Source organism: Oryctolagus cuniculus, chromosome 6, assembly GCF_964237555.1.
Source record: "Oryctolagus cuniculus chromosome 6, mOryCun1.1, whole genome shotgun sequence".
In the NCBI taxonomy this organism is placed as follows: Eukaryota; Metazoa; Chordata; class Mammalia; order Lagomorpha; family Leporidae; genus Oryctolagus; species Oryctolagus cuniculus.
The window spans coordinates 1,917,273-2,055,859 of NC_091437.1; the positions used below are offsets into that span (position 1 = coordinate 1,917,273).

Here is a 138,587-nt window from a genome sequence, read left to right on the forward strand (position 1 = left end):
TAAGTGTCCAGCAAAAGACAAATGGAGAAGGAAAATGAGGCATGTGTAGACAACAGAGGCCACACTGCCTCAAGCAGTGGATGAGCCTGGAGGACAGGGAAAGCCAACTGCTGTGTGATCTCACTAACATGTGGAGAGTAAAATCTACCTCACAGACTTGTGAAGTGGTGACTGCAACTTTCATGCACATTCTCCCAGTCTCAGTCTGCTCTCATTGATCAAATGGGGACAGCAGCATCTGTGAGGATTAAATAATGAATGTGAATCATTAGGGACTCCTGGGAAGATGTGCAGATACTGATTGGAGGTATTAACTGTTACTTAGTGGTCCAGATCTTATCCTTTAAAAAATTAACATGCTTAACATTTGGATTTTCATCATCAGGAATTAAGCGACTTTTACATTTAATACAAGAAAACATTTCTCAAATTATATTTGAAAAATTCAATAAAAGTTATAATAAAAGAATAAGCAGATTGAGTTCAGATAATAACAGAATTAAATCAATTCTATGGACAATAGGAATGTCTTTATTCAAAAAATATTTAAAGGTCACACTTGGTGCTAACCATTTGCTTCTAAACGACTGTAATGAGGTGAAAATGGAATACATGTTCTCCGTTGCCTCAGAGTTGGTGAGAAAGCAAGTATAAGTCAGCTGAGAAGCTCTGAGTCTGGGGGAGTCATGCCGGGAAAGAGCTTGTGCGGTGTCCCGGAGTGCACAGTCCTTGCGGTCCTGATGGTCTTGGGGCAGGGGGGCCCAGCCCCCACCCCACGGCTCAGTGGCCCTTGCTCAGTCCTCTCTGGGGCCCTCACATTTGCCATCTCCACATCTCCTTCCCAGCCTGGGAAGATTTTCTTACTGAGAAAAGCCTGCTTTTAGTCCATGTAGATGCAGTATTGACTTCCAAAGTGACCGTTTTTGAAGAGTGTGAAGGGACAGGGAACAGAAGGGGAGACCTAACTTCCGAGAACAATCACTAATGTGCAAATGTGAGAAGCAGGAAGCACAGCATGGACGCGGGCTGTGGTCACTGGTGTCCCTCAGACAGGGATAGCTTCGTGTGTGTCACTGTTACTGTGCATGTAAGGATGAAAAGACAGTACTGGCTGAGCTCATTGCATGAATGGCTACCTTGTGAGCAGGCTTCCGAGGGAGGAGGCCCTGTGTGGTGTGTCCACGTGCAAGACCACAGCCTTCAGGGCAGTGTGCAGGCTGGACTCCTTCTGGAGCACAGGCTGCATTGATAAGAACTAGCTGCTTTGTAGAACTCTATCAATCTAATTAAGTTTAACATTAGGATCTACTCACAATGGTCAATCACCAGAATAAAGCAAAATATACATTACATGATACATAAAACTAGGTGCAGAAAAACTTGCACGAGTTCATCTTATTAATGTGGCTGGGTATAGGTATTTGCAAAGATATCCTGGGAGGAGTGACTTGCAGCCCTGCAATGCTTCCATCCAACATTTCCTAATGGTTTATATTGCTCTTTTATGTGCTTTTTGCTGTAAAATTTCAGCCATGGGAATGGGATTAAGATTAATCTTTCATGCTCTGGTTAAAAAATAGTTAAATATAGCACTTATATCCTGCATGTCCCTGTTGAGCCACAATTTCACAGTGACTATGAAGCTAGTCCAAGATACTCACATGGGCTCATCATGTTCAAATGGTGGCTTGTACTGAATCACTGGAGACCCTGAAAGTACACAGCGACTCCAGTTCCTTGTCTGTCCATGACCTCCTTCATGTGGCTTAAGTATGGTCCCTTCGGAGCTCACATCCGTCACGAGCTTGGCCCTGACTCAGCACTGAGCGAGGAATGGCTTCTGGAACACAATTGCTAAGTTGCATGAAAATGCATCTCAGAGGAACAATTACAACTCTTGCCCGGATTGCTAATTACGATGTGGAGAGACCTGGCCTTTGGGGCGTTGCCTGGTCTCCATGCAGACCAAAAGGTATCCCCGGGTAACCCAGGCATGGAGCAGGAAGCCTGAGAAATGAGGGACTCTGGAAAAGCAACAGCAAGCCCAGGAATGAATGGGTGGGCATTGGGAAAGCAGTGGCGATGGCCTGGGGACTCCCTCTGCCAGGAGAAGTTGAGAGAGGATGGGCGGCAGGAACAGAGTTCCTAGAAGAGGGTTGAAGAGTGGATGCCCCCTTAGCCTCTGAGCTGGGGGTGGGGGTGGGGAACGGGGTCTACAAATGAACTGTAGCAGGCATTTTGGTTTTCAGTGGTGAATGCAACACCTGGCCCTTCAGCGGAATCTCTGAGTTTTTAAAATCTGTTCTGTTCATAGTTTTTTTTTTTTATTTTAATATAAAGGGAACAGATGTCATGTATTTCATATCTATGGTTTTAAGACTATGATAATGATATTTCCCATCCTCCTTCCCTCCTTCTTTCATTTCCATTTTTCCTTCTTCTTCCTTTTCTTTTAATTTTTGCAATGGCATACTTTGAATTTACTTTCTAATCACAAGCTTAACTCCAACCAAATGAAGAATTCAACAAGTAGTAGGTAGGAAAACCACTGTTCCTCAGGAGTATAGACAAGGCTATAAACAATAATCAGATCTCAAAATGTCAATTTCATCCACATACATTACATCATCATCATCACATAGATTCTCTCTCCGTTTGTTTATCTCTGAGAAAAGGTGAATCTTAGATGGTTTTTGCAGGTTTATTTGGCTGCCAGGCGTGATCTGGATGTTTACTCATTATTTGTAGGAAACATGGTATTCCTCAGTATTTCAGACTGTCAGCAAGGGAGCAAGAGAAAGGCAGGGGTGACCCGAAGGTAGAGCTGCTGTCTGCAGCCAGGAAGCCCAAGTGCAGAGTGGGCAATCATGGGGCAGCCCGGTCCTGTGCGTGGGGCCTGGGTGGGCTTGGGGGGCAGTGGCTCCTTTCCTGTTGCGTTCAGTTGTGGCTGGTCCTTGTGTGTGTGGCTGTTTGCCTCAGTGGGACCTAGTGGGACTGGCATCCTGAGGGGTTGGGAGGGGGGGCAAGCTGCAGGCGTCTGCGGTCACCACGTGGTTCTTCGGTTCCCTTTGTCCGTGTTTTCTGTCCCTGAGCATTGCCTGGCTGCACCAGCACCCACCCGCGAATGTCCCCTCCTTCTGTGTGCTTCTCTGTTGCTGCAGGTGCTTTGTGAGCTCCCTGGGTCTGTGCCTTGCTGTCTGCTGTGCTGTGGGCTGAGGGCTGTGTCTCATCCCTACTACCTGAGTGACATCTCTCCAGAATGCAGTGTTATGAGCTCTTTTGTTGCTGTAGATTCAGTGATAATTCTTCCCTTCAACTTCTGGTTTTATGCATTTGTGTCTTTTTTCCCATCAAAAGGTAAAAGATTTGCCTATTTTGTTGATTGTTAAAGAAATCACACTTTTAGCTTAATTGATTTTCTGTAGTTTTCTTATCCTCTATTCAATTTTTGTCCACTCACATCTTTTATTACGACATAGGTTCTATGAATGTTAACTTTACTTTGCTTTTCTTCCCCTATTTCTTTAAGGTGTAATGTTGGAGTGTTAACTTGAGATACTTTTTTTTTTCATTTATTTTATTTGGCAGGCAGAGACAGACACAGAGAGACAGAGAGAAACAGCCAGAAAGATCTCCCATCTGATGGTTAATTTCCCAAATATCTGCAACAGCTGGGGCTGGACTAGGCCAAATTTCTCCCCAGTCTCCCACGTGGGTGGCAGAGACCCAGTCTCTCGAGCAATCGCCCATGCCTCCGGAACTCCCACTAGCAGGAAACTGGACAAGCCAAGCACTCTGACTGGAGTGTGGCATCCTGGCAGCGGCTCACCTATTGTGCCAGCACCTGGCCTATTCTTTTTAAAGCACAGTTGCTGATAGCAACACATTTCCTGTGAGTGCTGCTCCTTGGCACTCGTGGTCTCTGGACTGTCGTGACTCAATTTTTACTCATTTCAAGGTATCTTTCTAATATTCCTTGTGAGTTTTTTTTTTTTATCCATCCCTCTTTTAAGAGCATGTTGTTTAACATTTCCAAAAATAACAAGAAGACCTCAGCAGAGACACAGCAAGGAAATGCGGCTTCCGGCACTGTCCTGGTTCCAGTGCTGGGGCACTGCTCTGCCTGGGCTGTGGGCCTCAGTTGTCCTCTGGAGGGGGCCTGCCCCAGCCCCTGGCTCCAGAAGCCGCGCAGCCTCTGCTTTGGTTCTTCTTGTGCTCCTCACATTCAGAGCAGTTGAAGAAGTGAGGTCCTGAGAAGAGGGGTTGAATCATAGTAACATTCAAAGGTGCACCGAAGGCTTTGAATGCATGAGCATTTCAAAAGTTCACTTAGTGCTTTTCTCCAAAATTTCTAGAACCTAAGAAATATTCCAGTAACTTTCGGGATGAACAGCACATCCACACATTTTAAGTAGGGGAAAGAGATTGTGGGAGAGGAGTGAGGCTTTGCTCCTGGGGGAACACGTGCAGAAGTTGCGCTCAGCAATGCACAGCAGATGCGTCTGACTTCCTTGAAACTGTCCATGCCCACCATCACTTTGAGGGGGCTTCATGTCCATCTAGGGGGACATGCACCTCAGCTGAAGGCCGTGGTTCTCACATCCGGCCCTGAGCTGTGTGCTGCTGGGGCTCCTGTGTGCAGCAGGTGCCGGCTGACAGACCACGTGTGGGAGTGGCTTATGAGCCGGGTGCTGTGGAGAGGCTGGAAGGGTCTGGGCTGTGTCCTAGAAAAAGCTGTGTTGCTGTGAATGCCCGGGCAAGGGCTCGGGGCCAGGGGAGCGCCATCCTGGGGTCCAACCTCAGGTCCTGTGCGGTGAGAACAGGTTGTTGGTGGACATGTGGGTGGGTGAGGCCTGGTCACACAGGGGAGGGGTTGAGTGGGGGTGCCCCGATCCGTGCCCTGTGGAAGGCAGACCTTGTGGATGATGAACGTGAGACAAGGGGAATGATTTGTGATGGAGTTGGTACTCAGAAGGGAAGCAGAGCCTGAAGATCCGGAACATTCTCAGGCTGTCTGGGTTAAGGAGAATGAGAGTGGCAGCTCAGGAGACAGCTGGAAAGGTGTGGCCCTGTGAGCGTGCATTAGAAAGGCAGAGAGAGGCTGACTCCATCAGCTGGCTTACTCCACACATGGCCCCAAGTCCCCGCGCTGTGTCTCCCGGGCGGGACAGCGTCAGTGCAAGAGTCCCTGACTGGTGGAGTCGCTGTCCTGGACCCAGCCTGGGACACTCAGGGACGTCCCAGCTGGGACACTGAGGGGCATGGGGGCAGGGCCGCCCAAAGCCACAGAGCCTTGGAGGCCCAGATGCAGGCCCAGAGAGGGCTGCTGTCCCGCCCGCAGGTTGGGACTTGTCTGGACCTGTCCCTCCTGTCCCGCATCTCTCCCTTTTGGAATGTGCCTGATCCCACTCCCAGCAGGAGCAGTCGTCTCCACAGTCACACCTGGAGCCACACCTGACCCAGGTGCCACCTGCACCAGACAGGGACTGCTGGGATGCAAGGACCCTGCTAGCCTGCAAGGAGGACGTGGGCCGGGGCTGTCTGGGCTGGAGCGCCAGGGTGGGGACGTCTGTGCCCAGGTTTCATGAATGAACCCCTGACCCCCGTGTGAGGTCCCAAGAGGCAGGACCAGAACCTTCCACCCCAGGAGGTCCCTGAGCCGAGAAGCAGGCCCTCACCAGACGATGCCTGGCTTCTCGTGTCCCTGGTTCTGCGTCTGTCCACGGTGTGCTGTCAGCCCCTGACCCAGGCCTGGCCTCTGGTTTCAGAGCCGGGCTTCTCCCTTCAAGGACATGATCCTGTGCTTCTCTGAAGAGGACTGGTCCCTCTTGGACCCCGGCCAGACTGGCTTCTATGGAGAGTTCATCATTGGGGAGGACTGAGGAGTCTCCGTGACCCCAAGTAAGACCCGGCTCCTGGATGGCGGCCTGGGGTCCCTGCCAGGGTCTCCCTCCCGAGTGCGACAGTGCACCCAGATTGGGGGCTGGGGTCCCTGCCAGGAGCTCCCCCCTGTAACAGCAGGAGACTGGAGGTGTATTCAGGTCTGTGCCTGGTGGCCCAAAGCAAATGTCGCCCTGGCTCCTGCCCCCATTTTAACACCTGTGGCTCAGGCTTCCCGGGTTGTCTGTCACCAGAGGCCCAGCATCCCTGTCTGCTTCTGGCTTCACACCTGCCGGCCTTGAAGGCCCCGGCCCTGCCCCTAGGGGTTCCTGCCCACCACACTCCTCCCCCCACTCCGCTCGGCTTCTTGGGCTCTGCGCCTGGCTGTGCTGGCTACTTTGGGAGCTGCTCAGTGGGGTGCCTTGCCCTCCCTTGGAACAGATGACCCAGCCGCTGGGACCAGGAGAAGCCACGCGTGTGCCCTGTGTGTGGGGAGCTGTTCAGCGAATGCGAGGACCTGGACTGCCATCTGGAGGCCCACGAGGCCCAGAAGCCACAGCACAAGCCCCTCTTTTATTTATTTGGAAGGCAAGTGAGAGACACCTTCCATCTGCTGCTTCACCTCCCATTTGCCCACCATAGCCAGGCCAGGCCAGGCTGGACCCAACATCCTAAACCCAGGGCAGAAAGTGCAGGAGGAGTGACGCAGTGTTTTTACACAAGCATCACATGATCTGCCAGCTCCTCTTAGGAGAAGAACCTCAGGGAACCTCAACCAGCGAGGTGCAGCTCCAGGAGCCGCAACTAGGAGGGGCCCATGTCCACGGCGCATTTGCACGGGTGGAACACTGCTCACAACCTCAGATATGGGGAAGCAATGATGAGGAAGCATGAAACTCATGGTGCAACATATTTATATTAACTTTAATACAACTCTAATAGGGAGTTACTAACAGTGACTATAGTTAAATGGGGGTAAAGAGAAAACATAAGAGGGGCAACTAAACTGACACAACTCAGGCCTCAGCTTCACAGCAGGGAGGCCACTGTCCCAGGCACCAGGCTCACAATGAGCTCAGATCTGCTCCTGAGGTTCCAGCACTCAGTCACGAGGGCATCACGATGGTGTTCATGGCCTTGAGGCTGTGGGCTTCTTGACAGGGGGCTCCAGCTGGCGGGACAGGGCGTAGCTAATGGAGAGAGCACAGCCATGAGTCCACCAGCAGCCTCAGCTCAGGCCTCCCTCCCAGGGCCTGTCCAGGAGCTGCAGTCCTGGGGCCAGCAGTGCCCATGGGACAGGGCCTGCTGCCCACCAGGGGGCCTGGACGATGCTCCCTGCAGCTGCACAGCAGGGAGAGAGCCCTCCCCACCCCCACACTAGGCTTCACCTAATTCCTGCCCATCACTCACCTCTCCTTCTCCGTGAGAAGCTCCACAGACCGGAACCACACGCCAAACTCCTCATCACGCTTAAAATAATACTTGCTCGCTGCCACCTGCAGTAGTTGGATTTCTTGCAGGACTTTAATTTCCTGGGGATGGAGGGACACACAGGACACTGTCAGGGCCAGGGCTGGGAATGCTGTGGGGACCTGGTAGGGGAGGGGCTGCGGTGTTCTGGGTGTTTCCTCTTAAGAGGCCTCCTCCCTTCCAGCCCATGCAGGCCCCACCCTGGCCTCCGATGGGGGTGCAAACAGCCCCTCCCCAGGGGTTTCTCCTTGATTCCAGTCCTCTTCTTGCACCCACCCTAGGGATGGGTCTCCCCGTCATGTGCACCCAGCCCTCCTAATAGAGCAAAGCTGCAGGGGTGATGCATGGGGGTCCCGACTGGGGCCACCTGTGACCCCCAGTGCCCTCCTGCCCTGAGTGAGGCCACAGCTGCTCACCTTATTCAGTTTCTGGAAGCTGACATCAGCCTGCTGGAAGGCAGACAGAGTCCATCAGAACCACCCCCAGCCGGGCCCAGCCCCGACCCTCCCTTTCATGAGGCCATCAAGGGGATGTGGGTGGGAAAGGACAAGGATCTGGGTGAGCTCTGGAGAGGGGACCTGGCAGCTGAGGCTCAGGTACCTGCTATTCTCCCCTGCCTGGTGACAGGAGGGAAACAGAGGCTGGGATGGGCGAGGGTGCCTGGCCATGTCAGTGCTTCCTGACCTTGCTGGGCCCAATTTCTCTCCTGCCCGTGGAGCCTACCCGAGGGGAGGCCAAGGAGGCTCAGCCAAGACTTTGTGTAGCTTTGTCCCTCCAGGAAAGGGAGGGGCACCCAGTTGGAGGCCCTGACACTCCCAGGGCAGAGGCAGTGAAGCCCCAGCCCCAGGGACAGCTGTGAGGTTCAGGAGAAGGGGGGGCAGCGCTGAAGGCTAAGAACGCAGTCCAGGCTCTCCCCACACCCCCCACCCCCAAGCCTCAGGGACCCGTGCCCACCCCACCTGCCCCAGGATCACTCACATGCACAGAGTCCCCCATCACAGTGTCCAACATCACCAGGTATTTCAGGTAGGTGCCAAGAAAGGGGACGACTCCCTGTGCCACAGGGGGTGGTGATGAGCACCTGCTCTCAGCTGCCCCCCGAGCCCTGGCCCCAGAGACCCCTCCACCCCAGCTCCTGGACCCTGGCTCATGTCTCCCCTGGGAGCCATCCAGGACCTTGGCAGCCTCCCCCATTCTCCATCCTCCCAGCTACTCCCAGGACAGCAGGCACCCCTAGGACTCCTGCTGGGATGTCCAAGGGCACACAGGCCATGTGGCCCCCAGCGCCACCTCAGCCCCAAGTGCACTGAGAGCCCAGCTGCCCCAGGCCCTGGCTCTGGTCTCTCCGGTGGAGGCCACTGAGGCAGTGTGGGGACTGCAGGGAGGGCTGGAGGTGGAGGCCCTGCTCCTGTGGCTCGGGCCCGGTGTGACGGAGGAGTCCCCTCGCCCGGGCGCACGCACCTTCTGTTGTTTCCACAGCCTCATCTGCGCTCTCTGGGGATTCTTCTCCCGGGAAGCAAGCTTGAAGGCACCCTTCTGCTAGGATCAAGGTCAGGGTCATAGGGCCTGTCCTTACCACCCCTGCCCACACCTGGGCCCTCTGCTGGGGCATGGCATGTCTGACCCCCTCCCCCAAGTGCACTCTCTCTGGATGCTGTGACTCCCACCCTCACTGGGGGCACCTTGAGCAAGGGGCCTCCCTGGGTTTGCTCCTTGGCTGGTGAGGGTGCTGGGTACACCCTCCCCCACAACAGCTGTCCTGACTCAGCATCCTACGCCTGCCCTCCTCCTCCTCACTGTCCCCTGGGAGGAAGGCCAGGCCCTGCACCACGCATCACCCTTCCTGGTGCCTCACCGACCCCCGTGAGCCCTGCACAACAGGCTCATCAGCCCCATCCTCTACTTGAGAAATCAGAGGTCATGGGCAGTGATCAGCCCAGGGCCACACAGGAGAGCCTGCCCTGCCCCCAGCTGACCGGCACCCCATTGCTTCACCCCAACTCCAGCTGCACCCCTGGCCAGGAGTCCATCAGGGCTCTCTGTGTCCTGGTCCCTGGCCAGGCACAGCCATGGAGGGAGAGGGCCAGGTGGTCTCAGGAGGCCTGGCTGACAGGTGCTGGCCACCCAGCCCCACTGGGTGTTCCTCCCACCCCCAGCAGGGTTGAGGACGAACCACAGCTTCTGCTGCACATCTCCCCTGCACTCAGGGAGTGGCCCCCAGGGATCATCTCTGAGTGCACAGGTTCTGGGTGGCCACACTTTGCTGCCCCCTTAGGTGGAAGGCGTTAAGATGTGGTCAGGCAGAGCCACCGGGCATGCGTGAGGAGGCCCCAGTAGCTTCCCTCGTCCACCTGGAGATGATGTCATTGCCCTGGGCAGGGTGGGAATCCCAGGACCTCAGGCAGGTGATGGGCAGTGGGTCAGGGCAGGACGGGCATCACAGCCACAAGTGCGTCTGTCTCTCATAGGCCCACTGCACCTGATGCTCGGCAGCCGTCGACCACGGGCCCTGGGACACCCATGTTCGGTTCCCCCCTCCCCAGTGCAGGTGGGCAGCCTTCCCCATGCAGGTCCTGGGCAGGCAGATCCCAGGCAGGGCCTGGCTTCCTGAGGAACCGAGGTCACCTGGTGGAAGGAGGGAAGCCCTTCCTGCCACTCTGCCACACAGCCCGGGTGGGGTCAGGCGCACAGAGTCTGTCCTGCTGGCCAATACTACCCCTGCCCCCGTCCTCACCCCACCCCTCACCCTATCCCCCAAACACTTGCCCCACCTCCCAGCCCCCCTACCTTGGTGAGCCGATCCCTGCTCAAGCCATTGTCCTTCTCACACAGGCGCTCAAATTTTTTGCAGCTATTCCTGTGGAGATGGGAAACCAGGAGGAGCTACTCGGTGTGATGGGAAGGTGGTGAGTGCAGCTCCCTTTACTGGAGAGCAAGGAGGATGTACACGGCCCAGGTGAGTTCCCCACTGAGTTCCCTAAGCCCTGGTGCCCAGGGGACAGGCGGGGAGCTCAAGTGGTTCCCTTGGTCCCCTCCCCTCCACTGAGCAACACTGTTCTGCCTCAAGTTCACCTGCACAGGGAGCTCCGGTGCTGCCCAGGAGCACTATTAAAGAACTGGTGCCTTCAGCAAAGTAAATATAATCCTGCGGCAAAAATTAGGCAGAAGGTCTAGGGGTCTCGAAGGTGCCCTTCCCATGCCTCCCCTTAGAGTCCACGTCTGGCCCCTCCCAGAGTCATGGGGGTTAGTGCTGAGTCCTAGGGTCCCAGGTACACCCTGGTGCTCCTGTGGGAGAAGGCACCCACCTGGAGACTTCTCCCCACGTCTCTTGCAGGCGACAAATTGGGGAGGTCTGTAGAGCAGTGAGGATGGCATGGGCCGAGGAAACATTCCTGAGGGTCTGGCACTCCTGGAGAGCAGAGCGGATGAGGGAGAAGTCACCTGATCCCCCTGGGCTGACATCCCCCTGCTGCATCAGATGCCCACGGAGCCACAGGAAGGCACGAGGGCACTGTGGCCACCCTCACAGGGAGAGGATTGGGTTCAACCCACACGGAGGTTCAGGTGGGAGGTGAGCATGCACCCCTGGGGGAAGTGAGTCAGGTCAGGCCCCTCCCTGCCAGGAAGGGCCCAGGGTCTGTGCAGGGCCTTCAGCCACAGGGTGTACTCCCGAGGGCTGATAAAGCAAAGTGGCCATTCCCAGAGTGCAGTGAGCGAGGGCCCTGGCCACCCACAGCTGACCTTGGCCACCTTGATCCAGTGCTCCACCACACGGGCCCTGTCTGTGGCCTTCATGCTGGGGTCCCCCAAGCATGTGGTTACTACACAATTTGTCACGCAGTTGAACTGCTGGACGGTGGCATGGACAGTGGAGGCCAGGTGTTCCTTGCCTCTCTTGTTGCTCTTGGTCCAGACGGAGCCCAGGCAGTGGAAGGGCACGACCTTCTGGAACAGCTCCTGGGGAGGAGAGTGTCCCATGGGCACAGCCACCCCCACTCAGAGTGCATGGGGGCTGTGCATGGGCCTCTCAGCGGTGGGAGCAGCAGCCCCCTGAGGATGCCCAGAGCCCCACGGCCCAGAGCCCATTCTTGGAGAGAAGACACAGAGGTGTTTTCTCCCAGGCATCCTGGCCAACTCCCCATCCCTCGGCTTATCGCCATCAGCCCTGTGCTCCTTGTGCCCATCCCAACGCACCTCCCTGTGGCAGCTACAACAAGGGCTCTGTTTGCGTGTCTGCTCTGGGACCCCGTCCAACTCTGAAGCCTGATCAGTGCTGAGACAGGTAGGCATTCTGGGCAGACCGGCAGGGACGGGGGGCCTGGCTGCACCTCAGTGAGTGCCCTCCACCACCACTGGGCCACACCGTGCCCAGCTTTCTGTCTGTCGCTCTGTGCACCTGGCATGAGTGTGTCCCATCTCTGCTGTGCACAGGGGAAAGGTGGGTTAGGACATGAGAAACGAGCCCGGGTCACACTGGGGCTGAGACATGAAGCCTGTGCTGACTCAGAACACTGGACTCTGGCCAGGGCTTGAGTGGGATGGCAGGTGCCACAGGGACACCGTGGTCCTGGCCCTGCCCAGCAGAGCCGGCTGCTCACCGCATCCAGAAGTGTGAGCTGTTCTGCCATCGTCCTGGGGGAGAAGGCGGTGATGTCAACCATCTCCGCCCCAGGCAGCTCCTCTGCAGTCCCAGCCCAGCCAGAGGAGGCCTGTGGAGCTGGCCCTGGTGCTGATTGTGCGCATGGGGGCAGGCTCCATGGGGAAGCTGGCCCTGGCTCTGGAGCAGGTCCTGGCTGAGCCAGTGGTGCTGCAGCTGGCTCCAGAGCCAGTGTGCGGAAGCGTGCTGGCCCTGCATGCAGAGCAGGAGCTGGAAGAAGAAAGGGTCGCCAACGTGAATCACCTTCCAGTGGCCTCTGCAAACCCCGAGAGGTCGCACTGCCTGGAAGGGGATTCCAGCCCCAAACACCACCCCTGAGAGACCTGCAGACTGCGCTGCCCCTCACCATCTGCTTTGGTCTCAGGGTGCTGGGTGTGTTTGGGCAGGGCATACAGAAAGTACACCTGGGTCCCCAGGTCTCCTCCAGGCAGGCTGACAGGCCTGCAGTCCACCTTCATCTTCAGCAGTGGAAGGCTGGTGTTGCCATGGAGTTCTGCCTCGTACAGGTCTCTGCAGCGTCCCAGGAAGGAAGCCATGTTGCTGGGGACGCAAGCGAGGGCAGCGGGGTCAGAGGCTGGCCTTGGCCGCCACACTGCACTGACTGGGGCCCCTCTGTGGTTCTGGGGCCCTGGGCATGCCTCAGCCTGTCTAGAGCATGACCCCACCCCCCAAGACCTCCCGGGCTGCCCTGGCCGTGGGAGACCTGGTCAACAGGGCTGGTGCACACCCCATGGTGACAGCCTCCCCGTGACCTTCTTTCCTGAGGGGAAGGCCCCCGGCGCTCAGCACAGAGGCTCCAGGCAGACTTAGGAGCAGGTTTCTCAGGATCTCTGCAGGTCTGGGCCTCCTGGGGTGGGGGCGGGGAGCGTGGGTGGAGCTGGGAAACACCTGTGCTGGGCATGGACCCCTGGCTGCTCTGGGCCCCAGCCTCCCCTCTCCTTTGCAGGTCTGGGACCGCATTCCCAGCTCTGTTCTCCTTTCCTTTGTGGGGAGTCCCCGGGCCTTGGAACTCTCAGAGGAGTCACAGGAAGTGGGGGATCCACACCCTGCCTGTCCCTCCCCAGCCACAGCCCACATTTCGCTCCCACAGTTTGCAGGGACAGAAGGCCTCCAACTGGACCCACAGTCCATGACGTCCTAGTGGGGCCTGGGCTCTGACATCCTGGCAAGACCATGGGAGGACGATCCTCTCTCCTCTGACCCTGTGGACAGGACCTGAGCAGGCATTCAGCTGGGAGAGTCTGGGTCCTCCCAGGTCAAGAGGCCCCGGGATTGCTGTCTGCTTTGTTCACTGAGCTGTGACACGTGTCTGCAAAGTGACTGCCCAGTGTTTAACATTCACGTGCTGTGGGGATGAACCACACACGGACCCTTGTCTGAGAGCTGAGGGGCCTGGGCCCCACACCCAGTGCCCGGGCCCTGCTCTGTCTGAATCAGGGACTGGGGCTGAGGGGCCTCCTTTACAGATGGGAAGGCAGGGCTGCTCTCTGTGGGGTTTTCCAAACCTCGAGGGCCGTGGGCTATTGAGTCCCGAGGGTGCAGAGACCAGAAGAAGAGGGATGAGCACAGCGCCAGCAGCCCTGGCCTCAGAGCAGGCACCAGGCCCCTGCCATGTCTGCAGTCACATGGTCCCTGTCAACCCCTGAGGCTCACACCCACACCACCCCACTTCTCAGAGGAGCACACAGGCACAGAGAGCCACAGCTAGGGGGCGGCAGAGGCCCCGTGTTCCTGGAGGGCACAGACACTCACCTATGGAATATCTGGTCCAGGAAATAAGGAACAGTGCTGAAGTCGCCATGTGAGCACAGCAGAGCGGACAGGTAAGCGATGGTTCTTCCTGGGGAGGCCGGGACCAGGGACTCCTCCAGCTTCACCCCGGTGCCTGGCTGCAGGCTCCGCAGGGGACAGACCTCCACCAGGTGCAGTGTGGACACACCTCCAAACTAGGGGGGACCAGCAGGGACAGGAGTCAGAGGTGGCTCCAGGGACCCCCGACCATGGGAGTCTGGGCTGGGAGAAGATCCCCTCACAGAGGGCATCCAGCTGCACCAGGTGACCCCTCACATCCCTGGGGGATGGGGAATGAAAGGTCCAGAGTGACTTTGTTGGCCACATAGAGAGCAGCGTGGGAGAGTGGGGAGAGCAGAGTATCCCCTCAGGGAGGCCAGCAGCTGGGAGCAGCAGTGCAGAGATGGCAGCTGGCGGTGTCCCGGCCACAGCCCTTCTGCACGGTGATCTGACCGTGGCTGCTCCAGGGGGACACCTCAGCCCCTCTCCCCAGCAAGTGCTGTCTGGGCCTCTGTCTCAGCAGGGCATTAGCTCCTGTGAAAGCGACAGGGACGCTCTGACTCTGCGTCCCTGAGTGCGGTTGCATGTGCCATGTGCTCCTGAGGAGGTGATGGACGTTAGGCCAGGCCATGGTGTGGGCCCCAGCTCTGCCGTGCTGATAAGGAGAGGGGACAAGGACACAGAGAAGCACGGGAGAACACGAGAACACGGGAATGGAGATGGACATGTACAAGCAGGAGACACAGGGACATCCAGCCTCCAGCGCTGTGTGCAAACTCCTGTGTGAGAGCCGCCCTCATGTGGGCCCTGGGCTGTGACTGCCCAGCAGACCAGGCTTCCAGGGGCGCTCTCTGAGGCCGTGACCTGCAGCAGGGCAGCCGGGGAGGAGCATGTTATCCCAGCTGAGCCGCAGGACAAATGTCCTTTCTCATGGAACAGGATGGAGACGGGTGGGGGCTCCAGGGCTGAGACCGAGAGACACACTGCCGACACGTGCATGGAGTAGTCTCACTTTCTCCTGAGTGTAAGCCTCACCCCTGTGTGTGGGGTTTGGGTTCTCCGTCGTGGGTTGTGGGGAGGTCTGGAAGCACAGCGGAGCTGACCCCTGCCCAGGATTCCCGGGCTGGGTGGGAAAAGAGTGCTGTCCCACACGCGGACGCTCTTGACTTCGTAACCAGGGAACCAGTAGTAACCTGTCCCCTGAAAATCCCACCAGGGCCCGACATGGGGTTGCCATAACCCAGCTGTCAGTGGGCAGCAGAGGGGCGAGATCTCTTAGGAATGAGACTGGGGTCAGTCACTCGGGAGGGAAACACCAGGGCGGGGCCCAGAGGTACCTATATCCAGGCTCTGGTCCTCAGCCCAGCCTGGTCATCTTGAGTCCCCGCCTGTGTATCTCCCTAGGCCCCTCCCTCAGCCCAGCCCAGCACTGTCCACGGCTGTTGGCCTGACACACCTGTCCATTGCCTGAGAAGATGAGTTCCTCATGGGAATCATTGCTGATCTCCAGCGTGGAGCCCTGCAAACAGAGTGCCCGGAGCCAGGCCAGAAGGCGTCAGTGTCCCACAGGAGACACTCTGTATTTCCACTCCCCAGGTCACATACGTAGGGACATCTGGGTATACCCCCAGCCAGGAGGACTCCAGGTGACACAGGAGAACCCAGGTGTAACCCCTGAGTACACAAAAGGGTCCCCAACACCCACTTTCCCATCCGCCATCCCTGGAATGGGTACAGATGGCACCACAGCCGTCCTCCAACACCTGAATCCTGGTGCTGTGCAGGAAGGGCCCCTCCTTTTGTCCCCTTTGTGGGGACAGGAGGACAGCCCACGCAGGGTCACCAGAGACTCTGGGCCTGTATGGGACTTCCCGGGGCTGTAAACCCTGTTACCTGTGGCTGCCTCCTCCCCCGTGGCCACAGGCGTCCATAGTGAGAGCTCAGCCAGCGTGTTACACGCTGGAAGAGACCTTCATTCTGGGCTTTGGCTCTGTGAGAGCCTCGCCTTGAAGGGCAGCAGCAAGGGAACATAGTTCTCCCTGCAACGTTTCCTATCAAGTGAGCTGGCAATGGCTACCACTAGAATGTGGGTGCCTGGTTACCAGAGTTCCATGTTCTGTTGTGGCCCGTCACCAAGGAAGTGAGGTCACTTCCTCCAGGTCCAGGACATGGACCCTTCCAGCAGGAAGAGCTCCCAAGGCCCTCTGGGCTGCTGATTGTTCCTCTCCTGCCCGATGCCATCCCCTTGACTGTGCACAATTCTGCAAACACAGCCCCATCCCTCAGTGCCTGGGAGACCTGGATGGGGTCAGGATCCCAGGTTGAAGGGCACTCAGTTGGAGTCTAAACCTCCTTTTCCTATCATTTCCCAAAGACAGTCCTGCTTCTTAGGAAGGCCCCTAAAATCCAAGCTAAGGTCAGTGAGGAAAGCCAAGGGCGGTGTCTCAGATGAGCCCTAAGTTCTTAGGCCATCTTCTGCTGCTTTCCCAGGTGCATTAGCAGGGAGCTGAATCAGAAGTGGCACAGCTGAGCCACACAGCGGCACCCCTATGGGATGCTGGCACAGCAGGTGGTGGCTTCACCTGCTAAAGCACAGCACCAGCTCCTGTGTGAGCTTTTATTTAGAATGCTGAGATTGAATGGTGGAACTCGCGGCAAGGTCATGGCATCAGCTGGAGTTTGAGTGAGCCATGGAAGCCCCAGCGTGGGCCAGGGTCTTCTCCACTCCACAAGGGTGGCCCTCCATCCTGAGTCGGGTCTGGTCCTGGTTGTTCCCATGCTCAGATGCTGCTCCCCAGTCAAAATCTCTGAGCTGGAACCAGTGTTTGCACTCTGCCCTGCTGTAAGGACAGAGCTGCCTTCCCACATCTCAGACACCCCCAAGCCTTCAAACACGAGTGTCAGCTTCAGCAGGCTCCTGAGCACCACATGGTTTCTCTCCCAGCCCCGTGCTGCAAAGTCTGGCCTGCTTGCCACAGAGTCCCGCTGTTCTCCAGACCCTGACCCTGCCAACAGCAGTGTGTCAGAGCCATCAGAAACCTGTAGCCATCAGGGGTCTTTCCACAATTCTTTCCACCAATCTTTTTTTTTTTTTTAAAGATTTATGTATTTATTTGAAGGCAGAGTTACAGAGAGGCAGAGGTAGAGACAGAGAGGTCTTCCATCTGCTGGTTCACTCCAAATGGCTGCAACTGCTGGAGCTGCTCCAATCTGACCAGGAGCCGGGAGCTTCTTCCGGTCTTCCACATGGGTGCCAGGGCCCAAGGACTTGGGCCATCTTCTATTGCCTTCCCAGGCCGTAGCATAGAGCTGGAGGGGAAGTAGAGCAGCCGGGACTTGAACCAGTGTCCAAATGGGATCCTGGCACTGCAGGCGTCAGCTTTACCTGCTATACTACAGCACTGGCCCCTTTCCTCATATTTTTTGGGTGAATCTTTGGCAGTTCTTGTTTTGCGGCTCTGTTGAACTACACTGGGTATCATGTGTGTTCTCACTAGAAGTTCTGTGCGCTCATGTTTGGGACCCTAGGCTGCTATTGTAGACATATAGGTGACAGATAGATGATGTAGATGATGGACTGATGGATGATAAGATATCTAGATGGCAGATGATTAGATAGGTAGATAGATGATAATATAGCCACATTGTAGATAGATAAATGGGTAGATAGATGATAGATGATAGAGACAGGCAGATGTAGGTGGAGGTTGATTGATAGATGATAGAGGGGTCAGGGCTGTGGCGTAGCAGGTAAAGCAGTCGCCTTCAGTGCCAGCATCTCATATGGGCGCCAGTTAGAGCCCCGGCTGCTCTACTTCCAATCCAGCTCTCTACTATGGCCTCGGAAAGCAGTGGAAGATGGTCTAATTCCTTGGGCCCCTGCACCCATGTGGGAGACCTGGAAGAAGTCACTGGCTCCTGGCTTCAGATCTTCAGATCGGTGCAACTCCAGCGGTTGTGGCCAATTGGAGAGAGCCAGAGGATGAAAGACTCTCTCTCTCTCTCTCTCCCTCTCTCTCTCTCTGTAACTCTGACTTTCAAATAAATAAATCTTGTAAAAAAGATAGATGACAGAGATAGGTAGATATAAATAGATGACTGAGAGAGACAGGCAGATGCAGGGAGAGACTGATAGATGACAGATGGAGATAGGCAGACACATAGATAGACAGATGATAGAAATAGGCAGATGCAGGGAGATTGATTGATAGATGATAGAGATAGGCAGACAGAGAGATGGATAGATGATAGAGATAGGTGGGTAGATAGATGATTGATAGATAGGCTATGCAGGTAGAAATTGATTGATGGATGGACAGATGACAGATGGAGATAGGCAGATACAGGTGTAGACAGATGGCTGTAGATTGATTCTTGATGTCTGATTCCTGCTCTTGGGTGAGGACTGATTCTGAGCCTTTACCTATGACTGGGGTGGAACAGGGACTTTGATTTCTCATGGAAGACTTTCATTTACCACCCACAAGCTCAGCTCAGCAGCCAGCATCCACACGACTCCATGGGGCACAGGAGGAGCGTGTCTGTCACGCTCTCATGGTGTCATCTGCCCCGCGCAGCCTACGATTTTGCAACTTTCTGCCTCCTCTTGGCCAGGGCCACACCTGTGAGGCTCACACACTGTGAGGCTCAGCGGCCTCACAGGAGCGTCCTGGGCCCGCTCTTAGTGGGAGCTTCCTCCTCTTTCCCCTCCATGGGGCAGTGGTAGGGGCAGGAGCAGGAGGGAGGGTCTTGAGCTCCTTCACAGTGCTACAGCCAGAACTACTTTTGTCCACTGTTTCTAGTGCATTCCAAGGCAGCCGTGCACCTGACATGAAGATTCTCTGAATTACTAGTATTGGTTACAGAACTATCCAACCCCATTTATTTCATTCATGCACTTGAAGTCCTCCTCTACCCAGAGCAGGGGCCCCAAGCCACTCAGCTGCCCCTCCTCACCCTGCAGGACCGGGGTCCTCTGCCCAGTCCCAACCTCGGTCCCACCCTCTGCGGCACCCCTGCTCACGGGACAGGCCCCTGAGCACAGGGATTCACAGAGCACTGAGGAGCCAGGAGGGGCGCATGCCTGCAAACTGCCATGAGCAGGTCTCACACAACCTCAGGAGGAGCACTTGGGGTCCCAGGGAGTGACCTGCGTACCTCTGAATACAGCCAATGCTGTATTCAGACGCTGTTGACGCTGAAGGCATGGAAACACAGTGCACATGGTGACAGGGGCTGTGCGAAAGGGAGGTGGGAAGGAGGGTGAGAAAAAGGGGACAGTGACCCAACCCTCGGTCAGCCCCATGGGCTGCTCGGGTTTGTAGGACAGAGGGGCTATGGGAGAAAGCCTGGTCCAGCTCTCTTCACAGGCTCTTGGAGAGAACAAAGGCATAAAGCACCTGCTCAGGGTGGGGGTGAGCTGGGCCCTGGGCCGGAGCAGGGGCTGGAGAGAGCAGGAGACACAGGCAAAGGCCGTGCTGGCTCAGGGGGAGGCCGGTGCACTGACACACACACTCCTGCAGAGGGTGCCAAGGAGCCAGTGACCTGTGCAGCTGCTGCTTGGGGGGTTTGCTTGGCTTGGCAACCTCACCCCACCCACAGACGGCAGGTGTCGGCTTCTTTCACTTCCTTCTCTCTTCCCTCCCTTTTCTTTTGCTTTTTTCTTTTCTTTTTGTTCTTCCTTTTCTTTCTTCTTCAACTGAAGTGAAATTCTGTAACATAAAAACACACCGTTGGTGTGAGGGTACTTCAAAAGATAAGTGTAAATATGACAAAATAAATTTATTGTTGGTGCAAAAATTTTGTAATAACGCATATGATGGGTCTTCAGAAAGTTCACAAAAGGGGATAGCATGGGGTGCAGGGGGTTAAACTGCTGCTTGAGATACAAGCATCCCACACTGGGACACTGGTTCAAGTCCTGGCTGCTCCAGTTTGGATCCAGCTCTCTGCTAATGGCCTGGGAGAGCAGCAGATGATGACTCAAGTGCTTGGGCTCCTGCCGCCCATGTGGGAGACCAGGATGGAGTTCCAGGCTCCTGGTTCCAGCCCTGGCTGTTGCTGCCCTTTAGGGAGTGAACCAGCAGATGGAAGATTCTCTCTCTCCTCTCTCTCTCTCTCATCTTTTATTGAAAGGTTCATGAAAATGTGTATTATGAAAAACCATGCATAACTTTTTGAAGCACGTTCACAATTCCAAAGTGTTTTTATTTTCCCAAAGTAAAATCCCTAACCTGTTAAAATCAGGTAGACATTAGCCTATGTGTGTATGAGGGGCCACAGAAAAATGGTGATTTCTGGAAGGAAACAGGAATTTTTGTGTGGTCGAATGAGGGAGAAACGTGACAGCAAGCAAAGCCTTGCTTTTGTGCCCAGACCTCGCAAGGAGGGTCCCAGCCCCAGCTTGGGTGGGCGGGGGGGGCAGCTTACAGGGCTCTGCCCCACCTTGCTCGGGGGGCTCTTGGGCGACCGTGGAGCTGGGGAGGAATTTCAGGAACTCTCAGCCAGAGAGCCCTCCATGGGGAGCACAAACGGAGGGTCCCCCACATCCACGAGAACACCAGCGTGAATGCAGACCGGGCCGGCTTGTGCCGTGCGCCCTTGGTATCACACTGGGCATCGTGCCTCCTGCTGCTGCATCTCAGCCTGCAGACCCTCAGAGCAGCTGAGCAGGCGCAGGCCCCAGGCCCTTCTCCCCCACCCCATCTCCTCAGCCCCATCCGGTCATCTCCTGGCCAGAATCACACGGCGTGGTCCTGTCCTGGGGGTCAGTCTGCAAACACAGGGAGGCAGCCGTGGGCCATGTCCAGGCGGCAGGCCCCGCTCTTCCCTCACCCCCTCCCCGAGTGCACGGGGCTCTTGGTCTCTTGGACAAGTGTCGCCCTCTGCTCCTGTCTGAGGAGCCATGGTGAAGCCCCCATCCTCCTTCCCATCTCACAAGGACGGCGAGGCCTGGGGGATGATGGTTGGGCACAGGCGCCCCCTGCACAGGCTCACAGGGAAACCACCTGGGGAGGGCTGGGGGCTGGGCCCGGAGCCCTCAGCACTGACTGCTGACGCGGGCCCTGGCCTCATGCTGGCCAGCGGCCCTTCCCTGTGTGCTGTGTGTCTGTTCCCACAGAGCCTTGCCGGGCATGCCCCAGCATCTCCATCAATGAGGAGAGAAGAGGAAGCTTGACACTTGGCTGTGGGAGATCCGATCCCAGAAGCAGCCCCGGGGAGGCTTCCCTCAAGGACCCCACAGCCACAGGGACAGGGAGGGGACAGGAAGGAGGTGGCCTGAATTTCACCATCCCTGGAGTCTCCGGAGGCAGTGCCAGAATTGGGCGGATTTCAACACCATGGTAAACAACTTTCCCCAAGGAACTGGACAGGTCTGCAGGTCCTAGATAAGCAAGGGACTTTATCTGAGTTCCCCAGCTTCTGCCCTTGGCTGGGACCCATGTGGAAAGTCCCCTGTCCTTCTTAGGTTCCTGGTGGAGGCCAAAGCTGGCCCTGGTGGCCATCCTCGTGTCACCTCACCTGGCCAGGGCCTCTGCCCTTATCTCCTGGTGCCAGCATCGTCCACTTCTGCTGACCACACCCCCAGGAAGCACTTGTGTGTGTGTGTGTGTGTGTGTGTGTGTGTGTTGCAACTGCCAAAACAGCACAGCTGGTTATTTTTGCAAAACAGAAAAATAAACGTAGCAGGAGGATTCAGTGGAAGCCTGGAGCTTGGCTGCTCCCAGGGACTGCCCCCCCGCCTCCGGCAAATGCAAGACTCTCCTGGAATCACCAGATTTCCTGGAAGCTGGCAGCGGATCACCACTAGGTGAGGATTTCTTTTACCCTGGCTCTGTGGGGCCTCTGCTCTGCTCTCTCCTCAGCCTTGAGGGACAGGGAGCCCCCAGGGGAACCCCCAAAGACTTTCCTGCAGCCACAGAGTGTGTGGCTCCACTGAGCACCCTAATGACCAGAGGCCTGGAGTATGGCGACTTGCCAGCCAGGGCTCAGGAACCTCCTGCCCCCATCCCCAGGGAGACAACAGGGAAGGGGGGATCCTGTCCCCCAGGGAGATGACAGGGAAGGGGGGGCTCCTGGCCCCCAGGGAGATGACAGGGAAGGGGGGCTCCTGTTCCCCAGGGAGATGACAGGGAAGGGGGGCTCCTGGCCCCCAGGGAGATGACAGGGAAGGGGGGGCTGCTGTCCCCGTGGGAGACAACAGGGAAGGGGGCTCCTGTACCTGTCCTCCAGGAAGGAGACAAGGAAGTAGGGTGTGGGGGCTCTGGACGCAGTTCCAATCTCGGTGAGGAGGTGAGAGGGGCCCCCGCGGTGGAAGGATGCAAGGCTGAGCCCTGTCAGGGCCATGAGAGGTGACTCTTCCTTCCTCCCATCAGCTCCTGACAGTGCTCCTCCCCCCTCCCCCGGCCAGGCGGGCACCTCAGAGCCCTCTGCCCAGGGCCATGGCAAAGGCAGGCAGTGGGGGTGTCTTCCTACACAGCTGCACCATCTCCCTCCTCGCCCTGCAGCTCCTGCCGGCTGGGGAAGGTGAGAGTCTGCCCCACAGAGGGGCCCGGGGAGCCCAGCTGGGTGGCCTGGGAGACAGGCGGGTGGGCACCAACTCCCTGACCCATGCCTCACCTCGCCCTTCGCTCCTGCCTCCCAAGGGAGAGCCGATTTCAAGGCCCTTGGGCCAGACGGCCCCATCCTGGCCACCGTGGGGAAGACGCATTGCTGCCCTGCAGACTGTCCCTCAACCTCAGCATGGAGGACATGGAGCTGAGGTGGTACAGGAGCCGGCCCTCGCCCGCTGTGTACCTGCACAGGCGTGGAGCACAGGTGTCCAGAGAGCAGATGGCAGAGTCCCGGGGGAGGACGACTTTCCTGGGCGACCACCTGGCCAGGGGCGAAGCTGTGCTGGGGATTCACAATGCCACCGTGTATGACAACGGGACCTACCCCTGCCTCTTCAGGGACGGGGAGCCTCACAGCGAGACCACCCTGGCACTGCAGGTGGCAGGTGAGGGCTGCCTCAGCCTCCGCCTCCCTGGGAGCACCTCTCCCAAGTTCCCGGTCCCAGCTCCAGGCTTGGGCTACCATCCACAGTGCGCAGTGTGGGAGCGTCCCCACGTCCTCACACCCCCACCTGCCCACGCTGTGTCCCAGGAGGTGCAGCCTGCCTTCCCGCCATTACTGGGAAAGGCAGAAGGCAGGGAGCCAGGGAAGGAGAGGACCAGCTGGGGAGAGGGAGGGGAGACAGAGTGCAGAGGGGAAGGGGAGACAGGAAGGGAGACAGGGACAGGCCAGGGCGGGCAGAGGAGCTGGGGACGTGGAGGGGGCATTCCGCTCTGCAGTCAGCCCTGCCTGGGCTCCTTCCTGTTCCCCACCCTTCCCGACTTGCAACACTGGAAACTCACACTGACTCTCCAAGACTCTTTTCTGCTCTGTGGTATGTAGTGATTGGTGAGACTATGCAGGCACCTCTGGAACCCTCATAACACGTCTGGCATTGGCAGCAGCCCTGGACTGAGCCTCTGTGTCTCCCCCAGGGCTGGGCTTGGAGCCCAGAATCCATGTGACCGAGGACCTGGACAAGGGCATCCGAGCCGAGTGCACCTCAGCAGGCTGGTACCCAGAGCCTCACGTGGAGTGGAGAGACTTCAGGGGGTATGCGGTGCCGGCTGTGACCCGTTTCTCAGCCTCAGCCACCACCGGCCTCTTGGCTGTGCTGTCCAGAGTGGCCGTCCCAGACAGGAGCATGGGGGGTCTCACCTGCTCCATCTCCAGCCCCCTGCTCCATGAGAGGAAGGTAGCTGAGAGCCACCTGCCCGGTGAGTGTTCTGTGTGGCTCCAAGCACGGGTGTGTGTGGCCCTGCGTGACGGGACACTGGAGCTGCTGTCTGTGGCCCTGCAGTGGGAGAGGGGAGTGTCCTGGGTGTTGACTGCGAGGGCAGAGCACAGATGGGGGTGCAGACAGCCACAGGGCAGAGAGACCCAGAAAGGTGTGCCCTGACATCGGCTTCCTGTTTGGTTCTTTCCTTGTCTCTGGGTTCACAGCAAATTGGAGCAGGAAGCATGTAGATGTCCCAGCACACAGTTGCTCCCCACAGCAGGAGAGGTGTGAGTGTCACAGCCGCCAGCACCAGCGTCCCCCAGAGTCCACAGTTCAGCTGAGGGTTGGACCCCATGGGTCTGGACAGATCTGTCTGCCTGAGTCCACCAGCACAGCTGCTGCCCTGAGAGCCCCCCATGTCCCCCCCGGCCCCTCCCCTCTGATTGCTCGTGGTCTCTGCAGTTCCCAGAGCGAGAGCCCAGTGGACGGTGTCCTCCGCAGCCCCCTCCCCAGACTGCACCTGCATTTCCTGCATGTCCGCCCACAGCTCCCTGCTCTTCCTTTTGCCCTAAGTCCACCCCTGGTGTCACTCACACACTGCACCTGCCCATGCATTCTCGGCTGTGTCCAGGTTTAACTTTCCCAGACCATCCTATCTGGCTTCTCGGGCACCACGTCCACTGCGTGGTCCTACATTCCTATCACGGCTTGCACACAAGTGTCTGTCCCCGGATGACCTGGTCCCCTCAGCTCTGCCACAGGGCAGCTTCTGACCCCTGGAGCTCACTCCTCCCAGCTCTGCTGCTGGGGAAATCCGAGAAGAGAGTGGGGAGGCTGGGGGGCAGAGGACGGGGCAGCCGTTTCCCGCTCATAGGCAGGGTCCTCTCCTGGGTCCCATTTATTATGGGAGCTCCACTTCATGATGTATCACGTCACAAAAGTCCCAGCTCCTGACTCTTACTGTGGGGTGAGGGTCCCAGCTCCTGACACCAGCACTCTGGGGTGAGGGTCCCAGCTCCTGACTCCCACTGTGGGGTGAGGGTCCCAGCTCCTGACACCAGCACTCTGGGGCGAGGGTCCCAGCTCCTGACTCTCACTGTGGGGTGAGGGTCCCAGCTCCTGACACCAGCACTCTGGGGTGAGGGTCCTGCCGTGTTTGGGAAGACCCTCCCTCAGACCCGGCCCCATCGTGCGTGTGAATGGGCATCCATTTCTGAACTGTTTCAGAGCAGGCTGGAGACCAGGTGCCCCTGACTCAGATCCTGAAGCAGGGCCTGGGACAGGGACTCTCATCCTGATGTGCTTGGATCCCCAGGACTGCCAAAGCCACAGAGCCTTGGAGGCCCAGATGCAGGCCCAGAGAGGGCTGCTGTCCCACCTGCAGGTTGGGACTTGTCTGGGACCTGCCCCTCCTGTCCCGCATCTCTCCCTTTTGGAATGTGCCTGATCCCACTCCCAGCAGGAGCAGTCGTCTCCACAGTCACACCTGGAGCCACACCTGACCCAGGTGCCACCTGCACCAGACAGGGACTGCTGGGATGCAAGGACCGTGCTAGCCTGCAAGGAGGACGTGGGCCTGGGCTGCCGGGGCTGGAGCGCCAGGGTGGGGACGTCTGTGCCCAGGTTTCATGAATGAACCCCTGACCCCCGTGTGAGGTCCCAGGAGGCGGGACCAGAACCTTCTGCCCCAGGAGGTCCCTGAGCTGAGATGCAGGCCTTCACCAGACGATGCCCGGCTTCTCGTGTCCCTGGTTCCGCGTCTGCCCACAGTGTGCTGTCAGCCCCTGACCCAGGCCTGGCCTCTGGTGTCAGAGCTGGGCTTCTCCCTTCAAGGACATGATCCTGTGCTTCTCTGAAGAGGACTGGTCCCTCCTGGACCCCGGCCAGACTGGCTTCTATGGAGAGTTCATCATTGGGGAGGACTGCGGAGTCTCCGTGACCCCAAGTAAGACCCGGCTCCTGGATGGCGGCCTGGGGTCCCTGCCAGGGTCTCCCTCCCGAGTGCGACTGTGCACCAGATTGGGGGCTGGGGTCCCTGCCAGGAGCTCCCCCCTGTAACAGCAGGAGACTGGAGGTGTATTCAGGTCTGTGCCTGGTGGCCCAAAGCAAATGTCGCCCTGGCCCCTGCCTGCCATTTTGACACCTGTGGCTCAGGCTTCCCGGGTTGTCTGTCACCAGAGGCCCAGCATCCCTGTCTGCTTCTGGCTTCACACCTGCCGGCCTTGAAGGCCCCGGCCCTGCCCCTAGGGGTTCCTGCCCACCACACTCCTCCCCCAACTCCGCTCGGCTTCTTGGGCTCTGCGCCTGGCTGCGCTGGCCACTTTGGGAGCCGCTCAGTGGGGTGCCTTGCCTTCTCCTGGAGCAGATGACCCAGCCGCCCTGCCGGGCCCCTTCCAGGGAGAGGAGCGCGAGCTGCTGCCAGAGCTACTGGAGCTGCAGGGGAAGGAAGCACCCCAGGCCTCCCCGACTGGTGAGTGAAGGTTCCAGAACTGGGTGGGCAAGGGGGCAGAGCCAGGCTGTTTCTGGGCTTCCTGAGCAGCCCTCATGCATTGTCTGGGTACTGATGCTCTGCCCTGTCCCTGTTGCTCTCTGGGTACTGCTGTCCTACTCTCTCCCTGTCCCTGTCGCTGTCTGGGTACTGCTGTCTTGCTTTCTCCCTGTCCCTGTCGCTGTCTGGGTACTGGTGCCCTGCCCTGCCCTGTCGTTGTCTGGGTACTGGTTCCCTGCCCTGTCCTTGTCCCTGTCGCTGTCTGGGTACTGGTGCCCTGTCCTGTCCCTGTCGTTGTCTGGGTACTGGTACCCTGCTCTCTCCCTGTTCCTGTCGTTATGTGGGTACTAATGCCCTGCCCTGTCCCTGTCCCTCATTTTAACTGAGCCACACTGGGCCAGGTGTCTCTCAGGTACCCACCCTAGGCCTGGTGCGTGCTAGGACTCCGGTAGTCCCTCTGTGCCTGGGGCCTGCAGTGCTGGGGCTGGGAAGTCTGTACCTTGGGGGACAGCATGTGCGGGATCCTCAGCATCAGCGCCCCCTGTCGATGGGACTCAAAGATGCCCCGGAGCACGTGGGCTTGGGTGCCCACGCCTGCCTGCATCAGCTCTGAGGCCAGCAGCCACGCTGCCGGGTGTCCCACCCCACGCTTTCCATCCTCGCCCTGTGGTCGCCCCCGTCCCAGCCACCGCAAGTCCCCACCACCTCCCACCAGTCCAGCTGGGTATTCATAGGCTTGTAGGGAAAGCACCCCAGGGCAGGGGAGGGCCTGCTCCACTCCTGCCAGAGGGAGAAGTGCAGACCAGGGTCAGTACTGATCCTTTCAAAGGCTTTATTTTTGCACAGTTATACTTATTTATTCATTCTTTTGAAAGAGAGAGTTTTGGGGCTGTCCTTGAGGTAAAACAGGTAAAGCCACTGCCTGCAACACGTTCCAGCTGCTCCACTTCTGATGCAGCTCGCTGCTAATGGCCTGGGAAAGCAGTGGAAGATGATGTGGGTGCTTGGGCCCCTGCACCCACGTGGGAGACCCTGAAGAAGCTCCTGGCTTCTGCCTGGCACAATCTGAGCCTCTTGGACAATTGGGGAGTGACCAGCAGATGGAAGAGCTCCCTGACTCTCCCCCTTTGTAACTCTGCCTTTCAAATAAAAAATAAAGCTTTTAAAAAAGGAAGAAAGAAAGAAAGGCAGTGGTTGACAGAAAGAGAGGAGGATGTTCCATCAGCTGGTTCACTCCCCAAAGGACTGCACTAACCAGGGATGGACCAGGCTGAAACCAGGAGCCTGGAACTCCACCCAGGTCTGCCACGTGGATGCCAGCCCAAGCACCTGGGCCCTACTCTGCTGCTTTCAGTGGCTATGTTATAGGGAGCTGGATGGGAGTGGAGCAGCCAGCACTGCAGCCAGTGCTCATAAGGCATGCCAGCACGATGGCCTTGCAAAAACCTTCTGTGCCTCAGTGCCGGCCCCTCTTGCTGGCTCTAGACCCGTCCTCGTGGTGCTGGCCCTTTCTGCCTTCAAGCTCACTCATTCAGTGACACTGAGTGGCTCCTGGGGCTGCCCTCAGCTCACAGCCTGGCCCCTGGCGCACCCCCAGTGCCAGACACACGATTTTCCCTTTCCCCTGCAAAGACCTCCCAGCCCTCCAGCTGTTCGAGGTGGAAGAAAGAAGGAAACGGGATGAGCTGCAGGTGCTGGAGTCCCAGGCCTTCCAGCAAATGGCGCTCCCTCCAAGCACCCACCCAGGTACAGCAGGGCTTGGAGCACGGAGTTGCACCCATGCATGGTGCATGCACACACACATGTGTGTGGCATGACCATACAACCACATGGCTGCTGGGCTGTGACCAGGTGGGATGGGAGAATGATGGGCTGTGATGTGCAAGTGGGCTGTGACTGGGCTGCAATGGGGGCTGTGATGGGGCAAGTGGGCTGTGACTGGGCTGCGATGGGAGGCTGGGCTTTGCTCAGAGTCAGACACCTTCCTGGACCCCTGGGACCTCCCACTGGGGAAGGAAGGTGGTGTATACGGTGTGCCCATGGTTACCACCCTACACAGAGAAGTGCAGGCCCTGAGCTTGGAGGGGCCTCCGTGGCCAGAGAGGGAGGAGAAAAGGGCACAGCATCTGGGCCATGACAGCTGCTTCGATGCTCTACCTGTGGTCCCTGCAGGGCCAGCCAGGACCGAGATCACCCAGGAGCACTGCAAGAACAGGTGTCTCTGGGCTTTGAGTCAGGCCTTCTGAATAGGGTTCTCAGGGGCTGGCGGCACCCCTGACCAGCTTGGTTTCCTGTAGCTGGAGGCGGCCCACAGATCCTGGAGAACAGCCTGCAGGAGGAGGAGGAGGAGGTGACCATCGAGATCGTGTTGTCCAGCTCTGGGGACGAGGACTCCCAGCACAGCCCCCATGGGCCGCAGCCCTGCCAGGGCAGTGAGGAGATGGCAGGCGAGGTGCCCGCCTCCAGGAAAGCCTACGTGTGCCCCGCGTGTGGGAAGGCCTTCTGCTGGAGGGTCAACTTTGTACGGCACCTGCGTAGCCGCTGGGACCGGGAGAAGCCACACGTGTGCCCTGTGTGTGGGAAGCTGTTCAGTGAAGGCGAGGACCTGGACGGCCACCTGGAGGCCCACGAGGCCCAGAAGCCCTACAGGTGCAGCTCCTGTGAGAGGAGCTTCCGCCTCAACTCCCACCTGCTCTCCCACCGGCGGATCCACCGGCAGCCCAGCAGACTGGAACCGGAGAAGCAGAGCGAGGAGGGACTGGGCTTCCAGCGCCGGGAGCCACTGGCCTGGCACCGCGGCCACACACACCAAAAGGATGCCATGTGGCCCTTCCAGTGCCGCTACTGCATCAAAAGCTTTGGGCAGAACTCGGACCTCCTCCACCACGAGCGCGTGCACATGAAGAGGCGCTCCAAGCAGGCCCTAAACTCCTACTGAGGGCTACCGCCCAGCCCCACGCTCCTGCTGCCCCCTGCGCCCAGGCCGTGTCCAGCCCCACCTGCTGCCACAGTAGCCCCACCAGTGCTTGTTCCATCTCAGAGGCCCCTGCACATGGTCGCCCCAGCTGGCAGAGGGCTGGTCTCCATCCTGGGACCACTGGGTCACCAACCAGTCCTCAGCACTAACATTCCCATCTTGCCCTGAGCACGGACCCCAGCGTCCAGGCTGGCTGCTGTCCCTGCCCAACAGGTTGGGTGGGGAGTGGACCCGGTGCACAGCACATCCTGTCTCCAAGGCAGCTGAAAGGCAGATGGTGGGGGTGGGGTGGGGAGCCCTATGGTGGGAGCTCCAGGGTGCTCAGGGCTGGGAAACCACCATGGTCCCTTTGGATGTGTGCGGGGGAGTGGGGCTCCCCAGGAAGGCAAAGCTCTCCTTTTTAATTGTTGTGTACCTGCCCCAGAATGCCCCTTTCTCTGCCCAGATGCCCTTGGTAAACATTTGAGTTGGAAGCTGAGCTGTGGTTGTTTGAAAGGACTTAAAGCCCTCCTTGCCCTCCATGTCCAGGAGCTGAGCCCCCAGTGAGGGCATTGGCCTGGGGGTGCCTGGCCCCCAGCTGAGGCTTGTCTGAAATCCTGCTCTGCCTGCTTCAGCATCATAACTCAGTGGGCTCTGCACCTTGGGTGGGTTGGTGCAGCAGGAATGCCGGTTACAATTCCCAAGGCTGCAGGTCTGGGGGCAACCTGTCAGCCAGGCTGGACCCTCCTGGGGGGCTGTAGGGGAGATTCCACCCCAGCTTCCAGGGCCTTCCTGGCAGGTGAGGCTGTTCCTGGCTGTGGTGCTCTGTGAGTCTGTCTCCTGGTTTCCCTTCTCAGAGAGACGTAAGTCACTGTTCCCATATGAACTTGTCTATACCGCAGTCACAGAGCACAGGTACAGTGCACACATCTGCCCACACCTGCACTGCTGCCCTCCCTCCTGAGCCTGTTGGAGCGGGATTCAGACTGCAGGGCCTGCCTCCTGGGCTGCTGTCCCCTGCAGGGGGCTGTGGGCCAGGCATGGCCAGCCACAGGCAGTGAGGCTGAGCACCAGGAGCTGGTGCTGCTGCTCCGGGAGGCAGCTGTGTCAGCTCCGCTCCAGTGAGAAGGCCTGGGGGCTGTGCAGCTGAGCTGGGGTGCCAGGATCAGCTGGGTGTTCCTGTGTCTGGCCCACCGCTGGGCAGGCTGGGTGGAGGTGCCCAGTGCTCCATGTCACCCCGTCACTTCAAACCAAGAGGCCTCTGTCTCACACCCAATCAGTTACAAGGCTTTGTAGCCACAGTGAGTGCTGTGTCAATGGACCCACTGGCCTAGGAACAGGAAGCATGGTCCAACACTGCGGTCAGACCTCAGAGAACTGGCGAGGCCCTTGGTTTCTAGTCAGCCAGGATGGGGGCATCGCCATGCAGAAGATGGGCCCTCTGTGACGTCCACTCTGTGACATCCCGGCCAGACCCGTGTGTGCCCAGCACGTCCTTGGCCTCAGGAAGGTCATTTCCCCTGGGGCTGTGGACACTTGGTTGGGAGAGAAGCCCTCTGCTCTCCGGTGAGTGTCTTGCCTGCAAGTCGGGCTTTGTGATGGACTGGAGCCCAGAGGAGGCAGTCCCAGCCCCCAGGTACTGTCAGGGCGCCCAGCTGTGATTCACAGCCAGGTACCTAGTGGCAGGAACACCGCGGCCTGTGTCTGGAGAGCCTGCAGGGCTGGGGCATGGCCAGGGGCTTCTCTGAGAGAAGCTGCAGCCCCACAGCCCACCAGGCCCGAGGGTGCTGGAGCAGAAGTATCTGCCTTCCCTTGGCCACTGACATTTCTGGCCTCAGCTGAGGTGGGTAAAATATACAAGGTATTTGTGAGGCAGCTGAAGAGGTGCCTGTAGACAGATTATTTAGGGGCGGGGGAGGTAGTTGTGGCGTAACAAGTAAAGTCACAGCTGGCAACACCAGCATCCACGTGGGAAACCTGGGTGCAGTTCCATCCTCCTGGCTTTGGCCGGGCCCAGCACTGGCTGCTGCGGCTATTTGGGGAGTAAACCAATGGATGGAAGATCTCTTTCACTCTCTCTGTAACTTTCAAGCAAATAAAATAAACCTAAAAATAAAAAGCAGCAATGTGTGTAGTTTTTAAAGATTGATTTATTTACTTGAAAGTCAGAGTTACAGAGATAGAGAGAGAGAGGTCTTACATCCGCTCGTTCACTCCCCAATTGTCCTCAATGGCTGGAGCTGCATCGATCCAAAGCCAGAAGCTTCCTCTGGGTCTCCCACATGGGTGCAGGGCCCCAGGACTTGGGCCATCTTCTACTGCTTCCTCAGGCCATAGCAGAGACCTGGACCGGAAGTAGAGCAGCTGGGAATCGAAACCAGCACGCATATGGGATGCCGGCACTGCAGGTGTGGCAGCTTTCCTTGCTAAGCTGAAATGCCAGCCCCAGCAACAATGTTTAAAATAAATTAAATTGATTATTTGTTTGAAAGGCAAGGTGAGTGGGAGATCTATCTGCTGATGGCCCCATATGCTTGCAGCAACTAGGGCTGGGCCAGGCAGGAGCCAGGAGCCCAGAATACATCCAGATCTCCGGTGTGGGCGGCAGGGACCCAAGCACTTGAGCGAGCATCCGTTACCTCTCAGGTTGCACTAGCAGGGAGCCAGATGGGAAGCAGCGTAGCACACCAATATGGCATGCAGCTGTCCCAAGCAACGGCCTACCCCACAGCACCCCATCACGCACCCCTAATGTCTCTATAAAAGAGGTTCTTCAGTGACCAACACCTGCAACAATGTTCAAGTTCTTTAGGAATCAGGTACACTCAGATGGAGCCCGAAAGCATAGAGCAGTCAGGTAATCACAATGGGAATGACAGCACCATTTGGCAGGGACGCGGCCATGCAAGGGAGCTCGTGCTGTGGGTGTGCAATGCTACAAGCGTTCCAGGAACCCGGCAGTGTCCCCCAGGGTGCAGAGATGCAGCTTCTATGCTGTAGCTCCTCCACTATGTACATACCTGACAGATCTGTGCCGTGTCACCAAAACCTGTGCCAGAGTTTAAATACCAGCACTCAGAGCCCCAACCGGAAAACACTGCCATGTGCCTGATGGTGACTGCTTACGCAATTATTCAACGGTGGCAAAGGTGAGACACAGCAAAGTGCAAGAAGACAAGTTCAAGTCAGCCTTTGGAATCAGAAAGGCCAGGTAGAGTCCCTGCCCTCCGACATCATTTACAGCAAGCGTCAGGTGTCGGTTGGCCCCACTGTGTGTCAGCGCTGGTGCCTGAGGCCCTGGGACTCCCCTCAGGTGTGCCTAGCTTCTGCAGAGCTGGTGGCTCCCAGGTGTGTCGGGAACGTTTCCTAAGACAGCTCTGCCTGAGGGGACTTGAAGACAAATGTGCTGTCCACAGGCACAGGTGCTGACCCTGCAGCACTGCTGTCGCCTCGCAGGTTGAAGATGCAAGTTCCAGTGAAAATGTGGGGACATAGAAAAGTTAATACAGAGAAGATGGAGAATGAGAGAACAAAGCAAGTGTCAGGAAGGGGCACCTGCTGCCATGAAGCCCAGCCCTTAGTGTGTCCATTATTTCCAGAAACAGACGGCTTGTTCCTATGAAAAGCAAGCAACACATTCATTTGGATGTCTCAGGGATACTAGCCATTAATGTGTCCCGTAGTGATACAGACATCAAAACAAACTTTCATGAAAATCATTTTGACATTGTGGTAGTATTTTTACATTCCATCTAAAATACTTTTTTTTCTTTATTTTTTAAAGATTTGTTTGTTTGAAAGCTAAAGGTAGAGGCAGAGAGAGAGAGAGGTCTTCCATTTGCTGGTTCATTCCCAAATGGCCACAATGGATGGAGCTGGGCTAATTGGATGCCAGAAGCCAGAGTTTCTTCCAGGTCTCCCACATGGGTGCAGGGACCCAAGGACTGGGGCTATTGTCCACTGCCTTCCCAGGCCAAGCAGACACTGGATCAGAAGGAGAGCAGCCAGGACTTGAACACACCCCCGATGCCAGCACTGCAGGTGCCAGCTTTACCCACTATGTCACAGCACCAGCCCCTCTTTTATTTATTTAGAAGGCAAGTTGAGAGAGAGAGAGACCTTCCATTTGTTGGTTCACCTCCCATATGCCCACCACAGCCAGGCCAGGCCAGACTGGACCCAACGTCCTAAACCCAGGGCAGAAAGTACAGGAGGAGTGAGGCAGTGTTTTTACACCAGGCATCACATGATCTGCCAGATCCTCTTAGGAGAAGGACCACAGGGAACCTCAACCAGCGAGGTGCATCTCCAGGAGCTGCAACTAAGAGGGGTCTATGTCCGCAGCACATTTGCACGGATGGAACACCGCTCACAACCTCAGTTATGGGGAAGCAATGACGAGGAAGAATGAAACTCATGGTGCAACATATTTATATTAACTTTAATAAAACTCTAATAGGGAGTTACTAAGAGTGACTATAGTTAAATGGGGGAAAAGAGAAAACATAAGAGGGGCAACTAAACTGACACAACTCAGGCCTCAGCTTCACAGCAGGGAGGCCACTGTCCCAGGCACCAGGCTCACAATGAGCTCAGATCTGCTCCTGAGGTTCCAGCACTCAGTCACGAGGGCATCACGATGGTGTTCATGGCCTTGAGGCTTCTGTGGGCTTCTTGACGGGGGGCTCCAGCTGGCGGGACAGGGCATAGCTAATGGAGAGAGCACAGCCATGAGTCCACCAAGAGCCTCAGCTCAGGCCTCCCTCCCAGGGCCTGTCCAGGAGCTGCAGTCCTGGGGCCAGCAGTGCCCATGGGACAGGGCCTGCTGCCCACCAGGGGGCCTGGACGATGCTCCCTGCAGCTGCACAGCAGGGAGAGCCCTCCCCACCCCCACACTAGGCTTCACCTGATTCCTGCCCATCACTCACCTCTCCTTCTCAGTGAGAAACTCCACAGACCGGAACCACACGCCAAACTCCTCATCACGCTTAAAATAATACTTGCTCGCTGCCACCTGCAGTAGTTGGATTTCTTGCAGGACTTTCATTTCCTGGGGATGGAGGGACACACAGGACACTGTCAGGGCCAGGGCTGGGAATGCTGTGGGGACCTGGTAGGGGAGGGGCTGCGGTGTTCTGGGTGTTTCCTCTTAAGAGGCCTCCTCCCCTCCAGCCCATGCAGGCCCCACCCTGGCCTCCGATGGGGGTGCAAACAGCCCCTCCCCAGGGGCTTCTCCTTGATTCCAGTCCTCTTCTTGCACCCACCCTAGGGATGGGTCTCCCCCTCATGTGCACCCAGCCCTCCTAATAGAGCAAAGCTGCAGGGGTGATGCATGGGGGTCCCGACCGGGGCTACCTGTGACCCCCAGTGCCCTCCTGCCCTGAGTGAGGCCACAGCTGCTCACCTTATTCAGTTTCTGGAAGCTGACATCAGCCTGCTGGAAGGCAGACAGAGTCCATCAGAACCGCCCCCAGCTGGGCCCAGCCCTGACCCTCCCCTTCATGAGGCCATCAAGGGGATGTGGGTAGGCAAGGACAAGGATCTGGGTGAGCTCTGGAGAGGGGACCTGGCAGCTGAGGCTCAGGCACCTGCTGTTCTCCCCTGCCTGGTGACAGGAGGGAAACAGAGGCTGGGATGGGCGAGGGTGCTTGGCCATGTCAGTGCTTCCTGACCTTGCTGGGTCCAATTTCTCTCCTGCCCATGGAGCCTACCCGAGGGGAGGCCAAGGAGGCTCAGCCAAGACCTTGTGTAGCTTTGTCCCTCCAGGAAAGGGAGGGGCACCCGGTTGGAGGCCCCGACACTCCCAGGGCAGAGGCAGTGAAGCCCCAGCCCCAGGGACGGCTGTGAGGTTCAGGAGAAGGGGGGGCAGCGCTGAAGGCTAAGAACGCAGTCCAGGCTCTCCCCACCCCGCCCCGCCCCCAAGCCTCAGGGACCCGGCCCACCCCACCTGCCCCAGGATCACTCACATGCACAGAGTCCCCCATCACAGTGTCCAACATCACCAGGTATTTCAGGTAGGTGCCAAGAAAGGGGACGACTCCCTGTGCCACAGGGGGTGGTGATGAGCACCTGCTCTCAGCTGCCCCCCGAGCCCTGGCCCCAGAGACCCCTCCACCCCAGCTCCTGGACTCTGGCTCATGTCTCCCCTGGGAGCCATCCAGGACCTTGGCAGCCTCCCCCATTCTCCATCCTCCCAGCTACTCCCAGGACAGCAGGCACCCCTAGGACTCCTGCTGGGATGTCCAAGGGCACACAGGCCATGTGGCCCCCAGCGCCACCTCAGCCCCAAGTGCACTGAGAGTCCAGCTGCCCCAGGCCCTGGCTCTGGTCTCTCCGGTGGAGGCCACTGAGGCAGTGTGGGGACTGCAGGGAGGGCTGGAGGTGGAGGCCCTGCTCCTGTGGCTCGGGCCCGGTGTGACGGAGGAGTCCCCTCGCCCGGGCGCACGCACCTTCTGTTGTTTCCACAGCCTCATCTGCGCTCTCTGGGGATTCTTCTCCCGGGCAGCAAGCTTGAAGGCACCCTTCTGCCAGGATCAAGGTCAGGGTCATAGGGCCTGTCCTTACCACCCCTGCCCACACCTGGGCTCTCTGCTGGGGCACTGCATGTCTGACCCCCTCCCCCAAGTGCACTCTGTCTGGATGCTGTGGCTCCCACCCTCACTGGGGGCACCTTGAGCAAGGGGCCTCCCTGGGTTTGCTCCTTGGCTGGTGAGGGTGCTGGGTACACCCTCCCCTACAACAGCTGTCCTGACTCAGCATCCTACGCCTGCCCTCCTCCTCCTCACTGTCCCCTGGGAGGAAGGCCAGGCCCTGCACCACGCATCACCCTTCCTGGTGCCTCACCGACCCCCGTGAGCCCTGCACAACAGGCTCATCAGCCCCATCCTCTACTTGAGAAATCAGAGGCCATGGGCAGTGGCCAGCCCAGGGCCACACAGGAAAGCCTGCCCTGCCCCCAGCTGACCGGCACCCCACTGCTTCACCCCAACTCCAGCTGCACCCCTGGCCAGGAGTCCATCAGGGCTCTCTGTGTCCTGGTCCCTGGCCAGGCACAGCCATGGAGGGAGAGGGCCAGGTGGTCTCAGGAGGCCTGGCTGACAGGTGCTGGCCACCCAGCCCCACTGTATGCTCATCCAGCCCCAGCAGGGTTGAGGACGAACCACAGCTTCTGCTGCACATCTCCCCTGCACTCAGGGAGTGGCCCCCAGGGATCATCTCTGAGTGCACAGGTTCTGGGTGGCCACACTTTGCTGCCCCCTTAGGTGGAAGGCGTTAAGATGTGGTCAGGCAGAGCCACCGGGCATGCGTGAGGAGGCCCCAGTAGCTTCCCTCGTCCACCTGGAGATGATGTCATTGCCCTGGGCAGGGTGAGAATCCCAGGACCTCAGGCAGGTGATGGGCAGTGGGTCAGGGCAGGACGGGCATCACAGTCACAAGTGCGTCTGTCTCTCATAGGCCCACTGCACCTGATGCTCGGCAGCCGTCGACCACGGGCCCTGGGACACCCGTGTTCGGTTCCCCCCTCCCCAGTGCAGGTGGGCAGCCTTCCCCATGCAGGTCCTGGGCAGGCAGATCCCAGGCAGGGCCTGGCTTCCTGAGGAACCGAGGTCACCTGGTGGAAGGAGGGAAGCCCTTCCTGCCACTCTGCCACACAGCCCGGGTGGGGTCAGGGGCACAGAGTCTGTCCTGCTGGCCAATACTACCCCTGCCCCCGTCCCTCACCCCACCCCTCACCCTACCCCCCAAACACTTGCCCCACCTCCCAGCCTCCCTACCTTGGTGAGCCGATCTCTGCTCAAGCCATTGTCCTTCTCACACAGGCGCTCAAATTTTTTGCAGCTATTCCTGTGGAGATGGGAAACCAGGAAGAGCTACTCGGTGTGATGGGAAGGTGGTGAGTGCAGCTCCCTTTGCTCGAGAGCAAGGAGGATGCACACGGCCCAGGTGAGTTTCCCACTGAGTTCCCTAAGCCCTGGTGCCCAGGGGACAGGAGGGGAGCTCAAGTGGTTCCCCTGGTCCCTCCCCTCCACTGAGCAACACTGTTCTGCCTCAAGTTCACCTGCACAGGGAGCTCCAGTACTGCCCAGGAGCACCATTAAAGAACTGGTGCCTGACAGCAAAGCAAATATAATCCTGCGGCAAAAATTAGGCAGAAGGTCTAGGGGTCTCAAAGGTGCCATTCCCATGCCTCCCCTTAGAGTCCACGTCTGGCCCCTCCCAGAGTCATGGGGGTTAGTGGTGAGTCCTAGGGTCCCAGGTACACCCTGGTGCTCCTGTGGGAGAAGGCACCCACCTGGAGACTTCTCCCCACGTCTCTTGCAGGCGACAAATTGGGGAGGTCTGTAGAGCAGTGAGGATGGCATGGGCCGAGGAAACGTTCCTGAGGGTCTGGCACTCCTGGAGAGCAGAGCGGATGAGGGAGAAGTCCCTGATCCCCCTGGGCTGACATCCCCCTGCTGCATCAGATGCCCACGGAGCCACAGGAAGGCACGAGGGCACTGTGGCCACCCTCACAGGGAGAGGATTGGGTTCAACCCACACGGAGGTTCAGGTGGGAGGTGAGCATGCACCCCTGGGGGAAGTGAGTCAGGTCAGGCCCCTCCCTGCCAGGAAGGGCCCAGGGTCTGTGCAGGGCCTTCAGCCACAGGGTGTACTCCCGAGGGCTGATAAAGCAAAGTGGCCATTCCCAGAGTGCAGTGAGCGAGGGCCCTGGCCGCCCGCAGCTGACCTTGGCCACCTTGATCCAGTGCTCCACCACACGGCCCCTGTCCGTGGCCTTCATGCTGGGGTCCCCCAAGCATGTGGTTACTACACAATTTGTCACGCAGTTGAACTGCTGGACGGTGGCATGGACAGTGGAAGCCAGGTGTTCCTTGCCTCTCTTGTTGCTCTTGGTCCAGACGGAGCCCAGGCAGTGGAAGGGCACGACCTTCTGGAACAGCTCCTGGGGAGGAGAGTGTCCCATGGGCACAGCCACCCCCACTCAGAGTGCATGGGGGCTGTGCATGGGGCTCACAGCGGTGGGAGCAGCAGCCCCCTGAGGATGCCCAGAGCCCCACGGCCCAGAGCGCATTCTTGGAGAGAAGACACAGAGGTGTTTTCTCCCAGGCATCCTGGCCAACTCCCCATCCCTCAGCCCATCGCCATCAGCCCTGTGCTCCTTGTGCCCATCCCAACGCACCTCCCTGTGGCAGCTACAACAAGGGCTCTGTTTGCGTGTCTACTCTGGGACCCCGTCCAACTCTGAAGCCTGATCAGTGCTGAGACAGGTAGGCATTCTGGGCAGACCGGCAGGGACTGGGGCCTGGCAGCACCTCAGTGAGTGCCCTCCACCACCACTGGGCCACACCGTGCCCAGCTTTCTGTCTGTCGCTCTGTGCACCTGGCATGAGTGTGTCCCATCTCTGCTGTGCACAGGGGACAGGTGGGTTAGGACATGAGAAACGAGCCCGGGTCACACTGGGGCTGAGACATGAAGCCTGGGCTGACTCAGAACACTGGACTTGGCCAGGGCTTGTGTGGGACGGCAGGTGCCACAGGGACGCCGTGGTCCTGGCCCTGCCCAGCAGAGCCGGCTGCTCACCGCATCCAGAAGTGTGAGCTGTTCTGCCATCTTCCTGGGGGAGAAGGCGGTGATGTCAACCATCTCCGCCCCAGGCAGCTCCTCTGCAGTCCCAGCCCAGCCAGAGGAGGCCTGTGGAGCTGGCCCTGGTGCTGATTGTGCGCATGGGGGCAGGCCCCATGGGGAAGCTGGCCCTGGCTCTGGAGCAGGTCCTGGCTGAGCCAGTGGTGCTGCAGCTGGCTCCAGAGCCAGTGTGCGGAAGCGTGCTGGCCCTGCATGCAGAGCAGGAGCTGGAAGAAGAAAGGGTCGCCAACGTGAATCACCTTCCAGTGGCCTCTGCAAACCCCGAGAGGTCGCACTGCCTGGAAGGGGATTCCAGCCCCAAACACCACCCCTGAGAGACCTGCAGACTGCGCTGCCCCTCACCATCTGCTTTGGCCTCAGGGTGCTGGGCGTGTCCGGGCAGGGCATACAGAAAGTACACCTGGGTCCCCAGGTCTCCTCCAGGCAGGCTGACAGGCTTGCAGCCCACCTTCATCTTCAGCAGTGGAAGGCTGGTGTTGCCATGGAGTTCTGCCTCGTACAGGTCTCTGCAGCGTCCCAGGAAGGAAGCCATGTTGCTGGGGACACAAGCGAGGGCAGTGGGGTCAGAGGCTGGCCTTGGCCGCCACACTGCACTGCCTGGGGCTCCTCTGTGGTTCTGGGGCCCTGGGCATGCCTCAGCCTGTTCAGAGCATGACCCCACCCCCCAAGCCCTCACAGGCTGCCCCAGCCGTGGGAGATCTGGTCAACAGGGCTGGTGCACACCCCGTGGTGACAGCCTCCCAGTGACCTTCTTTCCTGAGGGGAAGGCCCCCGGCGCTCAGCACCGAGGCTCCAGGCAGACTTAGGAGCAGGTTTCTCAGGATCTCTGTAGGTCTGGGCCTCCTGGGGTGGGGGCGGGAAGCGTGGGTGGAGCTCGGAAGCACCTGTGCTGGGCATGGACCCCTGGCTACTCTGCGCCCCAGCCTCCCCTCTCCTTTGCAGGTCTGGGACCCCATTCCCAGCTCTGTTCTCCTTTCCTTTGTGGGGAGTCCCCGGGCCTTGGAACTCTCAGAGGAGTCACAGGAAGTGGGGGATCCACACCCTGCCTGTCCCTCCCCAGCCACAGCCCACATTTCGCTCCCACAGTTTGCAGGGACAGAAGGCCTCCAACTGGACCCACAGTCTGTGACGTCCTAGTGGGGCCTGGGCTCTGACATCCTGGCAAGACCATGGGAGGACGATCCTCTCCCCTCTGACCCTGTGGACAGGACCTGAACAGGCATTCAGCTAGGAGAGTCTGGGTCCTCCCAGGTCAAGAGGCCCCAGGAATGCTGTCTGCTTTGTTCACTGAGCTGTGACACGTGTCTGCAAAGTGACTGCCCAGTGTTTAACATTCACGTGCTGTGGGGATGAACCACACACGGACCCTTGTCTGAGAGCTGAGGGGCCTGGACCCCACACCCAGTGCCCGGGCCCTGCTCTATCTGTATTAGGGCCTGGGGTTGGGAGGCCTCCTTTACAGATGGGAATGCAGGGCTGCTCTCTGTGGGGTATACCAAACCTCGAGGGCCGTGGGCTATTGAGTCCCGAGGGTGCAGAGACCAGAAGAAGAGGGATGAGCACAGCGCCAGCAGCCCTGGCCACAGAGCAGGCACCAGGCCCCTGCCATGTCTGCAGTCACATGGTCCCTGTCAACCCCTGAGGCTCACGCCCACACCACCCCACTTCTCAGAGGAGCACATAGGCACAGAGAGCCACGGCTAGGGGGCAGCAGAGGCCCTGTGTTCCTGGAGGGCACAGACACTCACCTATGGAATATCTGGTCCAGGAAATACGGAACAGTGCTGAAGTCACCATGTGAGCACAACAGAGTGGACAGGTAAGCGATGGTTCTTCCTGGGGAGGCCGGGACCAGGGACTCCTCCAGCTTCACCCCGGTGCCTGGCTGCAGGCTCCGCAGGGGACAGACCTCCACCAGGTGCAGTGTGGACACACCTCCAAACTAGGGGGGACCAGCAGGGACAGGAGTCAGAGGCGGCTCCAGGGACCCCCGACCACGGGAGTCTGGGCTGGGGGAAGACCCCCTCACAGAGGGCAACCAGCTGCACCAGGTGACCCCTCACATCCCTGGGGGTTGGGAATGAAAGGCCCAGAGTGACTTTGTTGGCCACATAGAGAGCAGTGAGGGAGAGTGGGGAGGGCAGAGTATCCCCCCCAGGGAGGCCAGCAGCTGGGAGCAGCAGTGCAGAGATGGCAGCTGGCAGTGTCCCGGCCACAGCCCTTCTGCACGGTGATCTGACCGTGGCTGCTCCAGGGGACACCTCAGCCCCTCTCCCCAGCAAGTGCTGTCTGGGCCTCTGTCTCAGCAGGGCATTAGCTCCTGTGAGAGCGACGGTGACGCTCTGACTCTGCGTCCCTGAGTGTGGTTGCATGTGCCATGTGCTCCTGAGGAGGTGATGGACGTTAGGCCAGGCCATGGTGTGGGCCCCAGGTCTGCCGTGCTGATAAGGAGAGGGGACAAGGACACAGAGAAGCATGGGAGAACACGAGAACATGGGAACAGAGATGGACATGTACAAGCAGGAGACACAGGGACATCCAGCCCCCAGCACTGTGTGCAAACTCCTGTGTGAGAGCCGCCCTCGTGTGGGCCCTGGGCTGTGACTGCCCAGCAGACCAGGCTTCCAGGGGCGCTCTCTGAGGTCGTGACCTGCAGCAGGGCAGCCGGGGAGGAGCATGTTATCCCAGCTGAGCCGCAGGACAAATGTCCTTTCTCATGCAACAGGATGGAGACGGGTGGGGGCTCCAGGGCTGAGACCGAGAGACACACTGCTGACACATGCATGGAGTAGTCTCGCTTTCTCCTGAGTCTAAGCCTCACCCCTGTGTGTGGGGTTTGGGTTCTCCATCGTGGGCTGTGGGGAGGTCTGGAAGCACAGCGGAACCGACCCCTGCCCGGGATTCCCGGGCTGGGTGGGAAAACAGTGCTGTCCCACACACGGACGCTCTTGACTTTGTATCCAGGGAACCAGTAGTAACCTGTCCCCTGAAAATCCCACCAGGGCCCGACATGGGGTTGCCATAACCCAGCTGTCAGTGGGCAGCAGAGGGGCGAGATCTCTTAGGAACGAGACTGGGGTCATTCACTCGGGAGGGAAACACCAGGGCGGGGCCCAGAGGTGCCTATATCCAGGCTCTGGTCCTCAGCCCAGCCTGGTCATCTTGAGTCCCCACCTGTGTATCTCCCTAGGCCCCTCCCTCAGCCCAGCCCAGCACTGTCCACGGCTGTTGGCCTGACACACCTGTCCATTGCCTGAGAAGATGAGTTCCTCATGGGAATCATTGCTGATCTCCAGCGTGGAGCCCTGCAAACAGAGTGCCCGGAGCCAGGCCAGAAGGCGTCAGTGTCCCACAGGAGACACCCCGTGAGTATTTCCACTCCCCAGGTCACATATGTAGGGACATCTGGGTATACCCCCAGCCAGGAGGACTCCAGGGGACACAGGAGAACTCAGGCGTAACCCCTGAGTAGACAAAAGGGCCCCCAACACCCACTTTCCCATCCGCCATCCCTGGAATGGGTACAGATGACACCACAGCCGTCCTCCAACACCTGAATCCTGGTGCTGTGCAGGAAGGACCCCTCCTCTTGTTCCCTTCGTGGGGACAGGAAGACAGCCCTTGCGGGGTCACCAGAGACTCCGGCCCTGGACGGGACTTCCCGGGGCTGCTAAACCCTGTTACCTGTGGCTGCCTCCTCCCCCGTGGCCACAGGCGTCCATAGTGAGAGCTCAGCCAGCATGTTACACGCTGGAAGAGACCTTCATTCTGGGCTTTGGCTCTGCGAGAGCCTCGCCTTGAAGGGCAGCAGCAAGGGAACATAGTTCTCCCTGCAACGTTGCCTATCAAGTGAGCTGGCAATGGCTACCACTAGAATGTGGGTGCCTGGTTACCAGAGTTCCATGTTCTGTTGTGGCCCGTCACCAAGGAAGTGAGGTCACTTCCTCCAGGTCCAGGACATGGACCCTTCCAGCAGGAAGAGCTCCCAAGGCCCTCTGGGCTGCTGACTGTTCCTCTCCTGCCCCGATGTCATCCCCTTGACTGTGCACAATTCTGCAAACACAGCCCCATCCCTCAGTGCCTGGGAGACCTGGATGGGGTCAGGATCCCAGGTTGAAGGGCACTCAGTTGGAATCTAAACCTCCTTTTCCTATCATTTCCCAAAGACAGTAGCCTGCTTCTTAGGAAGGCCCCTAAGATCCAAGCTAAGGTCAGTGAGGAAAGCCAAGGGCAGTGTCTACAACAGACTCGAAGCTCCATCCCTGAGTCGGGGGGGCCCATCGGCCAAGGAGATTTAGAGGATGGCCTGAAGCATGTTTCCTGGTCTGCAGTTTGAGTGTCTCTGGTTTGGACATTGGGCATTTCAGAGAACTCCACGAGGAGACCTGAGACAGCGCACGTGAAAGACATCCTCCAAAACTGATGGCGAATCAGCCGTCATCTGCATGTGAGGCCTCCGAACCAGGCCACCTCACAGACAGATAATACAAGCTCAGCATCAGCAACCAGGGCCAGAGTCGAGGAACAAGTCCACTGTCGTTTTCCACTGAAACACAAATGCCCCCCCACAGGTGCCTCCATTTTCACCACAGATGCCAACAGGAAGACACTTCCACTTGAAAGCAGGTCTAGTCTCATTCAGCTTGGCCTGATTATTTACATGAGTGCAGAGAGAATATTGATCATATACATCTTTAAAAGTCTCATTTCTTGACCTTTTAGTAAAGAATCTCAAAATAAATGAGTTAAATCTACTCCATGCTAGTGAGTCATAGCAAGGACTTGGCTCAGAGTTTACAATACCCACAGTTTCAGGTGAAATACTTCCTTCTCCAGGTCCCTAAAACATTTGGAAATTTTGTAGTCCTTCCTCATTCACCCTGAAGTCTGGAGAATCATAGAAGTCATGGACCAGGCCAGGGGTTACTTTTGTCCAAGGGGTTTTCTCTGCTTCATAGGCTAAACTCTTTTCCCTAGACCAACTTCATCATGCTGGGTTCCATGCCCCATCTCTAATACAATAAGTCAAAGTCTTGGTAACAAAACTAATGTTTTCATTCTCACCCACAGCAGCCCTGCTATTGTACTCAGAACTGGGTACCCTCATTACAGGAGGAAGGCTCCCTCCACTGTGTATCACTGCTGTGCAAGTAACTGCTTGTCTGAGAATCACTGGGGACGTCTCCACCCAGGGCCAGAAGGGAAAACAGCATCGCCATGTTGGGACCGCTGTAACTGCCACCACAGGCACACTTTTGTCTGACAAGTCAGTGCTTCCAAAGTGACAACACCTGAACCACCCATGACACTGAATGAGTCCCACCTCAAGGGACACTGAGAAACTTCTACCCAGGAGGAAGTGAGAAGTTTGGGCATTTGGCTTCGCTTATCACTGGTGTCAAGGAGAAACAGTTGAATTCCACTATGTTGAAACAACTATTTAGAAACTGATTAAAATTTCTTCAGCTTTTCTTGTGGATAAATTAATATGATAGGCTGGAAGAAAGATTGTGGCTGACTAAGGTGCCCCAGCAAACACCTCCACGAGGACTACAGTTTGAACAGCTATCCACAGAGCAAGTTGCCGTCACACAACTATGGAAGCTAGGATAGAGACCACACAGTGCCTGGTTTAGTAGAATAGTTGGGAAAGTTGCATTGAAGAAAGCAGGAAGAAAGAGGTGCCATGTCACCCCTGCCCTGGCCCCAAGTAGTACAGTATGGACAGTCAGCTCTTGGTTGGGGGAGGGAGAGAGGAGACAGAATCCCCATGCCAGGCCCACCGTCACCATCACCAACTTCAGACTCGGGTGGAGTCCAGCAGCCCACACCTGCAGACTGAGTGTTTGGACCTCCACAGCCAGGCCAACTCCACCACCATTTCCCCAACTGCCAGCTGGAACTGCAGCAAGACCCTGGTTGTTGCAGAGTAGGGCAGGATCATTTCTCAGCCTTTTGGCTAAGATCAGGTGCACAGTAGGGCAGCAGAGGGAGTGCAGGACCCTGCAGTGGAGCTCAGAGCTAGAGCCCACCCCCATAAGACCAGTACCAGGTATAGGTAAAGGCATCTACACACGGGCCAGTCCTCATTGACTAAGCCTCTGACTTGCCAGGCCTTGTGTGGAGGCCTACACTCCAGGGGGAGGGACTCCTTACAGCATGTTGTCATCACCAGTCTTTGGAGGCCTGGCAAGTACCCCAAGGGCCCATCCACTGTGGGACCCAGGTATGGCTCAGCTGGGTGCCAGTCTGGATAGTGAAGCAGAAGCCTTTATCAACCTCTTACAGTCTTTCATAAATAGCACAACTTGCATCGGCTGGCAAAGCCCAACACGGAAGGTTCTAATGGCTCCCATCTCTGCGCAAGTGCTTGTGTATGGAGTCTCGGGACTTGCCCCAGTATGAGGCGGGTAGGGTAAGGTAGGGTAGACCTGTATCAGCATGTGTCACTGTTGGCCTCACCTGGGCCTGCTGGGTATCTTCAAGACTGCACAGAGCCCCAGATGTGGCCTCCTACCTCCCCTCCTACAGCCTGCGGCCATCAGCAAGGAACCACAGGACTGGTTATTCAGGCCAGGAAAACCCAGTGTGAGCAGATCCTAATGGCCCCTGTGCCCAGGCCAGTGCCAGAAGACAGAGTCTCTAGAGCAGTTTCAGTGCCAAGTGGAGCACCGAGGCTCCTGCTGACCACTCTGATACCTCATGCAGCATCACTAGTGGGGTAGGAGCAGCATCAGGCCATGAGTCCACCTCAGCAGCACAAAGACCAGAGCAGAGAGGGTGGCTTTAGGTCCTAGCCTGGCTTCCCTCGTTTCAGTGGGCTCTGGGCTCAGGATATGATCTGGCATTATGGCACTAGAGGACAGAAGACCAGAAGTCTGAGCCTACTCCAGTACCAGGAAGAGGCTTGTGGGGATTGATTACACCATTTTAGGGACTTTTAAGTTCATTCTGAACAACATATCAGCTGTAAATTTGGGACAGATCTGGGCCTGAGTATTGTAGGACTAAAAAAGTAAACAAACATTAACAGCAAACCCAATGCAAAACTCATCTTGGGATTTGATGTCATAGAACTGTCCATAGGCTCAGAGAAAACAGACTGCTTAAAATTTCTGGAAGGACAAAGTCAGACTACTGTAATAGATCCCTCAATGTACAGGCAATGCCATACACCAATAAACAGCAGGAATGTCCAAGGAACCACAACCTCGCCTAAAGAGCAAAATAAGGTCCCAGAGAACAACTGCCTGGGAACTGAAATTTCCAAGTGTTTGCTTGAAAATTTCAGAATAGTTGTTTTAAGGAAACTCAATGAAATTCAAGACAACACAGAAAATGGTTTAGTACTTTAACAGAAAGAAATGAGAGACATGGAAGTGATTAAACAAAATCAAACAAATCCTTTAACTGAAAAATATACCAAGCAAAATTTAAAATGCATCAATAACAGAATTGATCAAATGGAAGAAAGAATCAGTCCTTTTCAAGACTGACTATTTGAACAACACCATATAGTTGGAGGAGAAAAACAATCAAGAGGAATGAACAAAATTTTCAAGAAATCTGGGAGCATGAAAAGAGCAAATATTGAGGCTTAAGAGGGACTTGAGGGTGGGCAATATGTTCAGTGCTGAAGATGGCTGAATAGGGGAAGCCACTCTAACTTAAACTGCTCTGGGAAACTAAAAGAACAAAGGAAGAAATACGTTCCCAGGGGTCTGACTACTGGGAAAATTTCTTGAATAAGCGATAAAAAATGCAGGCTCTGTGGGACAAGAGGAGAGGAGACAGAGACCCCTATAGCCATGCGGTGCAGCCAGCTGCAGCTGTGAGCTGCCTTCTTACCACGTCAAGGTTGGGAGAAATCGCCGTGCACCCTGATGCTCACATTTTACCTGAGAGGGAATTCCACACGCACCCACCGGCTTTCACTTCAGCCTGGAGAGCTGAGTGGGGTCTCAGCAACTGCCAGGCTTGCAGCGGGGAAGCTGCCCTGCTTCCTTCCCCTCTCCCACTCCCACAAAGCACCATACGTGACAGCGAAAAGTCGCACAGCACCTCCATTCTCCTACCAGCATCATAGTCAGCATCACAGAAACACGTGGGGCAATGGACAGGTTCCCTGCATCCTGCAACTGTGGGAGCTGTAGGGCATTAGCCCCAGAGCTACGCTAATGCACTCTGTGTAAACTAGGAGGATTCCCCTAAGCTAATGAGAGCTAACACCAGAAGCAGCCCATAAGCAAAATCCACTCCCACCTGGAAGATCTGCATAATGACCCCACTACACCATGCAACATCAGGACTGTAACAACTCATTCTAAATTTCTCGGTGCCATTGGAAATCTACCTGGTGGACATGGGAAAGAACCTACCTGTATTCCACCTCTCTGGGCTCCAGAGTAAAAAGCTCCTGTGTGCCCTGTAGTCACCCTGAAGGACTGGGACAGGGTTCAGTTCACATCCTCTAGTTCTAGGATTAGGACTGTCGGTACTATAAGCCACAGCACCAGTTGGACTAGCAGGAACTAAGGAAGGGTCCATCTGTATCACACAGTCCTAGAGCCACAGCCATTGTGCAACAAGCCCTGGCATCACTCAGGCTTGCCGTAGGACCAAGGGGCACCCATCCTTGTCCCCCTCAGCACCAAGATCAAGGCCCTGGCTATCACATTCACCGGGGAAATTGACATTGAGACCTCTGTGGGCCAAAGATGCACACCCAAGGGAAACTTGTTTATCACAAAGCCACACTAATAGCCCTACAAACTGCCACTGACTACTCCACTGTCACTTACAGGCACAGCTGACATTAAGACAAAAAGAAATCACTCAGAGACTATGCTCCTGGGTTCACCTAAAACAAAAACCAAAGCAACAAGCCAAGTAATGTATTGTATTTCATCTGAACCATAAGCTCTTTTCCACTAAAACCTATTCCTTGAAGAAGGGAGGAATACACCAGATGGACAGGCATCAATAGAGGGACACAGGAGACATGAAGAAGAAGGGTAGCATACTCCTCCATGTCAGATCCTGCACACATCATTATACTTCAGAACACTGGACTGGGTAAAGACTTCAGAACATTGGACTGGGCAAGGATTTTCTGGATCAGACACCAGAGCATAGAAGAGAAAGCAAAAATAGACAAGTAGAATTTCATCATATAAAAGAACTTCAGCACAGCAAAGGAAATAATCAAGAGTGAAGATAATCTATAGAATGGAAAAAATATTTGTAAGCTACATATCTGGCAAAGGGTTAATAACTGATTATGTCAGAAACTCAAACAGCAAAAATAACAAATAATCTAATTAAAAATAGGCCAATTAAAACAACATTTCTCAAAGGCAGATATATACAAATGACCCACAGATATGTGAAAAACGCTCAACATCACTTATTTGACTTGTAAACAAATGCAAATCAAAACCACAAGGAGAGATCACCTCACTCCAGTTAGGTTAGCAACAAGTATTGTTGGCAAGAACCTGAGGAAAAGGGAACACTTGCACCCTGTTGTGGGAATGTAAGTTAATATGGCCATTGTAGACAACAGCATGGAGGTTGTTCAGAAAACTCAAAGTAGAATTACTGTAAGATTTGCATCTCTACTATTGAGTGTATACCCAATAAAATTTAAATCAATTTGTTGAAAAGATATCTACACTATTGATGACTGAAGCACCATTCACAATAGTCAAGAAACAGAAACAACCTGAATATCCATCAACTGATACACTGCCAAAGAAAATGTGGTTCAGAGCCACAATGGAATACTTCCCAGACATTAAAAATGACATTTTGTCATTTTCAACAAAATAAGTGGAACATGAGGAACTTGAGGTCATTTTGTTAAGTGAAATAAACCAGGAAATAGAAAGACAAGTATCTGAGACCAGCATCATGGCCTAATAGGTAAAGCCACCATCTGCAACACGGGCATCCCATGTGGGCACTGATTTGTAACCCAGCTGTTCCACTTCCCATCAAGCTCTCTGCTAATGGCCTGGAAAAGGTAGAGGAAGATGGCCCCAATGTTTGGGTTCCTTCCATCAACATGGAAGACCTAGATGAAGCTCCTGTTTCCTGGCTTCAGCTGGTCCAGCATTAGCTGCTGCAACCAACTAGGAACCAAACTAGCAGATGGAAGATCTGTGTGTGTGCGTCTGTGTGTGTGTGTCCCTCTAACTTTGACTTTCAAAAAATAAATAAATCCTGAAAACAGAAAAAGAAATACAAGTTCACACAATCTCAACCATGTGGATTCTTACAAAAAAAGGTGATCTCATAGAAGTTAAAAGTATCATGGTGGTTATCAGAGACTGGAGAGGAAAAGGAAGAGAGAGGGATGGGGAAAGGCTGGTTAGCAGGTACAAAGTGACAGACAAACAGGAATAAGAAGTTCTGGGATTCTATTTCATCCTATTGCACTGTAGGGTAACTATAGATAGCTAATTTACTCTATAAGAAAAACTAAACGATAGAATTTTTTAATGTTTTCACCATGAAGATATACTAGCTGTTTGACTAGATAGATATATTTACCTTGACTGGGCACATGTATCAAAATATCACACAGTACCTCATAAATATGTACAAATTTTATATGTCTATTAAATTTTTTAAACTTTTATTTAATAAATATAAATTTCCAAAGTACAGCTTTTAGATTACAGTGGCTCCCCCACCCATAATTTCCCTCCCACCTGCAACCCTCCCATCTCCTGCTCCCTCTCCCATTCCATTCACATCAAGATTCATTTTCAATTATCTTTATATACAGAAGATCGATTTAGTATATTTTAAGTAAAGAGTTCAACAGTTTGCACCCACACAGAAACACAAAGTATAAAGTACTGTTTGAGTACTAGTTATAGCATTAATTCACATTGTACAACACATTAAGGACAGAGATCCTACATAGGGAGTAAGTGCACAGTGACTCCTGTGTTTGACTTAACAATTGACACTCTTGTGTATGGCATCAGTGATCACCCTAGGCTCTTGTCATGGGTTACCAAGGCTGTGGAAGCCTTTTGAGTTTGCCCACTCTGATCAAAAATTTTTAAATACAAATTTCCATTAAAAACTTTTTAACATTGTCGATGGAATTAAACCATGTGATTTTTTTCACAGGGAATGGAGCAGAGCTCCTCATGCCAGAAAATAGGATTGTGGATGCTCCTGGAGTTTTGCCTATTGGTCCTCCATGTAGTTGTTTATCTTCTTGGCACTTATGTCTTCTGTTCAGAGATCAAATGTTTCCCCACAACTCTCTGAAAAGCCCCTACCACATCCTTGTTCCTCAGGCTGTAGATAAGGGGGTTTAGCATGGGTGTGAGGACAGTGCAAAATACAGATACAGCCTGCTCCTGCTCAGGGGTGTGGGATGAACCCGGTGTCATATACATGAAAACACATGGTCCTAAGTAAAGACTCACCACCAGAAGATGGGAGGAGCACGTAGCCAAGGCCTTGTTCCTACCTTGGGGGGATTTCATACGAAGGACACTGAGGAAAATGAGGGTGTAAGAAGACATAATGAGTCCAAAGGGGATAACTAGAAATGCAATGCCCATCACAAAGACCACCAGTTCATAGGTGGAAGTGTCTGCACATGAGATCTTCATGATCCCTGGCATCTCACAGTAGAAATGGTGGATCTCTCTGGAGCCACACATTGGCAGACTCATAGTGTAAGAAGTATGAGCTGTGGAAGCTAGAACGCCCCCTATCCAGGACACCACAGCCATTTGTAAACAGACTGCATGGTTCATAATGACTGCATATCTCAGGGGCTTACAGACAGCTACATAACGGTCATAGGCCATGAAAGTCAACAAGATGCACTCAGCACCCCCAAGAGTAAAGAAGAAAAATAACTGGGTTCCACAAGCAAGACGTGTGATGTTCTTCCTTCCAGAGAAAAAGTTTATTGCCATCTTTGGAACAGTGGTGCTAATGAGGGCCAGGTCTACAACAGAAAGCTGGCTGAGGAGAAAGTACATTGGGGTATGGAGCTTCAGGTCCATCCATATCAGGAGGAGCAGGATGAGGTTCCCAGCGAATGAAGCCAGGTAAACCAAGATGATAATGTGGATGAGGACACTGACATATTTCATTTGGGGGAAGAGTCCCAAGAGAATAAAATCTGCCATTAATGTCTCATTTCCGTTCTCCATTGCCTTGACTGGTCTGATTGAGCTAACAAAAAGAAGATGAGAAGAAAAGTCAAGTGGAATTGTATAAAAATTTTCCAAATGTTTCTATCAGTCAGCAGTCACTAAATTAATCTGATGTAACAACAACCCCTTGAATCTGAGTGACTTTTGAAAATAGACACTAATTTTCTTGCTCCCACATCTGCAGGTCAAATGGAACATTTTATTTTAGGCTGCAAGACAAGTACATGTGTAATTCAGACATCTTTCACTCTGGGATCAGTAGGTACCTGGGGCTTGTTCTTTGCCTTTTTATTTATTTGAAAGAGTTACACAGAGTTAGGAAAGGCAGAAAGAGAGGTCCTCCATCCACTGGTTCACTCCCCAACTGGCCGCAATGGCTGGAGCTGTGTCGATCCAACGCCAGGAACCAGGAGCCTCTTCTGGGTCTCCCACGTGGGTGCAGGGGCACAAAGATTTGGGCCATCTTCCACTGCTTTCCCAGGCCACAGCAGAGAGCTGGATTGGAAGAAGAGCAGCTGGGATTAGAACCAGTGCCCATGTGGGATGCTGGCGCTTCAGGCCAGGGCGTTAACCTGCTGCACCACAGAGCTGGTCCCTGTTTTTTACTTTTAAAGAAATTATTAATATGTATTTGAGAGGGAGGGAGGAAGGGAGAGAGGTAGAGACTGAGAACAGAGACAGAGAGAGAAAGTCATTTGCTGATTCACTTCCCAAATGCCTGCAATGGCCAGGGCTGGTACCAGGCTGGAGTCAGGAGCTATGAACTCAATCCATGTCTCCCACATGCATGGCAGGGACCAACTACATGGGCCATCAGCACTGCCTCCCATGGTCTGCACTCGCCCGAAGGTAGAATCAAAGGAGCTGGAACTAGGAATTGAATCCAGTTACTCAATATGAGACTTGAGAGCCTTAACAAGCATCTTAATCACTAGGCCAAAAGCCCACCTCTGGGACTTGCTATCCTCAGGGAGGCCAGAAGAAACACAAAAAGGAGCAAGTAGAGTCATGTGATTCCTGTGATGATCTGAGCTCAGCGTGACCTATCACTGTCATCCACATTCCAACATGGTAGGGAAGTAAACTCCATTCACAGTCAAACACGAGACTGGGCAAATAAGGAGGGACTGAAGACAGCCAACAGGATCCTATTCACCAATCTTCTCAACGCTTATATATTTCATTCTGAATTTTCAGATATTTCATGGTTTAAATCATCAGTCCTCTACTTAATGTGGTCTGTTAAGCCCCAACAATGGAGATTCATGGGTTTCTTGTGACTACAAATAAAACTACAACCAATTGTTTGAGATCACAGGTAGCCCTTGGATATGCCACTGGCTAGACCTGCACTAGGTAAATTCATGAATTCTTTTCACATATGGACTTCTCCCTATGGGCTGATTTAAGTCTACGCATGCAGGAACCATAGATGAATGTGCAATAAATTACAATAAAATAAATCCATGATCCCTGTCCTTTGATGGAAACTCGAGAGCATGACACATCAGCCAGTGATTTTCCTGAGTAGCCAATGTTGTGCATTTCTTTGGAAATAGTCATAAAAAATGATAAATCATATGAGAAAAAATCATGAACAACCACTGAATCAGCTTCTATGAACTGCAAATGAGAAATTAGACTGTGCCTGTATTCCAGTTGGAGAATATCTATTGCCCCCAGCCTCCAAAATCACAGAAACAGAAATAAAAGTCTCCTGTGCCAAGCAATTTTGAGCAACAGGGACAGAAATAAGCCTGACTTATAATTCTCATGATGACCACATCACTAATTATTTAGATGAGAGGAGGCCTTAAGAAAACACATAAACCCATAACAAACCTGGGGGGGGGGGTCATGAAACACACCTGAGGGACAGAGAAGCCTTGCCCGTGTCTTACATCTGGGAGAATGGCACTTGTAAGTTCCATTATCACTTAGACTGTGAGTGGTTTCTCTCTGAGAAACCTGGGGCATTGGAAGCTTCAGCTCATTTGCACCAATGTCATTTCAGGGATATTTTCTTCCAGATAAGGGTGAATAATGCTCCACAGTAATCACTTCAGCTACAGTGCCTTTCCAGATATTGTTAATTTCAGTGAGAAAATGGATAATTCTCCAACAGCAGGCACTCAACTAAGCTGCTAAGGGCCAGATATGACAGTGCTCCTATGCTCACACGTTACATCTAGCCAGCTCATCTTAATGTGTACCCTGACTCCGTGTGAAGAGGCCCTGCGCGCTTCCTTTCCCTCACTCTCCCACTGCTCCTCCAGCCTCACAACTTTTGGTTTTCTTTATTCTGCCAATCCATAAAAACACATGAGTTTGGAACTCATGCGCCACATTATAGTGGAATATCCAGAAGAAAAAATAAAACTTCTAGTGGATGCATCTGGGTACTATGAACCCTTGGGTCATCAGAACCACATGAATGAGCACCAAGATTTTCCCACAGTCCTGTGTGTGATCATGGGGCTCCCTAGAGCTGATCTGAGGGGAGATGCAGCACTTCACTGCTGACCCCTTTCTCAGCCACGGAATAGGGGGTGCGGGGGGCTGGTCTCGGTGTCCTCCCTGGTGTCTACTCAGCGCCTGCAGGACGCCTCCCCAGCACAGCCTCAAGCTCTCTGCTCCTTGGCTTCAGGACCCACAGGAGGCCGTCATCGCCCTAGAGAGGGAATGGAGGGGTAACTCCCTCAAGGATTGCATCTGTTTTCAGATGTTGATGTGGGAAGGCCATAGACATCCTTTATGGAGGATGCTTTCAAAATTGCAAAGGAAACTAATTTTGGTCTTAAAAACTCACCGGTTTTAGAATCACAGATTTTTTTGGTGGATGAGCATTTGCAGTGACTAAATGAGGTACTGGACTCAGTATCAACACAGTCTGCGCCTGGACCCTCACACAGCCTCACTGCCCCTGTAATAGGTACCCATGACCGTCTCCTCCTTCATCTCTTTTCCCATCCCTTGCTTGGGAGAAACTTCATTGTCTTATTCTTGTGTTTAATCTCAGTACTAAGACTGAGTGTCCAGCACCCAAGACTATGCAGCACAGAAAGGGAAACAGAAAGGGGGGGGGCAAGAGGGAGTGAAGGAGCAACAAGGAGCCCCCCACCCCTGGGACCCAGGTCCTGCAGGGAATCCCAAGGGTGCCATCTCATTTGCTCACTAGGGTACATGATAAGTGAGGTGCTACATTTGCCTTTGTACTCATCAAACCTAGAGGGTAAACTGTGGGGTAAGAATATCCCTGGTTCTCTCAGAGCATCCCCATCGGGGGCCTCCCAGCTTGGTGGGTGACCTGGTGAGCCTGCCCAGGGTGGACACCTGACCAGGTCTGCTTCATCTTCCCGGGAGACTGATCTCCATCAGACTTGGATAGTATAGTTTCAGTTCTTCCAGTTCTCTTTAACCAGATGATTCCAGCATTACACCATTTTTCACTAAAATCTAAACATTAGAGAATAACTAATTTGTTACATTTAAGGTATATTTTGGGGGACTGGTGTAGTAGCACAGAAGGTTAAGATGTCACTTACAATGCCAGCATCCCATATCAAAGAGCTGATTCAAGTCCTGGCTGTTCCACTTCCAATTCAGCTCCCTGCTAATGTGCCTGGGAAGGCAGCTGAAGACGGCCAAAGTACTTGGGCTCCTGCTACCCATGTGGGACACCCAGATAGAGTTCCAGGTTTTTGGCTTCAGTCTGGCAGAGCTTCAACTGTTGTGGCCATTTAGGGAATGAACTAGCAGATGGAAGATCTCTCCACCTCTCTGTCACTCTGCCTTTGAAATAAATAAATCTTTTCTAAAAGATATATTTCTGAACAAAAGTTAATCTGTAAGATAGGTCGTACTTGAAACAGCAATGGGTAACACATACATGCTAAGTAGAGGTCACAGTTCTAAGTACCTTGCACTTAGTAATTACCCTCATGGGCAGTTTGCTATGTCATATTTTACAGATAAGGGACCCCAGCAGAGAGGTTTGCTCACTTGTCCAAGATGAAATGGGTAAAAAGTACAGAATCTGGATTTGAACCTAGACAGGCTGATTCAGAGTCCATGTGCCATCTCTTACCTGTGGGTGATGACTGAGCATCTTATCCCCTCCCATCCAGACTTCTCCTCTGCCCTCCAGCTCCCACACCCCTTCACACACACAAACCTACTGACACCCACACTCAGAATCCTGCTCCCATCTCTCACCTTGATGAGAACCAAGTCAGGAAACAAGCATCTCAGACGGTGGGCAGGTGGAGAACAGTGTCACCCGGTGGCCTGTCCTCTGTCAACACCAGTGCCTGTCTCCCAGTCCAAGCCTTACCCAGGTAACTCTTCTCTGCCCTGCTTCCATGCAGACCCAGCAATCCCTTCTGGTTCTCAGTGTCTGGGATCCCCCACGTGTAGGTTTCAGGTCCTGTGGAAATGAAACTCTCATAAATTGCTGAAGGATTCAAATTTACACACTTTGAAAGAACTCACCTGGAAGTGAGCTTCCCTTCACTCCTGGCAAGAACCAGATGACTGATCCCAACTAAACCTCAAGTTTATGAAGCTGTTCCAGCCAGTCACTATCAACCTTGGAAACTGACCTCCCCAAAGGGAATCAGGCACATTCTTCACAGAAAATCACCCCAGACGCCTGAGTTGATATTTACAAAGAAAACACTGTGGGGATACATGCATGTCCCCTTGCTGGGGAGCTATGGCAATGCAGGAAATGAGAAACAAATGTGAGCTTGTGCATCAGTAAAGGAACTGCCTGATGAAATGAAACACTGCTGTTATGTAATCACTTCTGGGGGCTCCAATCACCTTTGCCCATTAGGAATTCTACCCCCAGGCATTATTTAACTTTTCTCTTGAGAGTTGCTTGAATTTCTTCCAGATTCAGGAGGAACTGCCTAACCAAGTGGGAGAGACTTGGAGGGTACAGATCAGATATGTGGGTGCTGCATCCAAGGCCACAGAGGTCAGGAATGCTCAGGCAGGGCACAGGGTGCTTCTGAGCTGCGAGACCCTGGCACAACCTCTGATGTCTCCCTTTAAGGAGAGACACAAGGCCCCTACCCACGCACTCCACTGATGTCTTCCCAGAGAAAACATACAGACCTAGAGTGTGCAGTAGGGGGTGAGAGAGCCAGTGTAGGTGACTGCAGCAGGTGAGACTTGCAGCGTTGTGAGGTCTCCTTGCCTGGCCTCTCTCACCACTAGGGTGGTGGACTCCAGGACAGCAGCTGAGTCCTCAGAGGCAGAGGGAACCTCACTCCCAGGAACTGTGTTTGTGTTCTTTGATCTGTCTGGAGACTCCCTGAGGACCCAGTCCTGGAACTCCCTCAGCAAGGGCAGCTTTGGTGGAGGGCATTTGTCAACAACATTCAAAGGCAAATGCACCACCTGCTGTCATCAGAAACAAGGACCTGTCAGCTGGGGCAAACAACAGACAGGGCAGGCAGAGGGAGGGAGAGGCTTTCAGGAATAAGGATGTGAAACAATCGAAGGCACCCTGAGAAATTTATTTGAAAACTGCTTTCCCAGGCTACAGCAGAGAGCTGGATTGGAAATGGAGCAGCTGGGACTCGAACCGGTGCCCATTTGGGATGCCCACACCATAGGAGGCAGCTTTACTTATGACTCCACAGCGCCGCCCCCGTGTTCATATTATTAAAATGTCTAAACTACCTAAAATGATTTACAAATTCAGTGAAATTTCTTCAAAATAAAACTCCAATACCATTTTTCATAGAAATAGGAAAAACAATCCTAAAAAATCATGTGGAATCACAAAATATCCCAAACAGTCAAGGCAATCATGGGCAAAACTGGAGGCATCACATTAGCTGATTTCAACCCATATTACAAAGCCATTGTAATTAAAACAGACTCATCAACAAATGGAAGAGACTAAGGACCCAGAAATAAACCTACACACGTATGAATCATTGTCCACAAAGATGGCAAGAACACATACTGTGGAAATGACAATCTCTTCAGTGAATTGTTTGGAGAAAACTGAATATGCAAATGTAGAAAAATTGCTAGCTATATATAACACTTATCAAATACATTCATATATATGCATATATATATATATATGAAAATCAGCCCCAATGGATTAAAGACTTAAATCTAAGACCAAAAACTACAAAACTACCAAAGGAAAACACAGGGAAAAAACTATACTCCATTGTTTGGATAATGATTTTTTTTTAGGTTTGACCCCTAAGGGGCAGGTACTAAAAACAAAAAAAGATCAATGAGATCACATCTAACTAACAAGCTTCAACATGATAAAGGAAACAATACAGTGAAGAATGACTTGTGGATTGGGAGAAAACATTTATAAGCCATAACATGATAAGGTATTAATATTCAAAACATATAAGGAACTCAAGTCAATAGCAAGAAAATAAACAACCTGATTCCAAAAAAAAAAAAAAAAAATGGCTACAAAACCTGATAGACATTTCAAAAAACACACAAATGGCCACAAAAATGCTCATCAGGGAAATGCGAATTAAGACCATAATGATATATCACTTCACACAAGTTAGAATGGCTATTATCCAAAAAACGAAAGCTAACACGCGTTGGTAATGGTGAGAAGCAAAAGGAACCCTTTCACCATGTTGGGAGAAATGTGAGTTACTAGAGCCATAATGCAAAATGGTACCATTTCCTCAAAAACACTAAAAATAGGAATTACCATATGACCAGGAAATCCTACTACCAGGTATTTATCCAAAAATCTGAAATCAGTATGTCAGACAAGTCTGCACTTCCATGTTAACCAAAGTACTGTTCACAATAGCCATAGTTATGGAATATATCAATATTACATTATATAATAAGTGAATGGATAAAAATGTATAATATACTGAATAAAATACTATTCAGCCTTTTTAAAGATTCATTTTGAAAGTCAGATTTATAGAGAGAAAGGAAGACACAGAGAAAGGAATCTTCTATCCACTGGTTCATTCCCCAGATGGCTGCCAGGCCAAAGCCAGGAGCCTGGAGCTTCTTCCAGGTTTCCCATGTGGGTAACAGGAGCCCAAACACTTGGTTCATCTCCCATTGATTTACCAGGCCACCAGCAGGGCACTGGATCAGAAGCTGAGCAGCCAGGACATGAACCAGCACCCATATAGGACACCGACACCACAGCTGGAGGTTTTACTGGCTCTGCCACAACACTGGCCACTATTCAGCTTTTAAAAAGAAAGAAATTTTGTCATTTGAAACTACATTGTTAGAATCAGAGAACAGTATGCCAAATGAAATAAGCCAGACACAGATAATATGACAAATATTGCAAGTTCTCACTTAAATGTGGAATCTAAATGGTTGCCATCAGAGGCAAGAATAATAATAGGGTTTTTCCTTTAGATATGTTGACAGTGTGGTGAACACAGTAAACAATAATGTATTGAACAAAATCACTGGAAATAAATTTCAAATGTTCTCATCACAAAATGTGATCAGTATATTTCAGGTGATGGATAAGCTTCTTTGTTTGATTTAATTACTCTGTTTCCTTTTTTCTTTTCTTTCTTTTTTTTTTTTTTTTTTTTGACAGGCAGAGTTAGACAGAGAAACAGATAGAAAGGTCATCCTTCTGTTGGTTCACCCTCCAAATGGCTGCTATGGCCAGTGTGCTGCGCCAAACCGAAGCCAGGAGCCAGGTGCTTCCTCCTGGTCTCCCAGGTGGGTGCAGGGCCCAAGCACTTGGGCCATCCTCCACTGCCTTCCCAGGCCACAGCAGAGAGCTGGACTAGAAGAGGAGCAACCAGGACAGAACCGGCACCCCAACCGGGACTAGAACCCGGAGTGCCAGCGCCGTGGGCGGAGGATTAGCCTAGTGAGTTGTGGTGCCAGCCTGATTTAATTATTCTACATTGTACTCATAAATTACATTATCGGGGCCTGGTGCTATGGCATAGATAAAGCCGCCGCCTGCAGTGCTGGCATCCCATGTGGGTGCCAGTTCGAGTCCCACCTGCTCCACTTCCAATCCAGCTCTCTGCTGTGGCCTGGGAAAGCAGTGGAAGATGACCCAAGTCCTGGGCCCCTGCACCCATGTGGGAGACCTGGAAGAAGCTCCTGGCTCCTGGCTTTGGATTGGGCAGCTCTGGCCATTGCAGCCATCTGGGGAGTGAATCAGCAGATGGGAGACCCCTTCCCTCTTTCTCTGCCTCTGTCTCTCTGTAACTCTGCCTTTCAAATAAATAAATAAATTTTAAAAATATATGAACACTTCTGCCTGATTTCTCAGGGTGCCATGGAGAGTTTCACATCCTTATTCCTGAAAGCCTCTCCCTCCCTCAGCCTGCCCTGTCTGTTGTTTGCCCCAGCTGACAGGTCCTTGTTTCTGATGACAGCAGGTGGTGCATTTGCCTTTGAATGTTGTTGACAAATGCCCTCCACCAAAGCTGCCTCTCCTTCTCTCTCTGTGTAACTCTGACTTTCAAATAAATAAATAAATCTTTCATTTAAAAAATAAATTACAGCATCATTATGTACCCTATAAATACACATGACTGTAATTTGCCAATTTATAATTTCAATTTTTTCTATAAAGTTACAAAACAAGAAATTTATATATGCCCAATGCAAAAAACATTTTTGAAGGGTTGTTAAAAGACTCAGTAGAGAGAAAAGTGACACAAAGATGCACATGTTCTCTAGGCAGCCATGAGACACACCCCTCTACTGGAGGAGGAATGAGACTCTCCCAAAGCAAAATGGTGCAACTGTGGGGGTCAAAGTATAGAATAATTGTGTGTTTTTCTTTAAAAAGATTCCCTACATGGAAGTGTGAGCATGTAGTAAGTTCTCTAATTGTACAAATACCCAGGAGAGCCTTGCAATTCCGCACCGTGGTCCCCAGGTCCCTGATGATGGTGGGTCCCAGAGGCCATCCAACAGTGTGGTTATCAGCTGTAGCTGATTACCTGAATTTCACCATCTGCACAGGGACCCTTCCTGTTGCTCAAGCCTCCCACAAGTTGTGGCTCTGGCAAGGTGACCAGGAAAGAAGTGCCAAGGTCAGGCAATACTAAGGTCACCCCGTGACTTCTCCAAAGAGCACAGACTGAGAACAGCTTCACAATCTACAGGACATGGCTGGGCGATTGGTCCATCTCCTTCCTCCATCCATCAGAGACAACACAGAGAGACAGCATCCTGAGCTCTCAGTAGACACCACCTGCACCACCCAGAGGAAGGTGCTTCACCTTCTGGGGTTCAGTGCTCCCCACCATAACTCAAAGTCTGGAGAATGATGTCAGACAGATAAAAGTGATTATCTCTGCTGTATCCAGTGCAGGGGAGTATGGAAACCAGCTTCAAGATCCCAACAATTCCTTAGGGATGAGCTGTAGCATATTTTTAAGAAGTATTACAGTGATAATAGAAATAAGAAGTAAAAGGAATACCACCCCAAAATTCAAATTTTCTTCCATTTCTTTTCTACATGTATAAAAGCATCATTTTTACTGGTTTAATCATTATGTAGCTTTTTTCTTTTTTAAGATTCATTCATTCATTGAAAAGCAGTTACAGAGAGGCAGAGAGAGAGAAAAGTCCTCGATTTGCCGATTCACTCCCTAAACAGCTACAACAATTGGAGCTGGGCTGATCCAAAGCCAGAGCCAGGAGCTTCCCTGGGTCTCCCACATGGGTTCAGGGGCCCAAGCACGTGAGCCACACTCCTCTGCCCTCCCAGGCACCAGCAGGGAGCTGGATCAGAAGTACAGTGTCTGAGACTCAAACCAGCTCCCATATGGGATACGGGCACCAGTGGCAGCCCTACCAGAAGCTACACCACAGAACCAACCCCAGTCATTATGTAGCTTTATATTCTGCTTTGGCGTTTTATCACTGACAGAAGATATCCTCCATGAAGCTACATATTTTACGTATGCCTACATAATTCTCAGGGGATTAATAATGCTCCGTGAAGTGGACTTAACAAAATGCATTTATATGTTTCTCTGTAACTGGACATTTTTTTCTAATTTCTTACTGATAAAATGTCAGCTACATGAAGATATGGGCGTATACATCTTTACTCTCTTTATTAATAATTACTTTAACTTTTTTCTTTTTTAAATTTTATTTAAGGTAAACACATTTCATGAATTCCATATATGCAGATTTAGGAACATAGTGATACTCCCACCCTACCCTCCTGCCCCCCCCCATGCTCCCACCCTTCTTCCTCCTCCCTCTCCTATTCCCGCTCCTAATTTTCACAAAGATCTATTTCATTTCACTTCATACTCATAAGGTTAACCCTACACTAAGTAAAAAGTTCAACAAATATTCTGAAGAAAAAAACACTGTTCCTCAACAGTAGAGACAAGGGCTGTAAACAACCATCAGGTCTCAAAATGTCAATTTCACTCCAATACATTACATTTTAGCTACTTACTCTATTAGTTACCACAGATCAGGGAAAACATATGGTATCTGTCTTTTTGGGACTGGCTTATTTCACTAAGTATAATGGTTTCCAGGTGCATCCATTTTGTTGCAAAAGACAGGATTTCATTTTCTATTTTACAGCTGAGTAGTATTCCATAGTGTGTGTGTGTGTGTGTGTGTGTGTGTTTGTGTGTATACACACCATAATTTCTACATCCAGTCATCAGTTGATGGACATCTGGGTTGATTCTGTATCTTACAATTGCTTTCACTTAAATACCCAGAAATAATTAATTTAATTTACACAGTTACAAAGATTGATGTGCACACAAAATTTTGGTATGCACAACCTGTAGTTTGATCTTCTAAAAAAAAACACATTTGGGAGGGTTTCTTCTGTAGGCTTCTTTGAAAGACCCTGACTTTTGACCCACTCAGCTCTCCAACAATCTACCCAACTGAAAGGCTGATGGGTCTGACCCCTCCAGCACTTACACTAACCAGCCAACATGGGAAGGCAGTAACTGCTGTTGGAAACACCCAACTCTTCCCCAGTGGTTTGAGTAAATGGTTTCACTTATGGAGGCAGTGGTAGACAAGTTATTTTCTGATTTGTTTTGGGAAATATTTATCCACAAATATTTACGATATTCTAGAGTCGCGTATTTGAAATCACATTCTTAAAATCTGAGGCTTTGGGGAATGGCTTTCTTTGGTTTAACTCTTGACTCTGCCCTCACTAATCATGTAGCTCAGAAAATAGATTAAACTTCCTGGCCTCTCTATGGCCCCCACAGGTAATAATCTAGATTTCATGAGGTTAATGTGAGACTGTAAGACTCCTGCCTCAATGATTGACACAAGTGAGTGTACAACAAATAGCAGCTATGATTAGTATTATTATTTACTGGAGAGACAGGCAGACAGACAAACCTCCCTAAAGGACTGTAGTTAGAGAAAATAATACAAAACAATAACATTGATAACAAACACAGAGCATCAAGCACAAAAGCAGCAACAAGGTTCTCCCTGACTTTAGCAGGAAACCACCTTACACATATGTTCAGGTGCCCTATTCAGTGGGACTGAATGTGATCCCCGCACCAATCTCTTGGGCACAGGGCATATATGAAGCCCAGTCACATGCATCTCCCCAAAAGTCAGTTCTTTGAATCTGTGATTAGGCAGTGATGGTAGAGGTGGCTGACAGCTGCAGACAGAAGAACCAGTGAGGGTGGCAAGGAAGGAATTTAAGGGAATAGAAAAAAAGTGGACCAAGGAGAACATCGATGTCATGGCCTTGCCTTTAAACATAAAGTGAGGTCCAGGCATTTGGCACAGTGGTTAAGACACCACTTGGGACACAGCAACCCATATCAGAGTACCTGGTCTCAAGTCCCAGTTCTGCTTCCAATTCCAGTTTCCTGCTAATGTGCACCCTAGGAGGCAACAGATGATGTCTCAAATACTTGGAAATTTGCTACCCATGAGAGAAACCCAGATGGAGTTTGCCACACCTAGCTTTGCCAGGCCCAGCCCCATCTGTTGTGGGCATTTGGGCCATGACCAGTGGATGGAAGATCAATCAATCTCTCCCCCCTCCCCTTCAAATAAAATGAAAAATAATACAACTGAAAAATGAATATAAAGTACTTCAGCCATGAACCTAAATTTGACACCTGGGTAAGATGAGAGCTTTTTAAAAAGAAAGTCATATTATTCCTTTTCCCTCTCTAAATCCCTGGTGGCTCCTTGGAAACAGATGTAGCAGATGTTGACTAGGTTTCTGATAGGACAATACATTAGGGTCAGGAGACCACAGAAGGCAGCCCTGGCCAGGTCCACGTTTGGACAGGAAGAGAGTGTCTTTCTTCCTGGGTTTTGCTTGCACACTTCCTGGGACTATTTAGGCACCTGGAACCCAGGGTTCAACAAGAATCTCTCAACAATGATGTTTAAAGAGAAACATGGTGGTTGTTACTGGATCCCATATGTTCCAAAGGAGGATGGCCCATATGCAGCTTCAGGCTCTAGGAATCAGAAGTTCAACACTGCCATCAGAACACAATGATCAATAAATACAGGTTGAGTGAATAAAAGTATCAACAAATAAAAATTCTACAGCAACAGAACAAGCTTAAATGTGGTTTTAAAAAATGAATACACTTGGCAGATGTGGGAAAGAATTGTCACCCAGATCATCTTGGTATACAAGGCTTGGGAGTAGGGAGGGTTTGCCCATATGATGCACGGCTGCTTTGAGAATGACAGAGCAATTGAGAACGAGGCACTGGGTACGGGCCACATTTTGTCATCTCTTTTGTACTCTTCAAACACAGGGTACCATTTATTGTTCATAAAATAACCATGCATCTGATTTTGAGAAAAAGGCCAAGGTCATATTTTTTCACTGAATTAATGTGTTGACTTGATCTAAAATGTCAATTTACTAGGTCTGTGTATACATGCCACCAAAGTCATGTTGTGGGCATCCATGCATGCTGACATAGCTGGCATTCCCAAGTGTAAGTCTGGCACAGGTGTAACACACACTGGCCACTCAGCAGACCATGAGGCCATGGAGTTTGTGGTGACCCAGATCTGGGCTCATTCTCAGAGCCACCATTTGCTGAAATCATGATCTTGACCATTAAGCTCGTTAACTGTCCAAATTTTTGTGTCTTCATGTACAAAGTAATGAACAATTACTTCTTGCATAATATTACTTACACATCTAACACAAAATGGAAAATAAATACTTGCTTGCTTCCCATTCTGACTCACTTCCAATTAAGAAATAAAACAACAGGACCAAAACAAAACTAGAACTGAAACCAGTTTTAGTAGATGCCACAAAAGAAGGGGAGAGGGCAGGAGACAGGCCCTTCCCATCTAATTGGCAGGTGGCTTGCAGTTTCCCCCAGACGCCAAGATGCCATGTGTGCTGATGAAGCTGTTTATATGCACCAAGCCCATCCCAAAGAACCTGGCGTATATAATGGCTTGGAACAATAGCGTGGGGGCCCTGGCACCCCAAAGGCATGGCACACAGCTGGGGCACTGTTTCCAGTGGAGCCCCAGCTTCTCCAGAAACCACAGACTTTGCCTCAGATCTTGACACTGGTTCCTATCTAGAAGTCACTAAAATCTATGCTGTGCCTCCTTTCTGAAGTTATGTAACTACCTGCACAGAAAACCCTAGGAAACACTTGGGAACCTGGGAGAGAGAATGAGTGGCTTTCAGTTTTGAAAAACTCATCCAGAAGAACAGCAGGGCCCCAGGTGTCTGCCCAGGTGAGGACCCCCCACCCACAATTGTAAAGATTCTCAAAGGACGAACAGCCATTGCCTTCCTCCATGTCCTACATTAGAGACAGTCCTCTGTGCCAGAGCCCCTTCTCCCTGTAAGCATCGCCCTCACGCTCATTAACCACAGGGCCTCTGCTCCAGAACTAAGCTGGGGGTCGGGAGACAAGGACTGGGCTGTGGTCCACTTCTTCTTGGTGCTGTGTGTGCAGTTCCTTTAGATGTTTCCTTTTAGGTTTTACCTGAGCAGCATCTGGAATTATGTAGCATGGAGCTAAATGAAGCTAATTGTAATCTTTAAAATAATTATTTGAACTAGACTGCCACTTAGTGGCCAGTCCCTCACCAATTTTGCAGATGTGAGATATCAGAGCAGTTGAAATGGGGTCAAACAAGTACTGGCATGGGGTCAGAAGGAGCTTGAACTCACGCCTCTGCAACCTCTGAATGCTGGCTTTCTGTTCATCTGTAAAAGTCACACCTGGCACAGTCCCAGCACACAGTAGGCTGGCTAGTGGATGTATTAGAGCCGTCTGTGTGTCCAGAGACTGCAGAGCTGAGAAATCCCAATGCCAGCTTAAATTATGGAACAAAAAGATGCCTACCTCCCCTCTCCCAGCCCTGTTTCACAGATGACATGACTTACAGGTCAGTCATCCTTATTGTCAACCTGGCACTGAGTTCTGATTTTGGCCGTGGTTGTAGACACTAAGCAAGTCAGCAGAACTGTGGAAATTGCACCCACAAACCAGGTGTTTGCCTGCCAATAGCAAGTGACAACAGGGCAGCTACTGCTATCCTAGAGAGACTGAGTTTCCATGCATAGGAGCCCAGTGCCATGTGTGCAACCAAGTGAAAGGAAGGCCAATCTTCTCACAGTCCCAGATATTCTTCAGAGAGTTGGCTGCTTGTGCCGAGTTGCTTAGTTGCTTTACGGAACACCTCACCATGTCTGAATGCATCCTCAAACTCCAAGCTCAGGTTGTTTTGTTTATATGAATGATGTAAGTTTTTGTGCCTTCCAAAGAATCTCCTTTGACTCACTAAAGGAGCTCCAGTCTTTCCTTTTCATCTAGAGTTAGCAAAGGTTTCCTTCAATGAACCCCATGCAGCCTTACTCAGCTGCCACAACATGCATTTCTCAGCAGACTGTTGCACACACAACAGAAATACCCTTGGCAAACACCAGCTTGGGGGAGACAAAATTCACTCAAGGAAACAAGAGCAGGTCAAAAGCTGGCTTTCTCAGCTATGGTACTGTGCATCTTTGGGCTGGTTAATTTTGCTGTGTGCCTATTCCGTGCATTGCAGGGTGTTAACAACATCCTGCCCTCTTCTCATTCAGTGCCATTATCAACCCCCATGACCTCACTGTGACAACCAAAATTGTCTTCTGACCCTCACAAGTGTTCCCTGGGGCAAACCCATCCTCACTAAGAACCTCTGGGCTACAGTCCTGGTCCCCACAACTGCTCTCAATCATTTCACCTGGAGGGCTTGTGCTCTCCACCTCCTGAGCCACACCCAGAGTTCCAGAATTGCTGGCCCAAGGTAGAGCCTAAGGTGCCTAGGGGGTGCGTCTGGTTGGCACGGCTGTTGTTCCTGTGTTCCTGTGTCATTGTGATCCCTAAGTCAGCCGTTCCCAGATTAGCTGCAGGTTAGAATCACCCGGAAATCTTTCAACTCTTCCAAACAGTGAAGAGTAGGCTTTGCTATTATTATTATTTTGAGCTCCCCAGATCATTGGAATGGACAGGTCTGGACACCTCTGCTCTAGACACCTTTACCTCGTCTGTGATGTGAAGATTTGGGACTAAGGGACATGAGCTCCCAGCACATGCATCCTCTAGGGCTCAACAGCAGGGCTAATCGTGAGCACTCCTCAGGACCAGGTACTCCTACTGTCCTCACGTAGGGAAAGGGGGCAAACACAATTACAAATAGGAACACTAAACAGGCTGCAGCTCCCCTAAAAGCGGTACCATGAGAAGAGGCAGCCCTAGGAGGAAAGTGGGAAGATTCTGGAGGTGCTCTGTGTAGGAGACAAATGTCACAGTTTCCATGTGAACTTCCCCAGGGACCTCACCAGGCTTCTGAGCCCCAGCCTGGAGAACAAGAAGGACACAAAAGAAAGAAAAACACCAACAAGAGACAGAGATTCCTGATGGAGGCTGTGGATCAGGTCAATGTGAGGTGAGTACACAGTGGGAGGTACAAGAGATGGGCAGTCACTCAACCCCTGCCCTGTGCCCTGTGCTTGCAGCCCCAAAACTGACCACCATGGGAAGTCACGGAAAGGCAATTCCATAGCTTCTCTTCTGTCGAACTCCCAGCAGTTAGAGTCTCTGGCCATCTAAAAGGTGACTTTTTTTTTTTAGGTTATCACTGCCTTTCCCATAGAGATATATCCTCAGTTGAAAAATTAAGTTTGTGCTTTACGAAAATCAGCCAAACTGTAGGAACATAAAATATAATTGAATCATAACAGGAGAGCCAGAGGGTAAAAAGGAAAGTCTGGTGCTGGATATAACTCCCCACCCAGAATCGATCATTTGTGTCCAGGACTCCTTCCTTTTCCTTCATTCTAGAGCACTTCAGTGCCGACTATTGCCATTTCTGATGTGGGCATGCTGAAAGACACTGGGGTAGAAACACATATTCTCTTCCTCTGAAAGACAGTGAGAAAGAAAGCGAACCCACCTAAATATGATTCAGAGACACCCCATGCACACATATGTACACACAAAATGTACATGTAAACTCACACATACATACCTGCACAGGCACACATCCTACATTCATTGCAATCCTGAGAAACTGCCATGAGAAGAAAACTCAACAGTGCCAAGACAACTGAGGAAACATTTCTGAGATCATGCACCAAGGCACCGCCCTGCAGAGCGGGTGTTGGGTGCAGATGGCCAAGGCAGAGGGCAGCGACAGAGGTGGTGATGTTCCTTCTGGTAAGCGTGTTTCTTTTGCCTGCTCACCACACACACTTACAGTCAGTCCTCCAGCAATGGCTGAGGCCACTGTGTACCACATTGTATGCAGAAGGTCACAGAAAGCAGGAAACAGTCCCTTGCTGCAAGAAATCTGCAGTCTACATGGAGAGATTCCATGTGCAGCAGAGGAACCCACCCAATCACAACAAACACTCCCCTCTCCTAAAAGATCTCTAGGAGGGAGAGGCTAGGGGACTTTTGCATGGAGGTATACGTGTGGATTGTGTGATTATTGTGCAACACACATTTGCTTAAATGAGGAAAGGAAGAGTTCTGATGTTTATTGTACACCTGTTACAGGAAAGGCACAGCATCACCATTCTCACTCAATACTCAGGATAACCCTGAGAAGTGGACACGAGGATCTCTTTTATAGGGCCAGGCAGAAGCTGGGGTTATAGTGGTAACAGTACTGATACTACTAGCAGTTCTTCCCAAATGGCACATGGCTCCCCCCAAGCACTCCACATGCATTAACCACTTGGTGCATCCAACACCCCTAACAATTTTCAAGATAGAGAAACTGAGGCTGAGGGGCCTGTCCAACCAAATAGTTTGGAAATGGTGGAGCTGGGGCTTCTACCCCAGCAGCCAGGCTCCAGAGAGTAGGTGCTAAATCTTAGTACTTTAAGTTGGGTAAAGCCAGAAAAGAACATTCAGCGAAATAAAGGTCAAAATATTACAGACATCAAACAGGTGGCTCAGAGGAGAGGGGGAGAAGGAAATGAAATGATGGGGAAGGTGACGAACAGGATGTAGAGGTTCCCAACCAAGGGTGACTGTGGCCTGATGGGGACATTGGGGGATGTCTGGAGACCATTTTGGTTGTCATAGCCAGAGGGTTTCTATTAGCATCTAGAAAGTAAGGCCGTCGGATGCTGCTGAATACCTTGCAAGGTGCAGGACTGTGCATGAAACCACCCACTGCAAAATGCCAATTGCACCAGAACAGTCAGAGGACTTTGGATCTTGCCTAGAAAGTCAGTGTTTGTTGATCCAAAAATAATTAAATGGAAGCGTTTTCTGCACAAGGCCCACACTCCTCAATAATAAAATCGTGGTGGGGGAAGGTGTTGGACACAAAATCCACTGGTTCTGAGTCATCTGAGACACCAAGCAAGACATGCGCCTACAAGGAGCCCAAACCAGAATGATGCAAGGACATTCTTTTTGGGAAAATATTTTAAAATGAACCTGGGATTTTGCCTTCATTCAGATATGGTGAGGGCAGCAACTCGGAAGACAATGCCATGGAGATGGTTTGTCAGTCAGGGCCCCTAAGAGGAAGCAGCATGGCATGCCACACAGGCTGCATGGGAAAGCAGGAGGGGCAGTCAGGAGGCAGAAGAGTGGAGACGCGGCAGGCAAAAGCCTGTTCTGTGGTTTTCACAGTAAGGAAGGGAGGAGTGAGGACAGTGTGACGATGTTGGCAGGTTCTGGGCTATATGGGGTGACTGAGGGCAGGGGTAGTGTCTCAGATGGCAGGAACCTAATAAAACAAGGCCTAGAAATGATAAACGTTCGAGGAGAGGAAAATACTAGCTACCTTTATTCGAACGTTGCACACTGATACATGTATAGATTTATACTATGCCTCTTTAACATGTAAAAATATCACGGTCATTTCAAGAAAGTTTAAGTTAAAACACAGGGGGAAAGGAGGCAGGAAGGTGCGGTTGGTATGGGATCCATCAGATTGCACATGCAAGGTACACTTTCAGAGGGCAAGTTTCTGCACCTGAGCACAGAAGTGCAAGGCTGAGACTCCAGAGAACCAAGGCAACAAGAGGAAAGTGGCACAGCACGAGTCTTCCAGCTGGTAAAATTCACCTGCTGGCCCGACACAATGATTCCACCTATTTTTCTAAGATGTATTGTATTCATTATAAAGGCAAAGTGAAGTGACAGAGAGAGGGAAAGACAGAGAACGAGACATTCTATATTCTGGTTCACTCCCTAAATGGCCACAATAACTGGGACTGGGTTAAGCAGAAGCTAGGAGCCCAGGATTCTATCCCGTCTCCTGTGTAGGAGTCAGGGACCCAAGTAATTGGGTCACCTTCCATTGCTTTCCCAGGCACCTCGGCATGGAGCTGGATCAGAAATGGGGTAGCCAACACTCAAAGCAATGCTCAGATGTGGGATGTCAGCATTGCAGCATCAGCTTAATCTGCTGTGCCACAGCACCAGTCTCCAGATTCCATCTATTTGTGAGAGAAATCTACCACCTAGACCCTCACATAAATAAGACTTTCAACAAAATAATCTGCATGTTTGTGGGTGTAGTTTTCCAATTAGGCATAAGAACAAGGGTTTTAATTTTTATTTGTGCATTCACTTGCTTATTTAAGTACCAGAAATATCACTGCATATTTTACAAAACTCAGAGCACTATAATATGCTGTTATTTCTCTAGCTTTTGGAAGTGGAAATTTAGGTCACTGGTTTTCACTGTCTCCTCTTTCTAGCCCACACATGAAGTTATAAATTTCCCTCTGAGCACTGCTCTGCTGCAATCATGTTTTCATGTAATTTTTCATTACAAAATAATGTCGACCCCACAGAAATGCACAAGAGCATCTCAGAGGACTTCTGCTGCTCTTGTCAGGCTCTCCAGCCATTGACCTTCTGCATCTTCATCCATCGCCCCTCCCTGTCTCTGAGTGACTATTTTTCTGCCCTTTGTGAGCCGGTTCACTTTCCTCCCCACAGTGAGGATTGGCAGGAAGTGGGCAGACAGCCCTGGAACTACTCCTCTGCCTCTGGCTTTGTCCTGACCAGCCTTTTTAACAACAGTCAGATGCACCTGTTCCTCTTCGGCATGGTAGTGTTGATCTACCTCCTCGCCATGGCCGGCAACACCTCCATGGTCCTCCTGATCTGGGCCGATGCCCGGCTCCACACACCCATGTACTTCCTTCTCAGCCAGCTGTCCTTCCTGGACATCTTCTTTACTTCAGTCACTGTCCCCAAGATGATAGTGGGCTTCCTCTTTGGTTGGACGAGCATCTCGTTTGAGGGCTGTGGGGCACAAATGTTTTTCTTCATGTTCCTGGGAGCTGCGGAGTGCCTCCTGCTGGCCCTCATGGCCTATGACCGCTATGTGGCCATTTGCAACCCTCTGCGCTACCCAGTGCTCATGAACCGCCAGGTCTGTCTGCTCATGGTTGTGGCCTCCTGGCTTGGAGGGTCCCTCAATGCCTCTATCCAGACCTCTATGACCCTGCAATTTCCCTACTGCGGCTCACGGAAAATTGCCCACTTCTTTTGTGAAGTGCCCTCACTGCTGATGTTGGCCTGTGCAGACACCGAGGCTTACAAGCAGGTGCTCTTCGTGACCGGGGTGGTAGTGCTCCTGGTGCCCATTACATTCATCACCATCTCCTATGCCCTCATCCTGGCAGCTGTGCTCCGAATGCACTCTATAGAGGGGCGTCAGAAGGCCCTGGCCACCTGCTCCTCCCACTTAACAGTTGTCAACCTCTTCTATGGGCCCCTTGTCTACACCTACATGCTGCCTGCACGCTACCACTCACCTGGCCAGGATGATGTAGTGTCTGTCTTCTATACTGTTCTCACGCCCATGCTCAACCCTGTCATCTACAGCCTCAGGAACAAGGAAGTGATGGGGGCAATGAAGAAAGTGCTAGCAAAGGGCAGGGTTAGAACCAGGGAACAGGGAGGGCTGCCACTGTGCTGCAGCATACCAGCGGCCATTTGCTAGGTAAGTATCCCACAGGTGCAACAGTGCAAGCCCTGACTTCTCTACTTTCAAACCAGCTCCCTACTAATGCACCTGGGGAGGCCCCTGCCCCCATGCAGGAGACCCCATGGAGCTTCAAGCCCTGGCTTTGACCATGAACCAGTGGATAGAAGATCTCTCGCTTCTTCTTCCCTCTCCTCCTCTCCCTCCCTGCCACTCTCCTCTTTGCCTTTCAAATAAAAACATTAAATTAAATTAAAAATCAAAAAACCAGGAGAGAGGCTGGAAACAAACACTTCAGTCCTCAGTTCAGTCACATGCACGAGTACAGAGACAGAAGATCCTCCGTGACTCCAGAATCCTGTTCTAGGATTTCTGACCTGAACAAGAAGCCAAGCCCCAAGTCCACGTGCAGAGAAGTAAAAGCGGTAGCCCTGCCTCCCTTCAGTCACCATCCTGCTCCTTCCTCAGAGTTATCCCAAAGACCTGAATCCACCCTTACTCCTCTCCATCAAGAAACTCCAGTTGAGTTCAGCTTCAGCCCTCCCTTGAGCACTGCAGTGTAGCTCATAATTTTGGTACAATGGATGCACAACAGCTTCCCTTCTCAACACAGTAAAATCCAAAGGGCCCTAAAAGCCCTTTATCCCTGATCACTTCCCCAATCTTCTTTCCTAGCACCCTCTCCTTCTTCACTCTCCTCCAGTCATGCCATGAATGAGCTACTGTTGCTCAACATTCCTAAACACATTGCAATTTCAGGGTCCTTCAACACAGAGACACTAGGCCTGGGGGCTTTCTCCTTCACTTCATTTAGGAACCACTCAAGTGTGACCATATGGATTACTCTGTCCAAGAAGGCATTCCAGCCCCATCCGACCAGTTTCCCCCAATCCCATTTATAGATTTATCATTTATTTTCTCCATTATAATGCTCTGTTCAGGAGGGCCAAGGCATTGCTTTGTAAATGCTGTATTCTGGGCTCTGAGAAGCATGGCTGGGACATGAAGTCTAACTAATAAACACTTGTTCAATGAAGAGATGATTTCAAAGAATATTTTCTTAAATAATCCTAACAGTACCAGTTATATTTTTAGCTTATCCTTCTTGAAAATCTTCTCTCGTTGGCAGTGACACCATGTTCCTGGTTTTCCTCTTACCACTGGTCTACTTTTTCCTACTAAGTGATGAAGGTCTTCCCATTTCTCTGCTAGACACTTCTCTTCTCAGCCCACACTCTCTCTGGTCTATCCCATTCAAGTTCATGGCTTCACTTCACTTCTGACACCAAAGTCAGTCATGCAGAGAGACCAGCCAGATGTCTCCTCCAAACTTCTCACCACGTGCCCGACTCCACATCAGTGTGCCTACTGGATGTCTCAAAAGCATTTCAAATCCATCATGCCAAGAATCAAAGTTCTAACCTCACCTTCAAACTCAAGCCTAGAGCTGGTAACCAAGTCAATGTCCTGCAAAGTCAACAGGTTTCCATCACCTCCCATAGCTGAACCCTTGCCAAGTCGTATCCATGCAAATGCCTTCCTTTCCATAGGGTGCACTCCTCAAGAACACTGCCACTCACACCATGATCCAAATATTCCTTACCCAAATGATGCAAGAATTTCTAGTCATTCCTTACACTGGGATGATGTGGGAATTTCCAAACAGGTCTTCCTGCCTCTTTTCTTTCCTCACCCTCACATATACATACACAGCTTGTTTTCCAAGAAGTAATCAAAAGGATCTCTAAATACAAATCTAAATGCATGTACCAACCCTACTCCTTAACCTTCACTAAATCCCTTTAACATGGTTCTAACCAAACATCGCTAGCTAATATACCCTGACCTCAGAATCAGCATTTTAGTCATTCTGGTCTGGTTGAAAAGCCCACAAGAGCATTTCAGGCATGGAAAGCCAAGACACTATGGCAAAAACTGTCCTACATGAAGGACCTCACTGAGTGAGACCCCAGAGGAAAAAAATGGTCATCAAAGAAGGAGGTACTTTTCTCTCAAGGGAGAACTCCCGCTTTGCTTATGGCCTTGTCTAAACACTAACAATTTGTGGATTCAAAAGGCTTCCATAGCCTAGGCAGCTCATGTCAAGAGCCTCGGATGATCACTGACATCATACACAGGAGTGTTAATTGTTAAATTAACAATAGGAGTCACTGTGCACTAACTTCCCATGCAGGATCTGTGTCCTCAAAGAGTTATAATTGAGAATTAACAGTAAAACTTGTTCTCAAAGCTTTATTTCATTTCAGTGTATTAAGTGGAAGATATTCTTTGTCTCATAAGTTTTTTTTTGAGTTTTAGAAGAAAGGAATTTAGTTAGTAATTACAAACATTGCAAAAGCAGAAAGAACACTCCATCTAGACTTAAAAAATGGCTCTTAAAGGCACACCACTTTTTTTTTCAATAATGATGATAAGGTAATAATTGCTCAACTCCATGAAATTGCCAACAGATACACCATGCATTTTCTATTAAATCTCTGATTGAGATTTGATTTGATGAACACTTGTAACAAGCCAAGGGGACTTGAAGAAGTCCCTATTACCAATAGGTAGTAATGGAGGTGGAAGGAATGACTTGCAGGATTGTCCTCTGGATGGAAAATAAAAGAACTATTGCAGCTATATGATCATCACAGCATTTCTAGTCCAGTCACTATGGAACCTGGATAACTGTTCATCCTGAGTATATCCTGAGGTCTGAGATGAATGTAAATGTAAATGAGATGATGAAAATCCAAAAAGGTCTGTGAAAACTGGGAAGGGATGAAACCATACATTTTCAACAAACTGAGAGTCTGGTAGAAGTAAGGAGTAATACAACCAAAAAGATTGTAACAAAATAAATCATTGTAAAGTTACATTAACACAAAAGTGCACTACATTTGAGTCACCACTTCTGATGCAATGGGTACCACCCAGATTTCATTCCAAGTTCTTGTCTCTGGGCAAGAAGGAATTGAAGGAAGAAAAGTAGGAAAAGGGGATAATGAATGAAAGATTTTAAAAGGGATTGTATGCTCATTAATAAAGAAAAATTCAGGAGATGAGTGTTACAATTCATGGGATTTTTTTAATCTCTCTTTTTTTTACAGAGTTACAGTGAAAGAGAGACAGAAAGATCTTTCCATTGGTTCACCCCCCAAAGGGCCACTACAACCAGAACTATGCCGATCTGAAGCCAGGAGCCAGGTGCTTCCTCCTGGTCTCCCATGCAGGGGCAGGGGCCCAAGGACTTGGGCCATCCTCCACTGCCTTCCCAGGCCACAACAGAGAGCTGGACTGGAAGAGAAGCAACTGGGACCAGAAGCCGGGGCCCATCTGGGATGCTGTGGCCGCAGGCAGAGGATTAACCAAGTGAGCCACGGTGCTGGCCCCAACTCATAGGATTTGAGGTAGTCTCTTTATGGAACGAGAATAATGTGCTGGACAACACCTATTTGAATATTCAAATTGATCTCACGTAGTGTACTCTAATCCAGATAGTGTACTCTAACACAGATGAACTGGAAATCCTCATGAGTATATAGAACACCATAAGCTCATTCCCTTTAGCTAGACACAACACCCACCATCCACTGCTGGAGTACAGTATTATGGCTGGAATATATGCTAATTGACATGCCTGTGGTCACATCACCAGTATGCACAATAATGTGGGGAAAGAACACTGGGTGGACAAAATTGCTATACAACAAATAACTTTGTAATTGATGAAGATGGGATACCAAATAACTGCTGTACTAACTGTTGTAACTTTTGGATATTTCTTTGCAAAATTTATATATGTAAGTACAGTTCATATACTTGGTCCCACTCACAATAATGGGAAACCAAAAACACAGGTTGTGTAAAGGAAGAACGGTTAACAAGACTCTGTCACAATTCATCATGTGAATTGTCTAATACTTCCTGAGGTGTGATTCCACCAAGAGTTCTTCCAGACACATTATATTTAAGGGACTTCTCTCTCTATAATCTTGTTAAATTTTGCAAAAGTTCACCTTACAATAAAGGTTTTTCCAACCACATTACAATGACAGGATTTTTCCTAAGTGTGAGCTTTCAGTTACCCACTGAGATGACTTATGATACAAAAACTTTTCGATGAATACATGTTTTCTAATTTCTGAGTCTCTTCATGTGAGCTGATGACTGATTTATGGAAGAGGAATTTCATGTTCATTAAATTGATTTATTTTCTTTATGAATTCCCCGGCATCTGCTGATGTCTAATTGCTGACTAAAGGTTTTCTCAAATTTACTGCATTTGAAGGATATAAGCTATTGTGAATTCTGTATCTATGCAGGCCTTAATTACAGGAAAATACTTTTCCACATTCATTACAATCTTAAGAAACACATTATGTGAATTCTTTGATGACTGATTTCTGACAAATGGCTTTTTTCACATTATAATATTTATAACCTTTCTCCCTTCCATGGGTCCCTGTTGTTTGGGGTATGATTTCAAGGGAACGGCTTTGTCACACTAACTACACTGATTTTGGGAAAAAGCACTTCACATTCATTATATTCTTAAACTCTCTCCCTTGTTTGACTCCCATAATGTGTTGAGGCACTGTTTCTGACAAAAGGATTTCCAACATTCATTACATTCATAACACTTCTACCTTGTGAATTTTCTGATGTTACAAGGAGCTTTCCAATACGCATTACATTCATAAGGTTTCTCTGCCATATGAATTCTTTGATTTCTTATAAGCTCTGATTTCTGGATAAAAGCTTTTCCACATGCATTATATTCAAAGGGTTTTTTTCAAATATGAATTTGATTATCTGAAATGAGGGTTAAATTATGGCTGAAGGTGTTCCAAATCATTACATTTATAATGTTCTTATGTTTGATAATGATTTGCACCAAGAGTTGTCCACATTTGTTCCATTCAAAACATTCTCCCCTGTGTGAATTTTGATGTTTGCTGAGATTTAATTTGCATAAAGAGGCTTTTCCAAAGTCATTACATAAATGAAGTTTCTCCCCTGTATGAATTCTCTGATGTATGTTGTGTATCATTGCCACAGGCTTTGCCACAGTTGTTATATTCATGAAGTCTATCTCCTGTGTGAATTCTCTAGTGTCTTATGAGGTGTGATTTATAGCAAAAGGTTTTTCAACAGTCATTACATTCATAAGGTTTCACTGCTGTGTGAACTGTGTGATGTTTGATGAGGTCTGACTTAAGGCCAAAGGCTTTCCTATAGTTATTACATTCATAAGGTTTCTCCCCAGTGTGAATTCTTTGATGCATTCTGAGTTGTGAATTATGGGCAAAGGCCACAGTCATTACATTCATAAGGTTTCTCCCTGTGTAAACTGATGTTTGCTGAGGTCTGATTTGCCCAAAAGGGCTTTTATGAGGTTTCTCCCCTGTGTGAATTCTCTGATCCATTCTGAGTTGTGACTTATGGTGCAAGGTTTTTCCAGTCGCTGCATTCATAAGGTTTCTATTTTGTGTGAATTCTGTTTTCTGAGATCTGATTTGCACAAAACATCTTTTCCATAGCATAAGATTTCTCCTCTGTGTGAAGTCTGATGTTTAATGAGGCCTGACTTATGGCCAAAGGATTTTCCGCAGTCACCACATTCATAAGGTTTCTCCCCTGTGTGCATTCTCTGATGTCTAATGAGTTTTGATTTATAAAAAAAGATTTTTCCACAGTCACTGCATTCATAAGGTTTCTCCCCCATGTGAATTCTCTGATGTTTGGTGAGCTCCAATTTATTAGTTATGCCTAAGTGTCCAACTCCATTGCTTGTTTCCCTAGGTGCTTCCTTAATGGTAAAACTTGTTCTCAAGGACTTACTTTCTTTTAATGTATTAAGTGGAGGAAATTCTATTGTCTCATAAGTTATAGTTATGTCAGTGCTTGTAAAAGATGTTATCATTCTTGGTGCTTCTTTAAAATTAATTAAGTTTCTAAAAAAAAAGAAGTGAAATTAACTTCAAGATGCAATGATTTTGAACAGCTCTTGTCTTGACTGTTGAGCATTTTTCTTTCTTTTTTTTTTTTGGTGAAAATTGTTGAACCCTTTACTTAGTACAGAGTTGGTCTTCCATGTGTAAAGTTAATTGAAAATAAATCTTAGTGGAGAATGGGACTGGGAATGGGAGAGGGAAGAAGAGGACAGGTGGGTGTGTGGGTGGGAGGGAGGGTGGGTATGGTGAGAAGAATCACTATATTCTTAAAGCTGTACTTATGAAATGCATGAAGTTTGTGTTTCTTAAATAAAAGGTTTCTTTGGAAAAATAAATAAATCCCATTAGCATGGCTCTTAACATATATCACCAGCTAACATATTCTTTATTAACTTCCTGCCCACCTTCCCCCATGACAAAGTAAGCTCCATGAGGGCAAGTAGTTTTGTGCTTGCATTTCACACATAGTACAAATACATTAGTCATTAAAGAACAACTATACTATTGCATATCATATTTTCTGTTGTCTACAAAGTCCAGCAGAGCTCAGCCTCCTTGTCCTCATCTCACTCCTCCATAGTTCTCTCCCCTGCTCCTTTCTGCTTCCAGGTCATTACAAGAGCTGATCCTCTGTCTGGGATACTGCTCACTCTTCTGTGCTTAAGTATTACACATCCTCCCTTCTAAGCTCAGGTATTGTCCCCTCAAGGCAGCCATATGTGACATCCAAACGAAAGCAGATTCCTTTCCACATGTTCCCTGTTCCTTCCTAGCTCTCAGTCCCTCAATTAAATCTATATTCTCATGGTACAGTAAGCTTCATGAGAGCAGGGAGTCTATGTTTCTCAGTTTACTGTATTCCACAGTGCCTGATATTGTATGGACACACTGCAGTGTCTCAACCAATATCAAAGAAAAGAAAACATGGAGGAGAGGAAGGAATGTTAGGTGGGTATGAAAGAGGAAAAAGAAGGGAGGAGGAACGGATAGTCCCTGAACACAGCCTCGGACCTCCAAAATAGGCCATGCTTTTACTTCTCCAAGGCTTGAGTGACACAAAGCAGATGCCAAAAAGAGATGCCATAATCAGTTTCAACTACCTTAATATATCCCTAACTGTGCGGGCCAGCTGCACCAGTCGAACAGAACCTGAAGGAGGGAGTGGGAATGAAAAGAGGGACAAGGGCTCAGAGAATGGAACCAAGACAACAAAGCTGATCAAGGCTCGTTCATTCTAGTCTCAGCGATATTTTATACATAACTAGCTGCAGCTCAAGGCAATACAGACGTTAACAACACATGCAAGCAACTTATCGGGCTTTCTGCAGCACAGTCATAGCATAGTTAATTTTAGCAGAGTGTTCTTTTTTGATCATTCTCCTTCAACATGGGAGTACGTGACTGTCTCATCCCAGGAATTCCACAAGCCAAGATTGACCTTGACTTGTCTATGACTTGTTTATGGGCTGCCTACATCTCCCCCTTTTTTATTCAATTGAGAATGGCCTCTGTCTTAGGTTGCCCTCAGTCATCTCTGTCCTTACCCGTCATTGGTAACTCTGGCAGCTTGGCCTAGAGCCCTGTCTTAGGTTGGTACAGGATGCTGAGTGTCTTAGCCGTCTCTGAGGACCATTCCAGCTTGACATTAGGTGAGAGTAAATATACAGCCAAATATTAATTATTTTGATTACGAAAGAGGTTTGGTACAAAGCTTTAAATGATGAATCTCAGTCCATACAGACTGTAGCGAAGTCAGCATAAATTGAAGAACACACAGAAAACATCACATACAAAGTAGGAAAAACAGTAGCGGTCCAGCATTGTGGCACAGTGGGTTAATGCCCTAGCCTGAAGCACTGGCATCCCATATGGCCGCCGGTTCGAGACCTGACTACTCCACTTCCAATCCAGTTCTCTGCCGTGGCCTGGGAATACAGTGGAAGATGGCTCAAGTCCTTGGGCCCCTGTACCCACGTGGGAGACCCGGAAGAAGCTCCTGGATTCTGGCTTTGGATCGGTGCAGCTCCAGCCGTTGCGGCCATCTGGGGCGTGAACCAGCAGATGGAAGACACCCCTCCCCCCACCTCTCCTCTCTCTGTGTAACTCTGACTTTCAAATAAATAAATAAATAAAATAGAAACAAAACAGAAAACTTTAAAAAAAAGAAGAAGAAGAAAAGAAGAAACATGGGGAATCCTAGCTCTCTTACAGATGGGGAATGCCAAGATCTAAAGATGCAGGAAGCTGAACTCCAGAAACCACTGAACTGCAAACTTCAGGCACAGAAGATACTTCTTCCTAACAAGAAAATGAGGGGATGGGGGGTATATGGGGAAGACTCAGAAAAGGCTAAAAAAAAAAATCCCTGAACAACTACCAAAACCTTCCCCAAGACTGAAGCATCTACCACCTAACCTTTTAGAAATGTGCCGCCATTTAACTCTACTCTCCTGGACCGCTTTCAGCTGCGCTCACTGTATGTTTCCCCTCCCTGCCATGGGCTCTACTGTGAATTTGAGTAAAGGTGATGGTTAAAGAGACAAACAGAGGCTGTCTGCACACACTCGCTATACAGTCACATTATTATGCTGTCCTAAGTCTTTAGGGAGGTGCCCCCACAGTTCCTCGAACCAAGAAACATCACTGTATCAGCCTACAGCTTTGTCCTCAGTGGTCTTGAGTTGACCGGGCAAACAGAGGGTTTCTCAAGGTGGGCCTTCTTCACACTGGGCCAGGTAATTCTTTCTTGTGGTTGGGAAGGGGCTGTCTTATGCGCTGCAGGATGTTTAGAGCACTGCTGGTTCTACTTGCTAGGTGTGTTCTACAGTTCTAAAAGTTTTTCATTTTGCAAAACTGAAACTGCACCCATCGAATTCAACTCCTCTTCGTCTCCTCCCCTTCCAGCCCCTGGCAGCTGCCATCCTAGTTTTTTGAACGTTCGACTTCTTTAGCTCCCTCCGCAAGTCTAATCCTGCAGCGTCGGTGTTCGTCACTGACTGACGGCATCAGCATCACGTCCTCACGTTCGGCCATGGCGGAGGCTGTGACGAGAGCTCCCTCCGCTTACGGGCCGATTACACTGCACTATAAATATATCGCACGCTCCGCTCCCACTTACCTTTCCATAGATACTCAGGGTGCTTCCACAAAGGAGCACGGTTTCCACAACTGCCGGAGAAGCGAGGCCTCACAGCAGCCATGGGAACAGGAAGGCTTCCTACACTCCTGCACTCCCGTCCACGGGGGTCCTGCCGGCTTCGACGCCCGCGGGCGACACGCGTCTGTCCCAGGCACCGCGCGGCTGCGGACCAGCTGAGCAGGCCGGCCGGGTGGGCCTGACGAGCTCCTCCGCGGCCCACAGCCGCGCTGCACGCACTGACCCCTGAGAGGCCAGCACCGGACTTCCCAGGCACCCTCTCCTCAGGCGCTAAGGGCGGGCAGGGAACAGGCCGGCCTCACGAAGGCGGAGGGGAACGGCGCCCGCGAGCCAGGGCTTCGAAGGCCTGCGAGCCCGCCCAGCTCTCGCAGCTCAGGAAACAGCCCTTCAGGTTCTTCCGTCACGTGGGCCTGTAGCCGCCGGAACTTCATTGGCCCAGGCTCCGAGAGAGCAGAAAGAGCCGGAAGTGACGGCCAATGGGAGCTAGCTAGCCAGCCGCGAGGCCCGCCCCCACGATTTGCGCGTGCGCAGTGTCTCTGGGCAGGTTGGCGGGTTTGGGTTGGCGGAGCCGTGGCAGCAGACGGGGCGGCCGCTCGCTCTGCTGGCTCCGGCGTGGCCTGCACCTCACGCCCTGTGGAAAGGAGCCGGTGGGCGGAGGTTCCCCGGCACAGGTGGGAGCAGTCTTTCGCGAGGAGCACGCGTGGGGACAGCGAAGGGCCGGCGCCTCGCGCCCTCGCACGGCCGCGCTGAGCCGAGCAGCTTCTGTCCACAGAGCGTCGGGACCGCGCGGCCATGCGCCCCGTCGCCATTGCGCCCCGCCTCCTGCTGGCCTGCAGCCTGGCCCTCGGGCCCCTGCTGGCAGGTGAGAGACCGGGGTCTTCCCGCCCCTCGCTCCCACGTGCAGCCGGCATCGGCGTGCGCGGCCCACATTCCCGCCAGCTCCTGGTTCCTGTGAGTGCAGGGGTCGGGAACGGGGGAGGATGGCGGGGTAGCTCTGGTTCTGGAGTTGTTCTGAGAGGGTGGGAACGTTTGCCTGCCCGCGGCAAAAGCCATTCAGTTTTCTGTCTTTTGTTTTCCTAACAGTCTCCTGGGAGATTCAGATGAGTGACCTAGAGAAGGATGTTGATGAATTCAGTTCCAGTGGTTTTAAATGCCCAACTTGTATTGCAGTACAGGGAAGAAAATGTCATGTAGAATTCAAATGGTGTGCAGCAGATCAAATAAACTGTTTTGAATTCTTGGGCATCATAAACACAGGTACTTTTCTAGGAGGCGCTATTTTGTAGACGCTGAGCGTGTGACACTGTCACAACCTTACGGGGCACACAGCAAAGTTGAGGGGAAACCAGCTTTTGTACAAATAGCTTAGAAATGAGGACAGAGCAGTATCCTGACTTTGAAAATATGGCCAATTGCTTTCTCACAGTAATTGACTTATGGCTTTATACATGGATTTATTGATGGGCTCCATAGTTTTGAGGGAGTTAGTTCAACATACTGCTTAGCCTTCATCTTCTGCAAACTTTGAGTAGTTTTTGTTTGTTTTTAAGACATAGGCAATTTGTGTTTTCCTGCCTCTGGATTATTTTCATTTTCAGCGTAAAATGTTTGGAGACAGGGGATGATTGAACTTAAGCTTTCTTCAAAGGAATCAAAGGAGAACGCTTCACTATGCTCACTTAAGAAAACCCGGTACAAAATTCTAAATTAACTGAAGATATGAATGTTCTAAGTGAATGAAAACTGGTAGCATGGGATAGCTTGAAGTGCAGTGGGCAAAGTTCCGTGAGGGTTGGGTTGTTTCCACTTCCTTCTGCTCACTCTGGGGGAGCTCTGCCTTCCTCAAGTTCCTCACTGGGAGGTAACTGCTGTGCCCAGCCATGTTATTTGCCTCTTGCATCCTCATGTTTGTACTTTGCACAATTTGCCTAACACCAAGTCTTTGCTTTAAAACAACAATAGAGGTGAGGTGAAAGCATCAACAGCAGAGTCCCAGCCGTGGGAAAGATGGTGTAGAAAGGAAACACAGTCTGAACTAGGCCTTCTTCGTGGCCATTGGTATTCTTAAATGATAACTCAGACCTAGAATTAGAGAAGATTAGAAAACAGAGGCTGGGTTGCCAACTGATGGCGGGAGCTGGAAATGCATTCATCTACATAAAGCTTAGAAAATACCCCCACTATCTGATTCACTGTGAGGAGCTGTGAGAGGGTGTGAGGATTTTGAGGCCCAGTGTTTGGAGAATACCATTCCAACTCATGTCCCTGCTAGAGATAACCAGGTCACTCTTGCCACTCACACAGGAGTGTGCTTTCATTTATATTTTGATCCATACCAGTCTGGGTAAAGGCAAAGGATAAGGAGGGAGGAAGAGAGTGGAAGTCTCATGTATGGTTTCTTACAGGTATTAGCAACATGACTATTGAAGTGAAGAAGTGCATACGAGCAGAACTATGTGAAGAGAAGATAACTTATTATGTGGGTTTTCCAGTTACTAATGGGACTAGGAATTGCAAATCAGCCATCAAAAATGGGGCCAGAGGCAGACCAGCAGCTCCCATCTTCCTTGTTCTCTTCCTGGGGAAGCTGCTTCACTGAGCTCCTGCAAGGGCCCAGCCACCTGCATTTGTGAATTAAACTTGCATTGTTTGTTTATACTCGTAGATTGTTAATGACTGTTAACTTCTCCATAGGTGTATCTGTTGTGCATGCATTAACTCAGCAAGATCTAGTTGTGTACCCAGCCTCACACAAAGTCAGTCAGGGTGAAAATCAGTCAGTACTGGGCCTTTGCCTTCAGAAACTGAGGACACATGCAGGTAAAATGCTTAGAGAGCAACACATGAAGCACCAACAAGAACAGTAGGATGCTGCTCAAGTAGCCAAGGGCCATTGCTTTGGACACAAGATAGGAGGATATGGATTTGGGGAAAAGTTGAGACTTTGGATGACCTTGAGAAGACCTGCACTACATGGCAGCAGGAGTTGTATGACTTGAGACATGGAGATGGGGAAGTGGGCAGAAGCCAAGGGGCAGTAGCTGAGGTGGATGGCAGTGGGTAGTCCGTGAGTATTGGTAAATACTCCTAGATGGGCCTGACTGGATGTGTCTTTCTGTGAGCCGTGGAAGGTGCTACCCCTGGGAGCACACAGAGGACTTGTGCTGAGCAAAGGCTTGCTCTGTGGTAGAAAGCAGTTCCTTTTGCTCCATGGTCTGAAAGCGGTATTCTCTGGTTATCACCCCCTGGCTGCTCATTAGAATCATCAGAGAGCCTGAAACTAGCATCCTCATCACAGGCCCTCTGCCAGAAATTTGGAATCAGTTGATCTGGGTGTAGGCTGGTCCTACCGCCACCACCCTTTGTTTTTGGCCTTTGCTTGCTTTTATTTTAATTCCTCGCTCCCAGGGTAGTCTAATTTTCAGCCACTATTTTTAAAGATTTATTTATTTATTTGAAAGGCAGAGTTACAGAGAAAGAGGGAGAGATATACACAGAGAGAAAGAGAGATCTTCTGTCAGCTGGTTCACTCCCCAAATGGCTGCAACAGTTAGGGCTGGGCCAGGCCAAAGCCAGGAGACAAGAGTTTCTTCCGGGTCTCCCACATGGGTACAGGGGCCCAAGCATTTGGGCCATCTTCCACTGCTTTTCCCAGGCCATTAGCAGGAAGTGGATTGGAAGTAGAGCAGTGGGTACATGAACCAGCACCCATATTGGGATGACAGCATTGCAGGTCATGGTTTTACCCAATACACCACAAGGCCAGCTCCAGAAGATTTTTATTATAATAAATAATATATGTAAGGTGGCAATACAAACATTAAAACACTTTGCTGATATTGTTAAAGTTACACATGGGTTTTCAAAATTTGCAATAGCTGTTTCATTATGTTACTAAATGGATGGGGTAGTCCTTTGACCTAGCAAGCAGGTAAGCCACCAGTTAGTATACCCATATCCTGCATCTGAGTTCCTTGATTCTATACCCAGCTCTGGCTCCTAATTCCAGCTTCCTGCTAACACACATCCCAGAAGGCAGCAGATGGTGGCTCAAGTATGCTGATTCCTGCCAACCTCATGAGAGACCAGCATCAGATTCCATGCTCCTGGCTCTGGCTTGCCCAACCCTCCATTTAGGGAGTTAACTGATGTATGGGAACTCTGACTCGATAAATATTGAAGAAAAAATAATAGGGGCTGGTGCTGTTGCGTAGTGGGTAAAGCCGCTCCTTGCAGTGCCGTCATCCCATTTGGGCACCAGTTCAAGTCCTGGCTGCTCCACTTCCAATCCAGTTCTCTTCTATGGTCTGGGAAAGCAGTAGAACATGGCCCATGTCCTTGGGCCCCTGTACCCATGTGGGAAACCTAGAAGAAGCTCCTGGCTCCTGACTTCAGATTGGCACAGCTCTGGCTGTTGTGGCCATCTGGGGAGTGAACAAGCAGATTGAAGACCTCTCTCTTTCTCTCTCTGCCTCTGCCTCTCTGTAACTCTACCTTCCAAATAAATAAACATCTTTAAAAACAAAAAAAAAATGATGCCAAGTAGACACAAGAATTAAGTAACTTAGTTTGGATGAATTTCACTTTAAAGTCTCATCAGGAGAGAGATGTCCACAAGATGGCAAAATAGAACAACCTTCTTTGCCCTCACACAAAACCAAATGTAGACTGCTATCCACTAATCATAATGACTCCCAGAGGCCCATTCAGAAATGCAAAGGAGGAAAAAATAGAGAATATCTACAAATAAATGGCCACTGGTGGGTTCAGCCCGCCTGAGATGCCAGGAGATGGCTAGAAACAAGGAAGGAATATGGGGGCTTTGGCGTCACCCATGTGCTGGGGACCGTAGGGTCTCCAGCAGCAGGCACCAGCACCTTTTGCTGCCAGATGACTGCTTGGGCTTGGATATGATGTGAATGAGGGCCCCAGAGTTTCATGGGCCGAAGTTTAATCCACATTGTGAGGCAGCAGGAGGGTGGAAACAGAGGGTGGCCTCTGGAACATGAGTTGGATTCGCCGAGGTCATCAGGAGTGACTGAATCCTGGTGGCTTTGTAAGAACAGAGAGACCACAGAGGACACACCAGCTGCTGGTCACTTGTGCTCCCCATCTCTCACCAGGTCATGAACCTTGGGACCAAATACAGCCCTTCGTCCTGGGGTCTCAGGATCTCTGAGCCACCATAAACCTCTGCATTAAAACTTACCCAGTCTGTGGTATTCTGCTCTTGGCTATAAAAAAGCAGACTAATATGCTCACCAACAGCCACTCCTGCCAGGGAACCCTAGCGAGGGAGACGCAGCCACCCTCCTGCGCCCAGGAGCAGCTTCAGGAAGGGAGCTGCCCCTTCTCCCGGCCCCAGCATGCGCCGACCCGCACACACCAGACTGTAGATCTGCTTAGGTAGCTACACTGGCCCAGTCCATATGGACTGGTAACGCCGACACCACAGCGTGCCCGAGTCTTTCTACCGGTGCCAGAGCTCCAGCTCCAGCTCCTGACCCACTGTAACTGCACGAGCCCACGCAGCGCGCTCTGCTCCGGGGCTGCTCGGCGGGCACCTGTGCCTTCCGCGGTGGCTGTCCATACATGGTACAGCCGCCGGTCCGTTCCATTGCTGCGCACATCCCAGAGCCGAGGTCTGGCCAGCTCCCGTGGCCACCCCACCGTGCACTGAGAGCTCGCGCCCCAGCGATACAGTCGGCCGCAGCCACTCCTGGCCAGCAGCGCGTGGCCCGGCCCAGAGCACCCTGAAAGCTCTGGCGTTGGAGCTCCAAGAAGCCACCGTGTGATCCGCGTCGGTGGCCTCCAGGACCCTGAAGTGGCACATCTGTGTTCCTTTAAGCCACAGAGTTTGTGATAATTTGTTATCACGTAAATGAAAAACAAATACAAGCTATTAAAAAAATGTTACTGCATTCTAAACGTATGCAGCCAGTGAACTGGGCAGCCTGCTTCTTTCTAGGAGACTGGGTTCAACTCTCCCAGCTGGACTGGGTCACTGGCCTCTTGGTGCCTCAGTTGCCCCATCTGTAAAGTGGTCATTGGACTTTTCTGACGCTCACCTGAGTTGATCCTGGTCAAGTGCTTAGAAGAGAGTCTGGCACCCACTCAACCTTCCTGGCATGCCAGGAATGGTCAGCGGCCCTCAGTCCAGCCCCCTCCTCCCGGGAAAGAGGAGCTGACTCCCAGGGGGACAGACAGAAGACTGCAAGGACCACCACACCACCCAGATCAGCTGCTCTGTGGCTGGAAAACAAAGAGGAGCTGGGCGTGGGACCTGGTACCATCACAGAGCTGCCGTCTCTGCTCTGGAGAAACCAGCAAAAGCGGTTAAACCACATGCTGTTCCCATATCGGGTGTCCCTCAGTCTCGGCAGAAGGGCCTGGCTAAGAGAAGCCCTCTGCCCACTCCCTGGCTTAGAGCCCAGGTGGACTACGTGTGTTCTGGATGCTCCAGCCTGTTCAAGCCAGCAGACGTCCCCTCTCAGGCAGAAGACAAGAACCATGAGTCTGGGGGGTTCCTTGAGGCTGCGTTTCTTGGACGATCGAGCCACTCCTTTGGCTGGTCTCTGCTGCTCTTGCCATGAATTGAGTCAGGACTGGCTGCTCAGCGTAACGAAGCCCTTGGTCTTTCAGTGGTTCACAAAGAGCTTATCTTTTTGCTGACAGTGTGGTCCATGTAGGCATTCCTGTTTGGGACAGTGTTTTGAATGGACGCTCTAGTCATCAGTGAAGGGTTGATCTCTTTTTTTTTTTTTTTTAGATTTATTTATTTATTTGAGAGAATTATAGACAGAATGAGGGAGACAAGGAGAGAGGTCCCCCATCCACTTCCCAAGTGGCCTCAATAGCCGGAGCTGAGCCGATCTGAAGTCGGGAGCCTCCTCCAGATCCAGTGGATGCAGGGGCCCAAGCACCTGGGCCATCTTCCATTCGAACAGGTGCCCACATGGTATGCCAGCCCTGCAGGTGGAGGCCTAACCCGTGCCACAGCGCCAGCCCCGAGGGCTGATCTTACTGATACCGAGACTCAGTCCCCCTAGGGACAAGGGCCACCTTACACAGTCACCAAGCACAGAGGGCCATGCAGGAAGGACACGGTGACCCAGTCCTGGAGCCAAGCTCTCCCTTGGGCCACAGAACCTCGGTGGGCAGAGGGATGCCATCCAGCTGCATGCCTAGGGGGCTTCAGGGTGAGACCCGGCCTGGGAGGGAGAGAGGCAGCCCCAGTCTTACAGACCCACAGAGGAGGAGCAGCCTTGGGGCATTCCTTTCTTTGATGCAACAACAGGGGGTAGCTCCTGTGTGGGAAACTGCAGAAGCCAGGGTCCCTGTGAGCAGATCAAGGGTTCCTTCACTGTGGTTCAGCACTGGCTTGAGGCCTGCAAGGGCCTGCCCTGCTGAACCCTCTTCACAGGCACCATGGGGAGCGCAGCTGTGGCTGCCATGGTTCCAGCCCTGTGAGTGAGGGCACAGCTCTTTGGGTTCCTGAGGGGACCACCCCCATTCTTTGAACTTAATGCTAAAGCAACTGCCTCTGCCTGTGTCCTCCCCAGTGGCCACCCATCCCAGGGAGCAGAGGGTCGCAGAGCACATGGGGAGACTTCTACACATGAGGTGCTGAGGCGGTGGGGATGCGGTTATGCCTGGGGCTTCATGAGCTGCGAGCAGGGACCCCTGGGCTCTGAAGCGTTCTATCAGAATGAGTCTCCCGGCAACGCAGTCCAAGATTGGGAGCAGAAACCAAGAATACCAGGACAGAGGTGCATCCCGGGACGTGTGCCGAGGATGAGGGTTGAGTGACAAAGTGGAGACTCAGACTCCTGTAAATGCCAGGAACCCAGAGCCCTCGAGTGGGGCTGCTTGAGGTGAAGAAGCCATTAGAAGAGAGAGCAGGCCTCTTTTTCCTTGACTGAAGTACAAACAAGCCATCACACACACATGCACAGAAGTACCGGCTCTTTAATTCTGCCCGGAGGGGTAGACGTCGGGGAAGGGAGACATCTGTAGGGGACGTCTGCTGGCTTGAACAGGCTGGATCTGTAGGATCATGGGCTTGGCAGTGCCTGAGAGCTCACAGGAAGACTTTGAGCAGGAAGAGGCTGGACAGCATCGATGAGGTGGCAGACAGCAGGGCGGGGCCCCCACTGCTGGGGTCTATGCAGCGGGTCCAGATCTTTATGCCAGACAACACTTGTTGACCCTTCAAGTTGCAAGCATTCTCAGTGGCACAGCCCATACCGTACATGGCTAAGCCGTCAAACGCTAGGAGAAAGTCAGGAGTCAGTGTCCCTCTCCTCCGGCCGCACCTACATCCCAGGTCACTCCTGCTCCCTCTGGTGAAGACAGATGCACTCACAGTTCCCTGAAAGGCAGCAGCTATGGCTCCAGTCCCACCCCGACCAAGTCTTATTTCCTTCTGGCCCCAGCGCCTCCCCAGTTTAGGAGTGGCCCTAAATAGATGCCGCTCTCTGAAGCCGGGCTGAGACTGAGGCCTTGGGGGCCCGAAGAGGGGAGAGAAGTGAGGGGGGAACAAGGCCAGAGGGCAGGTCTGGTGTGTTTGCTAAAACCGGAGGTCTGCAGATCCTCCTGCCCCTCAGACCCCTTCTCCCCAGGCTGCACGCTTCCTGGAAGGTCGGGCTAGGGGACCTGTGTGTGTGCACAGGGTGCACTTCGTGCAGAGGGTTGGGGTGGAGAGACTGTGCCTCTGCGGCAGCCCTAACCCTCGGCATCCTGAGTGATGCCCCACCTTCCTCCTCCATCGCAGCTCTTCTTGCCAAAGGGCCAGTCTCAAGCCCTCCTTCAACATTTTCTGGGGCCAGCACTGTGACATAATAGGTAAAGCCACCACTTGCAGTGCCAGAATCCCATATGGGCACAGGTTTGAGCCCTGGCTGCTCCTCTTCCGATCCAGCTCTCTGCTGTGGCTTGGGAAAGCAGTGGAGGATGGCCCAAGTCCTTAGGCCCCTGCACCCGCATGGGAGACCCAGAGGAAGCTCCTGGCTCCTGACTTTGGCTCGGCACAGCTCTGGCCATTGCAGCCAATTGGGAAGTGAACCAGCAGATGGAAGACCTTTCTCTCTCTGCCTCTCCTCTGTGTACCTCTAAATTTAAAATAAATAAATCTTTTTAAAAAGAAGTTTAAAAAATATCCATAAGAAAAGCATTAACTAGCCTTCATTCCCACCACACTCTCTTCCATCGTCTAGCCATCTCCTGAAACACCACAATTCCACAAAACATTTTAAAAGTTGGTCAGAGACAAGCAGAGACAGTGTCCCATTGAGGTGCATGGTCTAGAAAGAAAAAAGACCATGGAAATACTAGAGGAAAAATTCCTGCCTGCATGGGACACACATCCTTCACCACACTCTGAAACTCAGAACATTACTCCTATGGATTTCAGAATGACACCAGGCCAAAACTTAGGGCCTCGTCGAGGGGCTGGGAGGGGCAGTGGCAGTGACAAAGGCAACTAGAAGTGAGGTAGTGTTACCTCTCATTGCCGGTGAGCCAAGGTTCCATACCAGGCCTCAGTCTGCAGTGGGGAGCGGCAGCTGTGTGCCCCTCCACCCCTCTCCTCTGCTCCCCTGCCCTGCCCTCCTCTACCCTGCCCTCCCTTCTTCCCTTCCTCTCCTCTATTCCTCCTCCCTCTCCTCTCTTCCTCCCCTCTCACTTCCTCTCTCCCCTCTACTTCTCCCCTCTCTTCCCCCTTCCCCCTCCTGCTAAAGCGTTTCCTTCCAACCTTGGAGGGACATCCAAGCTCTCTGCCCAGCACCACCCCTTGCTTGGTGTGGTGGTCGGCCTCTCTCAGGACCCCAGTTGTTCCACCCCTCGGTGCTCAGATCGTTCCCTGTGCAGACCCCTCTCGAGTTGTATACAGTTGGTCTGTGTGTTTAACAGGGCACAAACAGAAGTCACTTCTGAGGTTGGGTTTTTAAAACTGCAGTCCCCTCTCACTCTCTCCCTCCGTGTCTCCTATCACTTGCTGTGCAGGAGGCCAGCTGAAAGGTCATAGGACACATGGCAGGCCTGGTGAAGAAGCCCAGGTCCAGATGAGTGAGCCAAGGACGCATCCCCTGCTCACTCTTTCATGACAACCTCGGGAGTGACCCTGGGCTAGCACTGCCCACCTGTGCCACTGCCAGGCTCTGGACCTGCAGACAAGGTGTTGTGTTGACGCTGCCACATTTGAGGATGCTTGGTTACCCAGTGACAGACAGCTGAGGCACTGTTCTTCAGGAAGGTGAACCCCAGCCTGCCCAGGGAGTGCTCATACCTGTGGCGACAACCTCCACGCACTTTGTCTCCCGCCCTGTGCAGGGCAGGTCAGTGGTGCCACAGAAGACACTTTCCTCGCTGTAGCAGGCAGGGCATTTGACACCGTTGGGGTCTGGTGACTTCTGAGACACTGGGTGAAGAGAGACGCATGTTTCCCAACGGAGTGGACTGGGAAAGTGGGCCAGGAGCATTGTGTCTGCCACCTCCCAGATCAGGACTCTTCTGGGCTTCTCCCACCAAAAAAATAAAAAACTAGGGAAAGTGTCTAACTAGGATGGCTAGGATGGCGTGGGCGGTGTTGGGTAGGAGAATGTAATCAGAAGGAGTTCTCCCTCTTCCTGCCTGCCCTGGCTGGAAACAGTCTCTGTGATGAGGAGAGGAGACCCCTGACCAGTGGCAGAGCTGCAGACTCACATGGGAGGACGCCCCCAGGGGTCCCAGAGCCTGCACTCAGAGCATCCATCCACACTGCTCCAAGGAGGAGAGGCCATCGGCAGCAGTCAGTGGGCGACTGGGTGGCAGGAAGGAGCCCAGAGGACGGAGGCTGAAAGCCGTGGATGGGGATAGGCGGGTGGGGAGCAGGGCGGGCAGTGGCACGCACCGAACACGTCCTTTTGGTTGCAAAGCTCGCTGCTACAGCACTGGAGGTCGTACCCGAATGTCCGCTCATTCCCCAGAGTTGCTGAGAAGGCCAGTGGGGTGCAGGTGTTGGAAGAACAGCCTTTTTCCTGGGAGGACTGCTGGACTTTCCCTGCACGGAACCGAACCCCAGGAGAGCTCCTGTCTGAGCCGCAGACAGCAGGACCCGTGTCCACAGGGGCTCTGTCGCCCCCCTCTCCACCCCAGCCTTTCCACTCCTCCAAGGCCCTTCCGCATCGTCCGTTTTGTAGGAGGAAGCAGTGGAGGGACGACTTGAGAGAATTGCTGGAAAAGGAGTGGAGGCCTCTGGACTGCCCAGGACCCCACCCCACACCCTGATCCAGGCTGGACATGTTGTGAGGAGGTCAGAGGGCACAGACGAGGTCAAGGGCAGAGCCCCTGCATCCTGCTTCTGAGCAAGGCACCCCTGCCTCTGAGCACCCGCTCCGGCTGCTCTGAGCATGTCCCGACGTGGGCAGGGCTAGGACCTACCTGATTCATTAAATTCTTGCTTGTAGTGGAAGCAGCCTTGAGTGGCTTCACATGTTGCCTGCAAGCCGGAAGTGCACTGCAGTGGAGAGCATTCTGTGCACTTGTAACTCTCTACCCAAGGAGACAATGGCCAAACAGTCACTCAGCGGTGGAAGCCACCCCCAATCAGGTAACACTTCTAGCAGCTGTGCCTTCTGACAATGGGCCTGGGGTCCTGAAGTCCCAAGCCGGGCCAAGGCACCCCCAAGGAACCTGTTTCCCACCCCACCCTTTGCTCCAGGAGAAAGGGGCCCTCGATGCACTCCTTACCCACGGTGCTGAAAAGGAAGGTGGTGAGGATGCAGGTGGTGATGACACATGCCCTGGTGGGGGACGAAGCCATAGCAGCTCCTTGGACACCTGCTCAAAGCCCAAGTGAGAGCGCAGGGGTCAGGGCTATCCAGTGACCCAGGTGCCCAGCCAGTGCCGCCCAGTCGTCCCTCCCCCCTCCATTCGTTCAGCAGGGGAGAACTGGTGGAGCCCCAGCTCTGTGCTATATTTGGCTCTCGTGGGGGACATGGAAAGGGAAAGGACGCAGAGCCCCTGCCCAGGTGTGGGAGCTGTTAGGGGGCAGTCACGCTTCTGAGGAGGGGGTGACAGCAGCTCTCTGGGTGCCAGGACAGGGCTGGGGCCTCAGCCAACAGCACAGGTTTCCAGTTTCAAAGTTGCCCTCCTGTACAGCCCCCCACCCACCACTGGAAATGCTCACCGCTGGTTTCTTCGAGGCTTCCGAGAGAAGGTCTCTGAGCCGGGGGAGCAGGATGCACTGGCCTAGAGTGGATAGGACCAGGCTGCTGAGCTTCTCCCCCACCCCTCAGTCACTCTTACCTTTATAGGCCCAGCATCCCCCCAGCACTGTGGAGAGTTACAATCTTGGCCCAGCACCAGATCCACTAAATTTCCTTGTAGGTAAAGGGCTCTGGGCAAATAGAACTGGCCCAGCCCCAAGTCCAGCAGGTCTCCTGATCTATGAGGACAGCCACTCCCCTGACCTGCAGCCGGGGACGCTCCTTGGAGGCCCGGGTGGAGAGCAGAGGGGGACTGGGCCTTGTTGAAGTCTAGAGCAGGAAGTGAGGGAGGGGCAGCCCCGAGAGGGAGCCCAGCCTCTGTTGCAACAGATGGCTGGTAAAGGGTGCAGCTCAGGAAATGGGAGCGCTTGTTTCACTCTGAATTCATACCTCGTTTTCCAGAGTAGCCTTCAGCCAACACAAGTTGCCTCAGAGACAGATGTGTGTGTGTGTGTGTATACACCCACACACGTGTGAGATACAGCCCTCCAGGGACCCCCTCCACCACATTCTTAGCTTCTCATGGCCTCGAGACAGCAAGCACACTCTTGTCTATTCCTTCTTCACATGAGAACTGTTTGCATGGAGAGAGCCGGGGGATGCGGGCATGGCAGGCTCTGGAGCCGGCCTGACGTGGAGCCGAGCATGCCACAGACCAGGCCCATGGGGAGCCAGGCTGCGCCCACTGCCCTGGGCCTCGGTTTCCTGGGATGTGGTGATGCCCGGAGGGGAAGACTCAGGGCGTGTGGGCCGTGCCTGTCCCGGTGCAGGGCAGCTGGCACGGGGCTGCACCCTCACCCAGCATGGCAGCCAGAGACAGATCACAGCTTGAACTCACTGCTGGATCTCACTGTCGAGGGAGGGTGGGCTCATCCCGCACACTGGGCACCAGCGTCAATGTCTCATAGCCCTTGGCAGGCTCAGGCTGGGCCTCCTGGACAGTGGGGCACCCTGGAGGATGAGCACATGCAGCCCCTCCTCCTGCTGAGGCCACTGAGGACTGACGGCCAGGGCATCAGATCCCTCCCCACAGGACTGTCTCAAGGGAGGGGCTCCTGCCCAGGAACAGCTCCTCAGGATTCCTTGCCACCAGAGCCCCCTCCAGCCTGAGGCTCTCCGGGTGACAGGATAAGATCAAGTGTCCATGGGGAAGGGGCCTGGGCAGCTGCTGGGTCCCCTGCAGTCCAACGTGGCTGCCTGCTGTGCAGGGATCAGGGAGGGGGCAGTGTGCTGGCTGCTTTCCGACAGGGCATCAGCCCTGTCAGTGCCCCGGACAGGGGCCGCCTGTGGGGCCTATGGAGCTGCACAGGTCACAGCTGTGTTGGAATCCAGTCTAGAACCTGCTGAAGCGTGGGGGAGCAGCCGAGCTGTTTCTTTACACCGCTGTAGTCATCAGCTCTTCCCCGGGAGACTCGTGAGGACACAGTCCAAGCCAGCAGAGTGCAGAGGACACACAGAGAGACAGGCAGATGCGGCAGGAGGCCTCGCGACTTCCCACAGCGGTGGCTCTGCTGGACTTGAGGACTGTTTCTCAGGGGAGGAAAGGGACTGTCTCAGTGGGACTGGTGCCCGGTCCAGGGCTCCATGCCTTGTCTGGTCACCCTGACAGTTGCCTGTCTCGTGTTCTGGCAGAACATTCCACCAGGTCGGATGCCACCTGCTTCTACACCCCTGCTGCCATGCGGGTAAGGCTGAAGCCAATCCAATTCTCATCAGAAGCTGAACCCTGCCAGTGCACGGTGTGGAAGCACTGATGGCAGCGGGAGGAGCCGAGAGATGGGCCACAGCTAAGGCAGAGCTGCTGACAAACGCAGCAGGCCCCAGTCTTCACCTCTGCTCCACCCCATTCCTGGGGCTCAGTGGGATCCAGCACCCAGCCGCTGGTTAAGGATTCAGTGGGACTCGGCACCCAGCTGCTGGTTAAGGTTTAGGGACTGAGGCTGGAGGTTCCCAGGGCAGGTGGAATCAGAGGCAGTAGGGGCTTCTGAGAACAGCGGGTGCAGGCAGGTGTCTGGGATGGAATGGCTCCTGGCTCTCAGTTGGTCCCAGTGCCCAGAAGCATGGGTGGGATCCGGGACTGAGGACACCGCGGGTCTGCAGGCTGTCATCTTGGAGTGTCAGTGTCTGTGTCTCGGAGAGGTGTTGCTGCGGCAAGGGACCGCCTGAGGAGCACCGGCCCTGCTCCAGCCCTCTCAGGCTGCAACAGGGCTCAGGGTGAGCCCCAGGATGAAGGGGAAGTGGTGCCCCTAGGCCCACGGTGGGGCCCTCAGGAGAGCCTCCGGAGGCAGGAGTGCCAGCGGGAACGTGGCAGAGGTGCCGTGCCAGGGCCTGCCTTGTCTCACCCTTTCCAGGGCAGTGGCTGTGGCTACAGGTGGAGGGCTGAGTGCCTCAGAAACCAAAAGCCAAGATGGGGGTGGGTCACAGGCCTGGTGGGGCAGGGCAGGGCTGGTCTTGTCAGCAGAGGTTTCGCTTTTGCTTACTGGGCTGTGGGGCTCCCATCAGAGCCATGTCCAGGCCCTTTGGCAGTCCACGGATTAGCATCCAGCCTTTTTAGTAAAAGCCATGGCCATCATTATGTCTGTGCAACTCACACATATGGACTCACATTCATATGCAAAACACATCCGAGGGCCCTGCCAGAAGCTCTTGGAGAAAGTATAGTGTGAGAAAACGATGCGTGGATTTCAAAATTGTTGAACCAAAATGAACTTCCTTTCTCCCCAGCGTTTCGGAGCCCTTTGTATCTATATCAACTGCCTCTGTGCCTCTGATGGAAAGGTGTCCATCTTTTGTCGTCTGATGTGTGGTTCTTGGTCTACTGTTCAGCATTCAGTTTGGGAGGCGGTTTTTCTAATTAAAATGAATTTAACTGTTACATAAACAAATCTTGTGGGTTCCCCTTCAGCACACTGGAGCATGGGATTTCTATCTGCTTGGTTCACGCTGCAGGCTCAGAGCCCACCGGGCTGACCCCTGCTTGGCACTGGATGGTATTGGCTGGTGAATGACTGCTCCTGTTACATAGACCTAAGAATGCAATTTCCGTTGTGTAGGGTTCTCTGTTAACTCTTAGAACAGGTGACAGAAGGAGTAGCGTATGACGGCAGACTTCAGCATTATGGGATGCATTTCTTGACATTGGCCTTTTCTTCTTGTTGTGCACTTTGACATGACGTGAAAGAAGATAAAACACAATCAGTATTTCCTGAAACAAAGATACTGCTGCTACCTTTTTGACATAAAGTTTGCCCTTGGACTTTGGAGAAGAAGTGGGCTCATGGAATTTCACAAGGTCAGGGCCTAAGATTCCTCCCTGGGTTGGCAGAATCCACGTAGCCATTGAGGCTTACTGAAGAGTGTGTATTCAGAAGGGGTGTGAGGCTGAGCGCTGCTCTCTGACCAGCAGTCTGATGGAGGGGTGGGTTCCACAGCAGGGGCTGCTGGGGTGCTGACACACAACTCTGGGGAAGATACCACACACCGTGCATCTGCGCATTTAACCCAGTGAATTATATAGTGTGCCTGTTTAAACATTATTGCCCCATATACCTAGAAATATGAGAAAAGAAGTCACCTCAGCAGGTTCCGAAGTTCAGCAGCATAAGGGAGGGGAAGGCCATTTCCCTGGGGTCTGTGTGCTTTAGATCCCAGCTTCTCAGAAGGGAGCCATTTCCAGGAAAGGCAGAGAGAAACCAAGAATCCCACAGAGTCACACTGTTCCTGCCCGCCCATTGGCATCTGCATCTGCAAACAGCCTGACCACGGGACCTTGGTTCTCAGCGTGCACCTGTGGAGCCTTGTGAAAGCTTTGCAAGTGGAAAACCTGTCAAGCCAGGCACCTGCCCACAAAATGCCCAGCAGCGTGAGCAGCTCTGAGGGCTGACACTGTCTCATTCCCTCTTCCGATGGCAAAGCCCTTCACATGCGTGAAACTCCCCGCACCGGGTTCCTAAAGGTCATGTACTGGGTCTCGTGGCTCAGAAAATCCTTCGGAGCTCACACTGCTCCCGTGGACGCAGGCTGGGTGGCCAGGAGGAGGCAGCTCCCTGCACTGAGCTCCTCTAAAACACACTAGGTCTCGAGGCTCCAGGATGGGCGGTGAGCCTTTGACACTCCCCCACCCCAGGTTTCATGACTAGAGAGAGCAAAGTCATCCCTGTCCTTGGGATGAAATGCGATAATCCCTTCTGTTAGACCTTCAACCCCGAGTGTCTACGGCAGCTTCAGCACCACGGACACGTCTCTGAGGAAGATGTCTGTGACAGAGTCCTAGCTTCACACACACCTGTGAGTTAGTCATCTTCCACATTTTACCTCGTCTAGCTGCTTTCTTAATCTCAAGTTCTCTTGGAAAACTTGGTCTTCTGATCTTCCAACACATTAGATTGCTGGGGATGTCTGAGTGAAGGGCCATAAACAGCAGAAATTTGTTCTCCCACAATCCTGAGGCTGGAGGGTGTGATCCCAGCATCCGCAGGTTTGGTCTCCCTGCGGCCTCTCTTCCTGTGCTTCACATAGCCGTCCTCTGTGACCTAATCCCCTGTTCTCAGTGTGAGTAGAGCTGGAAAAACCTTGTTTCCAAGTATGGTCACATTGACGTAGTGGGGATTAGACCTTCCACACGTGAATGTTTTAGGAACACACGTTAACCAGGACACACGTGAGAACCATGAGCTGCCGACTGCGTCTGTCTCTGCACCACAAGCAGGATGCTCTAGAATACCGGGCACACACAGCAGCTGGAATGTCAGGCCCAGGGTCTGCATTCCAAGGAGATGGGTGTGTGGTATGGGGGTGGGGTGCACAGCAGCTGTCCACTGTGAATATAGTTGGGTGTAGGACAAGGAGGAATCCACACTCACCTGTCTGGACGAGTTTGGGAGCCAGGTGTTGCTCACGCTTTATGGAGAGGAGGGGTGTGGGCTGTTTTAATGGCTGCAGCTGAGATAAGGAATCTCCTTGAGGACCGGCCATTGCCTCACTAGTGTGTGGGGAATGGCAGCTGTGTGCCCAGTGGCTGACTTCTGTTAAGGTCTTGCTGATAACAAAAGAGAACATGCCAGAGATACAGAGTCCAGAGAAATGCCATTTTAGCAATTATTTCCTTGTGCAAGTTCAAGTCTTACTTCAACCTGGCTTTTTTGAAACTTCTGTTGAAATATTCTGAGTGAAATTTGCTGATGGTGGAAGCTTGTGAGCCACAAGATCGGTGAACTTTGGTGGCTGTGGAGTACGGGCAGGTACAGGACTGCCTGGGTCTGCGTAGGACAAGGAGTCCACAGACCAGGCTGGGAAGGTGCATGGGGTCCAACAGAGGCACCATCAGGCAGCTGCTGATGTATTCATTTGTGTGCCACAAGACCCCATTTCCCTACAGTCAGTACAGCGGGGCTAGGGCAGTGGAGCCACATCTCTGGGCCAGTCTGTGAGAACATCATGGCCATTATGGAGCTGCCATAAGGAGCTGAAGCTGGGAGATTACAGGGAAGGCTGGGTGTTCCTGGGCTGCCTGAGTTTTGTCTAGAACATTCCATGAATCCCAGCACCACAGGGGACATGGGCTGCTGTGCCTATGTGGCTCCTGCTGCACTCTGCTACAGGACTGACCAACCTAGAGGTACCTGTCACCGAGGCTGCAAGTGCACAGACAGCAGAAGCAGGTGGCAACAGGAGCCTGTGGATTCTGGGTTTCTCTTCACCTTTCCTGGAAACGGCTCCTCCCCGTGAAGCCCGGGTCTCAGGTGCACAGACAGCAGAAGCAGGTGGCACTGCTCAGTCAGCAGGAGTCCCTCCACGCTTGCCCTGCTCTGACAACCTTGAAACCTGACATGCTGACTTCTTATCTCCTGTTATTTTCTCATAGTTCTCGATGCATAGAGTAATACGAGCCATGATTTCACAGAAATATGCCATCTGCCATGTCACTCACCCATTGAGAACACACAATTTGGGGAAGGCACTTGGCATAATGGTTGACACTGCTTGGGACACCCATATCCATTTCTGGTGCCTGGGTTCCAGCCCTCCATCCAGCTTCCTGCTAATGCACACCCTGGGAGGCAGCAGGTGATGACTCAAGAGATGGGTGCCTGCCACCCACATGGGAGACCTGACTGGAGTTCCAGGTTCCTGGCTTCAGCTTGGCCCAGCCTTAGTACATATTTTGGGAGTGAACCAGCACATTAGTCTCTCTCTCTTTCTCTCTCTCTCTCTCTCTCTCTCTCCCACACACACACACACACACACAAAACAAGTAAAAATTTTAAAAACAAAACGTTCAGTTGAATGGTGTGCAGTATGTTCACAAATCAGTGTAAAAGGGACATTCACCTCTCCATCTGACCCCTCAGCCCATCCCCAGCCCTAGACAAATAGTCGTCTATGCCCAGGGTGCAGGAGCAGAGTTGTTTCTGTGTGATTACGAGGTGCTGCTCTGTGCTGCGCTGCGAGTGTTCTCTCGTGCACACGTGCAGGTGTCTGTGACAGATGCCTTCTAAACCCCCCAGTGGACCTGCTGTGTCAGAGGCGGCTCTACACTGGGCTGTTTCCCAGCGTGGCTGCCGCGTTGGTAATCCAGGCAGTGCAGGAGGGTTCGGCCTCTCCCCGCCCTCACAGCACCATGCCATCTGCCCTTCTCAGAGCTGTCCCTGCTGGGGTAAAGTGATTGTGGTTTTGGTTTGCATTTCCCTGTCAGCCGAGGATGTTGAGTACCGTTCCCAGGCTTATTGCCCATGTGTGCTTCTGCTTTGGAAATACCATAGTCTTCTGCCAACTAATTTTCTTTTTTTCTCTCTCTCAATAGGTCATGTTCCAGATTAAAATTAAGCCTTATCGAAAACAAAGCAACGCTTTAGAAGACACAGGGACATCAAAATCAGACGGGGTCCCACTCATTCTCCACCAAGCTCCTTCTGCTCTGATCTCAGGAGCGCCAGGCACCTGTGCACCTGACCCTCGGAGCAGCGCAACACAGAGATCACACCGTGCCCGAGCTTTGCTGAGAGTGACAGCGCAGTTGTTCATCTCTGGGGCAGTTTAAAGCCAGGATCTCCTGGGGCTGCGCTGAGCGTGTGTCATCTTTCCAGGGTCCTGCAGAACTTGCACAAGAGACTGCGAAACGGGAACCGCAGTTTCCACACCGGCAGCAGCCCCGGCTCCCCCAGCCCTTTCATGGGGAAAAGGCTTTCTGTCTGCTAACAGCTCCTTACAGCCGAGCTGGCTGCACCATCACATGTGTGTCTGACAGAGTGCCAGCCATAAAAATGTCTGGGACGGCAGAAGAACGGCTGGATGAAGAAAACCAGGCCATAGGACGCGAGGCTCTCAGCAGGGCTTTCAATGATGTTGTTGCGAGGAACTAGGTGCCGGGGGATCAGGAGGGCACACGCGGGTGAAATTAAGCAGAACGCAGCGAAATCGCTGTGTGGGTACAGATTTCCGGGCTGTGGCGCAGGGCGGGGCGTCTGCCCAGGGCTGCTGCGGCACAGCTGGTGCACATGGGTAGACTGGCTGGAGCCCGGCAGCCGCTGGGGGTCTTGTGGGCGTGACTCGGTAAACAGACGGCTGGAAGGCAGCTTTAAAGGTGGCCTCTAGAGGAAGACCTGACCAGCACCTGAAGGCCAGCGGGGGCCCAGCGGCCCTCCAGGAAACACCGGCTGCAGACACCAAGCCTGAGCGGGGGCCCAGCAGCTCCTGAGGCTGTGCCCGGGGAAGCAGGAAGCAGCAAGGCCGCCGGGTGCGCCGATTTCCTGTGGTTCTGCCCTTTGCCGCCGGCTGCGGCGTCCCAGCTCAGCAGTTAGCCCACACAGGCCGCCCGTTCGGACATCACTGTCATTCCTGGAGGAAAATGAAACTCAGAAAAGTAAAACTAACACAAGACAGGGAGTGAGCGAGCTGCTCTCCAGGCGTGCGTTTTGAGACTGCAAACCCCTTCCTTTAAGAACACTTGGGTGGTACGGACACTGCTGACAGGGCGGGAACTCAGCCCAGGTGTCCCTGGTGGGTGTCAGGCACCCACTCACCCAGGCCACCGCCAGCGCCTCCCAGGTCTGCACTGGAGTCTGAGCCAGGGCCGAAACTCACACCAGGCGCTCTGGATGAGCACCGAGATTCACCCTGGAATCCTGAGCCTGAGGGGGAGCCCAGGCCGTCTGCCTCCCTCCAAAGGTGCGGTGCATCTTAAGTGACAGTGCCCCAGACCGGTGTACAGGAGCAGCCACCTCGACGCCGGGTGTGTGTGTGTGTGTGTGTGGATTTATCTACAAGCGAAATACCAGGGAGCTCAGGCGTCGGCAGTCCAGGCGCACTGGGGGCGAGAGCTGCGAAGGAGCACACCTGTGGGGGAACGGCGCCCAGAAACGCGGCAAGCAGTGGGGACTCCGGGGCTGGGCGGTCCCACACCACGCTGCCACAGGCGGCAAGGCAGGCCAGGGACCCGGGGTGTCGGCGTCCAGCCCGGCCGAGGCTGGAGGCTCAGAAGGCGGGTGCCGTCCCCCGTGCACACCAGGCGCATTCTGAGGGCTGGGGACGTCCATCAACAAACGTCCCCTCCAGAGGCCGGGAGCAGGACACGCCAGCAGCGTGCAAGCACAAAGCCAGAGGCGTCCAGGAGACGTGGGAGAGGGCAGGGCGAGACCCAGGTGGCGGGGAGCGGCCCCGGGGCCCCCAGACCACCCCTTCCTCCGGGCCTCTGGGAAAGGGGCTGTGGAGCAGAGCTCAGAACCAGGGGGCCGAGGCCACAGAACGCGGGAAGAACGTTCTAGCAGAGGCCCGGAGCAGCGGGCAGCAAGGGCTGCTCCCTGGTAGCCAAGAAGCCGCAGCGCGGAGGGCGGCGGTGCGGAACCAGGCGGAGCCGAGGGTGTGGGAGGAGCCTGGGGTGTGGGCGGGGCGGGGGTGTGGGCGGGGCCGGGGTGTATTTCGCGCCTCTGGGAGGTCTGCCCCAAGGGAGCCCCCTGGCCCCGCAGGAGACAAGTGAGGGACCCGGAGCGCAGACGGGACAGAAGGTGATGGCAGTCTTGTTTTCTGATGTCCTTAGCAGAATGACCGTTCAGTTAATGTATTGAACATCTGCTCTAAATACTGCCCCGCATTAACCCCCCACCTCTCGTCTCGCAGCAACCCCCGGGTGAGTTCTGCCGTGACTCCCACTTCACAGATTAGGAAACGGGGGCTGGGGGAGTTACGGAGCCACAGACTGACAGCTCCCGGCGGCAGGAGCAGCCCCTGGGGGCGCCAGTGAGGAGGGCGGCGGCCTGCAGTGCCCCGTGAGCACGGAGGAGCGCAGGTGGGCCCTGTGCACGCCCCTGCGTTCCTTATTGCTTCCCTGCAGCTGCGAGTCGTTCGCTCGCAAGCCTGAGGTTCTCAATCTTAAAATAGCCCCAGATTTTTCGCTGCTTAGAGACGACTTTCTCTACACTCCCCGCAACACCTGACCCAACAGCAGCGCCCCTGCTGCGGGGCCTTGTGTGCCCAAGACGCTGAACAAGCCGGCCCGCTGGGCTCGGCCCTGAGCCGGCCAGCAGACTGACCGACCAGCAAAAGGGCGACAGTGGCTGCTTCAGAGCGGCCGGAGGGACCCAGCGGACACCTGTCCAGAAAGTCACCCTGGAGCCACCGTGCTGGCACAAAAGACCAGAAACCCTCGGCTGGATGAAGGTCAGCGACAGTATCCACGAGCAAGCTGCGCTCGGTCCCTGGGGGGCGAGCGAGTGACCCGCGCCCAGAGCAACGCGCCCGGCATAGCCGAGTTTCTGTGAGGGCCTCAGAGGCCCGGCCACCGACCGCAGCCGTCCTAGACGGGACCCGGGGGCCTGCTGGACACGCTGCGGTTGTCTCAACCAGGGTCTGCCGGCTTCCGGGAGAAGAGCGCTGCCCAGGACAGCTGCCGCCCGCACTCAGCCGGGTGGGCCCGGGTCTGGTCCGCGGTGTCGACAGCAAGGTGGGTGATGGGCAGGAGAGCGCGGAGGAGTTTGTCCAGGGAGCGGGGAGGTCGTCGGCACCCCGACGGTGACCGCATTTATATCAGCAGGTGCACTTACCGCTTGGTGGTCCGCCAAGTGTAACTCCAGGTTAGGAGATTTCCGCTTAGCAGAAGGCAATGGTGCCACCTAGTGGCGGGTCTCCCAATACCACGAGTACTTCAGAAAGTGAGTCTGGGGGGAGCAAGAGAACCTTGGAAATGTAGGCATTCCAGGAGCTCTCAAAAAGTCCGTGGAAAATGAATGCTCTGGGAAAACTGGGCATGGATTTCTTTTTTAAAAAAAAAATTATTAATGGGGCCAGCGCCGTGGCGTAGCGGGTAAAGCTGCTGCCTCCAGTGCCGGCACCCCATATGGGTGACTGTTGGAGTCCCGCATGCTCCACATCTGATCCAGCTCTCTGCTGTGGCCTGGGAAAGCAGTAGAAGATGGCCCAAGTCCTTGGACCCCTGCACTCATATTGTAAGACCTGGAGGAAGCTCCTGGCTCCTGATCAGCTCAGCTCCAGCCGTAGCAGCCATCAGGGGAGTGAACCAGCGATGGAAGACCTCTCCCTCTCTCTCTGCCTCTCCTCTCTCTGTGTAACTCTGACTTTCAAATAAATAAATAAATCTTTTTTAAAAAAGAAATTCAGCAAGGCCATATTTATTTATTTGAAAGGCAGAATTACAAAAGGGCAGAGGCTGAGAGAGAGACAGAGAAAGAGAGAGGTCTTCTATCCACTGGTTCACTCCCACATGGCTGCAACAGCCAGAGCTGTGCTGATCTGAAGCCAGGAACCAGGATGTTCTTCGGGGTCTCCCATGGGAGTGCAGAGGCCCAAGGTCTTGGGCCATCTTCTACTGCTTTCCCAGGCCATAGCAGAGAGCTAGATTGGAAGTGGAGAAGCCGGGTCTCAAACAGGTGCCCATATAGGATGCTGGCACTTCAGGCGGCCACTTTTCGTCGTAAACCACAGCGCCAGTCCGTGTTCATGGATTTCAAAAACGTTTTGCACCAAAACAAACGTAATTTTTTTTTTGACAGGCAGAGTGGATAGTGAGAGAGAGAGAGAGAGAGAGAGAGAGAGAGAAAGGTCTTCCTTTGCCGTTGGTTCACCCTCCAATGGCCTCCGCGGCCAGTGCACCGCGCTGATCCGAACAAGGAGCCAGATGCTTCTCCTGGTCTCCCATGGGGTGCAGGGCCCAAGCACTGGGGCCATCCTCCACTGCACTCCCGGGCCACAGCAGAGAGCTGGCCTATAAGAGGGGCAACCAGGACAGAATCCGGCGCCCCAACTGGGACTAGAACCCGGTGTGCCGGCGCCGCAAGACGGAGGATTAGCCTGTTGAGCCATGGCACTGGCCCTGTAAATTTTTTTTTAATTATTTTTATTTTCTTGAAAGACAGAGTTACAAGGGTAGAGGGAGAGACACACACAGAGAGGGGGGTCTCCCTAAATGGCCACAATGGCAGGGCTGGTCCATGCTGAAGCCAGGAGCCAGGAGCCAGGAGCTTCTTCAAAGTCTCCCACATGGGTGCAGGGGCCCAAGGATTTGGACCAGCTTCTAAAGCTTTCCCAGGCAACAGAAGAGAACTGGATTGGAAGTGGAGTAGCTGGGTCTCAAAGCAGCACCCATATAGGATGCCTGCACTTAAAGCCGGGGCGTTAACCCACTCGCCACAGTGCCAGCCCCTTAACTTGTCTTTTAATTCCATTTTCCTCAAACTTTTCTATCTTCCCAAATCCTACGGAGTGAGGAAAAGTTAAATTACATAAAGTGAAGCCATCACCATAACCTGAAGGCAGGGAATGCCAGACCTTCAACTGCAAACCTACACGGAGCAGTCACCAGGCCGCAGCACGCACCTGTCCACATCTGTTCGTGATGACTGGCTTCTCAGCTGTGGGGCTTACAAATGTGCATTAGTTCTGTTAACCCTCACGAGCCCTGATAATATGAGTAATTCCTTAACTGTATATCATAATTATGTTATAAAACCTGAGCGAGATAAAATATTATGACGTTTTGGTAAACTTAGATACTCAGCCCTGGTGAGAGTATTACAATATTGGCTTCCCAAATTAATTATAAATGTTTTCTAAACAAGAGGTAAAGAACCAAACTCCCACAGAACAAAAGTCCGAAGGAGAAACAAAGACATTATAGATAGGTTGATTGATTACATATGTATATATATATAATTTCCTTTAAAAAAAGACAAATGTTCCAACTCCATAATTCGAGAAATGCAAGTTAAACACCACTGAAACACTACTTCTCACCAATCAGATTAGCAGACGTCAAACATACAAGATAGTGCAGGGTGTGGCAGGGCATCAGGAAACATGCCCGCCTGTAAAATGCAGGTCCCACCACCCCCACAGGGCGGTCTGGGAGCCCCAGCAGAGCACGCCCAGGATTCACGAGTCTGGCCCAGGAATGGCTCAGAGAAGCAGCCACGTGGCCAGCAGAATGAAGTGGGGTGCTCACAGCTACTATGGAAGCATTGTTTGTGATGCAAAATACACGACTAACCCAGTGCCCACAGCACAGAGAGGCCGAGAAACCATGCCCTGCGTCCCACGCAGCTGACAGCAGAGTAGGCAGGGCCCACATGGTGCAGAGATGGGAAGTGAGGAAAGCAACGTGGCAGGAAGTTGTCCACAGTGGGTGACTCTGGGAGGCGGCCCAGCTGGACAGCATCCAGAAACCCACAGTGCCCAGACAGAGCACCTGGGACAACAGACCGCCCGTGTGGCCCAGCCCCCAGGGGCCCTCAGTGTGGGGAGCGAGCCTCGGACAGAGCACAGACGCCCGGCAGGGAGCTGACCGAGCGGTGGGAGCTCACGCAGGTGCGGCCTTCCTGGCTCCCTGCAGCACTCCGGCCTCAAGGGCGTGGGGCTGGGGAGAGAATCCTTTACCTGGTCCTGGACAGGAACTTAAATCAATACGTAGACAGGCAGAAGCTGGTGCGTCCAGGCAGAAAGCTACTCAGTAGTTTACGGCAGAAATAAAAACAAAGAAAGAAAGGCTCAATGTCAACAACAGAAAAGACAAAATGCAGTTTTATTTGTAAACGGTTCAGAGGGAAGAAAATGTGGAAGTGGGCAAGAGGGGGTCGGGATGCAAATGAGGCCCCCAGACTCCAAGTAAACAAAGAACCAGAGGAAGTCCTGAAGGCAGGAAGATGGGCAGCGGGGTCAACTCCCAGCAGCAAAAGAACCAAGGTCGGGGTGACGGGCACCCAAGGCCGTCTGGAGGAGGAAGCATGGACAAGTTCAGGCTCTCAGGCCACCGCGCTCACTGAGAGGCCCAGTTCCTCCCGGCCCTGTGACATCCCTCATCCCACCCTGAAGCCCACAGACCACCCCCAGGGCTAAGAGGTTCTGAATGAGGAGGTAAGGAGTAGCCACCACCACACTGATCCCCACTGGAGAAGCAGAGGGCCCAGGCCCACTCTCCCTCCAGGCCTTCCCTGGGGCGGGGGGATGTAGCACCTCTGCTCCCACCCTTGGCAGGCCCCCGCCTGTGCAGGCTCCAGCATGCTGAGCTGGGGTACAGGGAGCTGGGAGAGGAAAGTATGGCCCAAAGCCAGCCTCCCACAGGACACTGCTCCACCCAAGTCACACGGTGGGGGGGGGGGGCTGACCTGATGAGCCTGCTTCAGCTCCCTGTCCCTCTCACGGACCCACCCTTCCTGGCGAGCATCGCCACAACAGGGCAGTGCACGGTGTCCCTACCAGGCCCAACTGTGGGAACAGGGGTTTTGTCCAGGGCCAGGAGAATGGGAGACTATGCGAGTCTCTGCAGAGAGCGTCCCCGCTCCGTGCTGCCCAAAGCCACCAGCCCCTTTTCCCTCGTGGGACTCCCGTCTCCAGGCGTGGGGCCGGCATGGACAGTGAGGGTTGGGGGAGCCCCACGCCACCCTTGCTCTCACTGCTGCCAGCAGAGGCTGGGAGGGGGGAGGCGGGAGGCAGGGAGTGAGTGAGGGGAGGGACCTGGGTGTTTCCCCCCACATGTGATGATGGTTTGAGTACATGGCCGTGCTGACCTCACGTGTGGCTCCATGAACACGGACAACTTTGAGGGATCAGTAAGCAGACCTCCCCTCCCCTGAACAAAAAAAAAAAAAAAAAAAAAAAAAACACACACTGCTTCTGGGAGTGATCCACCGAGAGCCACCGGCACCAGGGGCCACACTGGCCGCCATCCCCCTCCTCCTGGACGGGAGCCCGCACCTGACCTCCATGAACTCAGCTCGCAGGAGGGCTCGGGGCACCTGCTCCCTGGACCCACGTGACCCAGCGTGTGGCTTCTCCAGCTCAGAGAACTGTGTCCCAGCTCACGGCCAACCCTGCCTAAGCCCAGCCTGGATCTTCTGGACTGCACATTCAAGCCAGGACCCCTCCCCCACCCAGGTGCAGTGGGCATTGGGGAGATGGGCTGAGAAGCAGGGGCCCCAGGAGAGGTCAGCCCATGCTGCAGGCCAGGGCCAGAAAAGGGAGGTGAACAGGGTGGGAGCTGCCAGCAGGAACAGGAACAAGGGGGGCAGGTGTGGGGGTGGGGCACAAGGGCAGCTGAGCGCCTCCCAGGGAGACCGGCTGACACCCTCACAACCCTCTGGGGTCTGATCCTGACCACACCTGTCCCACAGGTGGGCCAAGGTTCTGGGGCTGGGATTCGACCTGACCCCTGGCCACCCTGTCTCCACGGCAGGGCCCATGGAGCTGCCCAGGGATGAGTTTCCTCCTCCCAGGATACGGTGCTGAGCCCTGGCCAGCGCCCTGTGAGCACGAGGGACAGCCCTTCCCCTGGCCTGGCCTCCAGGCCCCGCACAGGACCCTCCCCCGGGGGCCCTGGGATGGGAGGGCTGCTGGGGCAGAGGCCAACTCACAGGCGTGGACGTCCACCCTGCACCTTCTTCTAACCAAGATCTGTTTGTTAAATCAGAACCTCAGGGCCGGCGCTGTGCCATAGAGGGTAGATCCACCGCCTGCAGTACCAGCACCCCTCATGGACACTGTTCTAGTCCTGGCTGCTCCACTTCCAATCCAGCTCCCTGCTAATGCACCTGGGAAAGCAGTGGGGGATGGCCCAGGTTTTGAGCCCCTGCACCCATGTGGGAGACCTGGATGAAACTCTGGGCTCCCAGCTTACGCCTCGCCCAGCCCTGGCTGCTGTGGACATGTGGGGACTAAACCAGCAGACAAAAGCTTCCTCCCTCTCTCTCTTTCTCTCCTCTCTATCTCTGCTTCTGCAAGACCTATTATTCTCAAGAGAAGAGTGATATAGTGAGAAATGTGGCCCAGGCTCTCTTGAATTATGGGATCCGAGACCATTCCCAATTATCCCACAAAAGACAGTCATAGATGCAGGGGCAAGGGATTGATGGTTTTATTGCCAGCAAGTTGGGGCTCCCACCACACATACAACACAGTGCAGTGCGGGGTGAGAAGCCCCGCCTCTCTCCTTCTCGGCGTTTTTATACGCATGAGTAAACAAGTACATCCGTCATCACACACATATGCTAGTTTCTTATTCTCCATATGGCAATTACCTACATTTGAGCATTTTATTGGTGTATCTCAACAGTCTGGGGACTACGCGTCACACAAGGAAGTGGTCACACAAGGAAGCAGGAGACCATTAATTTCAGGAAGTATTTACTAAGTTTTGTTTTCTAAGAATTGGGCTTCCCGTCTTCCTGGAGTGTGTGAAGCCTGGCGTGCAGGTACAATTATCCCCCCCACACACACCTTTTCTTACGCTGGGCATCCCGCATTAAGTCATTGAGCAAGCAGAGCAGTACAGAAGCAAAAAGCAACTGATACTTAGCATCAGTTCTAGATTTTTTTCACTTCAACAGCTCCTGACAACTTCATAACTGGGTCCCTGGGCCTCCCGCCACGTGGGGACACTCCCGCAGGGCGCCCCACTGAGGGCCATCAGGGGCCCAGCTGCTTGTCACCTTAGACCTAGAGTGGGCCCTGGAATTCCCAGGAAGCGGCACCTGAGACTCCCAGAGGAGTGTGGCTCCGGGAGCCGGGAGCCGGGAGCCGGGAGCCGGGAGCCGGGCTGTGGTCTCCCAGGGTGGACGCGCAGAGGTGACCACAAGCAGAAGAGCAGGACGACAGCCATGCCAGGTCGCCCCCCGGCTTTTATTAATGGCGTGTATGCCCAGGTAAGTGGATCCCCAAGAAGCTATCAGGACCCGATCACACGGAAATGCAAAAGCAAGGTTTATTTGAAAGTACAAGCCATTGGCCGGCGCCGCGGCTCACTAGGCTAATCCTCCACCTTGCAGCGCTGGCACACCGGGTTCTAGTCCCAGTTGGGGCGCCGGAGTCTGTCCCGGTTGCCCTTCTTCCAGGCCAGCTCTCTGCTGTGGCCAGGGAGTGCAGTGGAGGATGGCCCAGGTGCTTGGGCCCTGCACCCCATGGGAGACCAGGAGAAGCACCTGGCTCCTTGTTCGGATCAGCGCGGTGCGCCGGCCACAGCGCACCGGCCACGTCGGCCATTGGAGGGTGAACCAACAGCAAAGAAAGACCTTTCTCTCTGTCTCTCTCTCACTGTCGAAAGAAAGAAAGGAAGAAAGGAAGAAAGGAAGAAAGGAAGAAAGGAAGAAAGGAAGAAAGAAAGAAGCGCGGCAGGGACCTCATCTGACCAGCCACGCAGCAGAGGTCAGAGGAAGGCCCAGCCTTTGTCTGGGAACGCTTTTAAACGAAACCACAGGGTTACATCAGCGGGGGCTTACAGCACGGGGCTTTGGTGACTGGACGGGGCTGCCCCGGGTTGCTCTCAGTTGAACGGGCGGGGGTGGGGGGTCTCCGTTTGGCCTAGGGTCAGGGAGGTACCTCGTTTGTAACCTCTATGAGCTGCCCTTGGTCTGCTGAGCTGTCCCTGGTCAGCTTTGATGTCTCCGGAACGCCTGGATGCCTGCTTTTACAAGGACTCGGGTCTGCTGCGGGAAACGGAGGCTGCTTTTTCTTTTAATTTTTTTTAAATGGAGTCCCTTTGGCTCTTCAGGCGGAGAACCCGTTCCCTCGAGGCCACACCCGTGCGCCCGGCGCCCCTGGTCTTCACCCCCGTGGGCTCTTTCTTTCACCAAGGCCCGGCCTGCAGGACACAGGCAGATGTGTCCAAGGCCCAGGTAGGTGTAGCTTCACTGCGGCTCCGGAGGGGTGGGGGCGGGGCCGGGCTGGTCTCAGAATGGCGGGGCAGGGGCGGGGGGGCGGGGCTAGGAAGGGCGGGGCCAGGGCAGCACAGGCTCTGAGCAGCCACAGCTGCTGCAGCCCCAGGCCTGTGGTAATGGCTCAGGGGACACCTGCCAGGGCCGCGCCCGAGTTCAGGTTCTTGGTGATCCGGACAGCGTTGCTGCGGCTGAGCTGGCTGAAGACGATGTTCCATATCCTGATGTTCGGCGTCGACAGGAGCTGGCTGAGTTCATCGGTGATGTCGGAGCAGCCTTTGACCCGCAGCGTGTACACCACGGTGGTCCCTAGAAGTTGGGTCACCTGAGCGCCATGGCCCAGTGGGCAGCACCAGCACCCAGCCAGCTGCATGGCCAGGGCCGCGGGGCTCGGAACTCGCCTGCCTCTCCAGGTCAGCCATCGGGCAGTGACAGACAGGTGCAGCCGACCCAAGGTAGATAGGTAGGCACCCCTGCCCCACCCAGGAGGACCGGGCCTGGGTCCTCCTCATCCAGGCCGGGCCCAGACCCCACTCCTCTCTGGAGCAGAGTGTTACCTGCCTCAGTTTCCCCTCAGCAGAAGCAAAAGCAGCCAGATGAGACCCAGTGACTGCGTACAGACAGAGCAAGAGCCCGGGGGGTGAGGGAGGGAGCAGGGCGCCAGTCCTGGGGGGGAGAGCACCAGAACCTGGCTAGGTGGCTCCTTCCCTCAGCCGACAGGCAGGGCACTGGGGGCTGGGCTAGTGTGTTAGGAAGACACGGGACCAAGGCTGTTGTATAGCAAGTAAAGCTGCCGCCGGCAGTGCCAGCATCCCATATGGGTACCAGTTCATGTCCTGGCTGCTCCACTTCTGATCCAGCTCTCTGCTATGGCTGGGTGTCGGGAGCAACTCGGACTAGACTAAGTTACTCGAATTAAGACTTATTCTATGCATCTGCTCTCCCACAATATGGTGCTGGGAGAGGAGTAAACTTCTACGCAGCTGCCTCTCACCAACTTGACAAACTGCAGGAGCTGATCCTGCTCCTGATTGGAGGAGAGCAGCATACTCGGCGTGTGGGTAGCAGAGTTGGGATTGGTGGAAGAGGACTATAAAGGAGGAGAGAGACAACATGCACCAGGAACACCTGAGGAACATCTGAGCAGCCCCCGAGAGAGCCGGCCGGTGGTGTGCCGCTCCCCCGCGGAAGTGGGGAAAGTGGCAGGGGGAACCACCCTTCCACGGAGGTGGAAGGGATGGTAGCCAACCCGGGAAGAACCAACAGCAAACCCGGGGAGGGCCGAGCAGACAAAAGAACAATGCAGGGTCCTGTGTCGTTCCTCCGCGAAGAGGGGGAGCAACAGCTGGGAAAGAGGTAGAAGATGGGCCAAGTCCCTGGGCCCCAGCATGCGCAAGGGAGACAAAAAAGAAGCGCCTGGCTCCTGGCTTCAGATCAGCTCAGCTCCAGCCGGGGCAGCCAATTGGGGAGTGAACCAGTGGGTGGAAGACCCCTCTCTCTGTTCTCTCTCTCTCTCTCTCTCTCTCTGCCTCTCCTCTCTCTGTGTAACTCTGACTTTCAAATAAATAAATCTTTTTATCTTTTAAAAGGAAGACGTGGGCCTGTGCGCTTCTCTGCTGCATTTTTTAAAAAGTGACCCTGGGCAAAAGCAAGTAAAAAAATTCGCATTTGATGGCATTGACCCAAGTTGAGCTCTGTGAGGAAAAACCTCCCAGGTCCCTGCAGAAGAGGACACAGGCACAGGATGGGCCAAGTCCCCGCACCGCCCGGCTCCCAGCCCCAGAGTTAAAACCCGCAGCAGTGTAGACATCCCAGGGAGGTGAAAGCACAAAGAGCCATGCCCACTGGGATTCCCAGTGTTCTGGGAAATACTGCGGGGAGCTGGGTGCAGCTGTGGGTCTCATACACTGCACCGACCCCAGAGTCCAGCTGGAGAGTGGCCCCGTGTGCACTGAGGACCTGTTGACGCTGAGGCCAGCCAGGCAGACCACTGAGAAATCCAGAACTGCAATTAACATCCATGCCTGATGCCCACATGGCCCTGGGGAAGCCTGCGCCCCCTGCTGGTGAGGAGCAGACCTGCAAGGCTCTGAGCTCTGCAGGACCTGCCCCTGCCAGGGACCCACCCATGAGGGTCCTGGCCTGCTGCTGTGGGACCTGGTCTGCTGTGTAGCCCAAGGAGAACCCATTGCTTTCATCAGAAAGGACGATTGTTGGATTTGGAAGCCGAATGTGACACTTCCACCCGGGGACCCAGTTTGCTAAGACTGACAGGTAGAAGAGTGTAGGTGTGCAGAGGCCACCCCACCCCACCTGTGGAATGAAGCAGCCTGGTGACTGACAGCCAGCACAGGTGGAGGCCCTGGGCCAGCAGCAGGGGAAGCAGCCCTGCCCTGAGAAGGCAGCCCTGAGACAGCACTGGAGCCTCTCTCCTGCTCACAGGCATTCTGGCCCCGTCCCTGTGTCAGGCCACCTCCCCCACCTCTCTGTGAACCTGCATCTCAGGACCCCTGGAGGAACTGGATCCCCAAGACATACCTTGCACGACTTCTGCAAGCCCATCGATGCACCATTCTCCTGGGTTACATGGCAGTTCTATCTCCTCACAGGAGGTGACATTAAACCCTATGCAAGAAGGGCACTGGGTGTCGCCGGTCTCAAGAGTTAGAACATATGCAAGGGAAGAGGCCTTATCACAACCATGCTGTCAGGACGGAGCGACTGCATCCTGGCCTCGAGACCTGGCCACCACTGAAGACCCAGACCCCCAGCTCTGCCTCAACAGCCCGCCCAGTCTCTGAGCCTGTGGGGTCTAGGCTGAGAAGAGAAAGGTGGGCCCAGCCTGTCCCAAGTGTTGCCGTACTGGTGTGTGACAGTTGCTAAATCTGTTTTCAAGCAGGAGAAAATAAATAAACTTCATTTTTAAAACACAGGGCTTCAGGGTGCCGACACTGTAGTGTAGCACGTAAGGCTGCCGCCTGCAGTGCCAGCATCTCATATGAGTCCCGGCTGCTCCTCTTTGATCCAGCTCTCTGCTATGGCTGGGAAAGCTGTGGAGGATGACCCAGGTGCTTGGGCCCTGCACCCATGAGGGAGACCTGGAAGAAGCTCCTGGCTCCTGGCTTTGGATCAGCCCAGCTGCAGCCATTGCAGCCATTTGAGGAATGAACCGGCAGCTGCAAGATCTATCCCTCTCTGCTCCCTCCCCCCCAACCACGCTCTCTTTGTTTCAAATACATAAATAAAAATCTTTTCAAAAAAAAATGGGGCTTCGGTCTTGAGCGGCGGTTCTCACACGGGGGTTCAGAAACCCCAAGCCCTGGGCTCTTCCTGGGGGCTGAGTTAACCACTTCTGGCCAGCACCACACTGCCTGTGCCTCATTCTCTCTCCCTCACAAACACAGGGTGGGGTTTTCCACACAGGAATGCACACACATGTGAGCCTCCTGCCATCTGGTATGTGACAACGCCACACCTGGCGAAGCCTGGCGCATCTGCTGCCCTGCCGCCCTCCATCGCCTGGGTCAGCTCCGGGGCAGCAGGGTGCACAGACAGTGAGCGATGCAGCCTTTCTCCAACGCTGCTGTGTGTTTGCAGCTGGGAAAATTTGGGGAAATTGCTGTGTCAAACATGTTCTGAGATGAACTCGCATGGTCACCACACCTGTAGCTGCCACCAAATAAGCCAGCTGATGGGACTGTGACCGTGAACAGGCCAGGGACCCTCACAGCAGAATTTCCTTAGACTGTACTTAGCACGCTCTCAGTGCTGTGCAAAGAACATCATATGCTTTCTTAATCTTTGTTTGTTTTGTTTGTTGGTACTATAATGGCTGATTGAAGGTATGGAGCAGTTGAATACCTTGGTGGATGTTTTGGTTCAACCTCTACAAGTGGCCTACAGCCCCAGCACTCTGAGTCTTTCTGTGGATTGGCTGTGGAAGCCGTCATTTGTTCTTGGGTCAGTACACAGAGTGCAGACACGTGCACCCACCCGAGGTGAGGCCGCGTCCCAGAGCCAGGCCAGGGCCAGCGGGAGGGCTGGGTGCTGGCCTCGTTTCTCTCTCTGGACAGTGAGTGGGGAGACCCACAGGTTCCCGGTGCAGCCCTCATTGCGTGTCCCTGGCTTTAATCCCCTCGGTCCTGTCCCTCCACCAGGCCCTGTGCAGCTGTGCAGGAGCCCAGGGCTCAGGAGTGGGGGCTGTGGAGGGGGAAGCCGTGTTCGTGGAGCCCCGAGTGACTGATGGCTGCAGGCCGTGTGCCTTCCCAGTCAGAACCGCGCTTCAGAGGTGGGTGGTGGTGCTCATCCTGTGAGAAGACTGGGGCATCCAGTACAGGCGCACACCTTGTACAGCGGGGCACTGAGCCAGGAACAGGCACTCACTTATACAGCCTTGCATTGAGCCCGGGACAGGCCAGCACCCTGTACAGGCACACTGAGCCTATTTAAGGTGCTCACCTTGTACAGGGTGCACAGAGCCGGGACAGGCAGGCACCTTGTACAGCCAGGCACTGCTGCAAGCTTGTGTGGCAGGCGCGCACATTTACTCTTTGGTGTGGCCGGGTCGGGAGTCTCAGGCACCGTAACTGCACTGTAGCCGGATCTTATGTTGCTAAGCTGGAGGAATGAGCCCCTGAATGGAAGTTTCCAGAGGAAACCCAGCAGCATGTGGGCAGGCTGCATGTCGGCCATGGGACCTTCTGTGAGTTCTGGGTCTGGACCCTGCTGCAGGCGGGGTTCCTCCTCTGGGTGCCCCGCCCCACCCTGCACCCTCTCCCCCTTTGCTCTGAAATGGGGTAGACTCCCCCAACCACCACGTCTGGACTCTGCTGGACAAGCCCACTCCCCACCGTGGCTCCAGGCTTACCCCCATGGGGGCTGACTCTGTGACCCACTGAGTGCCGGCTTGCTGTGGCCAAGGCGCTGCCAGGACAGCAAGTGGTGGGACTGGGACCGGGTGTCCGAGGCTCTGGGGTGAAGGGTTACCACCGGGCTTTCTTGAACTGTGCTATGGGTGGAAGGGCCAACATCCTCATCTGCACCATTCCCAGGCCTTCGACAGGGGGGGTCCAGGCTGCCAGAGTCCTCAGTGTCCCTGGTGACCAGTGGCCCCGGGGCCCCACCTGGGAGCAGCTCCACGTGCCGCTATTGAAAGGTCGCCTTGGGAAGCCCTGGTGGAACGGGACGGGAGTCCAGGAGAGAGAAACTCTCAGCAGCTCTCTGTAGCACCTGGTGTTGCGTTCACGGAGCAGGAGCTCAGGCCCAGAGAGCACAGGACGGGGTGGACCAGGCACTGACAGGTGCAGAGCAGGACTCCCTGCTGGTCTGGGGCGCGTTTGTGTTGAGCCCGTCGCTGACCCCACCAGCCTGTCCTTCAGTCCCGCCTCCTGGGGCTGTCAGCTCCACATGGGCTTGTGTGACCCCTGGGGGGGGGCAGGGACCCTGAACAGAGAGGCAAGGACTCCTGCCCCAGGGGACCTGACCCGCTCTGGAGCTGGGTTCTGAGTTCCAGCCTGCCCCTGTGGGTGCCACCGGGACCCTCCCACGTTTCTCTCCTGTACCTGGGGCTGCTCTGGGAGGCCTGAACTGGCTGTGGGACCGCTTCCTGGGCCACAGCACACAGTGGGTGCTGCCAGCCTCACACCTGCTCCCTGGCCCGTTGGCCATAGCCGGCCTTGACGAGTGTTGCTGGAATTCCTCTGCTCTCAGGTCTCTGAGGGCACAGGACACAGCTGGCAAAGGGTTAAGCAGCCCATGTCCCTGCTGTCGGGCAGGGTACAGTCTGGATGGGAGAGGACCCTCCCCAGAAGGCAGCGCCCTTCCTGACTGTGGCCACTGGCTATATAAGGTCCCACACCCCTGTACCTCCACAGACCCACCTGGCCCGGGAGTGTCTCTGGCGGGATCAGCAAGTGAGGGGCTGCATGGCTGGGGCTGAGCCTGGGGGAAGCTGAGACCCAGGATGGGCACCCAGGGCCGGCTCAGGTCCTGTCCAGCTGGGCTCAGACTGGTGGTTTCATGGCTTGTGCTCTGGCCTCATGCTCTGCTGTTACCAGCTCAGAAGAGTGGGAGCTGGAGGCATGATAGGGTGTGGGCTGGGATGTGGTTTTTCTGTCATTAACTGTGCCCTGTGTGCCACCTTGTATGCCATCCATGTGTGCTGTTCATGTGTGCCACCTGTGCTGTCCATGTGTTCCACCTATGTGTGCTACCCATGTGTGCGTCTGTATGTGCTATGTGTGCCACCTGTGTGTGCTTCCCATGTGTGTGTATGTGTTTGTATGTCTGTGTGTGCCATCTCTATGGGCGGCTCTGCAGGTCCTGCTTCCTCACAGCCCCTGAGCCGCACTCCCCTGCATGGGAGACACCAGCCTGCATCATGGTAGGGCCCTGCCGGGTTGTGGGAGAGCTCGGTGATGCAGTTGGTGGTGGGAAGGCGCTCTGCTCACTACACAGGGCTCTGACGTGATCTGCAGCGTCATGCACAGCTCGCTCATGGGGTGGCCGTCTGGGCCCTGGGTTCCCCACCACGGTCACCTTGGCTCTGCGTATTGGCCATGTGCCCTGGGCTGGGTGTGGCCCCCGGGCCTCTGAGGATGAGGCTGATCAGCAGGTGCACACCTGGGGGACACGCCCTGTGCCCTCTGTAGGCTGGGAGCCCACTCAGCGTGCTCAGGTCTCCTGCACACAGATGAGGCTACAGAGGCCTGGAGTGGGGCCAGCTCAGAGGGCCAGGGCATGGCTTGGCCACAGACTGACCACGCGTGCTGTGCCCTCTCCAGGATCCCCACGAGGCAGGGTTTCCTGTGGGGACAAACGGGACCTCCTGCTGATGGGCTGGGCCTTTCCTCTGCCCTAACCCTCAGCGAGTCAGGGTCACGGTGCAGTAGGAGCAGCAGGTGTGTGGCTGTGTGCGATGTGTAGGGCACATGTGTGTGGTGTGTGGTATGTGTGTGACATGGATGTAGCATGTGTGGATGTGGCATGCAGTGTGTTGTATGTGTGTGGTGATTGTGTTATGTGTTGGGTGTTTGGTATAGCATGTATATATGTGTGGTGTGTGATGTGTGCATGGCATGATGTGTGTTGTGTGTGGTTCAGCATGTGTGTTGTGTTTGTGGTGTAGTGTGGCATGTGTATGTGTGGTATATGTGGCATGTGTGTGATGTGATCTGTTTGTTGTAGCATATGTGGCATGTTTGTATGATGTGCACGTGCAGCCTGTATGTGTATTTGCATGTGATAAGTGTGCTGTGGTGTCCATCTGTTTGGGGTGTTGTGTGATGTGATTGGTGTGTCTTGTGTGTGTTGTGTGTGACTTGTGTGTTATGCACGTGTGCATACATATGTACATGTGTATGTGGTGTATGTGGTATGGTGTGCTTGTGTGGGATGATGTGAATTTGTGGTGTGGCATGTTATGGGATGTGCATGTGTGGCCTGAATTTATAGCATGCACATGTGTGTGTGCTATGGTGTGCATGTGTGGTGGGTGTCATGGGATGTGATTGGTGTGTTTTGTGTTGTGTGTGATGTGTGTGTCATGCATGTGTGCATGCATATGTAGATGTGCATGTGATGTATGTGGTCTGTGCATGTGTGGTATGATGTGGGGGTGTGGTGGGGCATGTGTGTGTGGTGTGGATGTGCGTGGTGAGGTGGGAGGGGCTTGCAGCTCCCCAGGGAAGGTGGGCTCCTCTCCAGAGGGGCACAGCTGTCCTGGTCACTCTGGACCCGGGATGTGGGAGCAGCACAGCTGGGTGTGTGGCAGTGGCTCTCCCTCCACACTGCGGCTTCCTCACCTGCGGGGCGGGACGAGCAGCCCAAGGACGGCAGCAGCCAGGGGGCTTTCTGCAGTGGTGGGGGTGCTGTGTGCCCCTGCCCACCCCACACAGTGGCTCCTGAGCCCTGGGAATGTGACCTGTGCAGTGGGAAACAGAGCTTCCCATGTAGTGTCGATGAACTTGACCTTGAATATCTCTGTGTTTCTTGTGACAAATTTATGGGGTAAATGAGTAATGAGGCAGAGCACAGCAGGGCCGGCCGCCTGCTCTCCCTGCTGGATGACAGGAGTTGGTGGGCATCGGGTGGGTGACAGGAGGGGGTGGGCATCAGGGTGCGCGAGGCTCCCCGTGCTCCCTGCCTTTAGCAGCCCCGCCTGTGGGATGGTGAACAGAAGGGAGCTCCTTGTCCTATCTGTCTTGGGGTCCCCAGAAGGCGGGGACTTCATCCTCCTTCACCCTGAGGTGGGCGTGGTCTCTGCTCTGTGTCACCAGATGGAGCCACGTGGGCTCTTTTGTCTCCGCAGGGTCCCTGGACTGTCCGCAGTGCTCCTCATTTGATTCCTCCTGTGATGGCAGCATTGTCTGAGTGTCCTGCGGACGCCAGCACCAGCTGTGTAGTTTCCTGTGCCAGCTGGCCTGCAGGTCAGCCTGGGCTGCATGAACCCCCACCCTGGGACTGGCCCCCGGCAGGGCTGGAGAGGGCGGCCAGGCTGGCAGGGAGGCCTGAGATGAGGCCGGGCTGTGCCAGGGCAGGGGGTCGTGGAGCAGCTCCTGGCCAAGGGGAGACAGGTCAGGTAGGGCTCATTCCGGAGCCTTCTCGGGGCTGTGGAAGCAAAGGCAGCTCAGGCGGCAGCTCTGCCCGGGCCTGCATCGCCCAGTTCCACTGCCTCACCACGGGGACAGCACAATTGTTATGCATAATTTTTTCAGATTACACAATTTTCATAAACTTCGTGAAGACCCCTTGTTGTATGGATTTAATATTTTTCTGCACTGAAGTAAACTAATCTTTTTATTCCATTTCTCCATGAGCTTTGTGAAGTGCCCTCCTGTGTGTGTGTGTGTGTGTGTGTGTGTGTGTGTGGTCATTTTTCATACAATACTTCACTGTACATCTCTGATAAAGGCTTTTAAAAAGACATAACTAGCATACTGTTATCATGGCAAAGACGTTAACTGTAACTGTCATTTTTCTAATACTTGGCCTATCTTAAGTCTCTCCATCGTTTGAAAGACACAGTGATGCTGTGATTAATATGCAGGCTAGGTCTCCGCATTGCCATTTGCTGTTGGGATTGATTTTTATAACAGCTCCTGTTCCATTCTTGCTTCAGTCCCAGGATGTGTGGCAGAAATGGGTGCATCCGTCCACAGCCGCCCTGCTCCGACTCTGGCTGGTTGCATCCTCCTGGGTCATTCAGTTGTTCTCCTGTTCTTGGTGTTTCCACCCACTGGCCCAGGGCCGTCAGCGGTCAGAGAATAACTGGGGCCAGCTATGTGTTGTACCGGTTAACACCACTGCCTGCAGGGCCAGCATCCTATATGCACACAGGTTCAAGTCCCAGCTGCTCCACTTCCCATCCAGCTCTCTGCTATGGCCTGGGAAAGTAGTAGAAGATGATCCAGGTCCTTGGGACCCTGCACCCATGTGAGAGACCCGGAAGAAGCTCCTGGCTCCTGGCTTTGGATCAGAACAACTGCGGCAGCTGGGCTGATCCAAAGCCAGGAACCAGGAGCTTCTTCCGGGTCTCCCATGTGGGTGCAGTGGCCCAAGGACCTGGGTCATCTTCTACTGCTTTCCCAGGCACAGATAGCAGAGAGCTGGATTGGAAGTGGAGCAGCCGGGACTTGAACTGGCGTCCATATAGGATGCAGGCACTGCAGGTGATGGCTATCCCACAAGGCAACCCTTATTATTCTCATTTAAGACTGGTGGGTGATCTCAGGCGGTCACTTGGACTGCCCACTTGTAGGCCCCGCCCTCTCCTGGGTCTGCCTGCATTTCTGCTGCTCCCCTGCTGCACAGGTGTGGCTGATGGAGCAGCAGCTTTCTCTTCCCAGGAACCCTCGCCGCTGCGTCCAAACCTGCACTGCGCTGAGGGGAGCGTGTGTGCGCTGGCCAGAAGCCGCTGCTCTTCAGGGTCCCAGGTCCCCACGGCCTCTCCTCCCCAGGGACTAACAGTCTGTGTTTTCTTTGTGTAGACTCACCTCCCACTAGTTTCCAGGAGATGGCCTGCTCCGCAATCAACTGCTCAGTATTGGCTACGACCGGAAGCGAGGCTTCAATATCCTTCTATGTCCCGGTAGCTGCTGGACAAACAGCCTGGTTTAAAAGCAAGTGCTGCAATGGAGGACCATGCAATTGTACCAGCTGCCTCCCCCCAGGTGGGTGCCAGCGCCATGGTCCCCTTGCTGGGCTGAGATTTGGCCCGTCCTTGGTCACCTGTGCTCCCTGCCCTTGGGGACCACCTGCAGGCCAGCCCTCCTGTCACATCTGAATGACACTCACACCTGATTGACAGAGGGGTGTGAGAACTGCAGGGCAGACAGCACTGCCAGCAGGGACAGACAGGGAGGCTGTGGGAGGTGATTTAGTTACTATTCATATATTTTCATTTTATCTCCTTAACTTTCTATCATAATTGTATTATAAAACCTGAGTGAGATAAAATATTATCACGTTAGAATCTCACACTATTGGGCTTTGCCTAAAATCTGCATTACAATATGGCGCCTGGTGGATGTTCCAGGGGCGTGTCTGCGGCTGCCACAGTTAGGCTATGTAAGATCAGACCAACAGCAGGGATAGGTCCACTTTAGTTCCAGACATGTGGACAGTGCGTGATCCCTATACTTTGCTTAAGATGCCTCTATGCGTGGTCCACCCACGCCTACATGACCTTTTTGCTGACTGGCTCCCCACCTGCGTGTGTCTTAGGTGAGCTTTATAAGCCTGTGCACTGCCTCAATAAAGCAGTTCCTGTGTCAACAGAACTCACGGGTGCTTGCTGCGGTGTGCTTGACCCGTCGACCTTACCTCTCCCGTTCGCCTTGTCCGGGAGTGTCTGTACTGTCCCCTGCTGCTCAGGGGTCAGCCTCAGGCTTAAGACCCCAACATCACCCCTGATGAGAGCATTACAATAATGGCTTCCCCAATTAACTATAAATGCTTTCTAAAAGAGGGGTAAAGAACCAAACTCCCACAGAAAAAAAGTACGAAGGAGACACAAAGACAACCTGTCAATAGATAGGTTGAGTATATATGTATATATATAGTTTCCCTAAAACATAAGACAAATGTTCAAACTCCATAATTAGAGAAATGCAAATTAACACCAATGAAACACTACTTCCCACCAATCAGATTAGCAGACGTCAAACATACAAGATAGTGCAGGGTGTGGCAGGGCATCAGGAAACAGGCCCGCCTGTAAAATGCAGGTCCCACCACCCCCACAGGGCGGTCTGGGAGCCCCAGCAGAGCACGCCCAGGATTCACGAGTCTGGCCCAGGAATGGCTCAGAGAAGCAGCCACGTGGCCAGCAGCACGAAAGTGGGGTGCTCACGGCTACTATGGAAGCGTTGTTTGTGATTGCAAAATACACGGCTAACCCAGTGCCCACAGCACAGAGAGGCCGAGAAACCACGCCCTGCGTCCCACGCAGCTGACAGCAGAGTGGGCAGGGCCCACACGGTGCAGAAGCTGGTGCGTCCAGGCAGAAAGGTACTCAATGAGTTTACAGCAGAAATGAAAAGAAAGAAACTATTCAATGCCAACAATGATAAAGACAAAATGCAGTTTTATTTGTAAATGGTTCAGAGGGGACGAAAACACGAGGAAGTGGGCGAGAGGGGGTCGGGGATGCAAATGAGGCCCCCAGACTCCAAGTAAACAAAGAACCAGAGGAAGTCCTGAAGGCAGGAAGATGGGGGGGGGGTCCACTCCCAGCCAGCAGCAGGACCAAGGTCGGGGTGATGGGCACCCAAGGCTGTCCCTGGAGGAGGAAGCATGGCCAAGTTCAGGCTCCCAGGCCACCGCGCTCACTGAGAGGCCGAGTTCCTCCCGGCCCTGTGACATCCCTCATCCCACCCTGAAGCCCACAGAACAAGCTACCCAGTCTAAGAGGTTCTGAATGAGGAAATGGACCATGGAGGAGGGGCCACCACCACACTGACCACGACTGGGGAAGCAGAGGGCCCAGACCTACCCTCCCTCCAGGCCTGCCCTGAGGCTGGGGGGACGTAGCTCCCACAGGACACTGCTGCACCCAAGTCACACGGGGGTGGGGCCTGACCTGATGCGCCTGCCTCAGCTCCCTGTCCCTCTCACGGACCCACCCTTCCTGGCGAGTGTCGCCACAACAGGGCAGTGCACGGTGTCCCTACCAGGACCAGTCTGTGGGAACAGGGGTTTTGTGCAGGGCCAGGAGAATGGGAGACTGTGCGAGTCTCTGCAGAATGCATCCCTGCTCCGTGCTGCCCAAAGCCACCAGCCCCTTTTCCCTCGTGGGACTCCCGTCTCCAGGCGTGGGGCCAGTGGGGACAGCGAGGGTTGGGGGAGCCCCACGCCACCGTTGCTCTCACTGCTGCCAGCAGAGGCTGGGAGGGGAGAGGCGGGGGCAGGAGAGAGTGGGGGGAGGGACCTGGGGTGTTTCCCCCACAGGTGATGATGGCTGAGCCGACCTCACGTGTGGCTCCATGAACACGGACAGCTTTGAGGGGTCAGTAAGCAGACCTCCCCTCCCCTGGCCAGAAAGAAAAAAAAAAACAAACCTGCCTCTGGGAGTGATCCACCAAGAGCCAACAGCACCAGGGACCAAACTGGCCGCCGTCTCCCCTCCTCCTGGACAGGAGCCCGCACCTGACCTCCATGAACTCAGCTCGCAGGAGGGCTCAGGGCACCTGTTCCCTGGAACCACGGGATCCAATGTGTGGCTTCTCCAGCTCAGAAAACTGTGTCCCAGCTCACGGCCCCTCCTGCCCTGGACCCGGGTCCCCAACCCTGCCTAAGCCCAGCCTGGATCTTCTGGACTGCACATTCAAGCCAGGACCCCTCCCCCACCCAGGTACAGTGGGCATTGGGGAGATGGGCTCATAAGCAGGGGCCCCAGCAGAGGTCAGCCCACCTCTGCGGGCGAGGGCCAGAAAAGGGAGGTGAACAGGGTGGGAGCTGCCAGCAGGAACAGGAGCAAGGGGGGCAGGTGTGGGGGTGGGGCACAGGGGCAGCTGAGCGCCTCCCAGGGAGACCGGCTGACACCCTCACAACCCTCTGGGGCCGGATCCTGACCACACCTGTCCCACAGGTGGGCCAAGGCTCTGGGGCTGGGATTCGACCTGACCCCTGGCCACACTGTCTCCAAGACAGGGCCTGTGGAGCCGCCCAGGGATGAGTTTCCTCCTCCCAGGATACGGTGCTGAGCCCTGGCCAGCGCCCTGTGAGCACGGGGGATAGCCCTTCCCCTGGCCTGTCCCCCAGGCCCCACACACGACCCTCCCCCGGGGGCCCTGGGATGGGAGGGCTGCTGGGGCAGAGGCCAACTCAGAGGCGTGGATTCCACCCTGCGCCTTCTTCTAACCAAGATCTATTTGTTAAATCAGAACCTCAGGGCCGCCGCTGTGCCATAGCAGGTAGACCCACCGCCTGCAGCACCAGCACCCCGCATGGACACTGTTCTAGTCCTGGCTGCTCCACTTCCAATCCAGCTCCCTGCTCATGGACCTCGGGAAGCCACGGGGGGATGGCCCAGGTGTTGGAGCCCCTGCAGCCATGTGGGAGACCTGGATGAAACTCTGGGCTCCCAGCTTACGCCTCGCCCAGCCCTGGCTGCTGTGGACATGTGGGGACTAAACCAGCAGACAAAAGCTTCCTCCCTCTCTCTTTCTTCTCCTGTCTCTCCTGCAAGACCTATTATTTTTAAGAGAAGAGTGATATGGTGAGAAATTTGGCCCAGCCTCCTAAACCCTCAGGAACGGGTCCTTGGGCCCCCGTCATGTGCGGGCACACCAACAGTGCCCCCCACTGAGGGCCATCAGGGACCCAGCTGCATGTTGCCTTATACTTAGAGCGGGTCCTGGAACTCCCGGGAAGCGGCATCCGGGACGCCCAGACGGGGTGTGGCTCCGGGAGCCGGGAGCCGGGAGCCGGTCTATGGGCGGCCCGGGGTGGACACGCAGAGGTGACTGCGAGCAGATGAGCAGGACGACAGCCATGCCAGGTTGCCCCCCGGCTTTTATTAATGGCGTACTATGTCCAGATAAGTGGATCCCCAAGAAGCTACCAACCCGATCACACAGAAATGCAAAAGCAAGGTTTATTTGGAAGTACAAGCGCGGCAGGGACCTCGTCTGACCAGCCATGCAGCGGAGGTCAGAGGAAGGCCCAGCCTTTGTTTGGGAGCGCTTTTAAAGGAAAAACCAAGGGTTACATCAGCGGGGGCTTACAGCACGGGGCTTTGGTGACTGGACGGGGCTGCTCCGGGTTGCTCTCAGCTGAACGGGTTGGGGGGGTCCTCCGTTTGGCCTGGGGTCAGGGAGTTACCTCGTTTGTAACCTCTGTGAGCTGCCCTTGGTCTGCTGAGCTGTCCCTGGTCAGCTTTGATGTCTCTGGAATGCTGGATGCCTGCTTTTACAAGGACTCGGGTCTGCTGCGGGAAATGGAGGCTGCTTTTTCTTTTAATTTTTTTTTAAATGGAGTCATTTTGGCTCTTCAGGTGGAGAACCCGTTCCCTCGAGGCTGCACCCATGCGCCCGGTGTCCCTGGTCTGCACCGCCCGGGCTCTTTCATTCACCAGGGCCAGGCCTGCAGGACACAGGCAGATGCAGCCAAGGCCCTGTAGGTGTAGCTTCACTGTGGCTCTGGAGGGGTGGGGGCGGGGACAGGGGCGGGGCCAGGGCAGGACTGGCTCTGAGCTGCCAGAGCAGGCCCAGTGCCAGGCCTGAGGTAAAGGCTCAGGGGGCAGCTGCCCGGGCCGCGCCCGAGTTCAGGTTATCTGGGATCTGGGCGGCGTCGCTACAGATGAGCTGCTGGAAGACGATGTTCCCAATCTTGATGTTCGGCGTCGACAGGAGCTGGCAGAGTTTGTCTGTGATGTCGGAGCAGCCTTTGACTCGGAGCTTGAAGTTCTCCGTGTCTCTGGTCCCTAGAGGCGGGGGAACCTGAGCTCCACAGCCCAGCAGGCGGCACCAGCACCCAGCCAGCTGCATGGCCAGGGCTGCGGGGCTCAGAACTCGCCTGCCCCTCCAGGTCAGCCATCAGGTCCCTAACAGACAGGTGCGGCCGACCCAAGGTAGACAGGCAGGCACCCCTGCCTCAGCCAGGAGGACCAGCCCTGGGTCCTCCTCATCCAGGCCGGGCCCAGAACCCATTCCTCTCTGGAGCAGAGTGCTACCTGCCTCAGTTTCCCCTGAGCAGAAGCAAAAGCAGCCAGAAGGGACACGGTAACCACATGCAGACAGAGCAAGAACAAGGGCTGGGGGGGAGGGAGGAGAGCGCCAGCCCTGTGGGGAGAGCACCAGAACCTGGCAGGGCAGCTCCTGCCCACAGCCTCCAGGCTGGACACTGGGGGCCGGGCTAGTGTGTTAGGAAGACATGGGACCGAGGATGTTATATAGCCGGTAAAGCTGCCGCCTGCAGTACCAGCATCCCATGTGGGTGCCAGCTCAAGACCCGGCTGCTCCACTTCCTGTCCAGCTCTCTGCTATGGCTGGGAAAGCAGTAGAAGATGGGCCAAGTCCTTGGGCCCCTGCATCCACATGGGAGACAAAAAAGAAGCGCCTGGCTCCTGGCTTCAGATCAACTCAGCTCCAGCCGGGCCGGCCAACTGGGGAGTGAACCAGTGGTTGGAAGACCCCTCTCTCTGCTTCTCCTCTCTCTGTGTAAATCTGACTTTCAAATAAATAAATAAATCTTTTTCTCTTTTAAAAGGAAGACGTGGGCCTGTGCGCTTCTCTGCTGCATTTTTAAAAAGTGACCCTGGGCAAAAGCAAGTAAAAAAATTCGCATTTGATGGCATTGACCCAAGTTGAGCTCTGTGAGGAAAAACCTCCCAGGTCCCTGCAGAAGAGGACACAGGCACAGGATGGGCCAAGTCCCCGCACCGCCCGGCTCCCAGCCCCAGAGTTAAAACCCGCAGCAGTGTAGACATCCCAGGGAGGTGAAAGCACAAAGAGCCATGCCCACTGGGATTCCCAGTGTTCTGGGAAATATGTGAGGAGCTGGGGATGGGGGCCGCTCTGCGTGACACCTGGGGCAGCTGTGGGTCCTCCTCCACTGTCCAGACCCCAGAGTCCAGCTGGAGAGAGGCCCCGTGTGCACTGAGGACCTGGTGACGCTGAGGCCAGCCAGGCAGACCACTGAGAAATCCAGGACTGCAATTAACATCCATGCCTGATGCCCACATGGCCCTGGGGAAGCCTGCTCCCCCTGCTGGTGAGGAGCAGACCTGCAAGGCTCTGAGCTCTGCAGGACCTGCCCTTGCCAGGGACCCATCCATGAGGGTCCTGGCCTGCTGCTGTGGGACCTGGTCTGCTGTGTAGCCCAAGGAGAACCCATTGCTTTCATCAGAAAGGACGATTGTTGGATTTGGAAGCCGAATGTGACACTTCCACCAGGGGACCCAGTTTGCTAAGAATGACAGAAGAGTGTAGGTGTGCAGAGGCCACCCCACCCCACCTGTGGAATGAAGCAGCCTGGTGACTGACAGCCAGCACAGGTGGAGGCCCTGGGCCAGCAGCAGGGGAAGCAGCCCTGCCCTGAGAAGGCAGCCCTGAGACAGCACTGGAGCCTCTCTCCCGCTCACAGGCATCCTGGCCCCGTCCCCGTGTCAGGGCGCCTCCCCCACCTCTCTGTGAACCTGCATCTCAGGACCCCTGGAGGAACTGGATCCCAAGACATACCTTGCACGACTTCTGCAAGCCCATCGATGCACCGTTCTCCTGGGTTACATGGCAGTTCTATCTCCTCACAGGAGGTGACATTAAACCCTATGCAAGAAGGGCACTGGGTGTCGCCGGTCTCAAGAGTTAGAACATATGCAAGGGAAGAGGACTTATCACAACCATGCTGTCAGACAGGATGGAGCGACTGCATCTTGGACTCGAGACCTGGCCACCACTGAAGACCCAGACCCTCAGGTCTGCCTCAACAGCCCGCCCAGTCTCTGAGCCTGTGGGGTCTAGGCTGAGAAGAGAAAGGTGGGCCCAGCCTGTCCCAACTCTTGTCGACTGTTGTCTGACTGTTCCTAAATCTACTGTTCAAGCAAAAGAAGATAAATAACCTTATTTTTTTTTTGACAGGAAGTGTAGACAGTGAGAGAGAGAGAGAGAGAGAGGTCTTTCATTGCCGTTGGTTCACCCTCCAATGGCCACCGAGGCCAAATAAACCTCATTTTTAAACACAGGGCTTCAGGGAGCCAGCACTGTAGGGTAGCACGTAGGACTGCTGCCTGCAGTGCCAGCATCTCATATGGGTCCAGGCTGCTCCTCTTCCAGTCCAGCTTTCTGCTATGGCTGGGAAGGCAGTGGAGGATGACCCAGGTGCTTGGGCCCTGCACCCACGGGGGAGACCTGGAAAAGGCACCTAGCTCCTGGTTTCGGGTCAGCCCAGCTCCAGCCATTGCAGCCATTTGGGGAGTGGACCAGCGGATGGAGATCTTTCTCTCTCTGCCTCCGTATCTTGATGGTTTCAACATAGGGGTTCAGGAATCCCGAGCCCTGGGGCTCTTCCGGGGGTGCTGAGTTAACCACTTCGGGCCAGCACCACACTGCCTGTGCCTCATTCTCTCTCCCTCACAAACACAGGGTGGGGTTTTCCACACGGGAATGCACACACGTGTGAGCCTCCAGCCGTCTCGCATGTGACAACGCCACACTCCTCACTGCTGTGTTTATCTGTCAAGTACATGCTGATAGGTAAGGTGCTGCTTGCTATTTTGGGTGAACTAATGCAGGTTTATAAACTTCCTTAGCTGGAATTTCCCAGACAGTAAATACTGACAGGGGGAGTGCACGTAAACCAGAGTTCTCGGGACTCCTCAGTAATGTGGGAGACCTGAGTCCTAACAGGGCCCTGGGATCCCGGAGTCTGAGAACTGCTGGGGAGCGCCAGGTGCTGCTCCCAGGGAAGGCGTGGGCACAGCAGGGAGACCCCTCTGGGGGCGCCTGATCCCTAACGCAGCACCTGGACCCCCTGAGTCCTGCTGCACCCTGACTCCAGTTCCTGCCGAGGAGCAGCGTGGAGCAGCCAGTGACGACTCAAGGACTAGAATTCCTCCTGCACCACACGGGGAGACCTAGATGCTCCCAGTCCTGCCTGGCCTGGCCCCGCCTCTGCTGTTGGGGAATGTGGGCGTGAACAGGCAAATGGAAGACCTCTCTCTGGCTCTGTGTCGCCTGAGATAAAATGAAAATACATGAATACTAAATACATCCCCCCACAGCCTCCCTGTCTGTCCCTGCTGGCAGTGCTGTCTGCCCTGCAGTTCTCACGCCCCTCTGTCAATCAGGTGTGAGTGTCATTCAGATGTGACAGGAGGGCCTGGCCTGCAGGTGGCCCCCAAGGGCAGGGAGCACAGGTGGCCCAGCAAGGGGACCATGGGGCTGGCACCCACCTGGGGGGGAGGGGCTGATGCTATTGCAGGGTCGACCATTGCAGATACGGCTTGAGAACCAGGCTGTTTCTCCATCAGCTATCCGGACATAGAAGGATACTAAATCCTCGCTTCCGGTCATGGCAACAATGCGGCGTCGATATCGGAGCAGGCCTTGTCATAGAAACTTGTGGGAGGTGAGGCTGCACAAAGACAAACACAGACTGTTAGTCCCTGGGGAGGAGAGGCTGTGGGGACTTGGGACCCTGAAGAGCAGCGGCTTCTGGCCAGCGCACACACGCTCCCCTCAGCGCAGTGCAGGTTTGGACGCAGCAGCGAGGGTTCCTGCGAAGAGAAAGCTGCTGCTCCATCAGCCACACCTGTGCAGCAGGGGAGCAGCAGAAATGCAGGCAGACCCAGGAGAGGGCGGGGCCTACAAGTGGGCGGTCCAAGTGACCGCCTGGAGACCACCCTCCAGTCCTAAAATGAGAATAATTGGGGCTGGCCTTGTGGGATAGCCGGTAATGCCGTCACCTGCAGTGCCAGCATCCTATATGGACGCCAGTTCAAGTCCCAGCTGCTCCACTTCCAATCCAGCTCTCTGCTGTATGTGCCTGGGAAAGCAGTAGAAGATGACCCAGGTCCTTGGGCCACTGACCCACATGGGAGACCCGGAAGAAGCTCCTGGTTCCTGGCTTGGAACCACGCAGCTGCTGCCATTGAGGCAAATTGGAGAGCAAACTAGTGGATGGAAGAACTCTCTCTCTCTCTCTCTCTCAGTAACTTTGACTTTAAAATAAAAAATAAATATTTTTTTAAATGAGAATAATCAAGCAGATTTGCTGCACCTTGTCTGCTAACCCATGTGCTTCTGCCTGAAAGCTGGACCCAGACCCAGCCAAACTCCTACACCAGAGCTGTCCAGATTGGTGCCCACTAGCCTCTGTGCCCACATAAACAGAAATCTAAGGGGCAACACTGTGGCACAGCTGGTTAAGCCGCTGCTTGCAATGCCGGCATCCATGTGGGCAGCAGTCCACGTCCTGGCTGCTCCACTTCCAATCCAGCTCCCTGCTAACTCACATGGGAGAGCAGCTTGGGCCCTTGCACCCACGGGGGAGACCCAAGTGCAGCTCCTGGCTCCTGGCTTTGGCCTGGCCCAGCCCCAGCAGTTTCAGACATTCGGGGAGTGAACCAGCAGATGGATGGAATGTCTCTCTCCCTCTGTCTCTCACTCCTTATCTGTAATTCTGCCTTTCAAATAAATAAGTCCTTTTTTGAATAAGGTGAATTTAGATGAATCAAGTTAAATTTAAAGTTAAGTTCCTCGGTCATACTAGCCGCATGTGCAGCAACACTCAGGAGCCGCACGTGGACACTGTACAGGACGGCACTGATGTAGATGTTTCCATGGTTACAGACAGTACCGCTGACGGCCCTGGGCCAGTGGGTAGAAACACCAAGAACAGGAGAACAACTGAATGACCCAGGAGGATGCAACCAGCCAGAGTCGGAGCAGGGCGGCTGTGGACGGATGCACCCATTTCTGCCACACATCCTGGGACGGAACCAAGAATGGAACAGGAGCTGTTATAAAAAATCAATCCCAACAGCAAACGACAATGCGGAGACCTAGCCTGCATATTAATCACAGCATCACTGTGTCTTTCAAACAACCCAGAGAGTCTCAAGATGGCCCAGGTATTAGAAGAAATGACAGAGTTACAGTTAATGTCTTAGTTACGATAACGGAACACTAGTTATGTCTTTTTAAAAGCTCTTATCAGAGATTACAGTGAAGTTTCTATAGGGAAAGTGACCAGACACACACACACACGCATACACACACACACACACACAGGAGGGCACTTCACAAACCTCATGGAAAATGGAATTAAAAGATTAGTTACTTCAATGTAGAAAAATTTTAAATCCATGCAACAAAGGGTCTTCACAAAGTTTATGAAAATTGTGCATTCTGAAAAAATTATGCATGGATTTCAGATCATGTACATGTTCACTTTAACACATTACAGTAAAGTAACAGTGTCGGTCATTGCTGACATGGACAAGGGGCACGCACGGTCCCCGCGCTCTTCTGCCTGCTGTTGTCCGGTGTGGAAATGTCCGAGGTGAGAAGTGTGGGGGAACTCACCAGGCAGGAGCTGCCCCGCGGTGAGGCAGTGGAACAGGGCGATGCAGGCCCAGGCAGAGTGGCCGCCTGAGCCGCCTTTGCTTCCACAGCCCCGAGAAGGCTCCGGAATGAGCCCTGCCTGACCCGTCTCCCCTTGGCCAGGAGCTGCTCTACGACCCCCAGCCCTGGCCCAGCCCAGCCTCATCTCAGGCCTCCCTCCCAGCCTGGCCGCCGTCCCAGGGTGGGGTGCTCGCAGCTCAGGCTAACCTGCAGGCCAGCCGGCACAGGAAACGACGCAGCTGGTGCTGGCATCCGCAGGACACTCAGAGACAACACTGCCATCACAGGAGGAATCAAATGAGGAGCACTGCACAGTCCAGGGACCCTGCGGAGACAAAAGAGCCCACGTGGCTCCACATCTGGAGACACATAGCAGAGACCACGCCCACCTCAGGGTGAAGGAGGATGATGTCCCCGCCTTCTGGGGACCCCAAGACTGACAAGACAAGGAGCTCCAATCTGTTCACCATCCCACAGGCAGGGCCGCTCCAAGGCAGGGAGCACGGGGAGCCTCACACACACACGGGCCACTGCCTGAGAGGACCCGGGCACCCAGGAAGCTCCTGGTGATGCCCACCCCTCCTGTCACCCACCCCCTGCTGTCACCCACCCGACGCCCCCCCTCCTGTCACCCCCCCTCCTGTCACCCCCCTCCTGTCATCCCCCTCCTGTCATCCCACTCCTGTCACCCCCCCTCCTGTCACCCCCCCTCCTGTCACCCCCCCTCCTGTCACCCCCCCTCCTGTCACCCCCCCTCCTGTCACCCACCCCCTCCTGTCATCCCCCAGTACGGCCCCCACAGCTTCTCTCACCTCCGGGGGCCACAGCGAGTGCTGCGAGGAGACCAAGGACCAGGATGCCCTTCATGGTGCTGGAGCTGAGCCTCCTGAGGGCGGGGCCGCGAGCCTGGAGCCTGGAGGGACAGGGGAGGCAGCCGGGGCTGGCGGGGGCCTGTCGCCCTCAGGGGTGCAGACAGGAGCACAGAGCCCGACACCCATCCACCCTGCTCTCACGTGCGCCGGGAGCTCCCGGCCTCCACGGCTGCTGAGGCATCGCGCCCGTGTGAGACCCAGCCGGGGCACGGCCCGTGGAGCCACTCGGGTGTGACGTGGGCAGGCGACTGACCCCTGGCCCTGTCCTCAGGGTCTGTCTTCAGCTGGGATCTCCCCACTGCACTCACTCGGCACTCAGCAGCTCTGTCCCCACCACCACAGGCACCCACCTCCTGAGCACTGACTGCTTCCAACACGAGACACCCACCCCCTCCTGACACCCACCTGTCCACCCCCTCCTGTCACCCACCCGACCCCCACCACCTCCTTCATCCACCCAACACCCCTACCTCCTGTCACCCACCCATCGTCCACCACCTCCTGTCACCCACCTGTCCACCCTCTCCTGTCATCATCCCACGCCCACCACCTCCTTCATCCACCCGACACCCACCACCTCCTTCATCCACCTGACGCCCACCACCTCCTGTCACCCACCCTGCATGTGATACCTTATGTAATTCACCCACAGGAGCAGGCAGGGACTTATGCTCATCAGGGCAGAAATCAAACCCGAGGAGCATCACTAAGACACTCCAAGATCTGGCCCAGGTCCCTCACTGGGACCCCACACCGTCTCCAGCAGAGGGCAGCTGCCAGATCCAGGCCAGGTCACAGGTGGCTGCACAGCTTGGTCGGAGGCCCCTCAAGCGGCCTGGGCATCAGATCTGCGGGGAGAGCAGGCGGCCGGCCCTGCAGTGCTCTGCCTCGTTACCCATTTACCCCACAGACTCTGGCCACAGCAACACAGAAATATTCAAGGTCAAGCTCATCGACACTACATGGGAAGCTCTGTTTCCCACTGCACAGGTCACATTCCCAGGGCTCAGGAGCCACTGTGTGGGGTGGGCAGGGGCACCCAGCACCCCCACCCCTGCAGAAAGCCCCCTGGCTGCTGCCGTCCTTGGGCTGCTTGTCCCGCTCCGCAGGTGAGGAAGCCGCAGTGTGGAGGGAGAGCCACTGCCACACACCCAGCTGTGCTGCTCCCACATCCCGGGTCCAGGGTGAGCAGGACAGCTGTGCCCCTCTGGAGAGGAGCCCACCTTCCCTGGGGAGCTACAAGCCCCTCCCACCTCACCATGCACATAACACCACACACACATGCCCACCACACACTCACATCATACCACACATGCACACACCACATACATCACATGCACATCTACATATGCATGCACACATGCATGACACACACGTCACACACAACACAAAACACACCAATCACATCCCATGACACCCACCACACATGCACACCATAGCACACACACACATGTATAATATACATACAGGCCACAAATGCACATCACGCAACATGCCACTCCACACATTCACATCATACCCATGTGCACACCATAGCAAATATGCCACATACACATCTACATATGCATGAAACACATGCATGGCACATATGTCACACACAACACAAAACACACCTAACACATCATACAACACCCACCACACATGGACACCACATCACACTCATCACATGCACATACAGGCCACACATGCACATCATAGAACATGCCACAGATGCCATACCACACAGATCACAACACACATCACACATATGCCACACATACCACACATGCACATGCCATAACACACCACAAACATAAAACACATACTGAACCACACACAACTCACACCTCATGCTATGCGTACATCACACACCACACATATGCACATGCTACACCACACACATACCACAATCACCACACATATATAACACACTGCATGTCACAACCACACATGCTACATCAATCCACACACACAACACACACCACACACATGTGCCCTACACATCGCACACAGCCACACACCTGCTGCTCCTACTGCACCGTGACCCTGACTCGCTGATGGTTAGGGCAGAGGACGAGGCCCAACCCATCAGCAGGAGGTCCCGTTTATCCACCACAGGAAACCCTGCCTCGTGGGGATCCTGGAGAGGGCACAGCATGTGTGGTCAGTCTGTGGCCAGGCCACGCCCTGGCCCTCTGAGCTGGCCCCACTCCAGGCCTCTGCAGCCTCATCTGAGTGCAGAAGACCTAAGCAGGCTGAGTGGGCTCCCAGCCTACAGAGGGCACAGGGCATGTCCCCCACGTGAGCACCTGCTGATCAGCCTCATCCTCAGAGGCCCGGGGGCCACACCCAGCCCAGAGCACATGGCCAACACGCAGAGCCAAGGTGACCGTGTGGAGGGATCCAGGGGGATGACGGGCACCCCATGGGCTAGCAGTGGGGGACACTGCAGGTCATGGTAGGGCCATGTGTGGCTGAGCAGAGCGCCTTCCCACCAGCAACTGCATCACCAATCTCTCCTAGAACACACAGGGCCCTACCATGACGCAGGCTGGCGTCTCCCATGCAGGGGAGTGGCGCTCAGGGGCTGTGAGGATGCAGCATCCGCAGAGCTGCCCATAGAGATGGCACACACACACACACACACACACACGGCACACACAGGTGGAACATATGTGTAACACACACGGCACACAGAGGTGGCACACATAGGTAGCACACGTGACACACATGGGCAGCACACACAGGTGGCACACGGTGCACAGTTAAATGACAGACAAACAACGTCCCAGCCCACACCCTCCCTCCCCTACAGCTCCCAATCTCCGGAGCTAGTAACAGCAGAGCACAAGGCCAAAGCAGAAATAATAAATGACCAGTCTGGGCCCTGCCGGACAGGACCTGAGCCGGCCCTGGGTGCCCATCCTGGGTCTCAGCTTCCCCCAGGCTCAGCCCCAGCCCTGCAGCCCCTCACCTGCTGATCCCACCAGAGACACTCCCAGGCCAGGTGAGTCTGTGGAGGTACAGGGGTGTGAGGACCTTATATAGCCAGTTCCCACAGTCAGGAAGGGCGCTGCCTTCTGGGGAGGGCCTCTCGCATCCAGACTGTGCTCTGCCCGTCGCACAGACATGGGTAGCTTAACCCTTTGCCAGCTGTATCCTGTGCCCTCGGAGACCTGAGAGCAGAGGGATTCCAGCAACACTCGTCAAGGCCGGCTGCGGCCAACGGGCCAGGGGGCAGGTGTGAGGCTGGCAGCACCCACTGTGTGCTGTGGCCCAGGAAGCGGTCCCACAGCCAACTCAGGCCACCCAGAGCAGCTCCAGGTACAGGAGGGAAACATGGGAGGGTCCTGGTGGCACCCACAAGGGCAGGCTGGAACTCAGAACCCAGCTCCAGAACGAGTGAGGTCCCCTGAGGCAGGGGTCCTCGCCTCTCTGGTTCAGGGTGCCCGCCCTCCCCGGGGTCCCACAAGCCCATGTGGAGCTGACAGCCCCAGGAGGCGGGACGGAAGGACAGGCTCAGGGGTCATCACTGGGCTCAACACAAACGCGCCCCAGACCAGCAGGGAGGTCAGGCTCTGCACCTGTCAATGCCTGGTCCACCCCGTTCTGTGCTCTCTGGGCCTGAGCTCCTGCTCTGTGAACGCAACACCAGGCACTACAGAGACCTGCTGAGAGTTTCTCTCTCCTGGACTCCCATCCCGTTCCACCCAGGCTTCCCAAGGCGAACTTTCAATAGCGGCACATGGAGCTGCTCCCAGGTGGGGCCCCAGGGCCACTGGTCACCAGGGACACTGTGGATTCTGGAAGCCTGGACCCCCCCCCCCGCCGTGGAGGGCCTAGGAACCGTGTAGATGAGGATGGCGGCCCCTTACCCACAGCACAGGCCAGGAAGGCCCCGTGGTCACCCTTCACCCCAGAGCCTCGGACACCCGGCCCCAGTCCCACAGCCTGATGTCCTGGCAGCGCCTTGGCCACAGCAAGCTGGCACTCAGTGGGTCAGAGTCAGCCTGGGGGTGAGCCTGGAGCCACGGTGGGGAGTGGGCTTGTCTAGCAGAGTCCAGACGTGGTGGTCATGGGAGTCTACCCCATTTCAGAGCAAACACGGAGAGGGTGCAGGGCAGGGCGGGGCACCCAGAGGAGGAATCCCTCCTGCAGCAGGGTCCAGGCCCAGAACTCACAGAAGGTCCCATGGCCAGCATGCAGCCTGCCCACATGCTGCTGGGTTTCCTCTGGAAACTTCCATTCAGGGGCTCATTCCTCCAGCTCAGCAACATAAGATCCGACTACAGTGCAGTTACGGTGCCTGAGACTCCCGACCCGGCCACACCAAGGAGTAAATGTGTGCGCCTGACAGACAAACTTGCATCAGTGCATGGCTGTACAGGTGCCTGCCTGTCCCTGATCAGTGCTCGACTGTACAAGGTGTTGGCCTGTTCCAGTTCTGTGCCTGGCTGAACAAAGTGCCTGTTCCTGGCTCAGTGCCCGGCTGTACAAGGTGTGGGACTGTCCCTGGCTCAGTGCACCTGTCCCTGGAGAAGTGCACCTTTCCTGGGCTCAGTGCCTGGCTATACAAGGTGAGCACCAGTCCCAGCTCTGTGCACCTGTACAAAGTATGCCCCTGCCTGAGCTCAGTGCCTGCCTGTACAAGGTGAGTACCTGTCCGGATTAAATGTACCTGTACAAGGTGAATGCCTGTCCCTGGCACAGAACCCAGCTGTACAAGGTGTGGGACCATCCCTGGCTCAGCACAGCCTTCCCTGGAGAAGTGCACGCCTGTCCTGGGCTGAGTGCCCGGCTGTACAAGGTCTGGGACTGTCCCTGGCTCAGTGTACCTGTCCCTGGCTCAGTGCCCGGCTGTACAAGGTACATGTCCCGGGCTGAGTACCCGGCTGTACAAGGTGTGTGCCTGTCCTGGACTCCCCACGCTTCACACAGAATGAGCACCACCACCCACCTCTGAAGCACTGTTCTGACTGGGAAGGCACACGGCCTGCAGCCATCAGTCACTCGGGGCTCCACGAACACAGCTTACCCCTGCCACAGCCCCCGCTCCTGAGCCCTGGGCTCCTGCACAGCTGCACAGGGCCTGGTGGAGGGACAGGACTGAGGGGATTAAAGCCAGGGACACGCAATGAGGGCTGCACCGGGAACCTGTGGGTCTCCCCACTCACTGTCCAGAGAGAGAAACGAGGCCAGCACCCGGCCCTCCCGCCGGCCCTGGCCTGGCTCTGGGACACGACCTCACCTCTGGCGGGTGGACATGTCTGCACTCAGTGTACTGACCCAAGAGCAAGTGACGGCTTCCACAGCCAATGCGCTTCACAGCTCAGAGTGTTGGGGCTGTTGGCCACTTGTAGAAGTTGAACCAAAACATCCACTTGAGGTCTTGCAACTGCCCCATTCCTTGGAGCAGCCAATCTAGTACCAGAAAAAAAAAAAAAAACACAACAAAGATTAACAAGAAAGAATACTATGTTTTTTGCACAGCACAAGGAATTCTGCTGTGAGGTTCGTTGGCCAGGTCATGGTCACGGTCCATCAGCTGGGCTTCTTTGGTGGCAGCCACAGGTGTGGTGACCAAGCCAATTCATCTCAGAAGATGTTTGACACAGCAATTTCCCCAAATTCTCCCGGCTGCAAGCACACAGCAGGGTTGGAGAACGGCTGCACCCCTCACTGTCTGTGCGACCTGCTGCCGCGGAGCTGACCCGGGCTGTGGAGGGCGGCAGGACGGCAGATGCGCCAGCCTCACTCCCAACTCTGCCAGAACAAAAGGACAGCAGCGCTCAGGAAATGAGGTCATGGCGGAGGCGATGCCATCCATGCTGTGTGACACAGTCACAGCTGGAGGAGGGGACTCCGCACAGCGGGAAGCCCCTGACTGACCTGAGCCATCTCTCTGCTGTTTTTATTAGGGTTAACAATGATGTAGTCATTGGGTTTGGTGTGGGAATCATGGACATCCATGTACGTGAAATTCTTGTTTCTCGTAAAAAAGATCAGTTACAGGAGGTGACTGGAGAAGTAAGAGGGACTCTCCTAAACTTTGTCCAGGGCACAATGCCATTAGGACCATGAGTGATGAGGAGTGGCTCCTGCAGCCCCCCGCCTCACCCAGGAGTGTGTGATGAGAACGGTAGGTGCGTAGTTAATATCACAGCAAGTGGATGGGTGGACAAGCACTGCCATTCTGACAAAGGCTAGGGCGTCACACCCCTGCTTGGACACGTAGAACGCTTGTGATGTGTTCTTTCTCAGAGAGAACGGAGGCTTAGGAGGAAGAAAGCTTAATGAGAACTATGTGTAAAGAGAGTGTAAAGTAAAGCTATGAGATGAGCAGCAGAACGAGGCCTCCCCTTGCTCCTTACACTGCGTCTCCCGTCTCTTTCTTCACCAACGCCTCCCCTCCTCAGGACCCCTGGACCTGCCGAGGCTGCACCGCAGCGGTGTCAGGGAAAGGCAGGTCAAAACCGCAGTTCAGGATGGCCATTCTTGGGCCGGTGTGATGGCGCGGCAGGCTAAGCCTCTGCTTGCAATGTGGGCACCCACAGTGCAGCACTAGCTGAGCCCCAGCTGTTCAATAAGGATCCAGCTCCCTGCCACCCACGTGGGAGACCCAGATGGCCCTGGCTACTGTGGCATTAGTGGAGTGAACCAGTGGATAGAAGACCTCTCCCTCTGCGTCCGTGTCTGTATGTGTGTGAGTGTGTACACGTGTGTGTATGTTGCACTCTGCCTTTCAAATAAATAATCTTAAAAAGGATGGCTAGGGGCCAGTACTATGGCACAGTAGGCTAAACTTCTGTGTGCCTGTGGTACCAGCATCCCATATGGGCACCAGTTTGTGTCCCTGGCCACTCCTCTTCCAATCCAGCTCTCTGCTGTGGCCTGGGAAAGCAGTAGAAGATGGCCCGAGTGCGTGGGCCCCTGCACCCATGTAGGAGATCTGGATCTCCTGGCTCCTGACTTCGGATCAGGCTGACCTCGGCCATTGTGGCCATTAGGGAGTGAACCAGTGGATGGAAGATCTCTCTGCCTCTCTCTCTGCCTCTCCTTCTCTCTCTGTGTACTCTGACTTTAAAATAAATAAATAAACCTTTAAAAGATGATTTTCACCAATCCATCAAAAGCCATTTATGGAGAATGTAAATAAAATGGTGCAGGTCTTATCTGTGCCGTGATGTACATCGCAGACACCATCCTAGGCTCTGACCCTGCTCCCACTAGAAAGAAGCCTGGTGACCAGATGACCAATCATAGGTATCAGGGTCACCCCCACTCTAATGGGATTTGCTGCTCCTATTTCCCTG

The 138,587-nt window shown here is 53.9% G+C and overlaps 6 protein-coding genes and 2 long non-coding RNA genes across 20 annotated transcripts; 4 read left to right on the top strand and 4 right to left on the bottom strand.

Moving 5' to 3' along the window:
- Nucleotides 1-6,764: 6,764 nt before the first annotated feature.
- Nucleotides 6,765-16,145, bottom strand: LOC103345957 (ral-GDS-related protein). Of its 3 annotated transcripts, none has more exons than XM_070075768.1 (13): nt 15,692-16,145; nt 15,255-15,317; nt 13,760-13,953; nt 12,354-12,547; nt 11,949-12,217; nt 11,092-11,307; nt 10,656-10,759; nt 10,138-10,207; nt 8,812-8,889; nt 8,329-8,403; nt 7,767-7,796; nt 7,291-7,412; nt 6,765-7,070 (listed from the first exon to the last, which is right to left on the bottom strand). In XM_070075768.1, the coding sequence occupies exons 1-13, from the start codon at nt 15,827-15,829 to the stop codon at nt 7,010-7,012; spliced, it is 1,614 nt and encodes a 537-aa protein (XP_069931869.1). In that variant the 5' UTR covers nt 15,830-16,145; the 3' UTR covers nt 6,765-7,009. The 3 variants fall into 3 exon arrangements, with proteins under 3 accessions (XP_069931869.1, XP_069931867.1, XP_069931868.1); XM_070075766.1 differs by having other exon boundaries at nt 7,767-7,799; XM_070075767.1 differs by having other exon boundaries at nt 6,766-7,070; nt 7,767-7,799; nt 8,812-8,886.
- A 5,130-nt stretch (nt 16,146-21,275) lies between these two features.
- LOC108175950 (zinc finger protein 496) lies at nt 21,276-29,552 on the top strand. Of its 8 annotated transcripts, XM_017339181.3 has the most exons (7): nt 21,284-21,608; nt 23,326-23,607; nt 23,834-23,896; nt 25,443-25,554; nt 25,975-26,079; nt 27,730-27,843; nt 28,395-29,552. In XM_017339181.3, exons 3-7 carry the CDS (start codon nt 23,858-23,860, stop codon nt 29,033-29,035), a joined length of 1,011 nt encoding a protein of 336 aa, XP_017194670.3. In that variant the 5' UTR covers nt 21,284-21,608; nt 23,326-23,607; nt 23,834-23,857; the 3' UTR covers nt 29,036-29,552. The 8 variants fall into 8 exon arrangements, with proteins under 8 accessions (XP_069931877.1, XP_069931870.1, XP_017194670.3 ...); XM_070075773.1 differs by lacking the exon at nt 27,730-27,843 and having other exon boundaries at nt 21,285-21,608; XM_070075770.1 differs by lacking the exon at nt 23,834-23,896 and having other exon boundaries at nt 21,286-21,608.
- A 3,927-nt stretch (nt 29,553-33,479) lies between these two features.
- LOC103345956 (ral-GDS-related protein) lies at nt 33,480-42,826 on the bottom strand. Of its 2 annotated transcripts, none has more exons than XM_070075765.1 (13): nt 42,384-42,826; nt 41,942-42,004; nt 40,448-40,641; nt 39,042-39,235; nt 38,637-38,905; nt 37,782-37,997; nt 37,347-37,450; nt 36,829-36,898; nt 35,503-35,577; nt 35,020-35,094; nt 34,458-34,487; nt 33,982-34,103; nt 33,480-33,763 (listed from the first exon to the last, which is right to left on the bottom strand). In XM_070075765.1, the coding sequence occupies exons 1-13, from the start codon at nt 42,519-42,521 to the stop codon at nt 33,700-33,702; spliced, it is 1,614 nt and encodes a 537-aa protein (XP_069931866.1). In that variant the 5' UTR covers nt 42,522-42,826; the 3' UTR covers nt 33,480-33,699. The 2 variants fall into 2 exon arrangements, with proteins under 2 accessions (XP_069931866.1, XP_051697038.2); XM_051841078.2 differs by having other exon boundaries at nt 34,458-34,490; nt 42,384-42,821.
- Nucleotides 42,827-49,441: 6,615 nt separating this feature from the next.
- On the bottom strand, nt 49,442-80,867 carry LOC108175951 (olfactory receptor 2T27). 3 transcript variants are annotated; one of them, XM_017339186.3, is made up of 3 exons: nt 80,426-80,867; nt 55,109-55,319; nt 49,442-50,912 (listed from the first exon to the last, which is right to left on the bottom strand). In XM_017339186.3, the coding sequence occupies exon 3, from the start codon at nt 50,888-50,890 to the stop codon at nt 49,943-49,945; it is 948 nt and encodes a 315-aa protein (XP_017194675.2). In that variant the 5' UTR covers nt 50,891-50,912; nt 55,109-55,319; nt 80,426-80,867; the 3' UTR covers nt 49,442-49,942. The 3 variants fall into 3 exon arrangements, 2 of the variants coding, with proteins under 2 accessions (XP_017194675.2, XP_051697044.2); XM_051841084.2 differs by lacking the exon at nt 80,426-80,867 and adding an exon at nt 55,495-55,770; XR_007917421.2 differs by lacking the exon at nt 49,442-50,912 and adding an exon at nt 50,923-51,388.
- LOC100352628 (olfactory receptor 2Z1-like) lies at nt 66,801-72,061 on the top strand. Its single transcript, XM_008251345.3, has 3 exons — nt 66,801-66,829; nt 70,354-71,302; nt 72,023-72,061. The coding sequence occupies exons 1-3, from the start codon at nt 66,801-66,803 to the stop codon at nt 72,059-72,061; spliced, it is 1,017 nt and encodes a 338-aa protein (XP_008249567.3).
- Nucleotides 80,868-80,980: 113 nt separating the features above from the next.
- Nucleotides 80,981-83,122, top strand: LOC127489504 (uncharacterized). The gene is made up of 3 exons (XR_007917420.2): nt 80,981-81,326; nt 81,548-81,721; nt 82,870-83,122. It is a non-coding gene; the product is annotated as an uncharacterized lncRNA (long non-coding RNA).
- Nucleotides 83,123-88,412: 5,290 nt separating this feature from the next.
- On the bottom strand, nt 88,413-92,788 carry LOC127482769 (protein RoBo-1). Its single transcript, XM_051841076.2, has 6 exons — nt 92,631-92,788; nt 92,192-92,281; nt 91,883-91,993; nt 91,353-91,502; nt 90,750-90,881; nt 88,413-88,735 (listed from the first exon to the last, which is right to left on the bottom strand). Exons 2-6 carry the CDS (start codon nt 92,262-92,264, stop codon nt 88,545-88,547), a joined length of 657 nt encoding a protein of 218 aa, XP_051697036.1. The 5' UTR covers nt 92,265-92,281; nt 92,631-92,788; the 3' UTR covers nt 88,413-88,544.
- An 8,816-nt stretch (nt 92,789-101,604) lies between these two features.
- LOC127489502 (uncharacterized) lies at nt 101,605-113,083 on the top strand. The gene is made up of 4 exons (XR_011389407.1): nt 101,605-102,646; nt 109,697-109,820; nt 110,040-110,272; nt 111,449-113,083. It is a non-coding gene; the product is annotated as an uncharacterized lncRNA (long non-coding RNA).
- The last annotated feature ends 25,504 nt before the right edge of the window (nt 113,084-138,587 follow it).

What these genes read in the sequence shown, in the direction of transcription:
- LOC103345957 (XM_070075766.1), bottom strand. Translation starts at nt 15,829, where the DNA reads ATGTTCCCTTGCTGCTGCCCTTCAAGGCGAGGCTCTCACAGAGCCAAA. An exon ending in GGGGGAGGAGGCAGCCACAG is followed by an intron (nt 15,318 to 15,691) that starts GTAACAGGGTTT and finishes CTCTGTTTGCAG; the next exon opens with GGCTCCACGCTGGAGATCAG. An exon ending in CTGGACCAGATATTCCATAG is followed by an intron (nt 12,548 to 13,759) that starts GTGAGTGTCTGT and finishes TTGCGTCCCCAG; the next exon opens with CAACATGGCTTCCTTCCTGG.
- LOC103345956 (XM_051841078.2), bottom strand. Translation starts at nt 42,521, where the DNA reads ATGTTCCCTTGCTGCTGCCCTTCAAGGCGAGGCTCTCGCAGAGCCAAA. An exon ending in CCCTGAGGCCAAAGCAGATG is followed by an intron (nt 38,906 to 39,041) that starts GTGAGGGGCAGC and finishes TTCTTCTTCCAG; the next exon opens with CTCCTGCTCTGCATGCAGGG. An exon ending in GGCTGTGGAAACAACAGAAG is followed by an intron (nt 35,095 to 35,502) that starts GTGCGTGCGCCC and finishes CCTGTGGCACAG; the next exon opens with GGAGTCGTCCCCTTTCTTGG.
- LOC108175951 (XM_017339186.3), bottom strand. Translation starts at nt 50,890, where the DNA reads ATGGAGAACGGAAATGAGACATTAATGGCAGATTTTATTCTCTTGGGA.
- LOC100352628 (XM_008251345.3), top strand. Translation starts at nt 66,801, where the DNA reads ATGGAGGCTGTGGATCAGGTCAATGTGAG. An exon ending in GTGGATCAGGTCAATGTGAG is followed by an intron (nt 66,830 to 70,353) that starts GTGAGTACACAG and finishes TCCTCCCCACAG; the next exon opens with TGAGGATTGGCAGGAAGTGG. An exon ending in AAGTGCTAGCAAAGGGCAGG is followed by an intron (nt 71,303 to 72,022) that starts GTTAGAACCAGG and finishes CTTCTTTCCTAG; the next exon opens with CACCCTCTCCTTCTTCACTC.
- LOC108175950 (XM_070075769.1), top strand. Translation starts at nt 21,550, where the DNA reads ATGCAAGACTCTCCTGGAATCACCAGATTTCCTGGAAGCTGGCAGCGG. An exon ending in CCTGGCACTGCAGGTGGCAG is followed by an intron (nt 22,797 to 23,325) that starts GTGAGGGCTGCC and finishes TGTCTCCCCCAG; the next exon opens with GGCTGGGCTTGGAGCCCAGA. An exon ending in AGCTGAGAGCCACCTGCCCG is followed by an intron (nt 23,608 to 24,924) that starts GTGAGTGTTCTG and finishes TTGGATCCCCAG; the next exon opens with GACTGCCAAAGCCACAGAGC.
- LOC127482769 (XM_051841076.2), bottom strand. Translation starts at nt 92,264, where the DNA reads ATGGCTTCGTCCCCCACCAGGGCATGTGTCATCACCACCTGCATCCTC. An exon ending in CTTCCTTTTCAGCACCGTGG is followed by an intron (nt 91,994 to 92,191) that starts GTAAGGAGTGCA and finishes CTCCTTGGGTAG; the next exon opens with AGAGTTACAAGTGCACAGAA. An exon ending in CGTGGAGGTTGTCGCCACAG is followed by an intron (nt 88,736 to 90,749) that starts GTATGAGCACTC and finishes ACTTTCTCCTAG; the next exon opens with CGTTTGACGGCTTAGCCATG.